Source organism: Phaseolus vulgaris, chromosome 2, assembly GCF_051622355.1.
Source record: "Phaseolus vulgaris cultivar YP4 chromosome 2, ASM5162235v1, whole genome shotgun sequence".
Lineage (NCBI taxonomy): Eukaryota > Viridiplantae > Streptophyta > Magnoliopsida > Fabales > Fabaceae > Phaseolus > Phaseolus vulgaris.
The window spans coordinates 6,821,169-6,965,347 of record NC_143499.1 but is presented as its reverse complement, the minus strand read 5'-3'; the positions used below and the strand labels follow the sequence as shown (position 1 = coordinate 6,965,347).

The following is a 144,179-nucleotide window of genomic DNA, read 5'->3' as shown; positions in this document are numbered from 1 at the left end:
TCGCCGAGAAGAGAGGGAGCGTGGCTCCCGCTAGGCCACGCGCCCAGACCAGGATCCAGCCGCAAAGGGTGCTGGAGACAGCGGCGGCGGCCAGGAAGGACCAGAGGACTCGCCATCCTTATGATAGGAGGAACAAGGGGAGGGGCCAGGGACGCCAGCAACCAGCACGCCGGGAATACAATCGCCCACCTAAGCACAAGTTTGTTATGGGATTGGCAGACCTGATCGCCATTCCCAATATATCTGCTAGGTTGAAAGCGCCTGAGAAGGTGGGCGACAAGGTGCTGGGACCAAAGCCAGACGCCTGGTGTGAGTTTCACTAGGGCTTTGGCCACACTTTGGACTCGTGTTTGTCCTTAGGGTATCAGCTCAATGATCTGGTTAAGAGCGGGTTCCTAAATGACTATCTGCTGGACAGGAGGACGAGGAGAGCGTCGAGTTCCCAGCCAGCAGGTGGAGAAGCCCAGCAACACGAGATGCCTATCCACGGGGAAATCCACACCATTGCAGGAGGCTTCTCAGGTGGTGGATGCACCGCATCGCAGAGGAAGAAGTACGCGCGGTCGGTGATGACAGTGGATATGTTTGAAGATCACTCGCCGGAGGTGGACATTACGTTCACCAAGCAGGATCTTCGGGACGTTGTGCCCCATGACAACGATCCCATAGTCATTTCGTTGATTACGGCAGGAAGGAAGGTCCATAGAGTTCTGGTGGACCAGGGAAGCTCGGCAGACGTGATGTTCTGGCCGACTTTCACGCGGCTAGAGTTGCCCCTTGACCAGCTAAGGCCCTATGGAGGGTGCCTGTATGGATTTGCTGGTGACCAGGTGGAGGTCAGGGGGTACATTGAGTTGAGAACCACGTTTACAGATGAGGCTGGTTCGAGGACGGAGAAAATCAAGTACCTCATTGTAAACGCTCCTTCAGCATACAACATCCTGTTGGGAAGGCCCACGCTTAACAGGATAGGCGCTATACCGTCGACTCGGCACATGAAGGTGAAGTTGCCGTCTATGGAGGGGGTGGTGATCACGATCAAGTCTGATCAGAAAGAAGCAAAAAAGTGTTACGAGAATAGCCTGAAAAACAAGAGATCAGTGAGTTATGTAACAACCACCCCACCTCCCGGTGTGAAGCCCAGATCGACGGTAACAGAAGAGACCGCTGGAAGGGACGTGGAGATGGTGGACGCTGAGCTGGGGGAGGGGAACGCTGGTCTGGAGGAGGAAGAGGCGCGGAATCGCCCTGAGGAAGCGAGAGAGCAGGGAATCGCCAAGGCGGTGATCGCCAGAGAATCCAGGCCAAAACCTGTCGAGCAGTGGCTCGAGAAAGAGATCGGGGGAAAGATCTTCAAGCTGGGAAGATCTCTGGAGGTCGAGCTCCAGGACCAGATCGCCAAGGTGATTGAGCGGCATCTGGACGCGTTTGCATGGTCCGCTTCGGACATGCCCGGGATTGATCCCGACTTCTTGTGCCATCATCTGGCGATGGACAACTTGGTGAGACCAGTGCGACAAAGAAGAAGAAAGTTCAACGAGGAGAGGAGGCAGGCGATTAGAGATGAAACACAGAAGCTCCTCGCTGCAGGCCACATCAGGGAGGTTCGGTACCCTGAATGGCTGGCAAATGTCGTGCTGGTGAAGAAGAGTAATGGGAAATGGCGCATGTGCGTCGATTTCACTGACCTGAACAAAGCTTGCCCAAAGGATTCGTATCCTTTACCAAGTATAGACGCCTTGGTGGACAGTGCTGCAGGGTGTAAGTTGCTGAGTTTCCTGGATGCCTTCTCGGGGTATAATCAGATCAAGATGCATCCCATGGATGAAGAGAAGACAACCTTCATGACGGAGAGATCGTGCTATTGCTATAAGGTGATGCCGTTTGGGCTGAAGAACGCGGGGGCCACGTACCAGAGGCTGATGGATCGAGTACTTGCACCGATGCTGGGAAGGAACGTGCAAGCGTACGTCGATGACATGGTCGTGACCTCGCCGGAAAACAGCAAGCACGTTGCCGACTTGGAGGAATTGTTCACAACGATCGCCAAGTTCAGATTGAAGCTGAATCTAGAGAAATGCATTTTCGGCGTGGAAGCTGGGAAGTTTTTGGGTTTCCTCTTGACTGAAAGAGGCATAGAGGCCAACCCTGATAAGTGTGCCGCCATCTTGGCGATGAGGAGCCCAGCTACGGTGAAGGAGGTTCAACAGCTAACAGGTCGGATGGCAGCCCTGTCTCGCTTCGTGTCAGCTAGCGGAGAGAAGGGACATCCCTATTTTCAGTGCTTGAGGCGCAATAACAAGTTTGCCTGGACGAAGGAGTGCGAGGAAGCCTTCGTCAAGCTGAAGGAGTACCTGGCGAGCCCGCCGGTTTTATGCAAACCGCTGGTGGGGATCCCTCTCAGGTTGTATTTTGCTGTAACTGAGAGGGCGGTGAGTGCGGTGCTCGCCCAAGACCAAGATCAGGCACAGAAGCCTATTTATTTTGTTAGTAAGGTGTTGTAGGGCCCCGAAACGAGATATCAGGCCCTGGAGAAGGCTGCGCTGGCTGTGGTGTTTTCGGCGAGGAGGTTGCGCCACTATTTCCATAGCTTCACCATACTGGTGATGACTGACCTGCCCATCCAGAAAGTTTTGAAGAAGCCTGACGTTGCGGGAAGGATGGTGAAATGGGCAGTGGAGCTGTCAGAGTTTGACATCAAGTATGAGCCCCGAGGCCCGATCAAGGGGCAAATCTTTGCAGATTTCGTGGTCGAGCTCTCGTCTGAAGCGACACGAGTTGAGGGGGACGGCTTCCGTTGGGTACTCTCGGTGGATGGATCGTCGAACCAGCAGGGTAGCGGTGCTGGAGTCATTTTAGAAGGGCCCAATGGCGTGCTGATCGAGCAATCTTTGAGATTTGCCTTCAAAGCCAGTAACAATCAAGCAGAGTATGAGGCGCTGATCGCCGGAATTTTGCTGGCCAAGGAGATGGGAGCTAGGGTGCTGATGGCTAAGAGTGACTCGCTGCTAGTCACAGGGCAAGTAACAGGCGAGTTCCAGGCTAAAGATCCACAAATGGCGGCCTATCTGGAATATGTGCAGGAGTTGAAGAGTTCCTTTGCCTCCTTTGAAGTAGTGCATGTGCCCAGAGAGCAGAATGCCCGAGCTGACTTGCTAGCTAAGCTCGCCAGTTCAGGCAAGGGGGGTAGGCAGAGGACGGTGATTCAAGAAACTCTGAAGACGCCGAGAGCATTTGTGGCAGATCACCTGGTCCTTCAGATAAGCAAGTCGACGGAGAAAGCAGCGAGAAGCCATAAGTCCCTGACGCAAGAAACTCTGAGATCGCCGAGAATTAGAGCATGTCGGGGAGAGAAGGTGAACGTGATGCAGGTCTGCGCTACCCATGAGCCAGACACTTGGATAACACAGTACAAGCGGTGCCTGGCAGATGGCCTTCTCCCACTGGATCCAACTGAGGCTAGGAAGGTAAAGAAGAATTCTAGCAAGTACACCCTGATTGATGGCGATCTGTACAGGTTTGGGTTCACTCACCCGCTCCTGGAATGTATACATGGCGAGAAGTGCACGAGAATCATGGCGGAGCTCCACGAAGGTATATGCGGAAGCCACGTCGGGGGTCGAGCTCTGGCCGCGAGGACTCTCCGTGCAGGCTACTACTGGCCAACGATGAGAGAAGACTGCAAGAAGTATGCGCAGTGTTGCAAACAGTGCCAACAGCACGCCGATTGGCACAAGGCGCCTCCCGAGGAGTTGAAGTCGATTTACAGCCCTTGGCCGTTTCATACGTGGGGAATCGACATCCTGGGACCTTTCCCGCTGGCGATCAGGCAGATGAAGTACTTGGTGGTGGCAATTGAGTATTTCACCAAGTGGATCGAAGCAGAACCAGTGGCCCAGATCACCGCACACAAGATCGAAGGTTTCGTGTGGAAGAACATTGTGTGCCGGTTTGGTGTGCCCAAGCGCCTGGTGTCGGACAATGGGACTCAGTTTGCAAGTCACCTGTTGAAGAAGCTTTGCGAAGGGGTGGGAATTCAACAAGTGTTTGCATCCGTCGAGCACCCTCAGACGAATGGCCAGGTGGAGTCAGCCAATCGGGTGTTGCTGAGAGGATTGAAGAGGAGGCTCGAGAAAGCCAAGGGAAGCTGGGTTGAGGAGGTACCCCGTATAGTCTGGGCGTACCACACCACCGAACAGTCAGGAACCCATGAGACCCCGTTCAGCTTGGTCTATGGGTGTGATGCAATGATTCCAGTGGAGATCCAGGAAAGTTCGCCGAGATTCCAGAATTTCGTAGAGGAAGATTCGAATGAAGAGAGAAGGCTGAACCTGGATCTACTGGATGAGGTCAGGGAAGAGGCGAGACTGAAAGCTGAGGCGGTGAAGAGAAGGATTGAACGAAGGTACAACTCGAAGGTGATGCCAAGGCAGTTCAGAGAAGGCGACCTGGTGATGAGGAAAGCCCACCAGTACGAGATGGAGAATAAGCTGTCGCCTAAGTGGACGGGACCGTTCAGAATAACCGAGGCGCTCGGGAACGGCGCCTACCGCTTAGAGACGCTAGAAGGAGGGGCGATTCCTCGCACCTGGAACGCCACGCACCTGAAGTTGTACTATAGTTAAGAGCTTTGTAAGTAAAGACAAACACAAAAGTTATATTACAATGTCTCTGATAAAACAGTTTGAAGGGGGCACTCTTTTTTCCCTAAGGAGGGTTTTTAATGAGGCCACCCAATAAAAGAAGAGTTTTCGAAGTATAAGGCGTTTTCAGATTGCATGCTTGCTGTTTTCCAAAAAGTTTTGAAGAAAGACCTTGTCACTTATACGTGATTTAAGGCAAGTAAAGATATATTGCATGCTTTCTAAAAAAGTTTTAAGCCCTCATCGTCCTTCGGCGATTGGAGGCACCAGTTAAAGCTAAAGTCCTCATCGTCTTTCGGCGATCGGAGGCACCAGTTAAAAGACCTCAACGCCCGCGCACGTTCCGAGGCAGGTTAAAGACCTCCTCGCCGTCGAGCGAGTGCAGGCGAGAAAGAGTAAAAGTCCTCAGTGTTTCTGGGGGCGAGAAGATGTAACCCCTGGGGCAATGTAGAGGCACCAGTAAAAGTCCTCAGTGTTTCTGGGGGCGAGAAGATGTAACCCCTGGGGCAATGTAGAGGCACCAGTAAAAGTCCTCGGTGTTTCTGGGGGCGAGAAGATGTAACCCCTGGGGCAGTGTAGAGGCACCAGTGAAAAGTCCTCAGTGTTTCTGGGGGGGGGAGGAGATGTAACCCCTGGGGCAATGTAGAGGCACGATTTAAAGACCTTCTCGCCTATGAGCGAGTTCAGGCGAGTTAAAGACCTTCTCGCCTATGAGCGAGTTCAGGCGAGTTAAAGACCTTCTCGCCTATGAGCGAGTTCAGGCAAGATAAAATCCTTCTCGTCTCGAACGAGTTCAGGTATGGTGTAGAGGGTGGAAGAAGTTCTGAGGGTGGCTAAGGTAGGTTCGAAGAGAACGCCTAGCCACCCGGTCTCTTGCTCTGAAGCACAAGGAGGTAGAGAAGGATCCGAAAGGCGCCTCTACCCCCAGATGAAAGAGCAATGGCCAAGTTGTGAAGGCAGGAAGAAGCTGGTGTTGCCAAGAGTCTCTGGCGACCAGGAAACGTTCAAGCAATGGCGAAAAGTCAAAGACCCGTTTTGATGAAGCAGATCGGGTGTAGCGACGTTATAAAGCCAGGGGTTGAGTTAAAGTCCATTGCTTGAAGTATCATTTTACGCTAAGGTTCATTGCCTTAAGTTTACGAGTTGATAAATGTGATTATTATTCGAAGTTGAGATGGTCCGAAACAACTAAGTACAAGATCGTGCCTACGAGATTACTAAGTTATTTCTTTGGGCTGGCCGAACCTCCCAACTTCCATACACACCATGCACCTTCAAGATCACCATAGCGCTTAGGAGGATCTTGCACATACACATCCATGGCTTCCGCACCATCTTTCACATGATTCTAAGAAGAGCTTCATGAATTTGCCATCATTTGGTATCATGAGCATCGGTTCTTCAAAGATGAGTTGTTCTTGGCCTTTTCATTTTTAGTTCTTCTTTATTTCATGTTGTTCATCTTGTTTCCATAATTGTCTTGCTGTTTTTTAAATTTTAATTTGTTTTGGTGTGCTATTTGGAAGATCCAACCGGTGCACTTTGTTCAATTGATCTTGAACAATCCTTGTGCAATTTGTGATAGGATTCCATACACCTTTGAGTTGCTGTTTTTCTTTTAGGTTTTTGAGTCTTTATTGCACTTTTATTTTGGTTCATATTATGCTCTTTGAGTCTTTAATTTCTGAATCCATATATGTTTTGTCAAGTCATGTTCATCCACAATTTCATCAATTCATAGTAGCCCTTTGTTTGGCTTGATTGTTTCTTGATTTTGGGTATTTTTGCTTACTTTGAAACTACTGTGATATTGATCATTTGGTGCCTTTTACTTTTAGTTTGAGTTCATATCTGTGTTTAGATCCTACACAAATTCTATTTCACACACTCCATTGTGTTTAAATTTTTGGTTTCTTGCTTTTATTCTTTGACCTCTAAATTTGGTGCTGGAATTTATTCTCTTTTGGTGCTTGATTGAGTGGAAATTTGACTTGGGTAAGGTCTAGTCTTCTTGATAGGTGCTGGAATTGGAGAATTAGGACCTTCATTCTAAGGGGAACAAAGACAAAGGCAGAATCAAACACTTTCCCAAAACACCACAAACACTTGGAAGGCCCAACAAGCAAAGACAACCAAAGAAGTGCCAATAGCAAAAAGAGGATCAACAAAGGGAGTTTTCTTAATTTCTTTGCAACTTAGTTTGTGTTAATTACTTCTTAATTACGTACTTAGACGGTGAGTGTGTCTTCAAGGGCTCAAAGTGTCCAAGAAGCCTCACCTAGGGCCGACTAGTGTAGAGTTTTTTAATTAGCAACTGTTAATTGTTTTAATTACATAACTTGCTTCTTTAATTACGCTTTGCATGTGTGGTTGGTTTGTTTAAGCTTTGTTAAATCGTCTAGCTTTAACTAATTAGATAGCTTACATTGTTTTCTTGCATTGAAAATCTGATTTCTCAACTTCATTGTGTTCTAAGTAGTTTACTAAGAGAGAGTTTTGTGTGAAGACATTGAGGGATAGTTTTTGGCTAAGGCAAAGGCTTGGTATTTAAGTAGTCCTTTGAGACTCACCTCCCTTACCTGGAAAACTACCTTCTTTGACTTTCCTAAATTTTCTCAAGGTAAAATACTTGTATACACAAAACTTTAGCCATGTCTTCTCCTCCTCACTCTCCAAAGTCTATTGAAAGTGAAGTAAAATCTATAAAATCTCTTTTGAAAGAAGTTTCACAAGCCGTGCAAATGATTTCTTTTAGACAATTGGAGAATGACACAAAAATTAATGAATTGGCTAAAGCCCAAGAAGAGAAATCACAAAAATCACAAAAATCAAAGAAAACTCATACTCATGCATCTAGGAGTAATGAGTCTCTAGGGGAGGGGAGTCTTAGAATAAATGACTATTACCAACCACCCCCTAGAAGGAATAGGCAAAGGGAGCAAGAGGGGCCAAGGGAAACTAGAGTAGACCTACCTCACTTCCATGGTAAGGAGAATGTAGAAACCTACCTAGATTGGGAGATGAAAGTAGAACAACTCTTTGCTTGCCATAGCGTGAGTGAAGAACGTAAGGTACCCCTAGCCACCCTTAGCTTCCAAGGGAACGCCATGTATTGGTGGACCTCTCTCGAAAGAGAAAGGCGTCTTCATAGGGAACCTCCCATTACATATTGGAATGACCTTAGGGGAGCCCTAAGACGCCGCCACATACCTTCCTACTACCATAGGAACATGAGTGTGGAAGAGTATAGGCAAAAAATGGAGCTCTACATGATGAGAGCATCCATTAGAGAAGAGGAGGATACCACAATAGCTAGGTTCCTTAGTGGCCTATCACTTGAGATAAGAGATAGGGTAGAGCTCTTACCTTACCAAGACTTGAATGACTTGGTTCAACTTTGCATTAAAGTTGAGCAACAAATCTTATGCAAAACGTCAAGTCAAAAGGTGAGCCCTTACTCTAACTTTTATCCCAAGAAAGAGTTTAGAAGGGAGGGTAGTACATCAAAAGAAAAACCAAAAGAACCTACCAAACCCTTAACCAAGGAAACCTCCACCCCACCCATCCGAGCTAGAGATGTTAAGTGTTTCAAGTGCTATGGTAGAGGGCATGTGCAAGAACAATGCCCAAACCAAAGGACTTTGTTTCTTAAAGGTGTAGATGAATACACTAGTGGCGAGGATGAGCCTAGTGAGAGAGAGGAGGGGGGAGAGGATGAGAGGGTAGCTCCACTAGAGGGAGAATTGGTTATGATTAGGAGAACCCTCAACAATCACCCTAGCACATCCATGGAAACACAAAGAGAGAACATATTTCATACAAGATGCAATGTTTTAGAAAACATATGTTCCCTCATTGTGGATAGTGGATCTAGTTGTAATTGTTGTAGTGCTAGAATGGTGGAAAAGCTTAATCTACAATTAGTTCCTCACCCAAAGCCTTACAAACTTTAATGGCTTAATGAAAATGGGGAACTAAGTGTAGACAAGCAAGTGGAAATCAAGTTTTTCATAGGGAACTACAAAGACAAAGTTTTATGTGATGTAGTGCCTATGGAAGCTTGCCACATCTTATTAGGGAGACCATGGCAATTTGACAAGAAAACCTTGCATGATGGTCTCACTAATGAGATTTCCTTCACCCACAAGCATAAGAAATTTGTACTTAGTCCTTTACCACATTCTCAAGTGGTGAAAGACCAAATACAAATGAAACATAAGAGGGATGAGGAAAACAAAAAAAAAAGAGCGCTAGAAAAAGAGAAAATCCTTAGGGATAGGAAGGCGTGGGAGAAGAGTGTTCCTTCCCACAAGGTTGCTCAACAAGAAAAGCCTTTTGAAAACGTTTTTGAAAATTTGCTTCTTGTTGAACAACCAAGCCTTGTCTTTTGTAAAGGAGCACTTACATGCACTGCCACAAGTAGTGAACTCATGAATCTACCTCCTCCAATAGAAAAACTTTTAAGTGAATTTGAAGATATATTCTCTAATGAGGGGCCATTGGACTCCCTCCCATTAGAGGTATAGAACATCAAATTGACTTCATTCCGGGGGCAAGCCTACCAAATAGGCCCACTTATAGAACAAACCCCGAGGAAACCAAGGAGATAGAATCACAAGTTCAAGACTTGTTGGAGAAGGGTTGGGTTCAAAAGAGCCTAAGTGATGGCAAATTCATGAAGCTCTTCTTAGAATCATGTGAAAAATGGTGCGGAAGCCATGGATATGTATGTGCAAGATCCTCCTAAGAGCTATGGTGATCTTGAAGGTGCATGATATGTATGGAAGTAGGGAGGTTCGGCCAGCCCTATGGTAAGTGAGGAAGATGAAGATTAGAGCCTAGAAACTAGGTAGAAGCAAAGCTTGGCACAATGTTGGCAGCATAACTTTACTCACAATAATCTTTAAATACATGAGCCAAGCCCTCTTATTTATAGTGTTTAGAGGGCTGGAAATTAAAAAAAAAGTGGAGGGAAATTCAAATGAGAAGCATTTGAACTTGGAGCCAATTCCTAGTCACAAGGAAAGCGTGACTTGGTTTCTTTTTTTGGCACCTCCTAAATCTACACCTACACCTTTTTTTTATGTCACATGGAAGGTGTGGCTTAGCTTTTTACATTTGCACCTCTTATATTTATATCTACACCTCCCTTTATGTTCTACTAAAAATACTTAAAAGGAATTACAAAAGAAAGACATCCAATGATGCTTAGTTGACCCATATCTTCTATTTGTTGGGCTTGAGCTGAAGCTTGAACTTGTATTTGGGCTTGGGCTTGGGCTTTTTCTATCATGGGCTTGGGCCTCTTCCATCATCCCCTCCCTCTTGAAAAGGATTTGTCCTCAAATCCAATGCTTCTTCTTCATCATCATTATGTGGATGTATGTGGCTGGATGGTTTCCATAATCCCCTCCTTCTTGAGAGAATCTGTCCTCAGATCTACAGTTTTGATCTCGAACAACAGCCTTATTCTTATTTTGAAAACTAGGCTCGTCCTCCAGGATCAAGTGTCCATCTATGGGATTCCTGAAACAAAGCAAAGGAGTTAGTGTGAGCAATTGGAGAAAACTTAATTGTATGAAGTTGCCATTTTTGTTTTTCTTCTGTTTTTGGCAACTTTTCACAATATTTCCCTTTTGATGGTTGTATGTATCCTCTAATCCTCTTATGTTTTATAAAATTTCCAATAGTAGTTACTTTTCCCTTAGGCATAATTCCTTTAGGAGGTGGTAACAACTTTAAAAGGGAAAGAGGATTATGTTCACATACAACTTCAAATGTAGAAATATGAGTAATCTTATACTCCATTGTATGCATGCTCAATAGGAAAAGGATACTCATCCCAAGAATTGTGGTTGTCTCTCATGATTTCTCGAAGCATAGTAGAAAGAGCTATGTTTTCAATTTTATTTTGACCATTCTTTTGAGGATGATAAAAATTTGAAGAGAACAATTTAGTTGCAAGTTTTCCCAAGAGAATCCTCAAATCATGGTTTGCAAAATTTGGAGCTCTATCCAACAGTATGCTTGAGGATAAACGATGAATATGTATCACTTCTCTAGAGAAGAGTTTATCCATATCCATGAAAATGGAATCAAAACCTTTTGTTGTCCTAGGAAGCTCTAATATGAAATTTAGGCTTGTGTCTTCCCAATGATCATTTGCAAAAGGTGAAGGAGTATAGAGTTCATGAGACATTGCCTTAGGTGTAGTTTTAAAACAAGAAATGTATCTAGGGTAATGTCTTTGAACCTCCTTTCTCATGGGTGACAATAGTTTTCCTTTTAAAAGCTCTAGAGTTTTATCTACTCTAATTTGGCCCATGAGTTCTCCTTCATGAAGAATTTTTCTCTTATGTGTAAAGGTAGTCTTGTTGTTACAACCATTGTTTATAAGAATTTGTACATTTTGCAATGGTTGTCTCAATAAGACATGACAAGTTTCTTTAGGCACTAGCTCACATAAAAATTTGTCTTTGTAGATGCCTATAGATAACTTGTCCTTCACTTGGTGATATCTTAGCACATATGAGAAATAATCTACTTCATCTTTATCTATGCAAGCCTCTCTCAAGGATTCTTCTTTTTTTACTAGGCTTGCAAGTGTTCCTTTACAAAAGGTAAGGCTAGGTTGTTCAACAAGAAGCATATTTTCAAAGGTATTTTCAACTTTTACTTCTTGTTGAATGACCTTGTGGGAAGGAACACTCTTTTCCCACGCCTTTTGTTCTTCAAGGGTTTTCTCTTGATTTTCTATTTTTAATATGCTTGTAAGGGGTGTTATAAGATATTCCTCATTCTTTCTAGATTCACACCACCCCTCACCTGGTTTTTCTTTTTCTTTAGCTTCCCTTTCGTCTTCCTCTCTTTTCTTTTGTATCTTTCTTTCCTTCTTTTCTTTATGGGAAGCAAACAATTTTTCTACCCTCATTTCCCAATCTAAGCAAGCTTCTACATTTTCTTTTCCATGGAAATGGGGTAGGTCTACCCTAACCTCTCTTGGGCTTTCTTGTTCTCTTCTATCTCTTCTATGTCTTCTAGGGGGTGCTTGATAATAATAATTTATTTTAAGGCTTCCCTCCCCAAAAGAATCATGAGCTTTAGAGATAGATGCATGAGAAGGTAATTTTTTTGAAATGTGAGACTTCTCATCCTTTGCTTTAGTCAATTCATTAGTTTTGGTCTTATTCTCCAATTGTTTAGATGAAATTGATTGAATATCCTAGGAAAGTTGTTTTAAAAGAGATTTCAAGGATTTCACATCACTTTTAAGAGATTTAGAGGAGTGAGAAGACATGACTAAAACTTTGTGTTTAGAAATGTTTTACTTTAAGAAAGATGAGGAAAGTTAATGAAGGTAGTTTTCTAGGTAAGAGAGGTGAGTCACAGTGGACTACTTAAATACCAAGTCTTTGCCTTAGCCAAAAACTATCCCTCAAGATCTTCACACAAATCTTTCTTTAGGTAAATCACTTAAAACACAATGAGGATGTAGAAATCAAAAATTTTATGCAACAAAAACAATGCAAGCTATCTAGCAAATTATCAAAGCTTTAAACAAGACCAAACAAAAACAATTAAGCCAAGTTAACAAAAACAAATGGCGTAATTTAAGCAATTAACAAATGCTAAGCTTGAAAGTTTAAGCTAGTCGGCCCTAGGTGAGGCTTCTTGGACACTTGGAGCCCTTGAAGACACACTCACCGTCTAATTACGTAATTAAACAAGTAATTAACAAAAGTTAAGTTGCAAAGAAATTAGATGAAACTCCCTTTGTTGTCTCCTCTTTGTTGGGCCCTCCAATGTATGTGGTGTATTTAGAAAGTGTTTGTTTCTGCCCCTTGCCTTTGTTCCTCTTGTTATTAGGTAATTAATTCTTCAATCCAGCACCTATTAAGCAAACTAGACTCTCCTCAAGTCAATTCCCACTCAATCAAGTACCAATTGATAATTAATCCACCACCAAGCTTAGAGGTCAAAGAATTAAAGCAAGAAACAAATTAATTTGAAAAACAGTACCACACAAATGAAATTAAATGTGACATCTAGAAAGAGTTTCAATGAAATATTAGACAAGCAATTAAAAGGTACTCAAAGAAAGGATGGCACACAAAATGGAACCTATGGAATAGCACTAGATTTGATTTCAAAATCAAAAACAGCACCACTGAAATAATTGTTGTGGTCCAGAGAGCGTGATTTTCACTGATTTATGCTGAGCTGGCCTTTTAAAATTTGCTTCTGAAAATTTATATGCAAACAGATCAAGATCTTAACAAAATTCTGGCGTTGGTTTCACTCCAAACGCATGCACCATTTGTTTTTAATAAATTTTCTAAAATCAGTGCTCAGTTACGCCAGTTGTAGCGTCAGGATTGCACATTGTTTTTATAATATTTGTCATTTTTTTTCTATTTGTTTTTTTGAACTGATTCTTTTTTTGTCTTTTCCCTAACACCTCAATCTTGCAAAATCCAGAGGTTCAAAATTTTCTTATGTAGGAAAATAATTTTCTTAAGCAAAACAGCCAGCACAGAGTTATGCAAAACAGGGGATTCTGTAAATCTGGAAAAAAACAGCAAGATATACCAAAAGAAAAACACAAAGGAATTGGTGAAAAGGAATTTGTGTAGATCTAAACACAAATATGAACTCAAGCTAAAAATAAAAAGCACCAAAGGATAAAAAACACAGCAGATTCAGATCAAGCATTTATACCAAAAACAAGAAATAAATAAGCCAAACAAAGTACTACTATGATTTGATGACATTTTGGAAGAACATGACTAGACAAAACACATATAGTTTCAGAAATTAAAAGACTCAAATGAACACAAAATGAACCAAATAAAATTGCAAAAATGACTCAAATACCTAAAATAAAACAACAACACAAACTATATGGAATCCTACCAAAAATTGCACAAAGATTACTCAAGAACAATTGAACAAGATGCACCGATTGGAATTTCCAAACAGCACACCAATTCAAAACAAAAATTAAAAAACAGCAAGACAAATATGGAAGATGAAGAACAACACGGATTCAAGAAGAACTCAAAAAGAAAATGACAAAGAGATACTCATCTTTGAAGAACCATAGCTCATGATACCAAATGATGGCAAATTCATGAAGCTCTTCTTAGAATCATGTGAAAAATGGTGCGGAAGCCATGGATGTGTATGTGCAAGATCCTCCTAAGAGCTATGGTGATCTTGAAGGTGCATGATATGTATGGAAGTAGGGAGGTTCGGCCAGCCCTATGGTAAGTGAGGAAGATGAAGATTAGAGCCTAGGAACTAGGTAGAAGCAAAGCTTGGCACAATGTTGGCAGCATAACTTTACTCACAATAATCTTTAAATACATGAGCCAAGCCCTCTTATTTATAGTGTTTAGAGGGCTGGAAATTAAAAAGAAAGTGGAGGGAAATTCAAATGAGAAGCATTTGAATTTGGAGCCAATTCCTAGTCACAAGGAAAGCGTGACTTGGTTTCTTTTTTTGGCACCTCCTAAATCTACACCTACACCTTTTTTTTATGTCACATGGAAGTTGTGGCTTAGCTTTTTACATTTGCACCTCTTATATTTATATCTACACCTCCCTTTATGTTCTACTAAAAATACTTAAAAGGAATTACAAAAGAAAGACATCCAATGATGCTTAGTTGACCCATATCTTCTATTTGTTGGGCTTGAGCTGAAGCTTGAACTTGTATTTGGGCTTGGGCTTGGGCTTTTTCTATCATGGGCTTGGGCCTCTTCCATCACTAAGCCCTTGTGATGTACCTGTCTTGTTGGTGCCCAAAAAGGATGGAAAATGGCGCATGTGTTGTGATTGTCGAGCAATCAACAACATCACCATCAAGTATAGGCATCCAATCCCAAGGCTTGATGATATGCTTGATGAATTACATGGGTCAATCATATTCTCCAAAATTGACCTTAAAAGTGGATATCACCAAATTCGAATCAAAGAGGGTGATGAGTGGAAAACCGCTTTTAAGACCAAATTAAGATTATATGAGTGGTTGGTGATGCCCTTTGGGCTCACTAATGTCCCAAGTACATTCATGAGGCTTATGAATCACACCTTGAGAGATTGCATAGGTAAATATGTAGTAGTTTATTTTGATGATATCCTAATGTATAGTAAAACCCTAGAAGAACATCTAAGTCACCTTAGGGAAGTTCTTCTAGTGCTTAGGAAAAATAGTCTTTTTGCCAATAGGGATAAGTGTACCTTTTGTGTAGATAGTGTAGTTTTCTTAGGATTTATAGTCAACAAAAAGGGGGTGCATGTAGATCCCGAGAAAATCAAAGCCATCTGAGAGTGGCCCACTCCACAAAATGTAAGTGATGTAAGGAGTTTTCATGGGTTAGCTAGCTTCTATAGAAGGTTTGTGCCTAATTTCTCAAGCCTAGCTTCTCCTTTGAATGAACTTGTTAAAAAAGATGTTGCATTTTGTTGGAATGAAAAGCATGAGCAAGCCTTCCAAAGGCTCAAAGCTCAACTCACCAATGCACCAATTCTATCTCTTCCAAATTTTTCCAAAACCTTTGAGATAGAATGTGATGCACCGGGGGTAGGCATAGGTGCGGTATTGTTGCAAGGTGGACACCCCATTGCATATTTTAGTGAAAAACTCCATGGTGCCACCCTCAACTATCCCACCTATGACAAAGAGCTTTATGCTCTTGTGCGAGCCCTAAAGACTTGGGAACACTACCTTGTGTCCAAAGAATTTGTCATCCATAGTGATCACGAGTCTTTCAAATATTTAAAGGGCCAACACAAGCTCAACAAGAGACATGCTAAATGGATGGAATTTCTTGAACAATTTCCTTATGTAATCAAATACAAGAAAGGAAGCACCAATATAGTGGTCGATGCTCTTTCAAGGCGGTATACACTCTTTTCAAAATTGGGTGCCCAAATTCTTGGATTTGATCACAGAAGAGAGCTTTATCAAGAAGATCAAGAACTCTCATCCATCTATGCCCAATGTCAACATAGAGCGCAAGGAGGTTACTATGTGTCTGAGGGATATCTTTTTAAAGAAGGAAAACTTTGCATTCCCCAAGGCACACATAGGAAACTCCTTGTCAAAGAATCACATGGGCCATTTTGGAGTTGATAAGACTCTAGACTTTTAAAAGCAAAATTTTGTTGGCCACACATGAGGAAAGACGTCCAAAGACATTGCTCTAGATGCATCTCATGTTTAAAAGCAAAGTCTAGAACAATGCCTCATGGACTCCACACCCCTTTGCCGATTGCAAATGCTCCTTGGGAAGACATTAGCATGGATTTCATTTTAGGGCTTCCTAGGACTGCAAGAGGCTATGACTCTATCTTTGTGGTAGTGGACCGTTTTAGCAAAATGTCCCATTTTATTCCTTGCCACAAGGTAGATGATGCTCAAAATATTTCTATACTCTTCTTTAGAGAAGTGGTGAGACTTCATGGTCTCCCTAGAAGTATAGTATCCGATAGAGATCCCAAGTTTATAAGCCACTTTTGGAAAACTCTTTGGGGCAAACTTGGAACAAGACTACAATTTTCAACTTCTTGTCATCCTCAAACGGATGGCCAAACCGAAGTAGTCAATAGATCTCTTGGGACTATGCTTAGGGCTATCATGAAGGGCAACCATAAATCTTGGGATGAGTATCTTCCCCACATTGAATTTGCTTACAATCGAGTAGTTCACAAGACTACTAATGCTTCTCCTTTTGAAGTAGTATATGGTTTTAATCCTCTCACACCCATGGATTTGTTGCCTCTTCCTAATCCACAAGAATTTGTGCATAAGGAAGGAGTAATCAAAGCCGACTTTGTGAAGAAAATGCATGAGAAGATTAAACTCCAAATACAACAACAAAATGAGAAGTACACAAAATACAACAATAAAGGGAAGAAAGAAATAATTTTTGAGGAAGGAGACTTAGTTTGGCTTCACCTTCGCAAAGATAGATTTCCAACTCAAAGGAAGTCCAAACTAAGTCCCCGAGGTGATGGACCCTTTCAAGTCCTCAAGCGAGTCAATAACAATGCATATAAATTGGACCTACCTCTTGAATATGGAGTACATGACACTTTTAATGTAATTGATCTCTCTCCATTTGTAGGTACCAATGACGACGAGTACGAGCTGGATTTGAGGACAAATCCTTTCCAAGGGGAAGGGGATGATGGAGGAGGGCCAAGCACACCTCACCATGGAAGCCAAGACCCAAGACTAGACCGTGATGAGCGTCTAGACTCAAGAAGGGAGCGTCTAGGACATGATGAGGGGAGGCTACACATGGAGCGTCTAGGAGGAGGCCTAGACCGTCTAGGCCCTATTACAAGGTCAATGGCTAAGAACATTCACGCCCAAATGGATCTAGCCACGGATGGAAGAGAGAAGACCTTGTATATGTTACATGGAGGCCCATTAGGGGTGGTTTAATAATTAGTGGTGTTAGAAAGCACAAACTTGTCTTATATGTGATTTACCCTAGATTTTGTGCACATTCTAGAACCTTAGCACACATGACCGTCCATGTGCCATGTGCCTTCTCATTTTCATTTCATTTTGCTCACATTTCATGTGTAATTAGCTTAGGATTTACGGCCTCCTTGGCTATAAAAGGAGAAGCCATCTCTTGTATTTTTCAAGATTAATGAGAGTAAAGTTATGCTGCCAACATTGTGCCATACTTTGCTTTTGCCTAGTTTCTAGGACCTAATCTTCATCTTCATCACCTACCATAGGGCTGGCCGAACCTCCCTCTTTCCATACACATCATGCACCTTCAAGATCACCATAGCTCCTAGGAGGATCTTGCACATTTCAATCCATAGCTTCCGCACCCTTGATCATGATTCCGAGAAGAGCTCCATGAATTTGCCATCAACCTGGGCATCAAGTCCATCCCGGCCTCGGTGGAACACCCGCAAACCAATGGGCAGGCCGAGGCCGCCAACAAGGTCATACTCAACGAGCTGAAGAAGCGGCTGGGCAAAGCAAAGGGCCGATGGACCGAGGAGTTGATCGAGGTACTTTGGGCATACAGGTGCACCCCCCAAACTACCACACAAGAGACACCCTACAGCCTGACATACGGGACCAAGGCCATGATCCCGGTCGAAGTGGCCGAGCCCACAATAAGACGGCAGATGTTCGATCTCACCCTAAACGAGGAAAGCCTAGTGGTTAACCTCGACCTGGTAAGTGAGTTTCGTGACAAAAGCAGGATTCGGGAGGCCGCCTGCAAAGTCTGGGCGTCCAGGCAATACAACACAAAGATCCGGCCGAGAAGTTTTCAGAAGGGCGACCTCATCTGAAGAATGCGCAGCGACGCGTGAAAAAATGAAGGGAAGTTCTCATCCAACTGGGAGGGGCCTTTCCGAGTCCGAGAAGTCGCACAGGCAGGAGCTTATCATTTAGAATGGCTTTCAGGAAAAATTGTATCGAGGACGTGGAATGCCACGCACCTCAAGTTCTATTACAGCTAAAGTGAATAAAATCACACACTCTTTCTTCACCCAACCAGGGAGGTTTTAACAAGGCGTTTTCATCAAAGTGTTGGAAATATTCTGCTACAACCTCTCGGTTACGTACACTCGGTCGAGACCGAAAAGGCAATGGTCGACCGCCACTCACACTTGCTTGATTAACATCGCAAGTGTCGGCCGACCGCCACTCCCACTTGTTCGATTAACATCACACTAAATATGGCCGACCGCCTGATTAATTAATGGTCGACCACCGTTCAAGCTCGTTCGAATTAACATTCGCAGTCAATGGTCGATCGGCCACGCTCTACTTGTTCGATCAACATCACAGTAAATATGGCCGACCGCCTGATTAATTAATGGCCGACCACCGTTTAAGCTCGTTCGAATTAACATTCGCAGTCAATGGCCAATCGCCCATGTTCCACTTGTTCGATCAACATCACAGTAAATATGGCCAACCGCCTGATTAATTAATGGCCGACCACCATTCAAGCTCGTTCGAATTAACATTCGCAGTCAATGGTCGATCGCCCATGCTCCACTTGTTCGATTAACCTCACAACAAATGTGGCCGACCGCCCGATTCAATTAAAAGCCCGATTGGTTAACTTGTAAATTTTATGCAAAACCAAGATGAAAGGAAAGTTGGATAATATATTAATAAGAAGAAATGGGGTGATACAACAAAAAACAAAATGAAGAGGCCACACCCCAACCTCGGAGGAAAGTAAAAATCAAGAAAAGGCCACACCCCGGCCAAGGGTAAACCTAGTCTTGAATCTCCACGCACTCTCCCTCCTCAGCCTCTCCTTGGGCGACCTCTCGGCCCTGAGCCTCGGCCTCCCCCTCGTGGGTCCCGGCCACTTGAGCCTCCTGCGCCACCAACGCCCCCACCTCGGTGCTCGGGACCAGCCGGCCCTGATAAACCTCATAATCTATATTGAAGTCATCAGAGGCCGGCGGCCCCCATAAAGAACGTGGGCTTGGCGCACGGCTCAGTCGAAACATTGCTTTAGGAGCTCCTCTGAATCTTCATAGTTCTTGTCGAGCTCCGCTTCGACCTTATCCTTAGCGGCTTGGAGGGCGGCCAGTTCTTTGGCCGATGACGAAATCTTTTGATTGCTCTCCTCGACCAATTTCTTCAAAGAGGCGTTCTCAGCCGCTACCCTCAGCTTTTCGGCCTTCTCCTCCTCCAAGAGTCGCTTCGCCTCAGCAGCCTCTCCCTGGGTGATCTCCCTCTCGGCCCCCTCCCGAGCAATCTCGGCCGAAAGCGCATTGTTAGCAGCCAACGACTGCTTCAGGTTGTCGGAGGCCTCGGTCAACCGATGCTCCAGTAGAGAAATCTCCTCGGCACGACGGTCCCGGCCATGCATGCCTTGCTAAAAAAGAACGACCGAGCGGCATAAGAGCTTCAGGCCGCTCCTCATCAAATCCGAGGGGGAGACCGCCCGGATAGACTCCCGAGTTTCCTCAGGGAGTGCTACGCGAACACGTCGCGTGAATTGTAAGCCACCCCCTAAGAGATCAAGGGCCGACGGCCTACCCCCTGCCTCAGACAGCCCGGACGCGCCCGCCGCACGCCTTGGAGAAGAGCTACCCACTGCGACCACCTCCCGGCGAGGAGGGGGCGTCGGCATGGACCCACGGGAGCGGGTAGTGGTGGCAATGTTCCCGCCCTCCCTCGGCCGCTTCTTGGACTTATGAGAGGGGTCGGTCGATGCTTTCTCGGGACGAGTTGACGGCCCCTCCTGAGCGGGCATCACCTCAATGCTCCGACGGCCCTTTCGTTCGACCGCCCGTTTACGATGCTCATCCAGGGCGCTCACACCGGATGGCCTATCTTGCACCATGATTTCTACAAAAGCACAAGAAAAAACAAGTTAGAAACGAATTAAAGCTGACCGACAAAATACAATACAAAGACCCGTACCCCGGACGGCCGCCCAACGCCCAGATTTAGCATAGACCCCGACCAACCTCCGGCATGGAAGCCTCCTCGGGAGGGCATCAAAGAGCGAGAGAACCTTTAACTCATCAGCACCCTCCGTCGGCCTCGGCCATTCTTTAAAGCCAAAGGGCTTACGAGTCCAGTAGAGGGGAAACCTCGACCGACCGAACTCGTCAAAAAAGATTGTCTTCGCCTCTGGCCGAATGATGACCTTGACAAACCGCTCTTTAAACCTCTTATAAGAACCATCAAAAAGGTCGAATAACACATTACCCGGTCGACCGACCAACGAAAGCCAAGAAGCCTTCTTAGCAGGGTGAGAGGCGTAGTAAGAAAGAAAAGAGGAAGGGGTAGGATGGAGACGCATCACATCACACAACAGGCGAAAGGCCTGAAGGGAAGCCCAGGTGTTCGAATGAACTTGGGTGGGCGCTACGTTGAGCGCCCGAAGGATGCCCATCGTGAACGTGTCGAAAGGCAAAGACACGTGAAGATCAGAAAAAAAAACAAGTATACATATAAAAGAAGGGGGACCGGTACCCGGTCGCCCCATACATACCTTCTCGGTCGACCCACAAGGCATGACGTCAAAATAGTTGGAATGATCGCCCGGCTTTAAGGCCGGATGCTTAAGGGAAAACTCGATCACATCGTCCTCGGTACTATAGCTGGATGACCTCTCAACCACCTTGGAGTCCACCCAACTAAGGTCCATAAGAGGGATGGCCGTTGGGGGAGAGGGATGGTCCGGCCGGTTAACCGAGACCATTGGGGGAGAGTCCAACTGGTCAATCGCAACCGTCGGGTCATCCTCCCTCACAACCTCTACCTGGGATGGCCCCTCGGCCAACCCGACCGACTGGGAGTCGGTGGCAGAAGAAGAAGAAGAAGAAGATGATGAAGAAGACGAAGAGCAAGACCGCTTGATAGGAGAGAGAGGGCGATCGACTGGAGAGGAGGGATGATCGGACGAAGAGGACGTAGGCCGAGACAAGCTCGACATGACTAACCTTATAAAAGGAAAGGTTGTGGACGAGAAGACGATCGGTTCTCAGAACAAATGCAAGGAATCAGTCGGCTATCAGAGCAGAGGGCGAGGGATCACTCGGCTGCCAGAAAAACTCACAAGAATACAAATGCGGGATCTCGACACTGTGGTGGACCCCTGTTTATAGGGCCCATGGGCCTCGTAATTCAAAACGTCAAACCAATCTCAACCGTTAGATCTCTTAGATCTCTTAGATCTAACGGTCCACGAGTTTTCCCGCCCAAAAAAACCCCTCATCAATGCACATCACGTCGTGTCGTCTGAGGTCATATCACGCCGCCTAGTCACGTCATACCTCGAGAAGTGAAACGACCGCACGTTCAAGGGAGGACGACCGACACCCATCATCACAAACTCATCAGACACATTTAACAAATCTGCCCTCGAGCCTGGGGGGCAAGTGTACCGGTATGGGCGAGACAAGGACCCACCTGACTGCCCGAGGCCGAGTCTTCTTGACCGACACTTGGGGAACCTGGCTGAGGCGTAAGAACTTTGGCCGAGAGGACGAGGCCGACGACCCACTTGGTCGAGACCTTAGAAGACTTGGCCGATACGGCTGAGACCACAAGGATTTGGCCGATGGCCGACCCACACTATGAGAACATGGCCGAGGGCCGAACCCTATTACAATTAACGCTCAAACCGAGATCAGTGAAGCTAATCCATCATCAAGAATTAGGTAATACAACCCTAAGCGGTATCCACCTCGATAAACGGGCCCAACAAGGTAGGCCCATTAGAATAATATAAATAGCGCGCATCCCAAGGAGCAAGGTATGTCATTTATTACTGTTCACCTACCTGAGAGCTGACCACCCGCTTCACTGACTTGAGCGTCGAAGTGCCTTCGCAGGTATCCCCACCATCCGATGTTGACCGAGGCCGAGTGCCGAAGGAGAAGCAGGAGGACGAGAAGAATTCCAGTTCATCACCCAATCACCTGACCGACCGAAGAAAGAAGTAGAAGACTTCAATAGTTCTCTAGGTCTCATCTCCCTAGTAGGAACATTTAGGAATACTAAACTTGAAAACTATAATCTCAAACCTTAAGTGCATAAATTTCACCACATCTAATTATCCTGAAGTTGTTGTGATTTAATATGGAAATGATTTTTAATAGTTAAGCAAGAAAATGAACACATTTTCTCGTGGTTCTATTTAATACCTAAAGACTGAAAAGTATAAGATATCCATAATTTTTTCCGGTGTAATTAGTGTAACATACAACTTAAAGAGTCTTACTTCTATGATTGACATGATGATAAATATTATATTTTCGTAATATTTCATATTAAAATAAAACACGTATGAATATTTATTGATAAAATAATTATAATTTAACTTCTAATTTATGAACACTACAAGAAAATCATGAAATAGAAACTAATTTTAGAGACAAAAAATAATTAGTTGCTATACTGACTAAATTAGAGATCATTTTAGAAACTAAATTTTTTTTTATTTCTAAATTAGTTTATATTATTGTTAAATAGTTTCTAAATTGGTATCTAATTAGCTACTAAGGTTTTAACTACCGATTATTTGGATTCTAAATTTGGTAGCAAAAACCTTGGTTGCTAATTAGATACCAATTTAGAAACCATTTAACAATAATAGAAACTAATTAGAAACCAAAAAAAAAATAGTCTCTAAAATGGTATCTAATTTAGTCACTATATCAACTAATTATTTTTTGTCTTTAAAATTGGTTTGTATTTCATGATTTTTTTTGTAGTGGAATTTAAACATTTTTACATATTTTGTGCTTATAATATGAATAAGAATGATTTATTTTCAAATTTGTGTTAATTTCAGAATTCTATGGGAAAATGGAGATGAAAGGACAAAAGGAGAAAAGACAAGATGAAAAAGGAAAAGTGTGAATGCTCAAAACTCGTCCAAACTCGCCCAAGTCAGATCACTACAGAAGAACTCGCCCAAGTCAGATCACTCCAGAAGAACTCGCCCAAGCGAGACCAAACTCGCTTAGGCAAGATCACTCCAGAGAAGTTGGGTTCTTTTCTTGTTCAACTCACTCAAGCAAGTTGTAGCTCGCCTAGGCGAGAAATCACTTATACCAAGCCCAAATAGGTTAAATATGAGGCATGATGCATAACCCTAACAATCATTGGGAGAATATAAGAAGATAGAAAAGTCTAAAGGAGGCATCCGTAAAGGAAAAGCATCATGAATCTTCTTTTCTTGCTCTCCATGCTTGTAATGGCCAACCTTTGGGATTGAGAGTGATTTGTTCAAACTCTTATGTATTGAGGTGATATATAAACATAATATTTTTTTCTTGGTTGATGATTGTATTGTCATTTTATTCTTAACTCTTGTTTTATCATGCTTTTGATCCTTAGATTTAACTAAAAATTACTTATAAGCATCTTACCTAAATGATAATGTTTAACATATTTGAATGCTAAGAATAGATTTAAAATGTTAATTGCTATCAACATCTGCTCCTAACAATAAGGAGTTTTTATAAATATGTGAGGAATCGATATTTAGGAGACTATCTTAATAATTTTATATGTGAGTAATCGATATAAATGAATTTTATATGGATATCAATATCAAGCAAAGATAGAATATTACATACTTTTCAAAATACAAAACAATGAGAATGATGACCCTAAATCTCAATTTTCTAAATTGAATAAAACAACTATTTACTTTGCTTTATTTACATTCTTGCAATCTCATACACAACAAACATCCAACAAACTTTTACTTATTGTTTCTATTTAGTGAATATTATACTTAAGAATTCAATTGTTTCTTGTGGGTTCGAGACAAATTTATTACTTCTGACATGATACACTTGTCGTAAAACAATCATTACATGACCACTTGATTGGATAACTATATTTGACCATGTGATCAAATGTCAATGAATTAGCTTCTCATATATAAAAAAAAAAAAAACAATACATGCTTATTTCTTAACCAAACTTAGCCTTGAGAACCATAACTTTAATAACTATATCCACACTTGCACAACTTGAAGTGCTACTAACTAGTACCATATATCAATGGTTATTCAAATACTCAAAACTCAGGAGACACTTTGTTCTTATCAACAAATGGACAAGTCAAGGTATGTCTTTGAGAGCCACATCAATTTCTGCATTATCTTCCTCTGCCTTAAGTAAGGGGTTTGATGTGAGTTTATTTTTAAGATTACACATTTTATGGGTTGCACTTTGTTTATGAGTTTTTGTTTTAAGCAGGGAGAAACCCAAAGAAAATTCTCACTGAACACGAACTTAACCAAGTGATTAAGTAAGTGTGAAGGTTCACTTCTAGAGGGCAAAGAGAAAAACACAATATAAGGTGATGATGATGAGGTGCTAAATTAAGAACAAAAAAAGAAAGCAATTATAATAGATGAACCAAATTGTAAATGAAGAAAAGGAAGAACATAAAAAATGGAATAAGAGTGGTGCAAGGAAGGAAAGGAAAAGGTGAAGAGATGAAGAAAGCTTATAGAAAAATGGAGTACGGAGTCATGCCACTTGGAGGATGGGATACTCCAAGATGAGTGGTGTACCACTTGAAAGTGTAGAGTACTCAAGATAAGACCCAAGGATAATAGGAGACTCAACTCACTAAACACTCTGACAAAGTTTCTTTTCTATTCAAAATTCAATGTGTCCTTTTACAAAAGGGAAGATACCCTATTTATAGATATGAGTTCCTTGGAGAGGAAGAGAGGAAGGGTGAAAGTGTAAATGACTACAAGCTTCTAGAAACTAGGTTAAATATGAGCACATGGGGGAGTCTTCTAGAATCTAGGTTAAAAGTTACCACATGGGTGAGTTTCTAGAAGATAGGTTAAGGTGGGCTTTGGCATAAGACCAATTTACTAAGTACACCATTTTCTAACTTATTTTTCTAATTGAAGCCCTAAGTGAGCCCAATTTATTTACTTAACTTGTCTTGTAAGAAGACTATAAGGAAGAACAACTGATATTTTGGTTCATGTCCAGTTCTCCCTTTGTTGAGGCTCTTCTGAGATTTGGTGGGGCTTTGTCTTGTATGTTGAGATGACTGACCTAGCTGTGAAGAGTTAGTGGTCTATATGTGAAGTACATCATTTGTTTGTCAAGTGCCCCCCAAGTTAAAAAGAATTTGACCTCAATTTTAGAACTCTTGTAAATAACATATAGTTAATTTGTTCACAAGAAAGATAAAAACATTTATAGACTTGATATGTGAAGTAAACTTATGTTTATTAAGCTTTGGGAGTTTGTATGGTTGAGTTCTACATACAGGTCATGTTTGAAAAGAATATTTGGAGATGAAATTATTTGTTTGTGAAAATCCTTTTAGAAGGTGAAAATCTTTAGGAGGTTGTTGAATATCATCCCTAAATTTCTTTATCAAAGATGTCAAGTATTTAGAATGATTAGGAGATGAAAAAGATAAGGAAGAAGAATACCTATGAGGTATAGTTTGTATTTTTGTACAGGTCAATATTATTGTTTTGACTACGTGAGATGAGATCATGAGACTAATTTTGATTTTACTTTCCTCACCTTTTTCATTTTTTCTTTTGGTTTTCATTTTTACTTGGTCCTCATTAAGTTCCTTGGGAGAAAGGGGTTTTAATATAATCTTGTGCCCTTGAAAGTTGAAAGAAATCTTATTGGTATGGCCATCATCTAAAATTTTTTGTCATATTGTCAAGGCCTTCCCAATAGAATATGTGTTGCTTTCATTGGCACAACATCACATATAATCTCATCTTTATACTTTCCTATAGCAAAATTTATGAGGACTTGTTTATTAACCATAATTTCACCCTCTTCACTAAGTCATTGTAGTTTATAGGGCTTTGTGTGAGAAATGGTGGGTAATTCAAGTTTCTCCACTACTCTTGTACTTGCCACATTAGCACAACTACCTCCATCTACAATTAATGAACATAATTTGTCATTAATAAGGCATCTTGTATGAAAAATATTTTCCCTTTAACTTTCATCAAAAGGTTTTTGAAGTTGTCTGAGCATGCGTCTTACTACTAACAAATCACCTTCACAAGACATCTCATATTCTTCCTCACTTTTTCTTTTTGAAGAGGTGAGGGAGCTAGATCTTGAAGATTTGGGAACTATGCTCACTCACTACAACCCCCCCTTGGACCATCATTGTTCTTTGGTTGAACAATTGGTAGTTATCACCAGTACAAAATGGTAGATTAACAACGGTTAAAATCCACATTTAAAGAAGGTTCCAGAACCGTCGTTATTGTGTGCGTCGTTAAAATGTGTGGGTTTTTCACGACAGTTCTGGAACCGTCGTTAAAACTCCTACTTATAACGACGGTTTCCACAACCGTCGTTAAAGAAGACTTATAATTTTTTTAAAAAAAAAAATTAAGGGACTTTTAAAGACGGTTCCAAGTGGAACCGTCGTTATATGTAGTTCTTAAAAAAAATATTTGTTTTTTAAGAAATCTCAAACCTGCATAAAATTTTCAATTCCAGAAAATAAAAACATTTCAAATCATAATTTAAATATAAAAATTACATACAACAAATTATAACATTATACAAAAAAGTTTTGCTAATATATAAACAAATTTGTCATTGTAATGATTTATCTATACTAGAGTGTTATACATGGTTACAAAATACTTTGACCATGTTGTTCTCACATACTCCAATGCTTCTAAATCTAGCGGGTGTTGGTCGTTGAAGAACTGTGACATTTGAAATTTTTTGAATTAGTGCATGAATAATAAATCTCAAATTTTAAAGTGTTTATTGTATTGAGTTATTACTTTATTCCAATTTTTCTTAATTTCAGCTTGCAAAATAGTCAACATCCACTGCATAACATAATAACCGCACTCATAATTTTCAGGTTGCCTGTTGGACTGCATGTGAAAATAAATGTATTAAATGAATGAGTGAAACACATTAAATTAAGTGAACAAATAAACTTTAAATACCTTAAGGTACATCCAAGTGAGTTTTTGTGCGTTTGAAGTTCTCCTCCCACACAACATATTATATCCAGAGTAAGCACTAAAATAATAAGATTTCATGTTAGAATACATAACATTATATAATATATATAAGTAATAATAAATGTTAAATGAAACTGTCGTACCTATCTATAATGTTTTTAAAATAGGTAGGAGGTTTTTTATGCAGGGAGCAAAACCAAGTAGCGGTATGATCTTGAACAGATATGATCAATAGTTGCCAATGACGCCTGTATAACAAATCAGTTAATTAGTTTCTCTTATTTCAATAATTTATTAAAACTTATTTAATAAATAAGAACTTACTCATGGATGTACGGAGCAAAATAAATGTGTTTTCCACCATTCTTTAAGGCAGTGGTGATGTATGTTTGTGTTTTCGACTTCTTGTTTCCAATTGATTGAGTGATTTGAAGGTCTAAAAACCCATATATATTGTGTTTCCCATCATCAAAGCATAATCTAGAAAGATACCTAAATTTCAATAAGTTAGTACTAATATATTTAATAAATCAAAAGTATAAAGATTTTAAAATTTGAACTTACATCATCCATAATTGCATAACTGTTATGTTAATCTCTTGATCTCCAGATGCAAGGTCCAACAAATCAGACATGTGAACGTACAACGGTAGATTACTATGCCTTCGAAAAACATTGGCATCCCATGGAACCTCTAAGACGGTTGTATCTAAAGCTATAGCAACTTCCACCAATGCCGCCAGAGGATCATGAATGAAGACTATTTTCTTCTTTCCCAAAGGCAAATTTGTCTTAGGTTCCTGCTACTCGTCAAAACAAACAAATACTTAAATTAGTTAGAATGTAATATATCTGATATATAATTCTATTAGTATTAGTGCAAAGATATACCATAGAGTCTATAGGTCTGACGAGATGTCTAGGCCAAGCAACGAAAGTATGTAATGCCTCTGCTACAATTGTGACCTCTGATGTCGGCATAGGAACTGCAAGATCACCATAAAGGACCTTCTCCACCATGACGTTCATGAAATTAGAAGGAAGAGGCACATTGTGTAACATTGTGACCCCTTCATAACACTTACCCAAGGCAACGAGTCGGGTCAAAGAATTACACTCAACATATAATTCGCATTGGCTAGTTGAGCCAAAGTCATCCCCTGATAGATCAACTGCTGAACAACTCCCTTTAGTGCTGACTTTCTTAATAGGAGGTGGAGGTGGTTCATGTTCTACCATAGTAGGTGGTTGCTGTGAGAGTCCTAAACCCTCCCACCGCTTTTTGAACTCCATTTCCATTCGCGCACTAAACTCCTCCATGAAGCTTTCTTTAAGCTCTTGAGTTACCTCAGCCTTTAACTGCTCACGTAGTTGTAGTAAATACTCTTGGCTAGGTTCATTGGACAATTGTTCCTTGCTGTGTAATGGAGGTCCAAAGTATGACCGAATCTCAACCCCATATCCAGCTACACGAACACGTCCAGGGTGTTCAGGTCGTCCGAGAGCAACATTAAGAATATCATTGCGACCACATGGTTTAAAAGTCCCCTGTGTTGATTGCTCATTGAGAGAATCCTAAAACAAATGAAAAGAAATTGTCAAACTTCAACACATTGAATTTAAAATAACACATAGAAAACATATTTCTTACAATGTGTTCAACTGTTTGTTCTGTAGACTTAGAACTCCATGTCCCTAATGGGTTTATACGGGCACCCTTCCACATCTCATGTCAGAGTGGTGGGGATGGAGGTCTTAAAGAATCTACACTATTCATTTCCTCAATGGAAGTAGAACGTGCTTTAATCTTTTCTTCAAGCATCTTCTGCTCTAGCAACTTATAACCACCACAAGACAATAAGTGTGGGGTATCATTATGTGCATGACTGGCTTTTGCTTTGTTCCGAACCTCCTATCATAACACTCAAAATTTAGTAATATGTTAATATAAACTATATTCAAATATAAAAGTGATATTAACCTGCCATTTTTCAGTTTGTCAAATATTCACAAACTGCTGCCAAGTTTCTTCATCAATGGATGCATATTTTGCACAAGGATTTTCTTCTTTCCTTTCCCCATATATGTAATCTGTTGTCAATTTTGATTTGAACTGACGAAACTTGACACCCACATCTGAAAGAACCTTCACTTTCAAGGTTTCCACATTCGGGATCTTGTAATGCGTCTACATTGTTTGAAAGAATTAGTTCATAAACAAAAACAAAGTATAAAAGAACTTTAGATTGAGCAAAGTAAAAACAGTTACATACCAGAATATCTTGCCAAATCATGTTTTTCTCGTGGTCAGTCACGTGATCCCATGACTGAGTTAAGATAGAGATCCTTTCACGAGACAGTACTCCGAGATAACTCCTATATTTCTTTGCATATTGCCAAGTGGCCACACCAGTGTGGATATCAATAGACAAAGGTATTTTGTCATCTTTATTTATCTTCTTAAACATATTCTTTAATCTTGTAGGTCATCTACCAGTTTTTGAATGATAAACTTTATCATCTGCCATGTTCCTGTTATCAAACAAATATGATAATCATCAAGAATATGAAATATAATTAAAATGAAATATATTGTAAAACTAAACATGAATCACATGTACATACAAATATATATTCCTTCATCATGATCATTTCGAGTTGCATGTACAACATCACCAACATCCTCGTACTCTTTATTGATGGTCGTTCTTGTAAGTGATTCAATCTCACAAATGTCATTGTTTGTATCTTCTAGGTCATTATGTTGTTTTTTTCCATGTAGCACAACAGACCAGTGGTCAGGCGTAGGATCTTGGATATAGAAAACTTGGGAAGCTTGATGTGCCATTATAAATGGTTCGTCATGATAACCTATCTTTCGAAAGTCAACCAAAGTCATTCCTGATTCATCAACTTTGACACCAGTCTTATTGTCAACCCACTTGCATTTGAAAATAGGTACAGTAAACTTGGTATAATTAACTTCCCAAATATCTATTATGACACCATAATAAGGCATTGATCCCACAACATGATTTTGATCATTTGCAGTTGAAAACTGCATAGACTCTGCCTCCAAGGTGACTCTGCTATTTTGCACTATACTCCTATCATCTCGAGACTTTGTGTAAAACAAACAACCATTTACTTCATAGCCAGAACAACATAAAACATCAAATTTGAGACCGTTTGCAAGCCATGTTAATGTTTCAGATGCTGATGGATCATTCATTATTTGTTGCATAAACCATGACATGAAAGTTTTGTTATGCTCAATTAACACCCATTTTTCTGATTGTCTTGGATTTTTATATTTGACAATGTCTTTGTGTGTATCTAAGTATGGTAACACCTCATCAGTGTTATTTAAGATATACAAGTGTGCTTGCAGAACCTCTTCTCTAGATTTGCTTATCACATGTACACCTTTTGAAGATTTACTTATGAATCTACGAGAGTGCCAACCTTTTTCAGGAACTCCTATACATTTGGCTTTTGACATGTACTTAGAACAAAACTCAATAGATTCTTCTGAAATGTATCTTTCAATAATGGAAGCTTCTGGACGACATTGATTCTTCACATATCCCTTCAAAATCTTCATGTATCGTTCAACTGGATACATCCATCGCATATAAACTGGCCCACACAATCTGATTTCTCTTACAAGATGAACAACCAAGTGTACCATAATATCAAAAAAAGATGGAGGAAAAAACATATCGAGTTGACACAAGATAACAATTATTTCTTCTTCAAGTTCATCCAACTTCTGAGAGTCAATCTCTTTACTACATATGGAATTGAAAAATGAACATAGTCGAGTGATTGTATACCTAACATTTTTGGGCAAGATTCCACGAATAGCCATCGGTAGAAATTGTTGCATTAGAACGTGACAATCATGTGACTTTAGGCCAATTAGTTTCAAATCATTCATAGATACAAGACTCTTCACATTTTAAGAGTAGCCTTGTGGTACCTTAACACCTTTAAGACATTCACAAAAACTTGTTTTCTCTTTCTTTGACAAAGTGTAACACGCTGCAGGCAAGTATGTACGTTTACCAACTTCTCTCGGTGCCAATTCCTCTCGTATATTCATCTCAATCAAATCCAGACGTGCATTCACACCATCCTTTGTTTTGCCTTTAATGTTCAGAAGTGTTCCTATTAGACTGTCACACACATTCTTTTCTACGTGCATTACATCTAGACAATGTCTGACATCTAACTTACACCAATACGAAAGATCAAAAAATATTGATCTCTTCTTCCATATTTCACTCACAGTTTGCTTCTTCTTCATTTTTCCAAAAGTCACATTAACATTTTTTATTTTTTCATAAATTTCAACACCACTTAAGGGAGTGGGACAAATGTCATGTTTTTGGTATCCGTTAAAAGCTTTTTTCAATCTACGATACGAATGATATTTCTTTAGAAATCTACGATGCCCAAGATACACGGTTTTTCTTCCGTGTTTCAACTGCTCATAAGATGTCTTGTCTTAACATATTGGACATGCTCTATGGCCTTTCACACTATAACCTGACAAGTTCCCATATGCAGGGAAGTCATTGATAGTACAAAACAACATCGCATGCAATCGGAAAGATTCATTCTTAAACGCGTCAAACACATCAACCCCTTCATTCCACAATAACTTCAAATCTTCAATCAGTGGATTAAGATAAACATCTATGTCATTTCCAGGTTGTTTTGGACCAGAGATCATCATAGATAACATCATGTATTTGCGCTTCATACACAAAGCAGGAGGTAAGTTGTAAATCACTAACAAAACTGGCCATGAACTATGATTACAACTTAAATTTCCAAAGGGATTCATTCCATCAGTTGCCAATCCAAGTCTTAAGTTTCTTGATTCTTTTCCAAATTCAGGAAATTCTTTATCAATATTCTTCCACTGCAAAGAATCAACAGGATGACGAAGTAGTCCATCACATTTTCTATTATCTGCATGCCACCTAAGGTTTTTAGCGTCATCTGCATTTGCAAACAAACACTTAAGCCTTGGAATTATTGGAAGATACCAAACAACCTTAGCAGGAGGACCTTCCTATGTGAATTCATCAATTTCATCATTCTGACCAACTTTAACCTTATAATGTGACAAACCACACCTGGGACATATTCTTAAATCTTCATACTCATTTCTGTATAAAATACAATCATTAGGACATGAATGTATTTTTCTATACTCCATACCCATTGGACAAAGTATTTTTTTTGCCTCATAATTTCGATTAGGCAGGGTATTTCCTTCTGGAAGCATGTCCTTAATCAATTGAAGCAATTCTGTAAACTTTTGCCGGTCCATCCATTCATTGCCTTCAAATTCGTCAACCTTAACACTGCTGATAATCGTGTGAAGTTAGTTGAACCAGGATACAAAGGAGTATCTGCATCATTAGACATATTTTTGAAAACTGCATTAGCAAAAGATTCTGCTCCCACATCACGAATCATGTCTTCTAATCTATCACCCATTGAGAAATGAACTTCCTCCGAAGATCCGCGCACACTTGGCAAGTCTAACAATTCACCATGCCACATCCATGTTGTATAACTTTTCAAAAATCCATCACATAAAAGATGTTATCTAATTTCGGAAACACTCAATATCCTTCCATTCAAACAATTGACACAAGGACACCTTATTCTTACTCCATTATTACAACTAACGACATTATGTTCTGCGAACTGTATGAATTCTTCCACCCCTTTTTCGTAAGCATCACTTATTCGTGGTGTATTAATCCAACTCCGATCCATGGAACTGCTAAACTAAGAACCACAGAATCATAACCAATGCATTCAATATGTAATCATTAAAAAATAAATCAAAATTACTGAAGGTCGGACACCTCCGGACTCAGTACCAGTGCGTTCAATATGTCAAAAAAATATATAATCATTAAAAACTAAATCAAAACTGCCGAAGGTCGGACACCTCCGGACTCAGAATCAGTTCGTTCAATATATAAAAACAATATCTAATCATTAAAAACTAAATTCAAATTGTCGAAGGTCGAACACCCTCGGACTCACACTCAGTGTATTCAATATATAAAATCAATGTCTAACTCAGAACAAACACATTCAAAATATAGTAAATAATTACTAATCAACACATATATACTAACTACCATTAATATAAATACCAACATTTATTATAAATTTAATTAAATAAATTAAAATACTAATTAATATAAATATTTATTATAAAATTAATTAAATAAAAAAACTGACCTTTTTGGCGCGTACGGCACAGTGTAGGTGAAGAAAAGGGAAATCTGGTGCGGTGGACCAATCTGGGAGCAGTGGCGGTGATAAGTGTCTAATTTCAGTAATATTTCATATTAAAATATAGGCAATTATGAGGATTTATTGCTAATTTACATATAAAATAATCCCTAATTTATGAATTTATACCTTTTTACATTTTTATGATCTTTATTTGAATAAGAGTATTTTATTTCCAAATTTGGTGTTAATTGCATATTTCTAAGGAAGATTGGAGATTTGGATTAAAGATGAATGATTTGAGCTAAAAAGATAAAGATAGAAGGTCCCAGAATGGAAAAAGATGCAAAGAAAGATTGGGCCTTTTTTATGTTTTATCATTTAGCCCATTAGCGCGACATTGGAAACAACCTAACCCTAGAAAACTAGGATAAATAGAGGGCTAGAGGCTCAACCTTAGTGATGTGATTCCAATAGCCACATAGAGAAAGGTTCTTGACCTTCTTAGGAATCAACTTGAGTTGGACAATAGTTAGGCACTTTTCCTTAGAGTTGGATCATTGTTCTAAGTAAAGAACTCTCCAAAATCTAGCACCAATTCCAAACTCATATGGAAGTTCCAATTATAGTCAAATTGAACCGAACAAAATGGAACAAAAGATAAGCAAACTGAATTAGAAGTGCTGGAAATTAAAATGCACCGAACCAAAACAGAAAAGAATAAGAACAGCTGTTGGAAAATGAAAAATAACCAAACCAAAACTCAAGAACACAAGCTAAACATGAACAATTGAAAGAGTAGGAAGAAAGGAGAAGAGAAAAGCTTATGGAGATGGAAGAGAAGGTGAGTGATCACGCCACTAGAAGGATGGTTGCTCCTAGATGAGTGTGCTGCCGCCACTTGAGGACACCATGGATCCTTCAAGATAAGACTAGAGAAGAAGGCTCAAAAGCTCTCCAATGCTCACTCAAAAATTGAGTATAGTTTCTTTACTCTCATTTCAATTCTGAAAAATACAAGGGCTGCACCTTAATTTATAGCCTAAGGTGCTGAAATGTAAGCTACACAAATTCAAAAAACTCCCTCCTAAAAGCTTCTAGAATTGGCGCCTAAAACAATGCATGAGGAAGGTGTGATCCCTTCGCTCACTTTGGCACCTCCTTATTTACTCCTACACCTATCTACTAACACACCCCCCTAAAACTCCTAACTAAAGACTAAAAGATGCTTTAACAATAGAGGTTTCTAATGTTTCCCTCTAAGCACCTTCAACAATATTCTTTATTATTTAATACTTGGCCTTGCCCTTCATGAGATGAACTTGGGCTTTTTGGGCTTTGGCCTTCTTGGGCTTGGGCTTGGGCTTGGGCTTTGGGCCTCATCTTTTGCAAAGAATAATAAGAAGAACTTTAAATGTGAGGGCGAATGATCTTGTCCTTCATTATTAAAAGCCTTCTTTATTTGATTCGCATCACTTAGGGTGCCAGATTGAGAGGAAAACACCATAGAGTGAATTGTAACCCAATTGGGAGAATGGAAGGTGATAGAAGTATGCGTGACTAATTCTACCCTTTGGGATTGGGAGTAATCTGCTCAAACTCTTATGTATTGAGGTGACATTTTATATATTAATATTCAGTTCTTGATTGATTATTGGTATTGTTGTTTTACTTTTAATTTTCCGTGACAAATTGAGAATCTTAAATTTGACCGGGAGGTATTTTTAGGGTTCGGACCTAAACAACAATACTTAACATATTTGAGTGCTAGGAATAGACTTGAAATGTTAATTGCTATTAAACGTCTGAGCTTCGTTCTAAGTTGTTCTTATAAGTATGCGAGGGATCGATAGTTAGGGAACATTCTTAAGGATTTTATATGCGAGGAATCGATATAAATGATTTTTATACGGGCATCAATTTCAATTAAAGAACTTAATATTGACATGCTAATCAAAATACATGAGAGTGAGAGAGATGAAACCTAATCCCTATTTTTCCAATTGAAACAATTAATTCTTTGTGTGTTTTCTTATTGATCATCGCCAATACAACCATTTTCAATACACTTTTAATTGTTTTGTTCTATATTTAGCGATTATTGTACTTGATAATTCACTGTTCCTTGTGGGATCGATATCCGTCCTTAGGGACAATTATTACTTCTGACAAACGCGGTGCGGTGGACCAATCTGGGAGCAGTGGCGGCTAACTGGCTGGTGCAGCACCTGGTGGCGGGGGTCAACGGCACTGGGGCGCGCAACGCGGAGGCGCGCGACGTAGGGGTGAGTTGCGCGGGGGCGCGCGGGGAGTGCGGCAACGCAGGGGCGCGGGGGCGTGCGGCGAAGCAGGGTCGCGCGGGCGTGCGTGCAACGGTGAAGGGGCGCGGTGGCGGTGGTGCAGGGGTTCGGTCGCGGTGGCTGGTGGCAAGGGCGGCGAATGGTTGGCCTGTGTGGGTGAGAATGAAGAAGAGTGAACCTGTGTGGGTGAGAATGAAGAAGAGTGAACCTGTGAGAAAGAAGAGAAAGAAGAGCGCAAGTGTGAAAATTCAAGCCTGTACTGAAATTTAAAAAAGCGACATTTAACGACGGTTCTAGGGAACCGTCGTGGTATCTCCACTTTTAACCACGGTTCTGGAGCGAACTGTCATTGTATCCTTTGCACACCCACTTTTAACGACGGTTCAGGCAGGAACCGTCGTTAAAAGTGCAAAAAAAAATTCAAAAAATTACAGAACTACCACCGCCTCGCTTATTACGATGGTTGCTTCTAAACCGTCTTAAAATGGTGTCGTTGATGAAGTATTTTGTACTAGTGTATGTGCCCAAAACCTAAACATTTGAAACATTTTCTACTTGAGGTTTTGGTGGGTGACTTAGGGGTAGAGGTGGAAGGTTTTTCTTTAGAAATTCTATGGTGAGAAGGGGTTTCTTTTGAGAAATTGGAAGGATAAGTTTTTGTAGAAATTTTGTTTTTATCCTTCCATGAAGATTTGTAGAAGTGATTAACAAGACAAACAAGAAAAGCACTTATGAAGTTTTTATGAAGCACTTAAACTTTTAACTATGAAGTTTTTAATTTTCTTAGAAAGTATAAAAATAAGAAGGATTAAATTCCACAAATGTGAAAACAATTTTCCACATAAAAAAATCCTCTTAATATTTTAATCTTGAAAAGTAAATTGCATTCAAACTGTTTTTGTATTTGTTTTTATGGATTTAAAATGTCCACATTCTTGACATACATATTTTTACTTCACAGTCCCCATCAACGGACCGACCGACATTATGGCCCCCATCAATGGGCCGACTGACATTCACAATGGAGATGGATAATGAATCTTGCCGACCAACAAGGCGTACATGTCTTGGTCCCCATCAACGGGCTGACCGACATTATGGCCCCCATCAATGAGCCCCCTAACATTCACACTGGAGATGGATGATGAATATTGTCGACCGACACCTTGAAGACTTGGTTCGGTCTAGATGAAGCCTTAACAAGCATACCCTGCCGATACCAACACAACTTGGTTCGGTATGGGCGAAGCCTTAACAGGCATACCCTGCTGATACCACCAAGACTCGGTTCGGTCTGAATGAAGCCTTAATCGGCATTCCCTGCTGACACCGTCCAACTTGGTTTGGTCTAGATGAAGCCTTAACAGGCATATCCTGTCGATACCACAACAACTTGGTTCGGTCTAGACGAAACCTTAACAGACATACCATGTCGATACCACCAAGACTTGGTTCGGCTGGATGAAGCCTTAATCGGCATGCCCTGCCGACACCGCCCAACTTGGTTCAGTCTGGACGAAGCCTTAACCGACATACCTTGTCGATACCACCAAGACTCAGTTCGGTCTGAATGAAGCCTTAATCGACATACCCTGTTGACACCGCCCAACTTGGTTTGGTCTAGATGAAGCCTTAAGGCATACTCTACCGATACCACAACAACTTGGTTCAGTCTGGACAAAACCTTAACAGGCATACCCTGCCGATACCACCAAAACTTGGTTCAGTCTAGATGAAGCCTTAACTGGCATACTCTGTCGATACCACAACAACTTGGTTTGGTCTGGATGAAGCCTCAAGCATATCCTGCCGATATCACAAAGAATTGGTTAGGTCAAGGAAGTAGCCTTAACTGACGTACCCTATTGACACCTTAAAGACTTGGTCCAAGTAAACGCATCAAAACTTATCGATTACCCCGGCCACTGGAGGTCACACCCCGCGTCAAATCTTGGGAGCCCGACCGTCACATTACTCTCAAAGAATCTTCGGATTAATCATATTCGAGCCTAGGGGCAAGTGTACCGGTGAGGGTTGGACGACTGATTACTTTTCTTAGTCCCCATCACTGGGTCGACCGATATCATAGTCCACTTCAATGGGTCGACCGACATCTCAAATCCAGGTACACTCAAGTAGAGTCAGTGAAGCTAAGTGTACCGGTGAGAGTCGGACGACTGATTACTTATCTCGGTCTCCATCACTAGGCCGACCGATATCATGGTTCGCTTCAATGGGTCGACCGACATCTCAAGTCTAGGTACGCTTAAACAGAATCAATGAAACTAATCCACGATTAAGGACTAGGTAATGTAGCCCTAAACGCGGTCCAACTCCCTAATCTGGCCCAATAAGGAAAGTTCACTAAGGTAATATAAATAGCACACATTCCAAGAACCAGGGGGATCATCAGGTACAGTGCTCTGACAACCGAGTGTCGAATACCTTTACTGACTTGAGCGTCGGAGTTTCTTTTGCAGGTATCCCTCCATTCGGTGCTCATGAGACGGCCAAGAGCCAAAGCTAGGAAGGAAAGGTCAGGAACGAGTAAGGAGGGAGGTTGGAGAGTAGCACGACCGACCGACAGGAAGAATGAAGACAAAGCTTCCCAATAGTTCTCTAGGTCTCATCTCCCTAACAAGAACAAATTCTTTGTTTGGAACTAAATAACTACCACTTAAACAATTTCTAGTTGCTTTTAGTTCTTCACAATTAAAAGAAAAATAAGCAAAAAGGAATTAAGGACTCCTAAAACACTAAAAACATAAGACTTAAGCAAAATAGGTGAGGCAAAAAAAATGACACAAAATAATTAAAAAGCATAATTTAAATTGCTTAATGAATAAAAAGGCGGAATTGTAAATGATAAGAATTTAAAGGCGGAATTGAAATTGCTTGAAGATAAAAGCAATAAATGAAATGTGTTGAAATTTAAAGACAAAAATCAACTCAGAAAAGATAAGCACTATTTAAAACCATACTCTGAATACCACATGATGTGAGTTGATTTTAAGATTGCACATTTTATAGGTTGCACTTTGTTTATGAGTTTTTGTTTTAAGAAGGATATTGTGAGAAACCCAAAGAAGATTCTCATTGAACACGAACTTAACCAAGTGATTAAGTAAGTGTGAAGGTTCACTTCTAGAGGACAAAGAGAAAAACACAATATAAGGTGATGATGATGATGAGGTTCTGAATTAAGAACAAAAAAAGAAAACAATTATAATAGATGAATCGAATTGTAAATGAAGAAAAGGAAGAACATAAAAAATGGAAGAAGAGTGGTGTAAAGAAGGAAAAGAAAAGGTGAAGAGATGAAGAAAGATTATAGAAAAATGGAGTAAGGAGTCACGCCACTTGGAGTCAAATACAATATGTCAAGTCTGAACATCAAAGAAGCTCAAAGACAAATGCATCAAATGATGCTACCAAAACGCGTTACGCTGCACACAAAATTATACGATTATCACATGAACGTGACATACGAAAATAATGCGTTGGACGAACTAGTGACAGGAAGGTTTCCATACTTAATCATTTCACCATTTCATATGCTCTAAACGTGTTTTGATTGTGTTAAAGCTATACAAATTATATTGAATCAAATACATTGTTTTAATTAAAACCTTAGAATGTTTTCATATGAGTTTCAACAAATATAATTTGTGACTATGTTGTCCAAAATATTGAAAACATTATAAGTTAATATATTTTTATTAAAGATATTTTGTGAAAAATATAGTTGTACCTAATTAAGATTTAAATTTGTTTTTGAAAAATAGAACACAAATACATTCAATGGTTTTAAAAGGATAAATATATTTAAGAGAATGTGAAAGATTTTTTCTAAACTTGAATATATTGATATTGTTTAATGAAATGTATTAATAATTCACTTGATATTTTAAGATATTAAAAAATTGTTGTTAGGTGATATATTTATTTTGAAAATTTAAATATATTAAATCATTAGTAATGATATTAATCGCAAAGTTTCCTAATAAGTTTTTAGTAACCATCAATATACGGCTGAGAACGAGAACAAAGTTCCTTATCAGCTTCAAAATGGGATGTGTTCACGATTTCACCTCACAGCACAACAACAATGATTTTGATCTCTTCAAACAAAGTACTACTAATGGGAACTCTGCAAATCAAGTAAAAGTGAACCAGGTAAGTTATTATAGATGTTCTGTATGTATCTTATCAATTTGCTTTATTAGTGATGGAGGAGGGTCAAGCTCACCACACTATGAAAGCCAAGATCCAAGTCTAGATCGTCTAGAACCATGTGGGGAGCGTCTAGACTCAAAAGGAAAGCGTCTAGCACAAGATGAGGGGCGGCTACAAAAGGAGCGTCTAGGAGGAAGCCTAGACCGTCTAGGACCTATCACTAGGTCCATGGCCAAGCATCTTCACGTACAATTGGGTCAAGCAACGGATGGGAGGGAGAAGAACTTATACATGCTACATGGAGGCCCATTAGGGGTGGCTTAGTAGTTAGTGTAGTGTTAGAAAGCATAAACTTGTCTTACATGTGATTTACCCTAGATTTTGTGCACATTCTAGAACATTGCCTCACATGGCCGACCATGTGCCCATGTGCTCCATGTGGAGTAATTTCCATTTCATTTAGGTAGCATTTCATCTTCTCTTAGCTTAGGATTTACGGCCTCCTTAGCCTATTAAAGGAGAAGCCCATCACTTGTATTTGCAAGATTAATGAGAGTAATGTTATGCTACCCACATTGTGCCATACATTGCTTTTGCCTAGTTTCTAGGACCTAATCTTCATCTTCACCATCTATCAAAGGGCCGGCCGAACCTCCCTTTTTCCATACTCATCATGCACCTTCAAGATCACCATAACTCCTAGGAGGATCTTGCCCATTTCAATCCATAGCTTCCGTACCATTTTTCACAACATCCGAGAAGAGCTCCATGAGAATGCCATCAATTAGTCTTTTTCGTTTTCCCTTTCTCTCGGGATTTCTTCACTTTTAGTTGCTTCTTCTTCATCGCACCGCAAGTGTAGTTTTCGTTTTCTCTCTTCGCAGCAACTGTATGGTTTCTCATCTTTGAAGCGGGGATCTTAATACGACGTAGCTTAGCTTTTCCGGTGTCCGTTGCAGGTGTCCTTCTGTCATCAAAAGTGCAAATAAATAAGTGAACAGATAAGACAACAACTCTACTATTGGTAAATTTTAAGGTCATGTTACTTTAGTAATATATCCTTATAATATTCTTATTACAAAATTTATTTTACCATTTCTTTTTTGCTTCTTATCTCTCAGGTTTTCAGAGAAATAATAATTCTTGTTGAGTTGGAAGAGTGAAGCACCGCACGCGGGCTCTGGTTGTTTGCATCAGCTATCTTATACATAAGAATTTGTGTCTGTGTTTATATTCTATCCAATCATTAAATCTGCTCTTAAAGCTTCCACTGCAGGGGCCCATCCACCGACCTAAGGAATTCCACTCAGACACTTCTCCAAAATACTGCACATCTGTCTTCTAAAATATCTCATATTTCCAATCACTTAAATAAATACACAAAAAATAACCTAATTTTTACACACTGAATTAATTAAATTGTATACCGACATACAGACGTGTTCCAGTGTTTCAGTCTGTCTGACCAAGCCGATTGAGAAATCATGGACAGCTCAGTCGACCGACATATATAATTATTAATGTTCAATTTAAGGTTAATGAAGTTAAACCATCATTAAAGATTAAGTAATGCAATTCTAAGCGTGATCCATTCCACTAATCAGGTCCAATTAGGTAAGTCCATTAAAATAGTATAAATAGCATCATTTCTAAGGAGAAAAGTATGTCATTTATTATTGTGCACATACTTGAGTGTCGATCACCCACTTTATTAACTTGAGCGTCGGAGTGTCTTTTGTAGGTATCTCATTCAATATTCACCCGAGACCGAGAGTCAAAGAAGAGACACGAAGATGAGAAAGATCTCAACCAAATACCTAACAATCTGTCCAACCAAAGAGGAAGATGAAGACTTCAATAGTTCCTTATGTCCAGCAGATCATAAATTAATGTTAATTTAATATTTGAAATAATCATTATAAAAAATAATAGACCAGGTTGAAGTGACAATCTGTAATTAAAGAATGGAATAGAAAATTACAAACTATAACATATGTTTTATCTCCACATTTTATGAGTAATGTAAAAATGTAAATGAGTTGCGTTGTGGTGTTTTTTTCTTTTTGCGGTGGGTGATGGGCCCCACGGTCACGCGTGGGGTTAGTTCATTATGATTAGACTCACAATGTCCTTCTGCATGTGGGATCCACTCCGTTATCCCATTCACCAAATTTTCTCCACATGTCTTTTAATCAATGTTTTAGGTATTTTTAAATTAAATTTCCACTTAGATAACTTATACTCTGTTTAAAATTTTGATATTTTTTCCGCCCTGTTCACCGTTTCCATCTGTTTATATACACAAGTTCAGTACTTTATGTTTATATAATTGAAATTAAACATATTTAATACTTCTAGTTAACATTTTAAACATTGGAGTATTAATTTATTTGGTTAGTAGTTCAAGTTTTTTTTTATTGAAGTCCTCGTAAGAAAAAAAAAATATAGAGCTAGAGTTATTATCTTTAATAGACTTGCATAGAATGAAAAATTAATAATTTTTATTGAAAGCTTCAACTTTTAAAGTGGTGCAAAGTGACTGAATCTTTAAGGTGCAACTCTTGTTCATCCTCTGTATGGGGTAAAGAAGTGGTAAGTCCGTTTCCAATAAAGTGAGGGTCTTTTTAATCTTTTTACTTTCCTGAACTGAATAGAGACCAAAAACCAAAAAGAGGGTCAAAGAAAGGTTTTGCTTGCTTTGCCTACGTAACTAGCAAAGAAGTGAAGCAAACATCTAATACGTGATCCAAGTGTCATCTTGGCCCCACCATGTAAACCTTCTCTCTGCAATCCTCCATTAATCTGTGTAGTAAGAACACCACATCTTAAATGGTACGACTTAAGGACTGATGAACCAAAAATGGAAAATGGTATGGATTAAATGGTAAGACTTAAGGACTGAAAATTAAGGATATACTCAAATTCAATATAGCTCTCTTAATCAAATGGAAGTGAATGTTAGAGATGGAAAAATGAGTTTTGTGGTTAGAACTATTACACTCTAAATATGAGTCATGGAGAAATCTGGATGAGGGGATAAAGTAAGAGAGGAATAAATATGGTAGAGAAATCTGATAAGATGTATATCAGGAGAATAATTGGTTCAATAGGAAGATCAAATAGAGAATAGGTAGAGACAATACAACTAAATTTTAGGAGGATGCATGGTTAATAGAGGTACCACTGAAAAACAAATTTCTCATATTTTATGGAATATTTGGGGATAATGACAAAACAATTGAAGAGGTTGGGAGGTGGTATGATCAGATATGGGAGTGGAAGTTAAATTAGAGACGTAATATTTGTCTGCGGAAACTAGCTGAATTAAGGTTGTTATTGTGACCTTTAGACTTCTGTAGTGAAGATGCAATGGGAATGGGGGAGATGTTCATCTTTAATATTATGTTAGTTCAATATAGTTGATTGCTATCAAGCAAGGGACAGGAAGGGAGAATACAAATAATTTGTATAATCATTTTTGGACCTAAGAGTCCCTCAGCAATACAACACGTGGTCTGGAGAGTGCTAAAGGATATAATACATACTAAGGCTAATCTCACCCATAGGAGAGTAGTCTTAGCAAGCCTAGTGTGAGTTGTGGCATCTTGAACTATAATGGGTAGCTCATTTATTTATAAGTTGTAAAATTTGGATTATGTGCGATAAATGGATGGGTTTGAAGTTTGTACATCATGAACATCTAATTGAAAATTTCTAACATTTTCACCTTATGGACTTGAACGGAAAACAAAACAGAGTGTAGAAATGTGGGTAGAAATTATATGAATGATATGGAACCATAGGAATAGAATTGTTTTTAAACAAGGAGTGTTGATGCAAAATAAGTTTTTTTTTTATGGCTCAACTTTATCTTTGGACAAGAATAAAATAGAAGATACATAGAACCCATTTTACCTATTCTAATTGGATATAATGCCCAAAGTTGTGTATAAAATTGCTTTAAACAAAGTTTTTATAGCAGATGTGAGGGACAAGTTTTTCTAGTTATGATGGTATGTGGATGTGGTAGAAGTTAGAACTAACATATAGGTACACAAGTCACTAACAATGATAGACAGCACGATGGGTTCAAAAAGTAGGCATTAGTGGAAAGGGAAGGAATGCAAGCAAGAGATAGTCAGTTCTCTGTCACGGGCTTCTCACCACATTCTTGATCACATTTGCAATTGTTGTTTATCTATATGTTAAAATATGTTTATATGTTTATGTTAGAAGTATATGTTTTGAAATATCAAAATGTGTTATGTTCAAATTACTCGTTTGGGAGTACCATATGGAATCCACCATTTTTTTATTCATAAGCAAAGTTGATGAGTTGTATTTTTATATGTAAAGAAGAAACATGAAGCTTAAGTGTTGTTTTTTTTTTTTTCTTGTATTCTCACCAGAGACTATGTCAGATAATATTTTTTTAGTAGAGTTGGGACATCCTTAAATGTTTCATTTAAATTTATTTAATTATTTGCTGATAAAAAAAATTAAACAATTTATATAAGTGTTTTTTATTTTCTTTTTTTAGTTTAAAGCCTAAATGAACTCAAATCAGAATATTCAAACTGAGTTTGTTGTTCATAATGATAGATGTATTTTATAAGTTTTAATTAATTATCTATTATCCTGTAAAGTTTAATTTGTATTATTTATTTTTAAAATTTTCAAGTACAACAAGATATAATTTATTTTTTATTAATATTTTAGATAGTTTTTTATTGAACTTTTTAATAATTAATAAGCCTATAACTTATTTTAGATAAGTTCTATTTTCTTTTAATAAAAAATCAAATTAACTACAGTTTTAATTATTAATGTAAAATTTGTAAAAATAGTGTAAATTATTTAAGAGCGAAATAATAATTGTAGAAACTTATCCCAATTAAAATAGGATAAAAATGCTTGGAAGTTTCATCACAAAACTATTGTATTTTAAATGCTCTATGTATTCTTCATCTAAATGATACAGTGTTTATTTTCATAAGTACTTATAACAAAGAAAAAAATAACCTCATTAAAATTTTAATTTTTATAAATTAATAAGAAATAAACTTTAGAATTAGTTTTTGTGTAAGTGAATTTTAATGTATGAAAAAAATATAGTTAATATTTGATCCTTTATCGGTTCGTTTAAAAAACATATATTTGATAATTATTTTTGAATGAGTAGTGTGTTGTTTATGGCAAAAAGAAAATAGGTATAGGAAAAAAAATGATTATGAACTAATTTTATAATCTAGTAAAGTTTGAGCAATGAGATGAAGTATATAGGAAAACATTTCATATGTATTGAAAGTGGAAGTGGGGTATACATCAAAAGAAGGAGTGCATACACCACTCTTACCAGCATTGAAGTCAAAGCAATTTACACCTTAAGTTTTCCTGCTCCAACAAATTTTATACAAATATGTAAGTATAATTTAAATAAATTATGACTTGGCATGATTTGCGGCGTTGTTGCTTCACGTCGTAGTATTATTATTTTCTGGGCTACATGGTTAGGCATAAGAATTAATTGGGCCCAAATTCAGTAGTATAAGTAAAAAAATTTGGGGCAATTGCTTCCTTCACCATATAGCTGCACTCAATTCCAGTGAAAAAACAAAAATATTTTTAATGTATTATTTTTTTGTATTATGTAATTTTTTATCTAGAATGGGCTTTTGATTTTTTTTCGGATTTTTATTTTCAAAACACAAAAAAACTCTTCTAAAAATCCATAAAATCAAAAAAGATTCCAGTATTCTCATTTTCAACTGAACAGAGCTAGTGTTTTTACAATAAATCTCTAGCCAACCTTCCTGTCAAAAATTATTTCTTAACATGAAGTATGTAGGTACTTGATAAAAAAAAATAACTTCAACAATTTCTTTGTCCTCTACGCTGCTTAATTTCCTGGAATTAGTCACTTCAATAATCTTCGATGGTTCTATGGGTATCCAAAATATGAACGAGATGGATATTGATTGTCCCAACCATTCCTGTTAGTCCCAATCTCGATAAGCCATGGATATAGATAGATACAAAGTTTTCGTGTCCTTGATTCCCAAGCGTAGTGCTTCTTTCCCAATGTTTTTCTGGAATGTATTATTTTCAATTCTGGATTTTTATTTTCGGAATAAAAGATATTTTCAGAATTTTAAAATTGTGTTGAGTGCAGGTTCAAAAATATTAGGTGTAGGAAAAATTTGCCAATTTTTGACCCTCTAACGTTACATTTTCTCATCTAGTTAGCTTGCTTGGTTGCTGACTGTTTCTTCCTGCACCCGATGTGTTCTTCGGTCATTTCCATAAATTTCATAATTGCATTCAGTAAAAAGTTAAAAAAATCCATAATCATGTTCAATTGTGTTCTAAATTGAGTAATGCAGTGTATTTACAAATTATCTAATTCATAAGTTAAAAAAAATTAGTTATTTTAAATTGAGTAATTTGAAACTCATTCTAAATCTAAATTAACATTCAGACTAATGTAATCACTAACATAACTATGAATTTCGGATCACATACGTTAAAATATTAATCCATATTTGTTAAAATGTTAATCCATATTTGGAAGTGAGTTTAGAATTATTTAATTTAAAATAAAATTATTAATTTTTTTAATTTACGGATTAAATATTTTAAAAAATTGTTAAATTTAGAATGAAGTGAAAATATTGATGAATTATTTTTAAATTATATGTTCTCTTTGGTATGGAATGACTTCGGATTATTCAATTTCCAAAGATTTATTTGAGATATTGAATGACTTGTAAATTTTAAAGGAAAATTGTATCAAATTTTTTATTTGCATAATTGTATGAGTTGTATGAGAGAAGAGAGGGGATTATCCAATATGAGAGGAAAATTGTATGCAACACATGTTGGGGTGTCACAGATGAGAGCAGAGAGCAAGCAATGAAAGTAATGTGAAAAGTATTTAGGGTTTTGGATTTTAAATTATTTACTGAAGAACAAAACAGTAATTTCCTATTTATTATTGGGGAGCCTGAAGAACACATGGAGGTGCAAGAAGAAGAAGCCTTGGTTGCTTTTATTGTTGTTGGACTAAATGTTTAGGGCTTCTATTATTCTCAGATTTCTTACTACTAAGTTCACACCCCTTCTTTTTGAAAAAGTAAAAGACCATATATTACTTCTAATCCTATCACTCTTCGAACATGCATCTTTCTTTCTCTTTTCCATGGCAACCTTCTACCTTTCCATCTCTTACAAGTCACATCCTATTCCCAGTAAATTACATTTTTTCTACCAATCATCTTCTTACTATGTGTCCTCACGTTGCATTGGCATTTCAAGTGAATTTCTGTCTTTTGTTTTTGTTTTACTTACAGAAGCAATATGCATGTATTTTTATTTTTTTTATAAATTAAACGCCTTTTATTGTGTATCTAATCCATGTAATTATGATAATATTTATTTTATTTATTATTAAACATTTAACCATAGTGTAATTGTACACAAATTCATCAATTAAGACTTTGTCAATGGTGTCATCAAGTTGTGTTTGAATATAAATTTGTGATAATTAATTTTCATTAAGTGGAGAAGTCACTCTGAAGTCATATTTAGATTGTGACTTTTTGTGATAAAATTGTATATTTAATTTTTTTTTTTTATGATTATTTTTAAATTTATCTAAATTAGTAAAGTTGATTAGAATTTTATTGTTTTTATGAAAAAATTCTTAAATAATATATTATTAATTTGCAAATGTATTTGAATTTAAGTACTATCATTTTTTTACTCAAAGAGAGTGAGAGAAAGAAAATGACAATTCCTATCCCTATAGACACACATGAACATAGCAAAACATTTGTGCTCAATTCTCTGCTGTCATTGTTTTAAGTGAGTGACTCTTGCAATAATGTGGATAAAGACACACTTTTATAATTGAATCTCCAGTTTTCTTTACTATTATACATCTCATAAACATGTGATACAACCCTATGTCTTTTTTATTAAATTTTTATTTAATTTTCTATATGAACACGTCTTTATAGCCATGTGGATACAAACATATTCTATGACATTATGAAATATGGAGAGTAATTTGTTCATGATGAGTTTACCTACCACAAACAATAACATTCTTGTAATTAATTGTTCAATAATTTTTTTTCACCATAAACAAACTTACACAACATTTGGATAAAGTTGTTGTTAATTCTCTAATACAATTTACGAGTGCATCTTCCATAACCATCTAAACGCAACCATTTTTTTATAATCTTTGGTATATTTTATGATATTATAGATTATTTTTATATACAACACAATAATTAATTTATTAATATTTGTGAATATTTTTTTTATTATATATATATATATATATATATTCACCTTATTATGTGAGGCTAAAAATATATATATATATATAAGATATGAAATGTTATTATAAAAGAGATTATAAAAGTTTATAAGAGAAATGATTGTTCATGCGAACTTTTATTTTATATTTAAATATCACATATATTAAAATTAGTGTTCACATTTCACTAAGCTCAGATTCTCATAACAATTTTTTTCATAATAAATTAACTTAATTTATCATTATAAAAAAAATATTTGAAGTGTATTGAAGCTTATTATGTAATCCATGTGCATGCATGGGTTGTTAAATGTAGTGTACATTTTCATAATACATGAGTCAATCTATTCTTCTCTATATCGTTACATAGTATTAAAAGCATATTTTTTTTTCTTCTTCTTTAGATAGGTTTTTTCCCTCATCTATGGTATAGTTACATAGTGTACAAAAATTATTCGAGGTGTCTTTAAATAGGTTTTTTCCTAATCAATTTGAGGTCTACACGTGCTTGCAAGTTTTCCTTCCAAATTTTAGACAAATTATTTAATATTTATCACTATAAAATTCTAAATAAAATGTGAAGAAATGTTCAAACAGAATTCTTGTTTCGGGTAGCGGCCTTTACATCACGAAAGAGAGGTGAATGAACAAGCCTAACATGGAGGCTCAATAATTTATTATAATTTCAGTTGAGATCAAAACGTTTCTTTTTTTATAGATAAAATTTTCACTTTTCAAACCAAATGTAATATCATATCAGAGAATAAACAAGTTTTCTTTGTTATAAAATATAGAAAGACATATACAGTAGTTTATGCAGATCCACATAGAAGCATACTATCATACATCCCACGTACTTAATACTACACAAATATTTTTTAAAAATATTTTCCTTTTTTAAGCAACATTATACAAATATGGTTAAGTTTGATCCTACAATTATATATTGCTATTATTATTATTAATATTTCTAACTCTTAAATCAACAAGATAAAAATATAGGTGAAATAAGATATTTTGAAAAATTAATCAACCTAGTAATTTTATAACTCACATGTTCTCACTCCAAAACTTGAGATAAGGAGATATAGAGAATTGGAATATCATTTCCCATGTTGATTTTTTGATGTTTCTACAGTAACAGTAAAAGTTTGAGATGATTTGCTGATTATAGTTTAACAACAGAATACATAATAAATAGTTCAAATGATTCATTGAAAAAATCACCTTATTTCAAAAATTTCAGAACCACTAAATAATTGTTAATATGTGAGACCATTTTATAAAAGAAAATGGTAGTTAATTATAAAAGTAAGACACTGAATAAAGATTTATTTGAATTTACAATTATTTTAGATGGAATAGTTTATATTAAATATTATTATTTTATCTCATATTTAAGTTACTCATGATTTTTAAGTTATTAATGTAAATCAATTAGGTCAATTTTTTTATGTTAATTTAATTTATTTTGCACCAATGCATATTTGCAAAAAACACTTATTTAAATATATTAAATAGTAAGGAGAAATAATTATTTATTTCAAAACCAAAATTCAATATATTGTTTACAAGACTATAACTTAGAAATATAAGGATATATCATAATTTAAATTATGAATTAATAAGAATAATTTATAAATGTTTTGAACCCAATAGAGGGCAGAAGATTCTAGAAGAAGCAGCCCGCATCCCAGAAGTCTCTAGTATCTCTGAAGCGCTTTACATCTCATATAACCCCTTCCCCACTCTCGCCATAATCAAATTCATTCCTTTTTCTGAACTCAAACCACCCAAAGTGACCCTATGGCCGACGAAGCCAAAGCCAAGGGCAACGCCGCTTTCTCCGCCGGAGACTATGCCACCGCCATCCGCCACTTCTCCGACGCCATCGCCTTGTCCCCCACCAACCACGTCCTCTATTCCAACCGATCCGCCGCGTATGCGTCCCTCCAAAACTACTCCGATGCCCTAACCGATGCCAAGAAGACCGTTGAACTCAAGCCCGACTGGTCCAAGGGCTACAGTCGTCTTGGCGCCGCGCATCTCGGCCTCTCCCAATACGACGACGCCATTTCGGCTTACAAGAACGGCCTCGAAATCGACCCCAACAACGAGCCCCTCAAGTCCGGTTTGGCCGATGCGCAGAAGGCCCTAGCTGCCGCCTCCAGACCCCGCTCCTCCGCCGCTAGCCCCTTCGGAGATGCTTTCTCTGGGCCCGAGATGTGGACCCGGCTTACCGCGGACCCCGTAACTAGGGCTTACCTCCAACAGCCCGATTTCTTGAAGATGATGCAAGATATCCAGAAAGATCCTAATAACCTCAACCTGCACTTGAAGGACCAAAGAGTCATGCATGCCATAGGGGTTTTGCTCAACGTGAAGATTCAAACCTCTCCACCCACCGACGCTGACATGCCTGATTCGCCGTCGCCCTCACCTTCCGAGAGGAAGAGAGCCGCGGAAGCCGAACCCTCCAAGCAACCTGAGCCTGAGCCCGAACCCGAACCCATGGATTTGTCTGAGGAGAAGAGGAGCGCGAAGCAGGTGAAGGCTGAGGCGCTGAAAGAAAAGGAAGCGGGTAATGCAGCGTATAAGAAGAAGGATTTTGATACTGCAATTCAGCATTACACCAAGGCTTTGGAGTTGGATGATGAAGATATATCGTATCTCACCAATCGGGCAGCTGTGTACTTGGAAATGGGAAAGGTATGCTTTCTCTTTTTATTTTCTGGTTTGATTGAATTTCTGTTGATTTATATTTGTATGCTTTTCTAACTAATTTTAGGGTCTGGTAATTTATTTGAATGTTTGTTCGACTGCTTGGTTATATTATTGCATTTAATGAAGTTTAATATTGGTTGAAATGTATTGTTTTTGTACATGTTATCCTTTCATATCTCACATAGATGAACCAAGAGTGAGAGAAATGGGATCACCTGCAGTTCAAAGATAACTGCAGAGCGATTCTGTTTCGAATTAGAGGGGGCAAAATTATTTAACTAACATGTCATTTTATAATTGAATATTTGGTCTTTAACTAAGCCTCCTTCACCTTGGAGGGTAAGGTTTGTGTTGTTTATTTTATAATTTATTGTGTAATTTTTTTGATGATTAGGATGCAGTTGAAAATTGAACTGCTAAGAATAATTGTTGGAATGAGATTTGGGTATTATCTAACACCGTTACGGGTGTTGATACTTATCCCTGTCAGTCTTGTTAAGGTAAAGAACACTTCCTTTAGCAAGTGTTTGTTTAGTTATATAAAACTAATTTATGATGTGTAGAAACTCTTGCAATTACTTTTGTCCTGTGGTTAAGTTGTCTCATCAAGCCAACTGTCTAACATGTGGTACAGGCAATTTATTTTCATTCCACACCCTTGTAGTCGAAGGAAAAATGTGTAATCTAGCATGCATGAATTCATCAATATCGGAATTTTACCATAAAATTTCGACATTACTGGGATTGTGTGGGATCTTGTATCCTTTTACCTACATGTGCTGGATGCTTTACTGTACCATAAAACTGAATAACTCCAAAGTGTTTGTGACTAATGATACGTGAGATTTTAATTAGGCCATGTTAAGTACAATGCATTTAGAGGAGGAAGATGGATAAAAGTTAAAGTTAATTTTCACACTGAATATCACAATATCATTACCCCCGTTTTGTTGCTGAAGCTTGTGTGTTGGATGGGGAATTTGGTCAAATTTGTCTTTGATTGTCATTACTGGGTCTTTGATTTTATTGGAAGTACGCATTAGACTATGGAGTTGTATGCAAAAATGTACAAAGGATTAAGGATAATCTGTATTTTAGTTAGGAAAAGTAATATTCCCCTGAAAACTGCATTCTTACAGCAATTCCTGGGTTAATATTTTTCAGTATGAGGAATGTATAAAAGATTGTGAAAAGGCTGTTGAAAGAGGAAGAGAGCTAAGATCAGATTATAAAATGATAGCCAGAGCTTTGACGAGGAAAGGAAGTGCCTTGGTGAAAATGGCGAAGTGCTCAAAGGATTACGACCCTGCCATTGAAGCTTTCCAGAAAGCACTAACTGAGCACCGCAACCCTGACACTTTGAAGAAACTTAATGAAGCTGAAAAGGCAAAGAAAGATCTGGAACAACAAGAAGATTTTGATCCACAGGTGGCTGATGAGGAGAGAGAAAAAGGTATAACCTCTTTTAGTTGACTCTCTGGAGTCTTCATTCGATTCCACCAAGTGTCATGTCTTCTTTTGAAAGAACTCATATAACTATGTATTACTGAAACTGTTATGTAGGAAACGAATTCTTTAAGCAGCAGAAGTATCCTGAGGCTGTGAGGCATTACACGGAGTCTTTACGAAGAAATCCGAAAGATCCTAGGGTAATAATTCTATTTGAATAGAATTGATAATATTTGTGTTTAATGGAAAGTGCTGGTCTTTATCTGTCCAAATTCCTTAATGCTTTCAGGCCTATAGTAACAGAGCAGCATGCTATACTAAGTTGGGGGCAATGCCTGAAGGTTTAAAGGATGCAGAGAAGTGTATTGAACTTGATCCAACCTTCGTAAAGGGTTATACCAGGAAGGGTGCAGTGCAGTATTTCATGAGGGAATATGACAAGGCTTTGGAAACATATAGGGAGGGATTGAAATATGACGCTAACAACCAGGAGTTGCTTGATGGAATTAAAACGTAAGTTATGGATTTACATTCCTGGATTGTGTTTCTAATATTTCTGTTCTTACATTGAATGCATAATGTGTGCCTAATAATCTAATATCCATATCAGTTGTATACAACAAATTAATAAGGCTAGCCGTGGAGACTTAAGTCCCGAGGAATTGAAGGAGAGACAGGTGTGACATATTTTTTATACTTTATTAACTATATCATTGCATTTAAAAATTATGTTAAGTATTGAATTTCGTATTCTTGCAGGCAAAGGCAATGCAGGATCCAGAAATTCAGAACATTCTCCAAGACCCTGTTATGAGACAGGTTTGCTTCCTTTTTTTTCTTGAATGTTGATGCGTATTTCGGGGGTGAAACAAGGAGATGTGCTTATCAGAGTTGGGTTGTGTACTGTTTATGCAGGTATTGGTTGATTTCCAGGAAAATCCCAAGGCTGCACAGGAACATACAAAGAATCCTATGGTGATGAACAAGATTCAAAAGCTGGTCAGCGCTGGAATTGTCCAGATGAAGTAAATTTGTGGAAGAATGGCACAGTTGGTGTGAAAGAGCAGTCGACAATTATGTCTTTCAGTGTGACTAATTTGATATTTTAATAGATTTGATTGGGAAAAAAGTTGAGAAATTTTGACTTCTTTTTCATACGTTTTGTTTTAGTGACTTAATATATCATTGTCAGGTGAACTCCATTTTTATCATTAATTGCCTTATTTCTATTGCCTTATTTCGCGTGAGATGATTTTATTAGAGCGTAATCTTTCACTTTTAAAAGTTGAGTTTGCGCTATTTACCCCTTTACTATCTAACACGGTTTTAGTGAGCTAAATAAAACTTGTATACCATCTGTTTTGTTGTGTTTCTCATTAATTACTTTCTGAACTAACGTGCATGTTTATCTCAAAAATGGAATGAATACTGTGTATTTGTCCAAGTAGAATTTTATAACAATTTTTATCTTGTAAAAATTTTAAACGACATTTAAAAAGTTAGTATTTAAAAGGAAAAAAATAAGATGAATTTATAACATTATAAATAAGAGTAGTTCATATTAGTGTTTTAGTTTTTTAAAATAGTTATTTAGCAAATACTACATGTGATTATGTTATACTAATAATATAGAAATTTAGTCAGAGAACATTAACAGCGTACTGAATTGGAAAATTGTAAAATTACAAATCACTGTTTGGTACGACTTTTAATATAGTCATTACTAAAAACGATAAATGTCATACAATCTTATTTGTAATAGAGTGGATGTGGAAAATAGTTTTATATTGTATGTCTAAAGCTATTTATGTATTTATATATAGTCGATAATATAATATTTTATCTTTTTAGAATACAATATACTAGTTTATTTTGGTATCAAGAACTTGTCGAAAAGAAGTCAAACTCATGATTTTAATTCAGATAATTATAAAGGTCGCGTCATACATTTTTTTACTTAAAATCGTGGCAGTTTACATATTATAAGAAAACAAGAGAGAAAAGAGAAAAGTCTATTCTTTCTTTCTTTCCAAGAGATTCTTATTGAAAGGAGTTAAGATAAGAGAACGATTTGAATCATTCCTGGATTGGTCTATCTACATTTCCCTCTCTTTTCTTTTAGCTGAACTTTCATCTTCTCGCTCTTCCACACTTTCTCCTTGTTAGTTTTGGACTCGGAGGGTACCTGCAAAAGGTATTTCGATGTTTAAGTCAGACTTCAACACTCAACACTTAATATTTAGGCACTCAATATTTAGGATTAGATGATTGCGGTACCTAATCCTTTGAGATTTGTGTTAATTTATATAATTATTGTGATCCATTGTGGTTAATGGGCCTAATAAAAGAAGATTAACAAAAGTTGGGTAATTAATCAATCTCGTTGTTGGTCATGTCGATCGGTGGTTTGGACCGGATGTCTCGATCATTCAAATCGTACCAGTTCATAAGTGTCTAATTTCAGTAATATTTCATCTTAAAATATAGACACTTATGAGAATTTATTGTTTATTTATATATAAAATAATTCCTAATTTATGAATTTATACCTTTTATATTTTTTATGATCTTTATTTGAATAAGAGTATTTTATTCCTAAATTTGGTGTTAATTACAGATTTTCAAGGAAGATTGGAGATTTGAATTTAAGATGAATGATTTGAGCTAAAAAGATAAAGATAGAAGGTCCTAGAATGGAAAAAGATGCAAAGAAAGATTGAGCATTTTTTTATGTTTTATCATTTAGCCCATTAGCGCGACACGGGAAGCAACCTAACCCTAGAAAACTAGGATAAATAGAGAGCTAGAGGCTCAATTGTAGTGTGTCAGATTGAGAGGAAAACACCATAGAGTGAATTGTAACCTAATTGGGAGAATGGAAGGTGCTAGAAGTATGCGTGACTAATTCTACCATTTGGGATTGGGAGTAATCTGCTCAAACTCTTATGTATTGAGGTGATATCTTATATATTAATATTCAGTTCTTGATTGATTATTGGTATTATTGTTTTACTTTAAATTTTTCGTGACAAATTGAGAAACTTAAATCTGACCGGGAGGTATTTTTAGGGTTCGGACCTAAACAACAATACTTAACATATTTGAGTGCTAGGAATAGACTTGAAATGTTAATTGCTATTAAACGTCTGAGCTTCGTTCTAAGTTGTTCTTATAATTATACGAGGGATCGATAGTTAGGGGACATTCTTAAGGATTTTATATGTGAGGAATCGATATAAATGATTTTTATACGGGCATCAATTTCAATCAAAGAACTTAATATTGACATGCTAATCAAATACTTGAGAGTGAGAGAGATGAAACTAATTCTTATTTTTTTAATTGAAACAACTAATTCTTTGTTTGTTTTCTTATTGATCAGTGCCAACACAATTAATTCAAAATTCTTATAATTGTTCTGTTTTTATATTTAGCTTGTACTCGATAATTTACTGTTACTTGTGGGATCAATATCCGTCCTTAGGGACAATTATTACTTCTGACAAACGCGGCGGTGCACTTGCCGTAAGAAGTCATCACCAGTACAGAGATAAATATTAAAAAACTCATAAATGGATGTAAAGTAAAAACACATTTTAATTTTATTTATTTAGTATTAAAAAATGCATATTAAGCTTAACTCAACTCGTATGTGAGACTATATATTATAGGTGGTCCGATAACGACCTAATAGTGAGTGACCTAATAAGGTTAATAAACTTTCACTATGATAAACTTGAAATGACTCTGATAATATATTAAAACGTGAACTTTAAGTCTAGCTCAACCTTACAAAACCGAAGGTTTGCACCCACTTATATACTATGCAATATATACTATGCAATGTTTTAAGCTTTATTTAATATGAGATATTCAACGTTTAAGATATTTGTATAAGTTTATATGCATGTCTTTTTCTTTGTGTATTCAACTACTCTAAAATATTACCTTATCTTTTTTTCTCTACTTTTCCTTGTTGAATCATATTTTAGGGAAGGTTTGTTTTTCAAGTTTAGTTATATTTTTGGAATGATATTTATAGGATTATATTATTATTTAAAATAAATTTTATTTTAAAATAAAATATTAAAACAATAAGCTATATTAATGTGAGAATCTAAGATTTCAACCTACGAATATGAATAAGAAAAACATGTATAATATTTTCCTAAACAATACCTGAAAAAATAATTTTTATAACTTGTATCAAATTTGGAAATGCTATTCATATACATATTTACTTTTGTAAAACTTAAAATAACACGTTGATTTTGTCCTCGTATTAAAGCTATTAACAGTGCAGGTGGGATTCTAACGATGTGGAGTAATAAGTCGTTCCAAATGTTTAGTTTGGTAAACGGAAGGAATTATTCTGTGATTGAAGGTTTTTGGAAGCTTGGAAAGGGGGTATTTGTAACTATAGTAAATGTGTACGGTTCTGGCTCTTTGCGGGAAAAGAAGGAGTTGTAGAAAGAAATTAGTGATATTAGAATGAATCAGCTCTCAAAGGCTTGGTGTGTTATTGGAGATTTCAATTCTATTAGGCGAAAAGAGGAGAGGGAAGAGTTTGATGTCGACGACAGATTATTCTAGAGAAATAGAAGGGTTTAATGATTTTATCGAGAATTCGGAATTGGTTGATATCTTGCTGGTTGGTAGGAAGTTTACTTGGTATAAGCCCAACGGTTTGGTGAAGAGCGGAATTGACAGGGTGTTGATCTCAAAATGGATAGATTTTTGGCCTAATTTCCAGGAGTTCGTGTTAAGCAGATCAATTTCTGATCATTGTGCAGTTATACTTAGAGAGGTGTCTGTGGATTGGGGTCCGAAACCTTTTAGGTGTTTGGACGTATGGCAAAGAGATAGTAGGTTTAAGAAGTTTGTGAGTCTAAGTTGGGCTTCTTATGAGGTTGTAGGAGGGGGGATATTTATTCTAAAAGAAAAATTGAAGAAGCTAAAAGTAGATCTAAAAGTTTGGAATAAAGAAGTTTTCGGAGATGTGAATCTTGCTGGCAAGGAAGTGCAAAAGAGAATTGAGGTTTTAGACACACGTGATGATGAATGTGGGTTAGCTGAGGCTGAAATGGAAGAAAGAAAGGGTCTTCTTGCTGAACTTAATAAAGCTTAGTTTAAGCAGGAGTTTGTTTCAGAAAGCAAGGCAGAGATGGTTGAAACATGGGGACCTTTAACACAATTTTTTTTCACTTGTCTGTTAAATGGAGAAGGGCAAGGAATCAATTGTATGGGACTTTTGTTAATGGAAAATGGTGTGAGGATAAGGATGCGATCAAGGACAAGGTTCAAGAGTTCTTTGAAGAGAGATTCGCTAGGAACAATGCTTGCCAGGTTCGGTTGGATAATGCTAGGTTTAACACTATTTCGGATTCAGACAACGTTTTGTTCACTGGTGATTTTTTTGAAGATGAGGTTAGGGCAACGGTTTGCAGTTGTGACAACTCAAAGAGCCCTGGCCCGGACGGGTTCAATTTTGGTTTCTTAAAATTCGGCTGGGATATTATTAAGGGGAATGTGATGATGGCGGTGAAGGATTTTGCGCTCAACGGTCATTGGCCCAGAGGGTCAAACGCTTCGTTCCTCTGTTTAATACCAAAAGTTGAAAATCCCCAGCAGCTCGGTGAATTTAGACCTATTTCTTTAGTTGGATGCCTGTATAAAATCATTTTTAAAGCGCTTTCTCTTCGTCTGAAGAAGGTGATTAGTAAAGTTATTGACGTCAAACAGTCGACTTTTCTTGAAGGAAGGGGTTTGATGGATAGTGTGCTAGTAGCTAATGAGGTTTTGGATGAGTATAAAAGGAAGAGAAAGAGCTGTGCTTTCTTCAAAGTGGACTAAGAGAAGACATATGACTCGACTAGTTGGGAGTTTATTTATTATATGCTTCAGAGGTTGGGTTTTTGTGATAGGTGGATTTGCTGGATAAAGGGATGCTTAGAATCAGTGTCTGTTTCAGTTCTTGTGAATGGTAGCCCGACTAAGGAGTTTATCCCTTTGAAGGGCGTCCATCAAGGTGACCCGCTAGTTATCTTGCCAAAAACTTATTATGTTTTAAAAAGCAATGGCAAGAGATCGTGGTAGAGGAGAAGAGGCAAGGTGGAGGGGGAAGAGGGAAGAAGTCTGGAGAAGAGAGGCGGATATCAAGATAGCATCGTCGATGAACAACTCTGGGGAAGGGATCTCCACAACTTTTTTCTTCTCCAACTTCCCTGACAGTCATGGAGAGTATGATATGTATAGAATTTTCAGAAAATGGGCCAGAGTGAAAGAGGTGCTTATTTCTAGGCGGCTGAATAGGTGGGGAAGAAGATATGGCTTTGTGAGATTTTACCCAGTCCCTAATGAGGCCAAACTGGAAAAGAAACTGGACCAGATTTATATTGGCAACCTGAAATTGCACGTTAACTTCCCGAAATATAGGAGAGCAGAGGTCGAAGTTCAGAAAGGAAAACCAAGCACATCTAGACATGTTGCCTCGCGAGCAAGGAGTTCTAAGGGTAAGATGACGGAGAAGGAGAAGGAGGTCTGGCGCGGATACAGAACAGTCCGAAAGGAGGAGATCCAAAAACCTAAACAATCCTATGCTGAGATTGTGCGTAAACACTCAAAAGGTAGATGGACTGGCCCTGCTTTTGAAATAATACCTAACACACCGGCGTGGTTGGCTTCGAGTGCAGTTGGATGGATGTCCTCTTCTATGTCCTTTGATACTTTCAATGAAGAATTTGTCAAGGGGGGTATGAGCAGAATCAAGCTTAGATTTATGGGTGATAACCTTGTGCTTTTAACGCCCAAAGACGGTGATAGAATGGAGGATATCATTAAGCTCAATAATGAATGGTTCGTCTCCCTTTTCGATGACATCAAACCCTGGTCCGAATCTCATGTCGCAAAGCATAAAATAGTTTGGGTAAAGTGCTACGGGATCCCTTTAACCTTATGGAGTGAACAGTGTTTCAAGAAGGTGGTTGGAGAAGTAGCATCCCTGGTACAGATTGATGAGTCTACTAGACAATGGGAAAACTTGGAGTTCGCCCGTTTGCAGGTTAGAGTACGCAAAGCATGCAAAGTGGATATGGTGAAGGAGTATAGGATCAACGGGCAGGTCTGTAATGTTGTCATTACAGAGGAGATATCTAGTAGAGAACGAGGAGAATGTTTGTGTCACAAAGATCACTACGAATCCTCCGATAGTATATCGTCATCGGATACCGTGGTGGAGGAAACATACCACGCCGAAAGGTTGTCCGATGAAGGGGAAGAGTGCGAAGACGGTGGTCCGCGGCGGGATGAGGACCCCGAGGTGGTGGGGTTGACCCAAACCTCGATACCAACTAACCGAAAGTTTTTAGAGAATAAGGTTGCGAGCGATACTGGGTGTCAGTCTAAAGGTGGGTTCTCTTTCCTTAAAATGGCAAAACGTGTGCAAGGAGGGTCTGAAGGAGGAACAACTTTAGCTGCTGTGAGCCAAGTCAACGAGGCATGCAAGGTATTCCAGGACTCGTTGGCTAACCTAATAGAAGGGGCTTATGGGTGCAATTTCCCAACAAATGGGCCGAAGCAAGGTCAGGCCCAATCAACAATAAGAGGTACGATTAGTAAAGAAGGGATTCTAAGGGGCCCAATGTCAGGAAGCAACGGGGGAAAAACGGTTAGTCGAAGTGGGAAGGAAGGGCCTGCTACCATGGCTGCGTCAAATCCACATCGTACGAAGGAAGAGGGGGATCATTGTGCAGAGATGCAAACACGGGTGAATGAATATGATGTTAACCCATGCCAAGCTGTCCACTGTAGTAGCGAGAGAGAGAACTCATCTACGGGGAGCTCAGACCCCCAATCAAGCGGAAGTGTTAAGTGGTGCAAGAGGACCAACGGTGTAGAATCAAGTGCGGAACACGACGCTTTGTCTAAAGGAGGAGTTGGCTGTAAGTCATCACCGGAATTTCGTAGACTGAGGTCTACGGGAGGGATGGGAACGCAAAATGCACAACCAAAGAGGAGGTCGAATGGGGGAGTAGGAACACTCCATCATGGGGTAAACCCTGTCTCTAGGCTTAGCCACTGTTCCTTGGCGGAATCGAGTACAGACATTCATCATTGCAACGATCGGTTGAAGCTGGATGTCAAGGATGCGGAATCAGTGCGAATCTGGGAGTTGGGACGCAATCTCGGATTGGAGTATTCAGGGGGCGAGGGGAATCTAGTTGAAGAATTGGATCGGCTAAAGGAAAGGGATAAGGATGATAAAGAGGTTTCTTGGGTGGGAAGTGTGAAGGAGTTACCATGATTATAATCAGTCTCAATATTAGAGGGTTGGGAGGGGGGACAAAAGCAAGGTATTTGAGTCACCTTGTGTCTAAGGAGGGTGCTATTTTCCTCTGTTTGCAGGAAACGAAAACTTCCTCTTTCTCAGATGCCAGATGTTTTCTGTTGTGGAAGAGTAGTAACATTGGATGGATCCATCATGAAGGGATTAATGGGGCAGGAAGTATGTTAACAATGTGGAATAAGGAAGCATTTGAGTATGGAAGCCACGCTATCGGGACTGGCTTTATCGCTATAGCGGGCTATCATCTTGAAACAAAATGTCATTGTGTGGTGGTAAATGTTTATGCAACATGTAATTTACAGGATAAAATTCTCTTGTGGGAAGCATTAATGACTCTCAAGCAATCGTACCAGAATTTGGCTTGGTGTCTATGTGGTGATTTCAATGCTGTTAGGAGGCCCGAGGAGAGGAAAGGGATTAGAGGCCATTCAAGTCAAAAAAAGGAGATTGCAGGTTTTAACAACTTTATTCAAAATAATGGTTGGATGGACATTCCTGGTGTAGGGAAAAGGTTTACATGGTTTAAAGCGAATGGCACAGCAAAGAGTAGACTGGATAGATTTCTGGTCTCTGAAGAGTGGCTCCAAATTTGGCCGGCATCCAAACAGTATGTGCAACAGAGAGTCGTCTCAGATCACTGTGCTCTAGTCTTAAAATCATGTGTTAAAGATTGGGGGCCTAAACCTTTTCGAACCCTCGATGTATGGCTGAAGGAACCAGGGTTCATTGCAATGGTAAAGGTTAAATGGGAATCATATCAGGTGGAAGGTAATTGCATTTCCGCTCTGAAAGAAAAGCTGAAACTCTTAAAGGCTGATCTTAAAGAGTGGAATAGAAGGGTTTTTGGTTGTGTGGAATCGGAAAAAGGACGTATTGAGATGGAAATTGAGAATTTAGACGGGGAGGATGACATTGATGCTCTAGAGGATGAGGGAAGGCAGAGAAGGCTGGATCTGCTCAGTCAACTGGGGTTGGTTAATAGAAAGCTAGATTCCATTTATAGGAAAAAAGCAAGGGTGAATTGGCTAAAGCATGGGGACTCTAACTCCAATTTTTTCCATTCTGCGATTCGATCGAGAAGGTTAAAAAATGAGGTCAAAGGAGTTGTGGTGAACTCTCAGTGGTGTGAAGAACCGGAAGTTGTAAGGAGGGAAGCAAAGTCTCTCTTTGAGAAGAGATTCATGGCTACGCAGGACTTTGGTGTACATTTGGATTCGATGGAATTCAGGTCGTTGCCCTTGGAGGTAAGCAGGAATATGGTAGTCAGCTTCACTGAGGAAGAAGTGAAGAATGCCGTATGGGAATGTGGAGGCTCAAAAAGCCCGGGCCCGAACAGGTTCAACTTCAATTTCATTAAGAGTTGTTGGGAAGTGCTTAAGGCGGATGTTATGGCAGCACTGCAACTTTTTCATACTACTGGTTCTCTTCCGAAAGGTTGCAATGCTTCCTTCATTGCGCTCATCCCCAAAGTAAGAGATCCGTCCTCGCTTGATCAATTCAGACCCATCTCTCTTGTTGGTGTAATATACAAGATTATTACTAAAGTCTTGTCAAGCCGTATGAAGAATATTATGTCGTTTATCATTGATGAATGTCAGTCAGCCTTTATTAGTGGAAGAGGATTATTGGACAGCGTCGTTATGGCCAATGAGATCCTTGAGGATATAAAGAGAAATGGTAAAAGTGGGGTGTGCTTCAAGGTGGATTTTGAAAAGGCATATGAATCGGTGAGATGGAGTTTTTTGTTCGATATGCTACACAGGCTAGGCTTCCATGATAAGTGGATCTCGTGGGTTAAAGGATGCTTGGCTTCATCGTCAGTATCTGTGTTGGTTAATGGGAGCCCTACGGAGGAATTCAAACCTTCTAGGGGGTTGAGACAGGGAGATCCAATTGGCTCCATTCCTTTTCTTAGTGGTTGCTGAAGGTTTAGCAGGTTTGGTCAGACAAGCGCTGAGAACGAATGCCCTTAGGGGGCTCAAGGTGGGAAGAAATAATGTAGAATGTTGTCTGCTACAGTTCGCAGATGACACACTTTTTTTGTGTGAGGATTCCTTTGATAGCATTTTTGCAATTAAGGCTATCCTTCGGTGCTATGAGATTGCATCGGGTCTGAAAGTCAACTTCCATAAGTCCAAGTTGTCCGGTATTAAAGTGGACGGGTTTGCCATGAGCACGTATGCTAAAACTCTGAATTGTAATACGATGAAGCTTCCGTTCCAATATCTGGGGGTTGAGGTGGGTGGTAACCCGAGGAAGATACAGTTCTGGGATCCGGTAGTTAAAAAGGTCGAAGCCAAACTTAGTTCTTGGAAGGGGAGATTTCTTTCAATGGCAGGACGAATCTGTTTGTTGAAATCAGTGTTCACAGCCATTCCTCTGTTCTATCTCTCCATTTTTAAAGCTCCTGTAGCAGTGTACAATAAAATCAGTAGCATTCAGCAGAAGTTCCTATGGGCGTGGGGAAAGCAGACTAAGTCGATATCCTGGGTAAGCTGGGATAATGTGTGTAAGCCTCTAGAGTTAGGAGGCTTGGGGGTGAAGGATGTGAAGAACTTTAATGTGGCCCTCCTGGCTAAATGGAGATGGAGGCTCATGAGTAGTGAAGGAGGTAAGTGGAAAGAGATTATATCATCTAAATACGGTACAGGAGCAGAAAATATGAACCTGAGGTCGAAGTACCAATCATGGTGGTGGAAGGATCTCACTAAAATCTGCGGTGAAGGTGTCGAAGACAGTTGGTTCCAAAAGGCCATTGGGTGGAAAGTAGGTAACGGAGCCAGAGTGAGATTCTGGGAGGATGTGTGGCTTGGGAACGAATGTCTTAGATCGGTTTACCCTAGACTCTTTTCCTTGTCTCTTGATCAAGGTAAAAGGGTGGGGGAGGTAGGAGTATGGGAGGAGACTACTTGGCAGTGGAATCTGAACTGGAGGAGGGGTAGGTTCCAATGGGAGACGGATATGAAGGAAGATCTCTTGTCCAGACTTAGTACGGGCGCTGTGTGGAAGGATTTCCTTGACCAACTAATATGGAAGGGGGACCAGAAGGGTATGTTCTCTATTAAGTCAGCGTACTCTATGTTGGATAATCACCAATGCTCAGCTGCAAGAGAAGGTGTGTTTAGTCTCCTATGGCAAGCTAAAGCCATGCCCAAGGTACTTACGACAGCCTGGAGAATTCTCATCGATAGAATTCCTAATAGAGTTAATTTGTTGAGAAGAGGTGTGCAGGTGACATCAACTCGTTGTGTTCTTTGCAATCTGTCAGAGGAATCCTCTCAACACCTTTTTCTAGAATGCGGTTTTGCTCAACAAGTGTGGTCTCAGTGTTATAGGTGGATTGGTATTCTAGGTGTCCAAAATAAAGATCTCATGAACCACTTTATGAATTTTCATCTAACCCATTTGTCCAGTCAACAGAATCAAGCATGGCTAGGTTTTTGGGCGGCCGTCGTTAGCTGTATTTGGGAGCACAGGAACACAGTGGCTTTTAGACAAGGGGTGCCTGACTCCGATGAGATTTTCCAGAACGCTCAGCTGCAATCCTGGTTGTGGTTAAAGCACAAAACATCAGATTTCTCGTACGCTTTCTCGGACTGGCTTTTGTATCCGAACCAGTGCCTCCTCTTGGTTCGCTGAGTGGTTGAAGCAAGGGCGGGAACAGGTATGGCGTAGTAAGGAAGTGAGGGTGGTTTTTTAGCAGGTATAAGGTGTTCGCGCCTTTGTTGTTGGCAGTAGCCGGTTTCGGGAGTTTATCCCTGAAAGTGGACTGGGTCAGGCCTATGCTGTTCTTGTTTATTTCTAGATGGATCTGCTGTGTTTGTTACTGCGGTAGCGTAAATCTGAGGGATAGGTGGGGGTGTGGAAGGAGTGTGTGTTTTATTCTTCTGAATTCTGCAGCCTTCAGTGGGGATCCATAGTTTTCTGGTGCTCCTTGGAAGAAATATGTCAGAAGCAGAGCCTGTTTAGTATCAGGGTGGTACAAAATGAGGTAGTCTTATAGCGTTGACAAAATTCCATGTTCAAAAACCACTGAAGGCAAAACCCCCATAATCTTTGGTGGACCATGCTCAAAAACTTCATGGCTTAGTTGGAAATGAAACCACTGAAGTTCTGAAGGCAGCTCATTTCCACTCTCATTGAGTTCTGCTTCACCAAGCAATTTTGATGGAACGTTCGCAAAGGGAGTTCTTGGAGCTCGTAGGTCATGCTGGGAGCCGATGTGGACGGGCATTTTCTTAGGCTGTAATAGTATATGAAAAGGAGCTGATATATCTTGATACGAACACCATGTGTGTACCGTGGGGTTCAGCTGAGAGCTTTTGCGCTTCTAAAAGGTGTTTGTGATGGACACGATGGACAACAAATCTCCTTTTTTGCATTTTTAACTTTGAGGCATCGTTGGAGCAAGGAACCATTCCCATTTTTGCAAGACTCTCCTTTGTAGAAACTGATTTTCAACACTGAAATATTAGTTAGTGCATGGCTGAAGTGGGAGAGAGCAGAAGACAAGAATTGCTATGCAGCCTTTGAAGCAGCGGGCACCGATTATGCGTGCATAGTCGGTGGTCGCCGAAGGTATGCAAAGGTCAACATGATCGCCGGTTGATAAAGTGGCGTTCTCCATAGGTCAACATGATCGCCGATCGATGAAGCGGCGTTCCGTGTGTAGTCGGTGGTCGCCGAAGTTATACAAGGTCAACATGATCGCCGGTCGATGAAACGATGATCTTCATGCGTGCGTAATCGATGGTCGTCGAAGTTATGCAAAGGTCAACATGATCGTCGGTCGATGAAACGGCGACCTCCATGCGTGCGTAGTCGGTGGTCGTCGAAGTTATGCAATGGTCAACATGATCGCCGGTCGATGAAACGACGATCTTTATGCGTGCGTAGTCGGAGGTCGCCGAAGGTATGCAAAGGTCAACATGATCGCCGGTTGATAAAGCGGCGTTCTCCATAGGTCAACATGATCGCCGGTCGATGAAGCGACGTTCTCCATCTGTGTGGAGTCGGTGCTCGTCGAAGTTATGCAAAGGTTAACAAGATCGTCGGTCGAGGAAGCGGCGTTCTCCATCTGTGTGGAGTCGGTGGTCGCCAAAGTTATGCAACGTGTATGGGTAACTCGTCGCGTGGCGAGGAGAATGATGAATGCCAACACCGGGAAGCCGCTTTTGGCCACACTTCTGCAATGGCGAGTCAATACAGATGAATAGCAAAAACAAGAGATTGGCTGGTGGACATTGCTCAAAAAACACAAATCTCTGACTTATGCAGCTTTGGCCTATGTTCTCTGTTGTTAGGCTATATAGAATGAGAGGAGGACGGAGGTGCTGTGGCATGTGGGGATGCCTGATGACGTTGTTGCTTCTGTGTGTTCTTGTTTTCTTAGTGTAATTAGAGGTACGATGTTGTTTTAGTGCTAGCTTTTGCAGCGTTTTATTGCAAACAGTTCAACCTCTTTTTTCTATGAGGGTGTTTTATGTAAAAGGGTTGAGATACCCCTTTGTATCTCCTCTAATTTTAATTCCATTCTTTGCTGATCAAAAAAAAAAAAAGGTGACCTGCTATTTCCGTTCCTTTTTTTTTATTATGGAAGAGGGGTTGGTCGGGGTGTTTAGGATGGCTGAAGAAAAGAATTTGGGTGATAGTTTGGAGGTCGGCAAGGATAAAGTGAATATTAGTATGCTACAGTACGCAGATGATACTCTATTTTTCTACGAGGCTAACACCAAAAGCATTTTCAATATTAAGGCAATATTGCAATGCTTTGAGCTTTTCTCTGGGCTTAGGGTTAATTTTTTGAAGAGTAGAATTGGCAGAATGGGGTTGAGCCAACTTTCGCTTCGAGATTTGCAGTTATCCTTAATTGTGACGTGATTGATTCTCCCTTTGTTTACTTGGGTTTGCCAGTTGGCAGGTGCCACAAGCGTAGTGACTTTTGGAAAAGGGGTGTCAGAGAAAGTTCAGGCCAGACTAAGCAGGTGGAAAGGCAAGTGCTTGTCGTTGGTAGGGAGGATATGTTTGATCAAGTCGGTTCTCTCTGCTATCCTTTTATTCTTCATGCCCTTATTCAAATTGCCTTTCGGGGTGGCAGATAAGTTGGTAAGGATTCAAAGGAATTTTCTTTGGGGATGGAGCGTTGAAGGAAAAAAGATCGCGTGGGCTTCTTGGAAAAAGCTTTGTAAGCCTCGTGAATTTGGGGGACTGGGTATCATTGATTTAAAGGTGTTTAATTTGGCGTTGTTGGGTAAGTGGATTTGGAGGTTGGGTACGGATAAAGGTGGCCTTTGGAAGGAGATCCTCGTTTCCAAATATGGTGGTTGGAGAAGTTTGAGAGAGGGTGGAAAAAGTCGTAGGAGCTCCCTTTGGTGGAAAGATTTAAAAAAGGTGTGAGCTTCAGAGGGGTGGGATAGAAGTTTTGAAGATGGTTTCAAGTGGAAAGTTGGTGATGGAAATGATATCTTCCTTTGGGAAGATAGCTGGCTTGGGCGCGATGCGTTGAAAAGAGAGTATTTTCGAGATTTTTTTCCCTGTGTTCAGTCAAAGATGCAAAGGTGATTGAGCTTGGGTATAGGTCTAAAGGCGGGGTGGGTTTGACATTTAGCCTGACGTAAAATGTTTTTCGAATGGGAGAAACCTTTAGCGGGTCAGTTGCGTCAGCCTTTAGCTGTGGTTAGGTTGGATTCGGGAGAGACGGATAGGTGGGTTTGGAAGGGTGAGGGTCTTCAGACGTTTTCAGTCAGCTCTGCTTATTCTCTTATCAGGAGGGATTGTGAGGCGGATTCCTCTCTGGTCTTCGGTAAGCTGTGGAGCTGTAAAGTTGTGCCTTCTGCTTTAGTTACTGCTTGGAGGGTGTTGGGGAATAAGATTGCTACTAGGGCATATCTGGAAAGGAGAGGGGTGTTGGTGGAAAGCTCTATGTGCTGCTTGTGTGGGAAGGAGGAAGGGTCTTATCGTCATCTGTTTTTCGAATGCAGTTTTGCTTGACAGATTTGGTGCTTGTGCTTTAAGTGGTTGGGAGTGTCGTTTGTGTCTCACAACGATCCTCCGTCAAACTTTGTTTAGTTTAGGATGAGTCTGGCTTCAGAATCGGTTAATGACGTGTGGAACACTATCTGGGTTGGGGTGGTGGGGGAAATTTGGAATCAAAGGAACTCTATCGTTTTTAACAGGGGTGTGGCTGATGCATTAGAAGTGTGTTTTGATGCAAGCAAAAGTGTGGTCTTGGATTTCTGCGAAATCGCGTTCTGCCTCTTTTCCTTTTTTCCAGCGAGTGTTTGGAACCTTTGGAATGTATGAAATTGATCGTTGTAGTGCTCTGGTTAGCTAGTTTGGTAACTTTTGTTAAATGCTGGATTTTATTTCTTTTGTATAAGGGTTGAACCACCCCTGAAATGGATCACATTTATTTATTATTTTGCTATTGTCGATTAAAAAAAAACAACATGATTTTGTGGATTTAAATATTGAGTTTAAATCTTAATTAGAATAGTATTAAAATCTATCGTAATTAATCTAATAAAAAATTCGCTTATAATATTATTCGCACACCCTGACTATCAGTGTTAGACATAAGATTAAAAAACATAAATGCCATATTAATTAGATATATATAAGCTATTTAATTGAGAAACAAGTTTTGTTTAATAGATATAATAAAATAGGAAAAAGGTTGAAAAAGACATAAGTATTTATTATCATTTATTAATATTATTAACAATTGAATTATATATTTATCATTGTGAAGAAAAGAAAAGAAACTATAATCGATCATAAGTCTCACATAAGATGATAAAAGAACACTTATTTCTCTTTTATTTAGAACTATTCAATTATGTCAAAATTCTGTGTAATTTTCATTGTGTTAATACTCACAGAAAATATGTCCACCCCAAAGGAAAAGGGTTGCCTGCTTTGCAAAGCATTTTGCCTCTATCAAAACTCTATTCATTCTTAATATAATATTAAAGTAAATCTTAATTATGAGGGGATGTATTTGGAAATTTCATAAAATGAATTGTTTAAACTCCCTTCTTAATAAAGTTCTTTAATTTATGTGCGTTTTTTTTTGTCTTTTCTTCGTTTCAAAAGAAATACTATTAAATAAATTTGTCAAACACCATATGCAATCTCAATTATTATCACTAATGTTATTGTTCGATCTTAATTAGTGGTTGTTGCTCAATCTCAATTAGTTACCATTAATAAAAACATATGCTGTTCGGTATGTATATTCATATTTTTATTACATCAAAATATATATTTTATTTTTATAATTAATTAATTAAAAGTAGTAAATTAATATATATATATTGTTCCGTCCGGTTGACTGGGACGTCTTCGTGCGCGACCTCAACCGTCAGCTAGGGACTCCTTCCCACTGGTTACCTGTGGATTCCTGCAAAAAGAGGACAAAAGGGCGCCCTAGCGGCCGTTTGCACTCCGACGCTCAAGTCAGCCAGCAAGAAACACCAAAACTGTGCACCTCCGTCTCTGAGCGCCGCGTATGGCACTCTGAAGGTGGTAAAAAGAACTGTGTATTGTGTGTATGTTTTCTCCCTCAGGCAAAGATCTTTCCCCAGTCCCTTGTACACAACCTCAAGGCACGAGCAAGCAACTAGAGAGTTCTGGGAAATTTGCCAAAAGTTCGAACCCCCTTTCCAACATTCTCAGCGCTATTTAAACTACCCAAGCATTTAAAGCGCCTTAACGCACCTTTAATTACAAATGTAACGTACTCAATCAGCGTATCTAAATAGAAAACGTAGCGCATTTAAGACGTTGAAACGCTTGGGAGCCATTATAGTATCTGAATGTTCGAAACGGAAACTGTATTGAATGACTTTAATTACCTGGCACCTGACTAGAGGGTGTTTCTATTCTGACATGGCTGTCGTACACGTGGAGGGTCTCACGACGCCGTGACCCCATCTGGGGGCGTTTCTGCCCATCTGGGAACGTTTCTACGTGTGAGTCCTCCTGCTTGGGAGTGCTACTGCGCTAGGGGTGACTTTTTGGGTGCCAACTCATGCCCCCAATCATCTAGCCACTTACTTTGAGAGCGTATATGCCTTCCTCTCGTACCCTGCACCCGGCTACCCTGGGCGTGACCTTCCTCTTGAGTCGTATCTGTCCCAAAGGCGTCTCTGGGGCGGCAGGGGTACGAGTCAGGCTGCCCTACACTGGTGCTATCACTATGGTCTTGAAGCCACCTTTTCCTTCTCTTTATCGCCGCCCCGGGTTATCGGGACCTGAAGCCTTCCCACGGCATCGCTCCCTCCATGGTCTTTCCTACCCATGGGTATCGGAGAACCACACTGTGATTGCCTTGCTTTAGTACTGTTTGATCTGGCGACGCCCTGGTTGGGCAACGCCTTCACCTAGGCGACGCCTCTTCTTGGTGACGCTGGCACTTAGCGTCTCTTCACCTAGGCAACGCCTTGTGTTGACTTTGACCCCTGGTGTTGACTTTGACCTAGACTTAGTCAACGCCCGGGTACGGGACGGTACATATATATATACATATAACAGTATTAAAAAATTATGTAATTCTTACTTTAAAAAAATTATTTAGTTATTTTGAAATAAAGTGATTTTTCAATTAGTTAATTTATTTTTATTTGATAAATATATAAAATATTTTAAATAGAAATAAAGTATATTATAATGTAATAAATTATATTGACAAAAACATCTACATTTTATTTATTAAAAAATAAATTATATATATTAATGGATAAACTATCACATTTATAACCGTTATTTTTAAAAGGAATAAATAGTAGTTTTTAATTAATTATTATAATAAAAAATTATATATATAATCATTATATTCATAAATAAATTGTTTGTATTTATTAAAGGATAAATTATATATATACAGTAATTATTTTAAAAAGATAAATTATTTAGGAAATAAAGAAAACTATTTAATTATTTATTTTAATAAATAAAGAAATAAATTATTTTTTATTTATTAGAAGATAAATCATTAAAATTCTGTTTTTTGACAAAAATGTTATTATTATTGTTATAACAATTACTGAAATAAAAATGTATTAAATTATAAAATATTATATGTACACAAAATATGTTGTATATTCTTTATATACGGTTGTAGATGCATATAGAACTTGTTTGTGTTCATTAAGTTTGAGTGAGTTGAGTTTGGGAGTTGAACATGATTAATCACCTTGGAGTAGTTTATGCTTATCCGCTTCATCCAACTTTATCTTTTGCAAATTGAATTCCAAAGTTATTCTTTTCTTTCGCTTTCACAGTTTGAAATTTTGTAGGTTCTTTCCTAGAAAGAAAGATTGGCAAATCAAATAAAATTAAAAAAGCAATGGGTAACTAACCCCATAATCACCGAGGCACTTAAATCGAAGTGTTTGGCGTTTTGATGACGATGCAACTTTCACCTATAATGGATAACCACTGAGCCCAAATCATGATAACAAACATTAATAGGCTCTTGAAATTTGCTAATTGTATTAATCTATCTCATAATTGTTGTGAACTCAACTATCTTAAGATAATAGTCAGCATATTAGAAAATTTACAAAATGGTGCAATTGAGTTTGAGTATTTCGTAAATGGGTAAATATCAAAAAAATTACATAGATATTTTTGAGTTAAAGTGTTCAACATTACTCATTAATCTGTATATATTTTAATTGAAGTTGTCAATCAGATTGACCACTTCTTTTAAATAAATTATGAAAAAAATTGATATTTAGATTGAAAAATTTAGTATATTTTATCTCAATTAAAGTTTTCAATTCTGTTGGAATATTCAGTTTTTCAAATACAAATTTTCACAATATTATTATGTACTTAATATAATTTTAAATAATTATTATATATATCTTTTAATTTTACAAATATTTATTATTTTAAAAAATATTTAATTGAACTTGTCAACCAAATTAACAACTCTAATTCAGATAAAATATACTAGAATTATCAACTTAGTGTCTAATTTCTTCACAATTTATTTAAAATGTAATTGTCAATCCGGTTGACAACTTTAAATAAAAAAAAATACAGGTTAATAGATTTAATTAATGTTGTCTAGACAACTTTAACTAAAAAGTATCATTTTTGTAATTTTTTTTTGCATTTGCCATCATGTGTGATACTCAAATTGCACCATTTTGGTAACAATTCCCAGCATATTAAGTATCTGCTTTAAATTTCTGAGTTTTCTCACTGTTTTGATCATAAAAGGTTTGGAGTTTCGATACTCTTTTTCGTTTTTAAAAGATTTGTTCGAAACTCTTTTGTTTTTAAAAACGTTGTGATGAGTTAAAAAAGAAATACATATATAAACTGTTGTTATTGACCTAGAATCCTAATTGAGTGATGAGGAAAAATAATATAGAGAAATTAGTCATTTTAACTGTTTAATTGGTAGTTTGATTTTTAAACTTTGATGTATAAATACATCTTAGCATATTAAAGGATTCATTTTTAGTTTTGGACTAAAAAATAAAAAAGAATGCCATAATTGTGACATATGTTAAGATTGTGATGGAAAAAGTTGTAGCGAGGGAATTGTAACTGAAGCGAATAAAAAGGCAAAAGGAAAACGAAAGAAGAACTTCGTTGCAGAAAGCAGTAACAAAATTAGCACCGGAACTCATCCTGTTTCTTCATCAATAGGAACTTCTTATATGCACCACACAGAGAGATATATATAGAAATGAAAATCACCCGTATATTACAAAAACACACTGGTAAGTACCTAAGACAGGGAAACAAACAACCTAAGAGGAAATATATAGGTGTAGGAGAAGAGGATGGAAGAGAAAGAGAAAGAAAAGAAAGTTATGAAATAGTTGGAAAGGATTTGAGAAAGAGAAGATTAAGGAGAGTGGGTAGGGTGGGTGGAAGCAAAGTGATTAACCAAGGCGAGAGCATTGCTGGTGACTTGAGCAACGTGGAGAACCCTCTCCTTTATACCACTCTTCACGTTTCCGTTCATGGCGGAACCAGCGAAGCCGTCCAGACAAGTGCTGTCGTCGGTTAGGGCGGCGCTAACCCAGGTCTGGACATTGCTCATGTGCCATGCGAAGTCTTCTCCCAACCCCGTTCGCCCCAACTCCTTAAACGATTGCTTCAGACGCTCCACGCTGTCACCAATGGTCTCCACACAATCCTGCACCGCTCTCCGCTCCCTAACCTTCATGCCTCTTGCTTTCGACATCTTCTTCAGGAACGAACCCGAGGATCGAGTCCTCGATATGCTCACCGACAAAGCTGTCATCGCAAGTTGCCGGTCGCTTCGGTGTATGACGCTTGCGTAGGCCAACAGCGAGTGGACGCATAAAACAGGGTACCGTGTGGCCCTGCACGATGACTTCACGAACTCTGCAGGGTTAGGGTCTGAATGTTTGGTTACGGAACATTGTGCGGTGCCGCTTATGTAAATTACCAGGCTCACGAGAAGCAGTGAAACAAGTCTCACTGTGGTTACCATGTCTAACTCACATACAACGGTGCAGATTTGTCTGATAGTTGTTGCATATGCTCAACTTCTTTCTATATAGGGACCTGTAGCACTTCAAATGAAAGGAAACAAAAGAGGGATAAAGAAAAAGAAGAAGGAAAGAAGAAATAGACGTCACAAAAATTGAAGTAGATGAAATCAATCTTATAAGAGAGTTTATCATCCACTTATATATTATACACTCTTTATATATTATCCGCTCTTTAGGTTAATTCATACTGTCGCAGTGAGAGGGTCCGGGTGATATTATATATCTAATATAAATAATTCTGATATCATTTTACGATGCGAACTTTAAGTTTAACTCAATCCCATAAAATCGGCTAAATGATATCACTTATATACTATAAAATCGGCTAAATGATATCACTTATATTGATGGAAGAGGCCCAAGCACAAGCCCACATGCAAGCCCACCAAAAGTAGATTTGGGCCAACCATAGAGTTATGGCCAAGAGGATCCAAGAAGACGTTCTTTTACATGTTCAAATGCCATAAACTCTAGTGTAGAGTAGACTTTAATTTCTTGTCAAAATTAGCATAGGAACTTTATTTGTAATTTTCTTAGAATTAATTTTGGCACCTAAAACACCAACCTAGGTAAACTTAGAGTTTCTAAAAAAACCTCTAAATTTACCAAGGCTGGTCTAGAAAGCCCATGGAGGGGGTGAGCATAAAAACTAGACACACTCCTCCCCATGTGCTCATTTGTGCACCCATGTGTCATGTGCACCCATGTGCTTCACATTTATATTTCATTTGGCTAGCATTAGGGTTGCATTATGGTTCTCCTTAGCCTATAAAAGGAGGAGCCTACACCTTGTATTTTCAAGTTTAATAGAGTATTGTTATGCTGCCATTTTTGTGCACTAGCTTTACTTCTCCTAGAAATCTAGGCTATAAACTTCAATCCTTTCACCTTTCTCCCTTGAGCTGGCCGAACAACTCAAACACCACACTCATCATGCACCTTCAAAGCCAACACAACTCCTAGGAGGGCTTTGTTTCACTCACCCATTGCTTCCGCACCTTATTTTCTACTTTGATTCAAGAAGAACACATGAAAATGCCATCATTTGGTATCATGAGCTTTTGGTTCTTCAAGATGAGTAGCTTGGTCTTTTAAATTTTCAGTTCTTCTTTATTTCATATTGTCATTTACATTCCATACTTGTCTTTCTGTTTTTTACTTTTTAAATTGTTCTTGGTGTGCTTATGGAAGATCCAACCAAAGCACAATTGTTCAATTGATCTTGAACAAATTCTGTGCAGCTTGTGATAGGATTCCTTACACCATTGAGTGGCTGTTTTTCTTTTAGGAATTTGAGTCCTTATTGCTTTCTTAATTTTGCTTCATTTTATGCTTTGAGTCTTTTTTTTCTGGATCTATAAATGTTGTGTCAAGTCATGTGAATCCATATTTGTCAACAATTCTTAGTAGTCCTATTATTGGCTTGATTGTTTCTTGCTTTTGGGTCTCTTTAAATTGTTTGAATCTGCTGTTCTTTGATCCTTTGGTGCCTTTTTAATTTTTAGTTTGAGTTCATATTGTGTTTAGATCATACACAATTCTATTTCACAAATTTCCATTGTGTCTAAACTTTGGTATCTTGCTGATTTTGTTTCCAGTTTTCAGATTCCCCTGTTTACACCTTCTCTGTTTTGGCTGTTTTAACCCAGAAAAATATTTCCACCCATAGGAAAATTCTGATTTTCTGGAAAATGCAAGTTTAAAGTGTTATAGAAAAGACAAAAAAAGAATGAGGTCAAAAGAAGCAACAGAAAAAAAATGATAAATCTTACAAAATCAGAGTGCAAATCTTGAGCGCTCCAGCTGGCCTAACCGAACACCAATTTTGCAAAATTTATTAAAAAAAATGGTGCATCCGTTTTGAGTGAATCCAAAGCCAGATTTTAGATAAGATCCTGAATATCTTGCATAACAAATTTCAGAGCCAAATTCCAAAAATACAGATCAGCATAAATCGGGGAACAAACACGTTTTCTGGCCCACAACATTTTCCAGTGGTGCTGTTTTTTTTATTTGGTCATCTAATCTAGTGCTTTTCTTTAGGAATTCTTTTGTGTGCCAACCTTTTATTGCGTACCTTTAATTGTTTGCTTTAATTTCTTGAATCTCTTTCTAAGTTGTCATATTATAAATCCTTTTGGTGGTACTGTTTTCTTTCAATTAAATTTGTTTCTTGCTTTTGTTCCTTGACCTCTCTTTTTGGGTGCTGGAATTTAATTTCTCCCTTGGTGCTTATGTGCATGGAATTTGACTTGGTTTAAGGTTTAGCCCTTGTGAATAGGTGCTGGAAATTGGAGAATTAAAGCCAACATTCTAAGGAGGAGACAAAGCCAAAACCGAAACAAGCTTCCTTGAAACAAACACTACAAACACTTAGGAGATCAACAATCAAGACAACAAAGAAGTGCACTAACCAAAAGGAGGAACAACAAAGGGAGTTTTCTTATTTTCCTTTGCAACTTGGTTTATTGTTAATTACCTTGTTAATTACGTTTAGACGGTGAGTGTGTCTTCAAGGGCTCAAAGTGTCCAAGAAGCCTCACCTAGGGCCGAATAGTATAGCAATTTCTTGATTAGTAATTGTTAATTGTTTGTAATTGCCTTTTCTTTTGCTTAGTTAGTAACGCTTTGTATGTGTGGTTGTTTTAAGCTTTGTTAAAACCGTCTAGCTTTGTTAATTAGTTAGCATACATTGTTTTCTTGCATTGAAAAAAAAATTGATTTCTCAACTTATTTGTGTTCTAAGTGTTTCACTAAGAGAAAGTCTTGTGTGAAGATATTGGAGGATAGTTTTTGGCAAGGAAAAGGCTTGGTATTTAAGTAGTCCTTTGTGACTCACCTCCCTTACCTGGAAAACTACCTTCTTTAACTTTCCTAAACTTTCTCAAAGTAAAACACCTATATACACAAAGCTTTAGCCATGTCTTCTTCTTCTCATTCTACAAAGTCTATTGGAAGTGAATTAAAATCTTTAAAAACTCTTTTGAAAGAAGTTTCACAAACTGTGCAATCAATTGCATATAGACAATTGGAGAGTGAGACTAAACTTAATGTTTTGACTAAAGCAAAGGATGAGAAGTCTCACATTCTAAAAAAATTACCTTCTCATGCATATATCTCTAAAGATCATGATTCTTTTGGGGAGGGAAGCATTAGAGTAAATGATTATTATCAAGCACCCCCTAGAAGACATAGAGGAGATAGAAAAGAACAAGAAAACCCAAGAGAGGTTAGGGTAGACCAACCCCAATTCCATGGAAAAGAAAATATAGAAGCTTGCCTAGATTGGGAAATGAGGGTAGAAAAATTGTTTGCTTCCCATAAAGAAAGAAAGGAAAGAAAAATACAAAAGAATAGAGGGGAAGTCGAAAGGGAAGCTAAAGAAAAAGAAGAAAAAGAAAAGCATGAGAAGACCCTTGAAGAACAAAAGGCGTGGGAGAAGAGTGTTCCTTCCCACAAGGTCATTCAACAAGACCAAAGATTTAAAAATACCTTTGAAAATATGTGTCTTGTTGAACAACCTCAAAGCCTTACCTTTTGTAAAGGAACACTTGCAAGCCTAAGTGAAAAAGAAGAGTCTTTAAAAGAAGCTTGCATAGATAAAAATGAAATAGATTATTTCTCATATGTGCTAGGATATCACCAAGTGAATGTCAAATTTTTTATAAGCATCTACAAAAACAATTTTTTATGTGAAGTAGTGCCTAAAGAAACTTGTCATGTCTTATTGAGACAACCATTGCAAAGTTTACAAATCCTTATAAACAATGGTTGTCACAACGAGACTATCCTTACACATAAGAGAAAAAGTCTTCATGAAGGAGAACTCATGGGACAAATTAGAGTTGACAAAACTCTAGAGCTTTTAAAAGGAAAACTTTTGTCCCCCATGAGAAAAGAAGTTCAAAGACATTACCTTAGGTACAATTCTTGTTTTCAAAATACGCCCAAGGCAATGTCTCATAAACTCTATACTCCTTCACCTTTTGCAAATGATCCTTGGGAAGATATAAATTTCCTATTAAAACTCCCTAGGACAACAAAAGGTTGTGATTCAATCTTCATGGTTATGGATAAACTCTTCTCTAGAGAAGTGATACATCTTCATGGTTTATCTTCAAGCATAGTGTTGAATAGAGTTCCAAATTTCGCAAACCATGATTTGAGGATTTCCTTTGGAAAACTTGCAACTAAATTGCACACTTTAAATTCTTATCATCCTCAAACGCATGGTCAAAATATATTTGAAAATCTAGCTCTTTCTACTATGCCTAGAATAATCATGAAGTGCACACACAACTCTAGAGGTAAGCAAACATACCATAAAGTAGTTCACAAAACTACTTATATTTCTACTTTTAAAGTTATGTGTGGGTTCTATCATCTTTCTCCTTTTAAGTTGTTACCATCTTCTATAGGATTTATGCCTAAAGAGAAAGTAACCACAAATGAACATTTTAAAATACATAAGATGATTAGAGACCACACACAACCATTAAAAGAGAAACTTTGTCCAAGGTTGCCAAAACCAAAAGAAAAACAAAAATGGCAACCTAGTAAAATTAATTTGCAAACTAACACCTATGCCTTATTTGATTATTTCTATAGGTGGACGTTTGATCCAGGAGGACAAGCTTTGGCGAAGCAAAAGGTTGCTATCCGAGATCAAGTCTGTAGATCTGAGGATAGATCTTCTCAAGAAGGAGGAGATGATGGACACCATCCAGCCACATCCATTCCCCTAGCCATGAAGAAGAAGAAGCAATGGATTTGAGGACAAATCCTTTTCAAGAGGGAGGGGATGATGGAAGAGGCCCAAGCACAAGCCCACATGCAAGCCCACCAAAGGGTAGATTTGGGCCAACCATAGAGTTATGGCCAAGAGGATCCAAGAAGACGTTCTTTTACATGTTCAAATGCCATAAACTCTAGTGTAGAGTAGACTTTAATTTCTTGTCAAAATTAGCATAGGAACTTTATTTGTAATTTTCTTAGAATTAATTTTGGCACCTAAAACACCAACCTAGGTAAACTTAGAGTTTCTAAAAAAACCTCTAAATTTACCAAGGCCGGTCTAGAAAGCCCATGGAGGGGGTGAGCATAAAAACTAGACACACTCCTCCCCATGTGCTCATTTGTGCACCCATGTGCCATGTGCATCTATGTGCTTCACATTTACATTTCATTTGGCTAGCATTAGGGTTGCATTATGGTCCTCCTTAGCCTATAAAAGGAGGAGCCTACACCTTGTATTTTCAAGTTTAATAGAGTATTGTTATGCTGCCATTTTTGTGCACTAGCTTTACTTCTCCTAGAAATCTAGGCTATAAACTTCAATCCTTTCACCTTTCTCCCTTGAGCTGGCCGAACCACTCAAACACCACACTCATCATGCACCTTCAAAGCCAACACAACTCCTAGGAGGGCTTTGTTTCACTCACCCATTGCTTCCGCACCTTATTTTCTACTTTGATTCAAGAAGAACACATGAAAATGCCATCATATATACTGTAAAAGACTCTAATCTTTATGGAATCTCCAACACTTCAATTCATTTCATTTCAGCAGTTAATGTGAACATTTGTTTTTAATAAAATATTAAGAAAATATGAATTCAAAAATTTACAAAACTCTCGTCGCACCAGGGCAGGCCGTGCGGGTCGGTCCACGGCCCGCTGGTATAAAATGCGGGGCGGGCTGACCTTTTCAACCCGTAACCCCGCATATGCCGCCCCGCATTAGCCCGCAGCCCGCACGGGCTAGCAGCGGGGTGGGGTGGGGCGGGCTGGCCCGCTAATCCGCAAAAAAAAAAATTGACACTTAGCAGCAGGACAACGTAATTAGGTTTTCACAAAATTTCAAAGAAAGAAACACAACACAAATGTTTATGTTTAATGTTTTTGAATTAACGTTTATGTTTAATGTTTTGGAATTATGTATTTTTAATGTTTTGGAGGTGGAAGAATAGTAATATTTGATATTTATCTTAATGTTTAATGTTTTGATGTTTGAGTATGTTTGAAAATGAAGAAAAAAAAATTAGGTTTGATAGTAACAAATATATAGGTTTAATTTAACAATTTTTTAAGAACAAAATGTAAAAAAAAATATTTAATTTTTTTAAAAAAAACGCGGGCTGGCCTGCAAACCCGCGGACCAGCTCTTATGCGGAGCGGATCGAGAATTCTAGCCCACAATAACTTTACCTAACGAGCCAACTCAACTCGCATTTTTGCGTGCCAAGCACGGGACGGACCAATGCGGGGCGGACTGGTCCGCTTTGCCACCCTTACGGATTTCCGTCAAAGATTCTACTTTTTATTTTAAAATTAAAATTCAGCTAATAGGTTTTAGTCAGCATTTATTCATGCCATGTGTCCTGCAAATATTATACATACTGTACAGCACTGCCGAAAAGGTTTTGTGAATACTCCACTTGTTTTTCATTTATTTGTCTACTTTTTTTTTTCTTTTTAAACTTTTAATTATCTAATGAAATATAGCCACATTGGATTCCAATCAGTCTGTACACTAATTATTTGTACCACTAAGGAAGGTTCTTTACCGGATGACAAGATGGTTTGATGTTAAATATATTCTTTATCAATTTTACATTTTTAATACGTTTTTTGCAACTCATAAAATTTTATTATTTAAAATAACTAGTGCATCACAAACTTTCTCGGATGATAAATTTATTATTTTTTATAGAAATCATAACAATATTGATTGTTAGTATGCATATTACATTTCATAACCGTTAATTTCTTAAATAAAATGTCAAATGCATAATCAAATTTTAAGAGATTTTTTTTAGAAATTTTTTAAATCTTATTATAAATGGCAACTTCGTCTAAATCATAAATTAAAGTTATTAACTTCAAGTTTAATTAAGAGTAAAATACGAAAATGAATTCTAGAATGTTGATGATTTGATTTAATATAACTTTCACCAAAGAATAGAACAACAGTATCAAGACACATAATAGAAACTATTCCTGCGCTCATTTCTATTTGGAAACCATGTTGTTATTCTCATTAAGGTGGAACGAATGAATGGAATAATTTTTTTAACGGATGGAATAAAAACATCATTTTTTTTTTTATTTTGATAAACTAAATCTATTTAATAAAATTCCGATTCAATACATTTATTAACCAATTTTTTTAATGTATATCCAATCCATCCATAAAAATAATATTTTAAAAAATTACAAAGTTTCAAAAATAAATGTTGTAAAACAAATTTAAAATTATACTTTTGATAATTTAAAAATTATAAATTTAAGAGAGGTTTAATAAATAAAAATTGGTTAACCAGCCTTTTAACCAATAAGTTTATATAGAAGTAATTTATAGCTATATATAAAGATGATTGTTTTTTATAACATTTTTTGATATACTTGATTGATTATTCCCTTATTTAATATATTTCATTTTATTAGTAAAACTGAGTATTTTATCATTTCATATGAATTATTTAAAAAATAAAATTATTTTTAATTTTTTAAATTAATGTTATGGGACAATTTTTATATACAAACTAACTCCTCACTCTTATTTTAATTTCTTATTTTTAGACAATAACAGAAAAAAAAATAACATATTCTCACCCTTAATGAGTTCCTAAACAAAATCTCACATATCAAATAAAATAACTTTAATTTCCAATCACTCAATTTCCAATGACTCTCTCCACTCAATTTCAAACAACTTTATTCTTTGATAAAATCATAAATCTTTTTATATCTACCATCAAGTGAATCATAATCTTAACGTGAACATCATCACATTCTCCGATCCCAAAACCACTAGTGAAAGAAAAGAAAAAGCTTGAAAAATAAGAGAAACTCAAACCAGAGAAGAAAAAAAAAGTTGATTAATCAATTCATTATTTTTCTTTTACATATTACTTTTTTTCGACTTCTCTAAAATTATTTTAGTATATATGTGAAATTTCTATTATAGTAAAAGTTGGGAAAAAAGGAAAATGCAAATAGACGTACGGCGCCCTTGTTTCCTTGTTTCCGCTAGTTTACTTGTAATGCGGGTTTTCAAAGTTGTATCCCATGAAAAAAATTAAAATTAAAATTATAAGCACAATATGCCTTCTTGAGGTGCCAGTGTGATAATGTAGTTGGCCAATAAGAATACATTGTAATTTTGGATGCTTCTGTTTTGATCAGCAGTTTCATCTCATCTCACTAACATTGACAGTTTATTATGAAGTAGCATTCAATGGGTAGTGTAAATAAATGGACTTAATGATCAAATTGTACCCCTATGTTAATGATCAAATTTCACATAGTACTAATTGTAAGTTGCCAATGTAAACCCATTTTATTCACACCAAGTACAATTGGTTCATCCATCCTTCAAGCTAGTGGCATAAGCAATTTTCATAAAAAATTCAGTGAAAGAAACACAGGCCGTATTTCAAAATTTACAATTTCTTAGTTCAGATATTACAGTTGCTACCGCAACATCTCAGTTCTTTAGTATTTCTTTTATTTGATACATTTATCAACAGTACAATTTTCACAAAAATTAATAGAAAAGTGGGAAGAAATGTACTATATGCACTAAACTGTAATGTACCTAATAACAGACCCCCGGAGCTTCTCCATGTATTCTGCAGCCTGTTTCTGCAACAAGGAAATTAACATGCAAAAGTTTTCATTACAAACGCACCACAGGTTTGATTGTATAGTTCATTATTCAACAAAAAAATCGTGTTCCCGCAATCTTAAGTCCATTAATAGACAACTACCAGTTGAGAGCTTTTAATCTTATTTTTCTAGTCATGTGGAATCAAAATGTTGCAAGAAGGGTCCTGCCATATTTGTTACATTACATACAATACAAGAGAGTGATACTGCGATTATTTTGACTCAATATTGGCAATTCCACTCGCAGTTTCTACAAACAAATGGAAAACATTCCGAAATCTATGCGTACCTGGTTACCCCTATGTGCATTTGCTATGTTTTCATCTAGAAGTGCCAACAAAGATCTATTAAGTTCATTCTTTTCAACCATATCCAGCAACTGCATTGAAGACAAATTAGAGTGAGCACAACTTAAACAAAACCAACAAACTTAAAAAGAGAGATACGAACAAGACCTACAGTTGCTTTTACATCCTTTGATGTCAATATTTTGGTTAGGTTTGCCCTGGCTTTTATGAGTTCACCTTGCATCTTATCATAGGCTTCTGTATTACGAGATAGGAACAAGGAATGAGCTTATTATATCTTTGGCAAATTCCCAAACTATCTCTTTTTTTATAATTAACAAACCTATTCCTTCCTGTATGGCTTTCTCTAGAGCCTCCAGTTCAATCTGTCTTTCTTCCATGTGCTGCAGAAACAATCGGTGTAAAATAAGCAGATACACCCATGTTTTGCTCAGCTCAAATACTTTAAGGAGCCAAAAAACACTTGGTACCTCTGTTTTCTTAACCGCGAATCGAAGTTGTCCTAACTCGAACTTCAGTTGTGCAAAGAATCCCTCATCCAATCTGCAGAGTCAACATAAATGGGTCATTAGAAACTGATTTGAATTAAATTAAAAGGAAAGAAAGGGTTAAAGATAAAGTAGGAACCGTGGTCTCATTCTTGCAATCTCAAACTCAATCTCCTGAGCTTCAGTGTCAAGGAGGTATTCAATGAGCTCTTCGGGAGTATCGGGCACAATACGGGACTGAGAAATGAAAAAAGAAGAACAAACGAATGAATAATGCAAGAAATAGATAATAAAAAAAGGAACACGAAGGAGAAATACTTGTCGAAGGGTTTGACGGCGTTCTTTGTCTTCCTGAACTTGACGTTCGAAGGCTTCGCGTGCTTCCGAGTCTCTCTCGAGGCGTCTTCGAAACTCGAGCCTGGCGAGGTGGCCGGTTTGGGGTCGGCCAAGCACGCCTTCGGGGTCCTTCGCGCAGCAAATTGTCAAACACAAGTTGCGAGACAAGACCATAAGACATAAGACATAAGAGAAGTAGTTTGGTTTGGTTAGTTACCCATCCAACGGACAAAATTGTGGGTGTGCGCCACCTGCTGTTGCTTCTCCTACGATAACCAGCGGCAGCACTCACACTTGTGGTAGCGATGCCAAAGCTAAGCGTGGCCATTGAGATTGAACCTGCACGTCTCTCTCTCTCTCTCAATAAACTCTCCACCTTGCAACTGCAACTTCCTTCCCTTCCAAATCAAATTTGCTTTATCCTTTACAACTTTGGAAATTCGGATAGCTCTGTGATTTCGTTTGTTCCACCCTGCCCTTGTGTTTTTTTTTTTTGCACAAGCTTTTCTGTTGGGTTTTCCAGAATGGACTGGGCCATTTCGCACCCACAATATATATTGGACTCTTTCTTCCTACACCTCCATACCTTCCTGTGCCACCCCATACTAAATATGAAAATACCATTTTATCCTTTTTTTTCACCCCTTTGATTTGAAATAATAAGCCTATGGATTATTTAATCCGGATAAATTCCGGATTACATAATTCGAAAGTCAATTTCATATTTATAAAAGACTTCCGGATTATGTAATCTGAAAGCTAATAACACATCGGAAAAAAAGACTTCCGGATTATGTATAGAAAAGACTTCTGGATTATGTAATCCGGAAGCTAATCACAAAAGACTTCCGGATTACATAATCCGGAAGCTAATTTTGAATCTAAAAAATGACTTCCGGATTATATAATCCAGAATATTGAAAAGGGTATTTTTGGAATAAGAAAAATTTATGGGGGTGGCACAAGAAGGTATGGAGGTGCAGGAAGAAGCAGCCTATATATTGACTCATTCTTCTTAGACCTCCATACCTTCTTCTGCCACCCCATATTAAATGTAAAAATATCGTTTTATCATTTTTTTTTTGTCATCCCATACATAATTCGGAAGATATTTTTGGATTCTTTAGATTTATAAAATCTGGAACTCTTTTTTGGATTTGAAATAAGCTTATGTGTTATGTAATCTGGATATATTCTGGATTACATAATCCAAAAGTCAATCTCATATTCATAAAAGACTTCCGAATTATGTAATCCGGAAGCTAATCACACATCTGAAAAAAAGGTTTCTGGATTACCTAGTCTAAAAGCTAAAGCTAATCTTGTGTATAGAAAAGACTTCCAAATTATGTAATCTATAATATTAATAAAAGATATTTTGGAATACAAAAATTTATGGGGTGACACAAGAAGAAGGTATGGAGATGCAGAAAGAAGCAGCCATATATATTGTTGGTCAATAAAATACACTTATCTAGGATATTGCTTCCTGCACCCAATAAATTTGGAACTCCATAATTGTCCTTCATTTTGAAATTAAAATTCTGAAATTGGAAAATACATTTTGAAAAAAGAAATCCAAAATAGAAATAAAATTTTGGAATAGAATTGAAAAACTAAAATCTCATTCTACCAAAATAAAAATAATATATTGCTGAAAATAAAATTTAAAAAATGAAAATCTAAAAACATATTTTAGAAAGAGTGTCAAAAAGTTGTTCCAAAAATCTAATCCAGAAAAATATTCCGAAAACAAAATTCGAAAATGTATTTCATAATATAAAATCAAGAATACATTTTAGTTTGCACTCCCCACTTTTATTTAAAAACTTGATCATTTCCCGTCAATTTATAAAATGCAGATTCAAATTTATTGGCCGCAAGAAGAAAAACCACATGGCAGGAAGCAAAAACCACTTGTCTATTTGGTCGAATGTAGGTTCGTGGACCCGTTCACAGTGGTTGCGGGGTTCCTTTAGTATTTAATATAGAGGGAAAAAATATAGAATTTAATATTTTTATATATACTTATAAATAAAAAAAATACAATTAGTTTATGAATAGAGAGTAAAAGCCATTTTTTGGAGAAACTAAATTATGGAGAATTTTATGAAAAGCTAAAAACAACAAGAGTTTATGCATTTAATAGTTATACAGCTTTTCTCGTTTCACTTCTCTAAAAATCAAAATTCTCAAGTTATTTTTTAAGCTTATAATAAAAAGTTCATTTTTATTTCAATTTATTTATAAAAAAAATCTACCAAATAATTCGTAGCAAGTGAATCACGTCACCTTCCTGTGTTTTCACAAATTGCACCCACACTTTTGTGGGAACATTTTGTGCCAATTAACTCCTTTTTTTTTCTTTTTTTACATGGATTCACTCATCATTTTTTTTGTCTCTTCCTAGCTAGTTTTAGTTAGTTATTTGTTCCATCCCCTTTACTCATCTGTTTGGAAATCGTGAAGAATCGTTTTTCGGAACGATTTTGAGTGAGCCAAAAGAATAAATTACACACAAGCTTATAGAGGATACAGTTGTTGAAGTGCGATTCAATATCTGTAGAGAGAGATTGAAAGTTGAATTTGATTTGTCCCACCCTGATCTCAGTGATTCAGAATATGTTTCCCATTATAGGAACAATTAGTCAAATACTACAATAACTTTATTTTTTTATCTACAATAAATAATAAAAAAATACTAATCACTTTAGAGAGATTCAACCTTATGGAAGAACTCATCCATAACCTTTATTACAAGACTTATTCCAAAATCTGTTAAAACAAAACTCTTCTAGATAACCCAGAGGAAGACATCAAACAGCTTGAATGGATACGTGAGATCATTCTCATACAAATCAACGTATCTATGCACTAATCAGAAAAAGAAAAATTAAGAAAGTGTGATTTGAATGTAATCCATGACCAAGTCTTTAATTGAATCAAAGTAAAAGCTTCCAGAACATCCACTACTCCCCCATTAAAAATAACCATGTTTCTATGCTTCCAAACTTCATTGATTACTGCGATCCAAACAACACCCCAAACCTCATTCACCGAATCAGACGCGTGTTGCTCAACCTGAACAAAATTTAACAATGGAACGTTGTAAAACACGCTGAGCACGCACAACAATGGTTCTACAATAACCAAGCAAATCTACACTAAAAAAACAAATGGATGCTAGTCTCCTCCTCAACCCCACCAAGCAACCATGCACTCAAAGAATAGATACTGCCTTAAAAATTTCATTTGAAGCAGATGAATCAATGTACTACAGTAATATTTTTGAATTTGTGTTCGAAACCTTCAAGATGATCAAAGGTCAAGTACCATTTTTATAGTGTAATTAGGTTGGTTAGGCAAAAAGTTGTATAGATATGAAGGGTTGCCAGGAATCAAGGAGAGAATAATTTTTTGTTTTATTTCGGGCTCGTACTGAACCATTCATTTTTTAAGTTTCATAGTAGGCTACATTATTCAACCTACCTCACAATATTAAGTTGAAAACGTTTGGAATCTTATTATAATTTGTTTTTGTGTCATTTTCAAACGATAAAATCCCAATATTAAAATTGACAAGTTATGAGACAATTTTGTTGTGTTTAATTAAGCATTAAGCGAGGACGTGGGATCTCGTCTTGTGATTAGGGAATTGAAAACGGGGAGTCCAGCGAGGCAATGATGGATTTGAAGGTATTTATGAAAGTAGAAAGAACATGATGATAATTAAGAAGAAGAAGAAGAAGAAGAAGAAGAAGAAGAAAATGAAGGAGTGGTTGATGATGAGGAGTTGGGTGATTGTGTTGGTGTTGGGCATGACTGTAATTGAGTTTGCGAATGGACAAAATATGCCAGAATGCTGGAAGCAGCTATCTCCATGTCTTTATTTTATGAACTCCACTAAACCACCCCAAACTTGCTGCAATCCAATCAAAGAAATAAACGCAACCCAGAAGTCATGTTTCTGCCAAATTGCATCAACTCCTGGAATATTTGAAGGTTTAGGTATCACTGCCTCTCAGGCTATCCATCTTCTTCAATTATGCGGCGTCAACTTCAAAACCACCACCTGCAAAGGTCCTTTATTACTGCATTCATAATTTCTCTCTTAATATTTTATTTGGCGTGAATCAATTCATATTATACAACATATCAAATTTTATTTATCAAAATTTCAGCATCTTCCACTTCGGCTCCGCCTCCGTCGTTGGCACCGCCGCCCCCAGGAAAGAATTCTCAATTCTTTTTTTTCACGACTTCATCACGATTAACTATTTTTTGAATAACCTTTTATAGAATGATAAGTTATTTATAAACTTGATCATGAATCTTATAAAATAAGTTGAAAGATATCTTTTAATAAAATTTATCTTTAATATTATATAATACTTGTATGGTTTGTTGTTTCTTCAATACTGCATTTTTATCTTTTTGCAGCAATGGCGAGAGGCGATGAAGGAGGCACAAGCAGAGCTACATTCACTGGGCTCTCCTTCGCACTGTTCTTCTGCGTTTACGTTGTGTTTAATTAGAAATATTAATTTTCCCTTCACAAAACTTTGCTGCATTGGAATTAATTATTCATTTCCATTGTTCGTCAATAGCTTGTATCTCCTGCAATTACAATTTCCTTTGTTTCACCAAATCTTGTTCAGAAGATTGGTCATTAATTAAATTAGTCACAATCTATTAATAAGACTTTTATTAGTAAGAAATTGATTTAAATTAATGTGTAGATAGATAAGTTTATGTAACGGTGGTAGAACGGACATTCTCTGTGTGGGAGGGATGTTTGCTTAACGGGTTACCGTAATTTTATTTTTGTCTTTTTCCAACTTGGAATCTTATAACAAATCATTTACTTGAATCTCACTTCCACTTGTTTAAGATCCAAATTTTTAGTAACGTTGCAATTTCTAAACAAAATATTTTAATATCATGTATAATTAAATCATAAAATTAAAGAGGTTTATCATTACAATTAAAATATAGTTTATAATATATATATAAGTAAGAAAAAATAATTGCTGCTAATATATAATAATTTTAAAAAATGTTGGATTCATCTAGGTCGAAATTACTCAAAATGTCCTAAAATTATTGAGTATTGATTTTAAAGTTGGACTTATTTAAATTAATTTTAAATTAGATCATGAACTCCTTATATGATAATTAAAATAATATATAAATTACTTTTCTGTGTGTGTGTTTTGTGCAGTGGATTGTCGGGTAATTCATGATGCTTACTTATCTGTGGCTAATTAATATTTTTACAACACATATTTATGATTTATAATTTAAAAAAATAATCACATGCTTACATTATTAATGGGAACTAATAGTAATCCAAAATTATCTGGTAATTTCTGAAGATAGAATTAATGTGTGTATGATTAAATCAATCACAATTCATTAATAAAAATTTAATCGCACATGTGCGGGAACAAGTTAAGATGTGTACACACTGAGGTCATTTTATTCTATGAATAAGGCTTTTTCATTTATGTTTCTTTTAATAACTTTTTTCATAGAATACAAATTTACTAACCTAAATCTTCATTATAAACGTAAATCTTTGTGAAGCTCTTGATGTATAAGCACATACCTCATAGTTAGGATTACATTAAAATGAATAGATGAAATACATAAAAAAAAGTGAAAGCAACTATGATAGAATATCAAATGATTTTTAATTTACATAAAAAAATGTGAATTTAATCTATATGATGCAACATCTCATACCAATAGTTAGATTAATGAAATTTAGTATATTTAAAAATAATTTTAGTGGAATAAATTGAATAACTTGTTTGTGTGTGTGTAAGTGTAAATTAAGAGAGGGAGAAAAAATGATCATGTACCTTAAATATGTTGGTTTATTCGTACTCAATTTATTTGTTATATATGTTGTTCTAGTTGAATCGCTTTCCTCGATTATAATGATGTGCAAAGAATTAATTTTTCTCTCTTTGAATCAATCTAAATATTTTTTTAAAAATTTAAGTTCTCCGTTTTAATTGGAAAAATACTTCCCATCTTATAACTATAAATTTTATTTTTAAAACTAAAAAAATTTAAATTTTATTTTTCTTATATACTTTTTTAACCAAATAAATTTTATTTCTTTTAAAAAAAATTGTAGTAATATATTTTCTTCCTTTTATTTTTTTCTCTGCCATCTCTAATGTTTGGCCTCATTTCACATGGGCATCTTCCATGGCAACAAGAGTTGACAAATCAAGTACACAACACAACAGACCCATTTCACCTAACTCATATAATTAGATGCTTAATGGCTGATAAGAACCAATTCATAATCTTGATATTGATTTTTTTTTTTTTATGTTTTATAATGAAGATATAAAATAATACCATCCCACAGATAATCAATTCATGCCACACATGTCCCATTTTTTTAAAAATTATTTTCAAAATTTAAACCTTATATGAAAAAGAAAATCACGATAATTTTTGCTTTGCAACTCAACCATGGATATCTCCCGGTTTTAAAAAATTACTATATACCTAGATCCAATTTTTATATTTATCAAACAGGTTCAAAATGTAATAGATCAATATAGAAATTACGTAAAGCTAAATAAAACAATAAAAAAAAAATCTAACTTTCAATTATAGGATTAAAACAATTATGAACCTTATAGTGAAAAGAGAAGTTGGCAACTACTCCTAACCTTAGCAGAAGGTGGCATGTAATAAAATGTTATATTAAAGAGTGACATGATAGTTCCATCAAAAAGATATATATACATCAGAAGGTTAAATAAGAGAAAAATAAATGAAAAATAAATCCTTTTTTCTTCTCATATTAAACCTTTTTATATATCAACACTCTTCCATAAATGTACCATCATGCAAACTCCTTCTTCGATTTTCAGGTTGCTCTAGCTCTTTTGCTTTTCATTTTTTATTCACTACTCTACATTCCATTGCTAATAGTGTATTCTCTCACAGCTTCCACAAACATTCTTAAGCAGAAAGCATTTCATTTGTTTTTAATCCTTTGTTGCTCAAGTTATTAAATATTCTTCAAAAGATACCAAAGTCATGACTTGTGGAATGGTTCTATACTTCGATTAGGCATATTCCATTTGTCTCTACTCTCCAACTTTCCACACCAGGTATGCACTGATGATGGCTAGAGAAAAGGAAGTTGGGAATTATTGGTTTGTAGGATGGGAAAAATAGAAGAAAAACAAAACTGTGGAAAGTTAACTACATAAAATTCTCAGTGTATTTTTACATTAAAGTTTTCAAACTAAGCAGCTAATTGTCTCACACGCAGCAGTGCGTTATATCAGTCTCCTTCAAGCACATCCAATAGCTACAATTTCATCCCATCAAACGGTTATGTTGCAGATGCGGACCCAACAATTTTAGCAATGATCCACACTCTATCACAATGTAGCGCTAATGAGGACACGTAGACGTGGTGATGACGAGAGGGTGGAGTAAGAGTGCAATTAGGGAAGTGGATTTGCAAAGGAAAATTGAAAAGGATTAATCATTTCACACATTTTTTTCCATTTGGGATGCTTACATGTAGCTCTGCCTTTGGGTCACAAATTCTTGAGCATCACCCATTTTATGCAGTGAGAACATACCATGTTGGTTCCCACATAGCTTTCACAACACCTTGGTGGGCCCTCAAATTCCCCCAGTTTTTCTGTGTCTCTTATTTGAGTTTTGTTTGGGATGCATCTTTTTTATCTGATATAATAATTAAGCAGGAAAAGGAGTGCGGTTTATTAATATATAAAGTTCAGCGTGGGACTTTTGAGTCGTCTCAACAAGAAGCTAGTTTGAAGGTTTGCATTGTTAGTGGTATGGGGAGACAGCCTTGCTGTGACAAACTTGGAGTGAAGAAAGGTCCATGGACTGCTGAGGAAGACAAAAAACTGATAAACTTCATTCTCACCAATGGCCAGTGCTGTTGGCGTGCTGTTCCCAAGCTTGCTGGCCTTCGTCGTTGTGGTAAGAGTTGTCGTCTTCGCTGGACTAATTATCTAAGGCCTGATTTGAAGAGAGGCCTCCTCACACAGGCAGAAGAACAGCTTGTTATTGATCTCCATGCCCGTCTTGGCAACAGGTTTTTAATATTACATCCTCTCCTACCCTATCATCTCGACTAATATAATATCTACGTAACACAGGTAACTACATTTTCAAAATACCAAAACCTACTAATAACTTCTCACAACCACAACATGTGCTTTGGCTTGCTTTCTCCTTCAAACAAGTTTAAACTCCTAAGTCATTACATGCATCTATGTTCAACAAGGTACTTGCATTTTAAATCATGTTCTAAGCTGGCTAAGTTAAGCAAAGTTATTAGTATTCAGACGTAAAACGTACAAGGAGAGTGAATAGTGCATGCGTGTGTGAAGAGTTTATTTATAATATATTTAAAAGTATATAATGTTTAAAGTGATAAAAATATGATAAATTGATAGCACGCAAAAGTCAATAAGCTGGAGATGATTGTTGAGTAAGGAATAATGACGTAGTGTTATTAGTTAGGAGATAATTCCTCATTTGAAGCTATCTATAGGGTTTGTTTGATACGGGTACACTTACCTTTGGGACTAAGAAAGAGGCTTACAATGTGGGGACTTAACTCATCAGTTTTGTTGGGTATAGGAGTGAGTGATTGTTGTAGTTTGTCTGTCTCAGGTGGTCCAAGATTGCTGCCAGGTTACCAGGAAGAACAGACAACGAGATTAAAAATCACTGGAACACCCACATCAAGAAAAAGCTCCTTAAGATGGGTATCGATCCTGTTACTCATGAACCTCTCAACAAACAACTCTCATCCCATGATAGTTCTTCCCCTGCAGACCATTTGCCACAAGTTGATAACATCCATCAGGTTAAGGAAAATGGTGTGACTCTCAACTGGGAAGAGAATTCCACCTCATCACCAGCTGAAAATTCTTCTGGGGAAGAATCCCTTTTGATGAATAGCATTTGCAGTGATGTGTATTTAATGAACAGCATGTGGCTGGATGAAACCCCTCTTATGGACACATTATGGGACAGCACACCTAAATTAGAGAATGAAAATAATGGCATGGGCTTGCCAATGTGGGAGGATAACTGTCCTTGGTTGTTGGACTGCCAGGACTTTGGTATTCATGATTTTGGTTTTAATTGTTTCAGCCAGATTGAATCAAATGCACTGCAAACTACAGACATGGACAGAAAAGGGCTTTAGAATGCACTGCATCTAGTAAGTGGTTGTCCTTAAGAAACAGAGCAAGCTAAAAATATATGTGTGACAAAATGGGAATAAATCCTCAGGTGTCCATGTCATGTTCAAATTTTGTGTTTATATCTTTCTTAATGAATGATATAAGGTCTCCTTGATTATTTGTCAAGAATGTGACACACAAAAGATTTGAACATGATTTTGTTATGTTAAAAGTTTGACACAAGAGGATTAACAAAATAGCATGGACTTGAATTTAGGTTCTTGGTGTTTAATTTTATCTAGCTATATATTGTGTTACATAATACTCCTGGAAGGTGGACTACAAACCTTTCCTCTTATGAGGATAGTCACCAACCCAATCATACAAATTATTCCCAACATAATCCCCAAATACCGCATTAAGTGGATTCTTGTAAATGATGTAATTTCTTTTGTGTATGGGAGGCACAAGAAAATGGGACAAGTCTAACAACTACTGGGTTTTGTTGTAGTTGTGTAACTTATTGTACATAGATGTTGAATTTGAAAATACTGTTGAAATCTTCTTTTTATTGTGCTTATAAATTCTGCAATAATTTCTCATTTTCTGGGATAGACAAAAGAAAATTGGGGAGATGAAAATGATGATGAGTTTCCTTGAACATTGAATCCAGCAGTATGGCAGAATAACATTTTTGACATTTTAATTCTAAAGAAACAGAAGGGTGGAGCGCATGTTTTGTCATGCACATGAGTGGTTTAATTTTCCTTTTACTTTGTTTCTGTAATGTATCCAGAGTGCTTCAATGCTATCATATGCTATCCTTGTCGCCCACTCTTCTTCCTCGCCTTTTGCTATTTCATCACTTTCATTTCTTTAATTATGCACCTTTTCACACATACACCAAACTGTTTTCTAAAACAAAAATGTTACCCACACACCCATATTAACGAATCACATCTAAAGTGAAAACAAAATAAATTATAAGATGATGACATTATTCACTCACTCTGTCATCATTTTGGCAATAAAAATAATACAAGTATTCTTAATGAAGATGTGAGCATTGGATAAAGAAATTGCAGTTTGAGGAAGATTTTGATTGAACCTGGTAGCACTCCCATTAGCTTAAACTGGTGAAGTAGTTAGTGGAGTTAATGATTATAACATTTTAGAAAGCAAACAACACCATTAGCCCAACTCACTCCTTTTTTCATTCCACCTCTTATCATATCTTCCAGGATTGTTCCACAGCTTTGGATTCCAACACTCAACACCTCTCTTCTGCTTATACTTTAATTAATATAACTTTGCTCCTTGGAAAAACCCCTTTTAGAGACTATTTTATTTTCATAAGTAAATTATGACAACAATTCTTACAACCACTTTTCACATTTGGAAAAGGTTGAATATTGCTATCTTATTCAAGTAGGATTGTCTAGAGTGAAAAATACTTTAATTGAATTATAAATATTCTATTTTATGTAAAAAAGGGATAAAGCTAAATTAATTGAAATTTTAAATAAGAAAACTAAAATTTAAAATTCTACTTTAAACGTAGATTGGAGGAAGTAGACGTCATACTTGCATATGATAAGATAACGTTTGCCTTGACTTTTTGTGCTTTTCATTATCTTTTGAAAAAGCTTATAAGAAGTAAAATTTTAAATAAGTTCACAAGTAGGGAATTCAACTTTTTTTTAAAAATGGATTAGAAAAATAAAATACATTACACTTAGATCTGTTTTCTTTAATAAAGATCAAACATAAGTTTATAAAAATCTAATTTGACGTGACTTTTTTTTTAATTCTAATCGTAATAGGCTTTTGATAAATTACTTATTCCATTTTCATCTTCGTCAATGCATCATCCCAAGAAGAATCATGCTGGAAATTTTGTAATTTCACCTTCATCTAAACGCTCTATTCACTTTCTCTCCTTCCATTCTTCCCAGTACCCCACTCTTCTAAGTGTTGCACACCTATATAACCATTTTTTTTCCTTTCAGTTTCTTCAACTAAGGCCTCTCAGCTCTCCCTGTTTTTGTGTTCTCAGCATTGAGATCCTCCGGGTAGTTTTTCTCCTTCATCAATTCACCATCTTATCTTATCTATGTGCTTCATTGCCCCTTTCTACTTTTTTTTTTATCTATTTACACCTAATTTTATGTTTTTTTTTTCCTTTTTCAACTTTTGATGTGGACGGATTTTGTCAATTTTGGCCAATATGTTGTGCTTTTCTACCTGTCGTCAAATGAAGTGTCTCCTATTAATGAATCATGAGTGGTAACTGAAAGACAAAGTTATTGATTGAATTTAATCCTTCAAGTTATTTTGCAACTGAACGATTATTATAGAAACCCTAGTTGATGCTGAATCTTTACAAGCTAAAGCGAATTTATTTTTGTCTCTTTGTTATTTTTGTTGTTGTAATGAAACTCCAAGTCCATTTTTTGTCTGCTAAGTTTATGTGATCCTGGACCATGCATAATCTAATTTTTATATAGCTAAGCTAGAGATCTTTCACCTTTGACTGCTAGAAGGCACAGTATGTTGTGTTGTTGACATGCTCATGTACACCAATTACAGGTTGAGAATATCTCGTGAAATCTGTATCTTATTTCCAAGATAGCAAAGATATCCTATAATTCAGTGCTTGCGAATGAAAAGTAGAGAATCGTTACTTTTAGAAAGGTCAAATGGGAATGGAAAACAGGGATCAAATTTATCCGACAGGTTTGCTCGAGATGGAACAATTTGGAACCTGGAATTGAAATTAGATATAATACATTCACCGTTCAGTGGGGGCACTTAATTCTAACACATTTGTTTAAGCAAGAGCACATTTAACATGCAATAATTGCACTTGTGATCAGTTGTTCTCTTAATTTGGACCAATCTTTAAAGCAGGCATGCAGTTGGTTGTAACACAATTGGATGTCTTTTAATCTTCTTTCCATTTGCTTGTTATCAATGATTCTTCTCTCGATGTTGCTCTCTTCCTATAGTCTTCTTTATTCTTTACTGAACGATAAAGTACATTGAAGCTTGCTTGTTTTGTTTGACTATTGTAATTTTGGTTCCATATTTTGTAGCACTGCTGAAATTACTGTTGATTATCATAGGGCAAGATGAAGTTTACTTGTGTGGTTGACAGATGTTATGGTTATCGTAAGAATCTGTTTTGTTATGTGTTTAATGCGTTTGATTACTTATTGATATTATTTTATATACTACATTTAATCATGGACAATTTTATTGACTACATCCATCTTGTTGGGCTTACTTAGTGGTGGTTTGTCTTCAGTAACTTTTTAGTTCTTTCACATATTTTGAGCTTCTTTGAACGTGACAAACCTCTACAACAATCTTATTGAATCAATGTGCATTTTAAGATAATGGTTCGTGGAAGAGATCCCTGTTGGGAACATTGTGTCCTGGTTGATGCAACTAAACAAAAGGTCAGATGTAATTATTGTCAACGGAATTCAGTGGAGGTGTATACAGGATGAATCACTTGGCTCAAATTAAAAACAAAGACATTGTTCCATGCACTGAAGTTCCAACTGATGTACGAGACCATATTCAAAGTATATTAAGTGCTCCCAAGAAACCAAAAACTCCCAAGAAACAGAAGGCATATCAAGCTGCTATTTCAAATGGTCAACAGAATAGCTCGTCTGCTAGTGGTGGATTGCATCATAGCCATGGGTATAGTGGACAGGATGGCATTGCTTGTCCATCTTTATTATTTCCACATCCTTCGCCATGTGCCCAGCCAATAGTGGATGATGGCAAAAAGCAAAAGCAGGATGATGCTGATAGAAAACTTGCGATATTTTTCTTCCATAATTCTATTCCTTTAAGTGCTGCTAAATCCATGTATTATCAGGAGATGGTGGACGCCATAGCTCAGTGTGGGGTAGGGTATAAAGCACCGACTTATGAGAAATTAAGGTCTACTCTTTTGGAAAAAGTGAAAGCTGATATTCACAATGATTATAAAAAATACAGGGATGAGTGGAAAGAAACAGGGTGCACAGTCTTATGTGATAATTGGTCTGATGGTAGGATCGGATCACTTGCTGTCTTTTCTGTTGCATGTCCAAAAGGAACGTTGTTCTTGAAGTCGGTTGATGTTTCAGGTCATGAAGATGACAGTATTTACTTGTTTGAGCTCCTGGAGTCAGTTGTGCTGGAAGTTGGTTTAGAAAATGTTGTTCAGGTTATGACAGATGCCAGTGCTGGAAGGCTTCTCATAGCGAGGTATAGTTTATTTTTTGGTCTCCTTGTGTCGCTTACTGTATTGATAAGATGTTAGAGGATATTGGTAGACAAGATTGGGTAAGCACAGTCCTGGAAGATGCAAAGACAATCACACAGTACATTTATAGTCATCCATGGATTCTGAATATAATGAGAAAGTTTACAGGTGGAAAGGAATTAATCAGACCAAAAATTACTAGATTTGTCACTGATTTCCTTTCCTTGAGATCTATAGTGATGCAGGAGGATAATTTAAAGAAAATGTTTTCTCATTCAGAATGGTTGTCTTCCATGTATAGCAGACGTCCAGATGCACAGGCCATTAAGTCATTGCTATATTCGATAGATTTTGGAAGTATGCGCATGAAGCTGAGTGTTTCTGAGCCACTGGTTAAATTCCTAAGGATGGTTGATGGGGATATGCCTGCTATGGGTTATATATATGAAGGAATAGAGAGTGCAAAAGTTGTGATCAAGGTCTATTATAAGGGAATCGAAGAGAAATACCTCCCAATCTGGGAAATAATTGATCGAAGATGGAATATGCAACTTCATTCATCATTACATACAGCAGCTGCATTTCTTAATCCTTGAATTTCTTACAATCCAAACTTCAAGAAAGATTTGAGGATGAGGAATGGGTTTCAAGAAGCCATGCTCAGGTTGGCAACTACAGATAAAGAGAAAATGGAAATCACCAAAGAACTTCCTACTTACATCAACGCCCAGGGTGCACTTGGGACTGACTTTGCTGTCTTGGGAAGAACACTGAATGCCCCTGGTATGGCTCTTGTTCAACAATTAAATACCTTCCACTGTGATCTCACATGAGTCATTGTTGAAATGGGTTGTACTTCTCCTTGACACTCCCCTTAGTCGCATATTGTTGCATCATATCAATTGCATCTGCCAAAAATAATTGCAATCTCTTACACTAACTTGGTCAAAAGTTCTATAGCTCTAGTATATTTGACTGATATTTGGGGAAAAGATTGGTTGAAGTCCTTGTATTATACCGTGTCTAGAGGAATTTTGAAGTATCTTAATAATGGGCATGGGGGATTGGCATTAAATGTTTTGAAAGCATGTGCTCTTTTATACTTGAGCTGACTTTCTCTCTCTTCTCATTTGAACAAGCATCTTGCATTTTTGTTCTTCTGAAAGGCTTTTGCTTATTTCATATTATGGATGTCTAGGCGACTGGTGGACTAGTTATGGTTATGAAATCCCCACGCTTCAGAAAGCTGCAATGAGGATACTTAGCCAACCTTGTAGCTCCCTTTGGTACAGGTGGAACTGGAGTACTTTCCAAAGTATACATAACAAAAACCAAAACAGAGTGAAGCTGGAAAAATTCAGCGATTTGGTTTTTGTGCATTGTAATCTTGGGTTAAAAACCATTTTCCAACGTAGGGAAGCAAAATCTGGACCCATTATCTTTGATGAAATAGATTGTAGCTGTGAATGGCCCTCTGAGATAGAATCTTTGCCCCCACTTATGGATGATTCGTGGTTGGACGATCTTCCCCTTCAATGTAGAGGAAGTCCTTAGATGAAATTTGTGTATAGGAATATGCAGTTAGTGATTAAATTGATTAATAATGACGGCCACAGTCTCTTTACCTTTACTTTCTTTGTATAATATAACTTCCAAAGCCGTTTATTTCTGAGCCAGCTTTTAGTTATTTCTCATTGTATTTAACAATTTACTGTATACGGATACTAATCTTTATTACCAAGAATGAAGCAACCTTTCTGGTGCGGTAAAACGTATTAGAGGACCCCCAAAGTAGTATAATGCTAATTGGCTGATTCTCCCTGCACCCGATCATTTCAAACTGGCACCCGATTGTAAATAAGAAAAGACTAAATTGCCCTCAATGAATTTGACATTAGGTTAAGTGAGATATGTGCACCCAACCGTTATATGTTCCGGATATTGTCATCCATAGGCACCTACTTGACTTTCCGGATCTTTTCATCCATAGACACGTGTATGACTTCTGGAATTTTTCCATCCATAAGCAGTTCTATGACTTCCGGATTTTTTTATCCATAGGCACCAATATTGGGTTTCGGATAAATCCATCCATAGGCACCAATATGGGTTCTGGATAATTTCATCCATAAACACAACAATGTGTTCTGGATATTGTCATCCGTAGGGACCATTGTGTGTTAGGATACATGCTTCAACGCGCATAAATGCATCACAAATGTAATGAAGCTTTGATTGCATTATGTTGTAAAATAATCATCTTATTGATAGAATCCCAACAGAAACATAAATTCCCCATGGAATTTTGAAGAATTCTCTTTATGTTGATTATGTCATAAATGGTATGGCTAGATCACCTTATCCAGGCGCTTGCGTTGAAGAGTACATGTCTTGGTTTAGATCTGTATCACATCCATATGTGATTCATGCGGAGGATAATGAGCGTCCCCTACTGGTACCCTCAGATGCACGTGGCCACGGAGCACATCTTGAGGAGTCACATCCTGAACATCCTGGTATGCTTGTAACTTTATTAACGTATTTATTTGTGTTATTCTTGTAGGGTATTTGTTGTAGAATTACACAAACATTGCAACCATTACATAATCATGGTGATGTCGTGGAGGGCAGTCATGTTTGGGAAGGCATACAAGCAGTCATTATGTTAGCACGAGGAGCGACTGATGATAGAGTTGTATATGTTAGGATTCACGTAGGAATGATTGAGCATGTAGGGATAATGTATTAAGATTCTTTTTTATGTAATATTTTTATCCATGATGATGCATTTGAACCTTATCTATATTATTGAATGTGGATTTTAGTATTGTTATTTACAGTGGTTTGGGATATTAAGTTATGAGCATTTAAAAAAAACCATGTATTGCTTTTATCTATAACAATTATATGTTCCGGATATTGTCATCCATAGGCACCTGCTTGACTTCTGGATTTTTTCATCCATAAGCAGCTTTATGACTTCTGGATGTTTTTATCCATAAACATTAATATTGGGTTCCGGATAAATCCATCCATAAACACCAAAGACAAGGACATAGTTGAATTTTAAAAACTTCGTTGGGTGCAGGAAGCAATTGATCGGGTGAAGGAAGTAATTGCCATGTTAATTTGGTTATTTTGATAAGTAGTCACTCAAATAGAATTTTGTTAATAGTCCATATTTATCCTGTAATTAAGATGTAATGGTGATTAACGTTTTACTTATATTAAGGTGGCTCCACCTGAATGGGTCTACAAAGAATCTTTTCTTTCCACTCTCAACATAGAGAAGATACTGTACCTGTATGGATATTGGGGGCTGAGCAATGTTGATCCACGTCGATACACAATACTTACTTCGCTCTTAGCTGTCCTATGCTTCAAGTTTCCTTCTCTCTTCGCGTGCCTCGGTCGGCCGGTGGGGGTACCTACGGTTGCACTCTGACGCTCAAGTCAGCGATGGTGCTCAATGAGAATTCTCTGATCTTATGAAAAATGTACCTTTTCCCCCTTTCAGAAGTCCCTTTAGTAGGTTGACTTGGGCCTTGGCCATGTGGGCCAAGCAACTGATGGCTAGAGACATGCTTAGTGGTCTCTGGGTCGTGCTTGGTGGTTTCCTGAAATCCAGGGAGTGTTCCAGAGAACGTGCTTGACTTATTCAGCGGAAGTTATAATTGCTCGTTCCACGTGTAACCACGTTCTTTATTTAATTAAGTCATTTAACGTAAACCTTTCGTTCGTCTGGTATCGACCGGTACACTTGCCCCCCAGGCTCGAGGATATGGATGGCCAAAGAGTCGTATAAGACGCATGGGACTTTCGAGGTAGTGCTTGATAGCTGGCACCATTAAATGCGTGGCAGAGATGTGACGTATGGCAGAGCTGCCGTTTGGGGGCGCTGTCCCATCTTTATGGGTTTAACGGTGAGGATTTTGCGTCGTTTCGTATGCCGAGTGCGCTTAACCGTTGGATTGAGTTTGATCTAACGGTGTTGGACGATCGCGGGATTTTCTTCTCTCACTTCTCAGCCTATAAATAGCGCTTCATTTGTGAGTGTTAAGGTTTTTGCGTTTGCTTTATGAATCTTGTGCTTTCTGCTCTGAGTGCCGAGTCCATCACAGTTGTCAACTTCGTCGCTTAGTCCATCATTGAGGTTAGTGATGCCTTCCTTTGTTGAGTCTTCTAATAACATAGATTCATCTTTGACTCGTACTGCATCTGGCAGTGCGAGTTAGTCGTCGGATGGCCCAAGTTATGATTGGGTCGATCCGTCCGTCCTCCTAATACCTAGCAAAATTAAGTCTTCTGATGACTTAGATGAATTTCTTTCAAGTCATAAAGATTTTCTAGCGCTAGACTGCCCGACCGAGGCATTGGCTGTAGATATATGCGGCGTGACCGACCGTGTATGCCACGGTCGGGAAAATGCTCCTCATGATTTATTTTTTGTTTATAGCACTTTCTTTTCTCATTTTCATATATCCTTTCCTTTTGACGACTTCACCATGAGTGTCCTTCGGATTCTCAACGTTGCGCCGACCCAATTACATCCAAATTCGTGGGCAATTTTACAAGCCTTTCGAATCATCTGTCAGATTTTTGGCCTTACGCCTACCCCTGAGTCTTTTTTATATTACTACAATACTCATCCTAGTACTCCTGTAGGATGGTTATTCCTATCCAGCCGTTCGGGAAATGTGCGTTTTGCCGCATTCACCACTTCTTATAAAAATTTTAAAGATTATTATTTCAAAGTCTTTGTCGAGCCGGATGGCTGAGATTTATTTTACAACGTCGATGGAACTACCAAGTTTCCATTCCACTGGACCGAGAAGCCCACCTCCCTCGATAACCATTTTTGGGAATCCTTATCCCCTTTTGATAAGGAGATTTTGATGACTGTAAACCAATCTTCGTGTAGACTTCTTACTCGGGAATTGGTAGCTCTTTATAGGTCGTCCAAGTAATGGGCGGATCTGAATGGTGAGCACCTCTTCCCTTCGGTCGTTTTATTAATAACTCGATGTTTCTTAACTGTATTTATGTTTTGTTTTGCAAATATTGTTCTAAAGATGGATCCTAGTTTGAAGAAATATATGCACAGCCTCAAGAGGCAAGCCAAAAGCCGAAAGATCTCGGTCGTTGCTGGGGTTGCACCTCGGCCGACTAAGCGAGAAATCGTGCCGGTCGAGCCCGTTGCTTCTCCAGCTCAAGGAAAAAAGAGGGGGCGTCCCGCTAAGGCACCCCGTTTCGAGACGGCCAGGTCATCCGGGAGCCCGGTAAGTATGTTGGGGCTATCCGTAAGGGTGGCTCCCACCATGCAATTTGACCTACGCCCTGAAGATGAGGGTGTTTTGTCGGTCGTCCCCTGTCTGGATCTGATAGAGGAGATGGTGGAGTTGCAATATCGGGCGGCCGTGGTAAGTAGGGCACTTGGTGACGAGCTGAAGAGAACCAAAACAGTGTCTATTCCAAAATTAAAGAGGCAATTGAGTAACTCGGCCGTCTCCTTGAAGGAGGCTCTGAAGGCCGTTGAAGATGCTCAAAAGGAGTCCAAGTTGGCTAAGGAAGAGCAAGAGGCTTTGAAGGCCACACTGAACAACGTGATGGCCGAACGAGACGATGCCTTGAAAGCAAAAGAAGAGCTGCTTGCCGATAAGGGGTCCCTTAGCTCCCAAGTTGAACAACTCCAGGGCTTTATGCTGAGTATTAATGAGGAGTCGTTCAACCAGGGCGCTCGACAGGTAGCCTTCTATCATGGTGTGTCGGCGGATGACGAACGATATGACTCCAATATGGATGTGGTTGATGGCCGATTGGTGCCGCTTGGAGGTGAGGAGGCCAAAGATATTGACCAACTCATGGAGGATCCGACCGTGGAGACACCACAAGCGGACGATACCATACAACTAGAAGATTCTATGCCACCGGACGAGACTATAGATGTTGTTTAACTCTAAATTTACCTGAACCCGGGGTGTGGGCTTGGAACAATTTTATCGCTTTATGTTTTAATTGCCTTGAACAATTGCCTTTTACTTTTCATTGTCAATACTAGTATGCGTTTCCGCTAAATATTCTCGCCGACTGATCGAACTGTGTGAATTGTACCAATAATCGTATTGTAATTCGATCAACATGCGCTGATTCTGACCGAACGAAGGGTTAACCGAACTAATAATTAATATCAGTAATTAATAATTGATACTAATTCCTGACCAAAACTTGGTAAATAACGTTTAAGTTATTATTCGGATAACGTTGAAGTTATAGTTCTGACCGAATGACCGGTTAATTAATAATTGATATTAATTCCTGACCAAAAACTTGGTAAACAACATTTAAGTTATTGTTCGAATAACATTAAAGTTATAGTTCTGATCGAACGACCGGTTAATTAATGATTGATATTAATTCTGACCAAAAACTTGGTAAACAACATTTATAATTCTGACCGAACGCTCGGTTATTTCAATTAATAATGAAATTATTAATTTCTGGCCAAATTAGTTATTCTGATAACGTTTAAGTTATAATTTGGACCGACCGCTCAGTTATTTCAATTAATAATGAAATTATTAATTTCTGGCCAAATTGGTAATTCTGATAACGTTTAAGCTATAATTCGGACCTACCTCTCGGTTATTTCAATTAGTAATGAAATTATTAATTTCTGGCCAAATTGGTAATTCTGATAACGTTTAAGCTATAATTTGGACCAACCGCTCGGTTATTTCAATTAATAATGAAATTATTAATTTTTGGCCAAATTGGTAATTCTGATAACGTTTAAGCTATAATTCGAACCGACCGCTCGGTTAATTTAATAGTTAATACTATTAATTTATGACCAAAATTGGTAATGACTCCATGAGAATGAGTTTTTTAAAGTGCCTTGTTAAAACCTTCTCGGTCGAAAACCCTCCTTAGGGATAAAATGACCGAGTGAGAAAATAGTACACTAAATTTATTTATCAACTGTAATAGAATTTGAGATGTGTGGCATTCCACGTTCTCGGTACAAATTTTCCTGATAAATATTCGAAGTAATATGCTCTGCCCGTAGCTGTGTCGGCAATGCGGAACGGTCCTTCCCTATTGCTTGAAAACTTTCCGTCATCCTTCCGAGCGTCGTTGCGCATGCGCCAAATCAAGTCTCCCTTTTGATAACTCCGCGGCTTCACCTTCGAGTTGTATCTTCTTGCCGCCCGTATCTTGCATGCTTTTTCTCTTATCTTGCACTTGTCTCTTAATTCATTAATGAGGTCGAGGCCGATTAGCAAGCTTTTCTTTGTTTAGATCCAAGTCCAGCGTTTGTCGGCGTAATGAGGGTTCACCGATTTCAACCGGAATCATGGCCTCGGTGTCGTACATCAGACTGTAGGGTGTCTCCTGAGTAGTTGACTGAGGAGTGCAGCGATAGGCCCACAAAACTTCTAGTAGTTCTTCTGTCCAATTTTCCTTGGCTGGATCAAGTAGTTTCTTCAGCTCGTTGAGGATGACCTTATTGGCGGCTTCGGCTTGACCGTTGGTTTGCGGGTGTTCGACCGAACTCGTAACATGCTTGATGTGGAGCTTCTCGTAGAACTCAGCTAGTCCTCGGTCGGTGAACTATCGACCGTTATCAGTGATGATAACTTGAGGTAGACCGAACCTGCAAACAATATTTTTCCAGACGAAGTTCTGAACGTTACGGGCGATGATAGCCGTCAACGGTTCGGCCTCGATCCACTTGGTAAAGTAATCGACGCCGACCAGCAGGAATTTGCATTGTCCTTTCCCGGGTGTAAAGGGTCCGATAATATCCATCCCCCACTTCACGAATGGCCAGGGAGATAGGAAGTAATGTAGATTTTCTGGTTTTTGGTGTGGCAGGGTGCCGAACTCCTGACATTTTATACATTTTTGGACGTATTCGGTGCAATCTCCTTGCACGATTGGCCAGTAGTACCCGACTCGTAGTATTTTGGCGGCCATTGTTCGCGCTCCAGAATGCGTTCCACATATCCCTTCGTGTAGTTCGTTCATCACATAAGTGACTTGCTCTAGGTTGAGACATTTTAGGAGAGGGCGGGAATATCCTCTCCGATAGAGATCCTGATCAATGAGTATGTACCAGGCGGCCTGCTGTTTCATCGTTTTTTCCAAGTGTGGGTCACATACTCCTTTTGTCAAGTATTGCCTGATAGGCGTCATCCAGTTAGGTTGAGTGTCGGTCGCCATGCATTCTTCGGCGCTAACACTTGGTTTAGCAAGGGTCACGTGTATGACCGACCGATGGACTCCTTTCTGTTTGACAATAGCCAGCCTTGACAGAGTGTCCACCCGAGTGTTATTTTCTCTCCGTACGTGTTGGAAGGAGATTTCTTTGAACCTGCTTAAAAGATTTTTCACAAAATGGAAATATTGCTGAAGCAATGTCTCTCTCACCTCATATTCCTCTGTGAGTTGTTCGACGACTAAGCGGGAGTCGCTTTTACAAGTTAGATTAGTTATCTCTAACTCGATTGTCAGGTGTAAACCTGCAATTATTGCTTCATACTCGGCCTGATTATTCGAAGCTTTAAATTCAAACTTCAAGGCTTGCTCGATAACGATTTCTCCCGGTCCTTCGAGTACAACTCCCGCTCCGCACGAACGACTGTTTGAAGATCCGTCCACGTATAATGTCCATCGGGACGTCTTCTCTTCGGTCGGATAAGGAGTGAGCTCTACTGTGAAATCAACAAGGGCTTGGGACTTAATGGCTCCCCTAGGTTGGTATTCGATATGGAATTCTGACAATTCGACTGCCCAACCTATCATTCGTCCGGCTAGGTTAGGTTTCGTGAGGATCTTCATGATGGGATAGTTAGTTTTAACTATGACCCGGTGATTCTAGAAATACATCCGCATTCGTCGTGCGGTGATGACCAAGGATAATGCAACCTTTTCTACCATTTGATACCGGACCTCCGCGCCGTGTAAAACTCGGCTAACGAAGTATACCGGTCGTTCTTCCGTTTCGATCTCCTGTACCAAAACAGAACTTACCGCTTCGTTGGAAACGGATAGGTACACTATGATAGGCTCACGTGTGTTGGGTTTCTGGATGACCGGTAGCGATGCCAGAAACGTCTTAAGCTGAAGAAAATTTTGTTCGCATTCATCTGTCCACTCAAACTTAGTTGTTTTCTTCAGGAGTTTTATAATAGGTCTCGTTCGTTCGACAAGTTTAGGTACGAACCGAGACAATGAAGTGAGACGACCTACTAGCCGTTGGATCTCTTTAAGTCCGTTGGGACTTCTCATTTCTGTAATTGCTTTGCACTTTTCTGGATTAGCTTTTATGCCTCGATGGGTGAGCATGAAGCCTAGGAATTTCCCACCTTCTACGCCGAGCGCCCACTTTTCCGGATTTAAACGCATGCGATATTTACGCAAGGCCTGGAAAACTTCTTTCAAGTCAGAAATGTGTTGTTCGCACGAATCAGACTTAACGACAATATCGTCAACGTATGCCGCCACGTTTCGACCGATCATGTCGTGAAAAACGTGATCCATGAGTCGTTGATATGTGGCTCCGGCATTCTTGAGGCCGAACGGCATGACCTCGTAGAAGAAATTGTCGGAGTTTGTTCTGAACGCAGTCCTCTCCCGGTCACGGTGATACATCTGTATTTGGTTGTACCTTGAGTAAGCGTCAAGGAAACTTAAAATTTGATGGCTGGCCGCACCGTCGACCAGTCGGTCGATTGTAGGTAGGGGATACGAGTCCTTTGGGCATGCCTTATTAAGGTCCGTGTAATCTACACACATTCTCCATTTACCATTCACCTTTTTTACCATGACAACATTGGCCAACCATGTTGTGTATGGGCTTTTTGAATAAAACCGGTTTGTACCAGTTTGTCTGTTTCCTCTCGTGCGGCCTTGCGCCGTTCTTCACCTAATTTTCTTTTCTTTTGGGCGATCAGCCTGGCTTCTTTATAGACAGATAGTCGGTGAGTGATAACATCCGATTTTACCCCTGGCATATCTGCGGCAGTCCAAGCAAAAAGGTCAGCATTCTTTGTTAAATCCTTACCAATTGCTTCTCGATCATTCGGCTTGAGGGACGTTCTCATGTTTGTTTTGCGATCTTTGTCACGGAGGAATACGGGTTGAAGATCTTCCCCTACTTCCATCCGTGGGTCATCCAGCCGAGGGTCTAGATCGACCAGAGCAACTAAATGCCTTCTAGATCCTCGTCCTCTAGAACGTCTCTCTGGCGACCGACCTCTCCGCTCTGGAGATCGGTCGGTCGACGTGGTATACAGCCTTCGGGTTGGTTCTACTTTTAAGCTAGCTACATAACATTCCCTCGCTATCTTTTGATCCACGTGTACTATGGCTATATCTCCATTAACATAAGGGAATTTCATGATTAGATGTGGGGTTGAAACAATGGCTTTCAACCTGTTGATGGATGGACGACCGAGCAAGATATTATACGATGTGTTGGCATTGACAAGCAGGTATCGTATGTTAATAGTCTTGTTGAGGTAGTCATCGCCAAACGTAGTGTATAAATCAATAAATCCTCTCGTATCTACCCTTTCTCCTGAAAACCCAACTATCTGTTCATTGTAAGGTTGTATCTTTGTCTCCGAGATCTGCATCTTCTTGAATGTCTCCTAGTAAAGGATGTCGACCGAGCTACCCTGGTCCACCAGGACCTTTGCGATTGCAAATTTGTCTATCTTAACGGTTATGACCATTGGGTCGTCCTGAGCAGGATCAATTGCTGTGAAGTCATCGTCGGTGAATGTTATTGGCGGTATGTGCGGTCGGCGATGTGAGGAGGTCGAATGGACGGATTGGATCGCCCTTAAATGCTTATTCCTCACAGAATTGGAACATCCTCCACCTGCAAAACCACCTGCAATGTAATTAACTTCTTGAGGAGGTGTGCCGAGTGACACTGGCCCGACGATTGTATTGATAACTGCTCGAACTTTCTGTTTGGTCCGACTTCTGCGCTCAGGACTTTCGCTTTTAGGCCTCGTCCGTCTGACTGGACTTTCACTTCGTTTTCTTCTGTTTGAGCGACGATGATCATTGCGAACTCGATCGTTTCTTCGTCCTGAACGTTCTCGGGAATCAGGGTCGCGCTGGGGCGATCTGGTCGCAGTTATGGTTGTTTTCACAAATTTGCGAAGGTGACCGACGTGGACAAGTTCCTCTATCTTGTCTTTTAATGCTTGGCAACCCTCGGTCGTATGACCGTAGTTGCGGTGGTATTGACAATGTTTACCTGTATCAACATTGGGAGGAGTATGTGACTGTTTCAGTGCCGGGATAAGGTCAGTCTACAGTGCTTCATCCAAAACTTTACCTCTTGGTACAACCAACGGGGTATAAGTATGGAAACGAGGACCTTGATTAGGACGATATCTATCTCGGTCGGTTGGTACTGTGGGGGGACGAATTCCCTTGTTTTTGTCCGTACTCTCTACATGTTTTTCCGATGGTAGTCGACGTGCTCCTCGATTTGCATGAATTTTGTCGCTCTTGTTTTTAATTCATCCATGCTATAAGGTGGCCGTTTGATAAAGATTTCCGTGAATCTTCTGGGTAGCATGGTCGAGACCAGGTGGTGCATAGCTATATCTGGATTCAGATTGCGTATGCCCATACAGACTTTGCTAAATCTGTCCATGAAAGCTCTTAGGGATTCTCCTATTTCTTGTTTTACGTTAAGAAGGGACATGGAGGATGTCCGATGAGGTCTACTTGTAGCATATTGCGTAGTAAATTTTAGTTCCAAAGCATCAAAGCTGGTAATGGAATTCGGGGGAAGGTCAGAAAACCATCCGAGGGGGCCTTCCCTTAGCGATGTAGGGAAGACCTTGCACCACACCGTCCGATCAATCGTGTAGAGGGTCATCTGTGTCCTGAAGATGTTCAGGTGTTCGTCCGGATCTGTGGAACCATCGTAGAGATTCATGGTTAGACCCCTCCATTTGTTGGGAAGAGGAGTGGCTATTATATCATCAGTGAACGAGTGGCCCCTTGGGTTTACTACTGATGGAGATCAAGGCCAAGGACAAATAGAAGCCAATCAACAAGGACAAGAAGAGGAAAAGGATCAAGAGGTAGATGTGCAAGACGTCATTCATCCTCCTCAAAGGCTTACAAGAAGCATGTTCAAGGCCTTAGGAAATAATGGACAATTGTTTTCTTTATTTGTAATATCTTTGGTAGATGGTGCTTAAGAGGGAAACATAAGAAACCTCTTTTGTAAAAGCATCCTTAGTTGTAGTTTAGAAATATTAGAAGCTTAGGGGGGTGTGAACTTAGTAAGGGATGCTAGGGGGAGTGTAGATATGAGTTAGGAGGTGCCAAACTAGGAAGGAAAGTCACACTTCCTTCATGCACTAGTTGGCGCCGAAGTTACATGTCATTTAAGGGCACATTTGCATTTGATTAGCTTTGCATTTCAGCACCTTATAGGCTATAAATAGAGGTGCTTGGCTTGTACAAATCAGATTTGGAAATTGAAGTAAGAAAACTCTACTCAATTTGAGAGAGAAATTGGAAGAGCTTTGGTGCCTTCATCAAGTCTTATCTTGGGTGTCTATGGTGAACCTCAAGTGGCGGCAACACACTAATCTTGGAGTACCCACACTCTAAGTGGCGTGATCACTCACCTATTCTTCCATCTCCATAAGTTTTCTATTCTCAAGCTTTGTTTCTTCTTCATGTTCATGTTCTAGTTTACTTGTTCTTCATTTCTATTTCGGTGCCTTGTTGTATTTTCAATTTCTGTTCGGTAGTTTCCTTTCTTTGGCTGAGTTCAATTGTTATTTCTTCAATTCTTGTGATTGTGATTCAATTTGACAATACATGGACTTCCATGTGAGCTTTGGTTCGGTGCAAAGTCTTGGTGAGTTCTTGAAGTAGAACCTTGATCCAATTCTAATTAAAGTGCCAATTCATGACCAACTCAAGTTGTTCCTAAGAATGTCAAAGAATCATGTATTCTTGCTATTGCATTCACATCAACTACCTTGTTCGGGATTATCTGCCTAACACTTTGGTGGGTCTGCTGAACGAACAAGGTGTGAGGCATTGTTTGGGCTACTGTCTGGGCTACTACCCTTGTCCCAGATTGATGTGGTGGTGGAGTAGGTGCACGGGAATGTCCTTCACGCTCAGATTGTTCGAGTCTCTCCATTAATCTTTTATTCTGCTCTTTTAACTGAGCCATTTCCTCCGCATGTCGTTGGCGTTCATCTTCTTGTCTCTTCTTCTTCTCCTCCTGACGTAACTGATCAGTGACTCCCTTCTAGAGCAACTCCTGTATCTGGGCTTGGAGAGTTTGAAGCATCATCCTATGTTCTTCCGCTGCAGTATCATTGTTGGTATTGTTTGCCGTTGAAACCATCTTCACTCGTTGGAATCCTTAGGCTTGGGAACAGTGATTACCTGGCCCCATGGTGGGCGCCAATTGTACCTGTATGGATATTGGGGGTTGAGCAATGTTGATCCACGTCGATACACAATACTTACTTCGCTCTTAGCTGTCTTATGCTTCAAGTTTCCTTCTCTCTTCGCGTGCCTCGGTCGGCCGTGGGGGTACCTGCAATTGCACTCCGACGCTCAAGTCAGCGATGGTGCTCAATGAGAATTCTCTAATCTTATGAAAAACGTACATTTTCCCCCTTTCAGAAGTCCCTTTAGTAGGTTGACTTGGGCTTTGGTCATGTGGGTCAAGCAACTGATGGCTAGAGACATGCTTAGTGGTTTCTGGGTCGTGCTTGGTGGTTTCCTGAAATCCAAGGAGTGTTCCAGAGAACGTGCTTGACTTATTCAACATAAGTTATAACTGTTCATTCCACGTGTAACCACGTTCTTTATTTAATTAAGTCATTTAACGTAAACTTTTCGATCGTCCGGTACCGACCGGTATAGATACCTCCTCCCATGTTCGACCAACTACCTGACAGATGCATCGACTAAATGCCTCGCACCACCAATATTAAGCATTTATGTACAATTGGCGTATTGCATGGATTACCAATACCCCATTAGTTATTAATTGAATAGGTACCCGTGAGGAGTGATTAAAGAAGTTTTTGCTTAAGCCTGTGTTTGATCCGTTGATATACTGTAGCAGTGGATGGATTACTGCTATTTGGATACAAATATGTGAGCGGATGAAGGGAAGGGCGGAGAAATGCTGAATGGGGCCAAAATGATTTCCTTCCAATCAGCAAAAACATAAGATTACATTATTGGACAATATTACCCTTGCTTGAAGTCATAGTGAAAAATTATTATTAGTTACTGCTTGATGATAGTCGTATTAAGAAAAATATAATTTAAATTTCGAAACCATTTTAATAATTTGATTTCTATGAATAAGTATTGTAATTCTTTTCACTATTAACGGATAGGTTTACAAAATTATTATACATTGTAATTCTTTTAATAATTAATGCATTGTAAAAACAATTAATAGTTGTTTACTACTATTTAAATTTGCATTGAAAAGCAATTAATAATTCTTTACAACTATTTCAAAATCGCATGTGTGTATTTTGATGTTGATGGTTTTAATTTAAATAGTAGCTTTAAAAATATTGTGAAGATTAAACTTTGCGTGGATAACTTATAACATTGTTAACTAAGTTTAGTTGCTATAACTTTGTTGAAAATAATTTCATTAAATTCATAAATTCTTATTTGTATTCAAGAAAAAAAGATATACTTTTAATATTTTATAAAAAAATACGTTGTGAATATATAAATTTCATTATTAATTTCACATGACATAAAATGAAAGATTAAATAATTTCTGAAAATAAATATTCTCTATTATTCACTAAAATTTACATAAAAATATTTTATATTTTATATTTTAATTATTTTTAAAGATAAGAATAAATTTATAAACTTATGATTTTAATATTTTTAAAAATTAAAAATCCAATCACAACCATCGTCACTACCAAACTTCAATAAACTATCCATATAAATTCAATTTAGATATCTTAATTCAAAACAACCTAACTTTTTTTTACACTTTCCTATAAATCCCTCTAAATTCACACCTAATCCAAATCCAAACTTACATCTTCTCCTCCTTACGACTTTTCAGGTTTTTAATGATAGCTTTCGATTTTTTATTACTAGATTGGTTGTCTTGAACTATCTTTTGTCTAGATGAGTTTCGACTCTCTCAATTTGGTGGACTTGGGCTAACTCCATGCAACTTTTCCGAAACGTTCCATAAACAACCTGACGCCTTATATTAACTAAAGCAATTTAAGTCAAATGATGTGGTCGACTTGTAGCAAATTACGCTTTAACCTTCCCAACAAATGTATCAAAACAGTCAATAGATAATGGAGGTAAACGAGTAAACCAACTTAGCGCTGCTCCCTTCAAAGTTGTTGGAAATACCTAACAAAGAATGACATCATTCCAGGTATACAAACTTATTTGTGTTGTGTAAATATTTATACAAACTTATTTGTGTTGTGTAAATATTTATGTGCTCATCAGGATTCGTGCTTCCATCATACTTATCCATGGTTGGATTTTTCCAGTTAATTGGCAATGGAGTCTCTATATTTGCTTCCGAAAAGGGATGTCTTATCACAAATACGTACTTGATATTTCTAGTTGCCTCCTTTGTGTTACTTCAAAACACGCCTCATTATATGTACTCTGATGAATATGTCTTCTCGGTTCCACAGTTTCTAATGAGATTGTATTTAAAACTGTTTCTTCATTCAACTTTTGCTTCATATACACATTTTCAGCTATCAACATACTTATTTCTTTTTTATTGTTTTTCTTTAGAGTTTCAAACTCCTCCTGCAATCTCATTAACATGGCCATTGACATAGCATTCGGGTTGTCTTTCGGTCCTCCTACTTGATCTCCCTTTCTACTCACCATTCTTCAATCTTCAGTTAAATTACCTCGAGCCCCACGGTGGACGTCAAAATGTTCTGACAGGGCCTTCGAAATAAATAATTATGGCCTTTCGGTCTCTTGATGACAACTTTTGATTTCTGATTACTAGATTGGTTGTCTTGGACTATCTTTCGTCTTGATGGACTTGGACTCTCTCGATTCGATGAACTTGGGCTCACATCCAATTATTGGTCTTGAACTCATGCTCGGTTGAGTGAATATACCTGTAAAGTGTTCCGATAATAAAGTTATAATCAATTTGATTAAATTCTAATTTCATAAAAAAACACTTTAATCACATGTTAATCATATCACCTATTCATAGTGCTCATTATTAAAATTTTATTAATTTTATTGGATTTTTACTTTAAACTAAATGTATTATAATAGGTTTGGACTTATTTATTAGTTACTAAATGTATTATAATAGGTTTGGACTTATTTTGGGCCTTGGTATAGTATTAATTGTTTTATTATTTTTTTATATTTTCTAACTTCATTTATCTTTAATATGCTATCTGCCTCTCTATCTCTCAACCTCACAAGTTGGATTTCATTCACAAATGCAATGAATATATTTATTTTTTATTCGTGGATATGGTTTATACAATATTCAAAAACTGACGATCAATAAATAATCTGTGCCCTAGGACATGACTACAGCTGACCAAACAGAAATACCGAGATACTTTTAAATAACTTTTCAATAGTTTAATATATTCCTTCAAAGGAAAACTATAAACCGCAGTCAAAATTAGGTAAAATCATGAGCTGATACAAGTCATTAGTTGCAGTACCAACACAGTGAAGTTTCACACCAGAGCAGAGCTTATAGCAGATGTTGCCATTCTTACACTTATCAAAGTCATTCCAAATGGAGTTACTTGACCCAAGGAAAGCAGAATAATCACAGCCTGATTAATTTGAGAAATTACTATATTTCCAGATTTTTGTAAATACTTAAAAAAATGTGACATAACACAATATTTGTTTTCAAGGATTTGGAAGAGACGCATTAAAGGTGAAAACAGATTTTTATTGCGTTCAGTATTTCCTGTACAAAAGGCTACTTTTGTAAATATTATTGAAAACAAAAACATTTCTTAAACCATATAAACCCTAATTATTCTTTGGAATGCTTAAACCGATTTAGGTTTTCTAGAGCCTTAACCAAGCCCTTCGGATACTGTATTCCAAACAAAATAAGAGCTTGGTATTCAAATCAAACACCATATAGAAGTCTACTTTCACAGTCTTCACCACTTAAGTAAAAAAGGTATATAGTCATAGCAAATGCAAACAATCAAATAAAACATATAAAGTTCAGTCATGAACAAAAGACAACGGAAACCTAAAATCTTTATAAGGCTTACGAGTTGCAACAGGTAACCACAACAGAGCATGTGAGGGTTGGAACAAATTGCTATTGCATATCAATAACCCGCAATACTCACAAAAGAGAAGTGAAGTGACTGCAGGGTGAAGCAGATATACAAGAAACAAGACACAAAATATGACATGGCAACAGCAGAAATGTAAGGTCACACAGTAATAGATAAAAGACATAATGAGAAATTCACAGACAAACAAACGAACAAACGCATGCAAGGAAGAAAAATCAATTAAATCAAGTCCCAGCTCATCTTCATTTTTTCTGTTCACAAGAGTCATCAACAAAAAGTTTAGGAAGTTCTAAAGATGGGCTTGAGCATCAACTTTTAACAATCAATGATCGAAAGCATCATATTGGAGTTTATCCTGTCATGGATTGGACAGTTATTCAATACTACACTGCAATCATATTTAGCACTATTGCTATTAACTTGAAGCTCAACATTTCAGAAATAATTGTGAATTTATCACTACAAAAACAGAGGATTTAAATATCTATTTATACAATTTAAAACCACCAATTCCTGCAGAAGGGGGGAGAGGTGATGCCTCACAAACCATTGTCGAACTTCAAACCTAATTCAAGAAAGACAAAAATGCAACAGGCATGCAGACATTTACACAGTGTACGAATTATGCACGAACTAGGATTTGTTTATTTGGTAAGATTGTACATTCGCTCAGTCTAATTCATCATTCCACTTCGGTAGATCGGAACCAGGTTTGATCCAACATGGGAGTAAGGATTCGACATAGAAATAGTTGGTCTGAAATACAGCATGCATATATAAACTAACTCAAAATCAGATCTCATAATACAAATAAACCCAAACCAAATAGGGCAAATTAAAATGAGTAGCCACCGTTTCCTAAAACAACCCTCGGTTAGCTACAAGCACAACACGGTTAATCGACTGGTACACTCAAAAGCAAACACGACAGAGTAAACGGAGAAGCAGTACACCGAAACAACGGAGAAAAGAGAGAAGAACACTTAAAAGAGATTCGGGATTGGGTGCTACTACTTAGCGACCATTCTGGCGATGAAATCCTCGTAGCGGATCTTGCCATCGGAGCCGACGTCGACTTCCCTGATCCACTCGTCGAACTCGGAGGGCTCGAGCTTCTCGCCGATGTTGGTGAGGATGTGTCGGAGCTCCGAGACGGAAACGAAGCCGGTGGAATCCTTGTCAAGGACCTTGAAGGCGTCGCGCAGTTGGCGATCAAAGGGTTCGGGTTTGACGTGTTTGGCCATGAGATCAAGGAATTGGGGGAAGTCGAATGGGGCCGTGAGATTCTCTTCGGCGACGATGGACTTTAGTTGGGCCTGCGTCGGGTTGCCTCCAAGTGACCGCATCAGGATCCCGAGCTCCGACGGCGCGATCCGACCGTCGCCGTCTGTGTCGAATAGAGAGAAAGCCTCCTTCATCGCAGAAACTTGCTCATCGCTCAGATCCTTACCCATCTTCCTCTTCCTTCTCTTCTCCTTTCAGCTACACTTCAAGGGCTACACGACTCAAATTGAAATTGAAAAGAAAATGTTTTTTCTGTTTCATAACAATAATAATAGTAATAATAAACGGGTCACATCGCTCCCATGATATTTTTTCCGTTTTTTTAATTCGCTCAGCCTTTACCACGTAGCTTTTAAGCACTATGCTCTAATTGGGCCTATGTAAGTAAGCCCATGTAGGCCAGTGATAAACTGAAATAAAAAGTATTACTTTCTGTAGATCCTAACAAAAACAACGTCAAGTAGAATATTGAATTTTCTTTTAATGTCTCCTTGTTTGTTTATTCATTCTGTTATGCAACTTATGATGTTTTTCAAAGCAACACCAACTTTATTTTTACCTTTTTATTTTCTTGACAATTGGAATAGAATCAAGACCATTAAAGAATGATTTACAGACAACAGTGTTTCGTGTTTGTTTAATAGTATAAATTGTCTCAAGTGCTGTTGGTTTTTTATAAAATGGTAAAGTTAAAAAAAAATGATGATAAGGAAATTGAATTATGTTTGCTTGGCATGAGAAACATGCAGATTATATTCTTAATAATGTGTTGTGGAGGAAGATGATGAGGGTAGCTAATGAATCCACAAAAATGTACAGACCAAACCTATCAAACTGCACCCATTAGACAACTATCATCAATAAAGGCGTGCTCAAAATTTTCTCAATTTCATTCATTTTCCTTTTTGTAATTTATAAAAGTTTTTTTTTCTTTATTAATACTACCGGAAAGAAAGACACTCGCATTTTTATATGCATTTTTTAACCTTAAATCCTAAAAAAATCTTTTATATATATTTATATTTTATATTAAAATTCGAATAAATAATGTTACTATCTACACAATTATATTAACAATATAAATTTAAAGTACATTTTAATAAATATGAATATATCATAAGTTATTTAAGTGCACCTACTGATTGTAAAAGAAACATAGCCAATAGTAGTTATATATTATAAATTTATAAATATTTTTAATTCTAAATTCAAAGAAAAAAAATCAGTTTAAAATAAATAAAAAATCAATTTCCAAAACAAACGGGTCAAGACTCAAAATTAAACTGTTTTGTGATTAATTTGAATCAAATTAAAATTAAAAAGTAACAAAAAACATTATGCTATAATCAAACAGATTAAAAACAGTCAACGTAAAGCCAATAACAAATTTCATAAATTCAAAACAGTATAATATCAATTGAAAAAAATAGTCTAAAACAGCACCTTACGAATTATTTTACTCTCTTCGTATTCCACATCTAGCAACAATTAGGTGAGGATAAATAAAATAATTTTTTAAAAAGTAAAGAACTACTGAAATTACAAAATAATAAAATAACTAAAATAAATTAATAAAATAAAATATTAATAAAGATAAAATAGAAAATTCATAACTATATAATGACCATTGAAAAAAATAGTCTAAAAGCGCAAAGTAACCATTTTTTCACTCTTTCCAAATAATGCAGATTTAACAACACCATAAATAAAATAAATTTTTAAAATTAAAAAAATATTTTGTTAACTGTTAAAATTACAAAATAACAAAAATAAATTAATAAAAATAAAATATTAATAAGAATAAAATAAAAACAAATTTGTGTACACTAAAGACATGAAATTTTTATATATAGGTATAAATATTATAATTAAATTATTAAGTGATAGTAAACATTTGAAATTATTAAATACTTAAACTGGTATTCTTAAGTAAAATAAATTACGGATCTTGTCTTCAAAATAGTTACAAAAAGAATAATTTCATTACAATTTTTTTATAATATATTTATTTCTAATTTATTTCATTGAATTATTATTATTTTATTTCAATAATTTAAAAATAATTCATGTTATTTTAAATATATAAAGCTACAATATATTCTTATGTAGATTTGTACACACATACCAATTTAAAAAAATGAGTATTTGTGACTGATATTATTTGTTGTTAGCATAAAAAGTCACTTTACCACACTATGTTTTCTTTATACAAGGATTTTTTTAATACAAGGTTGGTGTAGATGGTTCCGAGAGTTATGTGTGTGAAAAGGAATGAGTTTGAATTTTGCAAAGTGCTTGCTATTTTTTCTCTCAATCAAGTAAAGAATGGTGGAAGATTGTGAGAGGTTCCACCATGCTTCCATGGAGACATCATTTTCATATTCTTAATGACAATGGTGGGACAAAAATATTTCATAAAGTGAAGCATTAATGCTCAATGTTACAATAAATTAAATATCTTGAATCCATTCTAAGATTATCCTTTTACCCTTTTAAGTTTGTGTGCAGGGTGTGGATAATAATTAAAATTTATTATAATATCAAATTAAATATAACCTAAAACATGAAAAAAAGTCATCTAGGAACAATACAATGTAACACTAATCTATTTGTTATAAACAAGTTAATATATAAGTTGAAGTATTATTCAATTTTGTTTTTATTTGTAAAAAAATAAAAACATATATTTTAGTCTTTGATAAGAATTAAAAACACGTTACATTTTAAAAGACAGAGATTAAAAGAAAGGGAATTATTATAAAATAAAAACTAAGATTGATGTCATTCAAAGAACAAAAATAATATGTTTAACCTAAATTTTATTTATACTTCATGACAACCAATTCAATGTTTTACCTTTAGGTTGTGGTACCTATGAATACATTCTAAAGCATGGGAACTAGAATGTTGGTATTTTTCATTGTTGTTGAGAAGACAAAGGTAAAATAGCAAATTGGTCCAACCATGCTATGCTTGTAGGATATTCTTTGTACGACGGTGTGGGTGTGGGTGAGATTTTCAGGTCTTTTTTTTTATTGGGTGTTTAACTCTTGAAAGTCGTTGTAATAAATAAAAAATAAAATTAGTTTATAGAAACTTATTATATTTCTTATAATTCTAATTATTTTATCTTTTACTATATAATTATAAATATAAATGTTTCAACATTAATGGCTAATTCAATCATAATAATATTATTAATTATTTTATCATATAAATATTTTTTTATGTCTGTTAATCTTGTGTTATAAGGAGAATCCTAGAGCCAGAAACAGTTTTTTTTTTCTTTTGCATAACTTTGTCAAAGAGATTATTTTATAAGAGGTTGGAATGCAGTTGAGATTTGAAAGTTGGATAGTAGTCTAATATCTGTCAACTCTCTTTTTACATAGTGTTTGCTTTGAAATTATTATTGTTATCATCTACTAGTATAAATTAATAATTAATTATTTTTTTATTAATTGTTCTTAGTTCATGAATATAAGACTAATACCATGTTTAGATTTGGAAATAGAAAGTTGAGGACATGGAGAAATGAAAGTGTAAAGATTTAAAAAAAAAGTGAAGAAAGTTGAGGTTGTTTAAATTGGGACATATTAAAGTGGATATGTGAATAAAGTTGATTAAAATATATGAGTGATGTGATGATTATAAGAGTATTTTAAATTATTTTTAATAGTGTAAATGGTAAGATTATAAATTTATCATTGTATATAAAAATGGATAAATAATTATTAATTTTGTGCATATTTTAGTTAATTAAATAATTTAAAGTTTCATTTATAAATAAAAGAAAAAATAATAAAAAATTCAAAGAAATAATTATATATAATTTTAATTTTAAGTATAATTTTATTAATTTAAATTAATTTGGTTACTTAAGTTAATTAATTTAGATAATTTTAAATGAAGAAAATGAAGGCTAGGATGGTAACTTCAAGTGTGTGACGTGACTTTTCTTTCGTCACTCTATCATTTCTCTTCATTCTTCATATGACCTCCCAACCCGTCCACTCTCACTCCCTCACCCACATGTAACCCCTGAAGCTAACGGGGTGACATCCACACATTCGTCGTCGACAATAGTGCCACTCCATAAAACAAACACATTATAAATGACACTTCAGAATCTTTCATTTTCTAGTATTTTTTAAATAAAATTATATTTATTTCAGTTTTAGTATTTAAACAGAGAGTGACATTTTTTTTATATTTTTATTAAAACAACATTTACTTTCTTTACTTTATTTGAAAATGTGAGACTATAACTTAAATAAAAAATTAAAGCTTATAAATAAAAATTAAATTAAATTATAAATAAAATAAGTAAAATGAAAGTCATAGTATTAAAAATATAAATTAAACAAATGTTATTTAATAAAAACATGATGGGAATTTATATTTATTTAAAAATGACAAAATATATGAATGAAATTTTATTAAAAAAAATAAAGATAGATGTACACCCTAAAATTAAAGATAATTTTCCATTTATATTTCCATCACTGTTAGCTGTAAAGTTCTAATAATACCAAAAGTTTGGTTAAGGGTAGGTTACTTTCCTTGACCAAGAAACTCTTTAGATATGAAAATGTATATATACACACATATATATATATTTGAAAAAGTATTGCACCCACAAAATGAAAATTTCTTATAAAATATATGTAAAAATTATTTGTACAAATGAATAAAGTCTTATAAATTAATATAAAACTTTCACTCATTTAATTTGAGTTCTTTTTTTTTAGATTCAATATAAGAATTACCCTATCTTAATTAGATCTGACTCAATTTGAATAAAGTATTGAATATTATTTAATAAAAAGTAAGAATAAGTAAATAAAATTAACAAGAGAACATGTAATATTTTTCTGCTAACTATTGTTTTGTAATAGGAATTTTAAAAAAAATAAGAGAATAAAATCAATAACGCAAACCATTTTTTATTATTATCACTTCCTACTATTGCTTTTAGTTTCAAATGTAAATATATATTATTTTTAAGATATATTTGAATCGTTTAAGTAAAAAGAAGAAGAAATAAGGACTGTCCATATAGTCAAAGGTGGTGGGTCCTGAATACCCACATAATTATTCAGACTTTAAATGGAAGATAGAAAAATGTTTGAGAAAGAAGGAGTGGGGATGATAATAAGTGGCATGTATGATTAAGATGCTATTTCCCCCCAAAACCACCTTCTCTTTCAAGAGTACTTAGATTATGCAATGTGAACCCTGCTTCTTCCTATTGTCACCGACTAATCAAAAGTGAGTAAATCAATCAATTAGTTATGCACCATCTCTCAAAAATCCTTCTCCTCCTTTCACTCACTAACTAACAAAGTTTCACACTAACAAGTCCACAAACAAAGCTCAAACAAGTTGACCAACAACATGTTACATTATTCAAAACCAAACACAAACTTAGATTATTCAAACTAGAGATAAAAGTTCACACGGGTGTGAGCTCTCTCTTCTTCTAAAGTTCACACTCTAAAACCAGATATGAAACTTCCTCTCCTTCTTTCTCTGCTTCTTCTGATTTCATTTCTCATTCCTCCTATGCTTGCTGGAACTGCAGAGCTTAGTGCTCTGATGGAGTTGAAGTCCTCTCTAGACCCAGATGGCAAGATCCTAGCCTCCTGGATCAGTGACGGTGACCCATGCAGTGGCTTCTTCCAAGGGGTTGCGTGCAACCAGAACCAAAAAGTGGCCAACATCTCCTTGCAGGGAAAGGGTCTTTCGGGTTGGCTATCTCCAGCTCTGGCTGAACTCAAATGCTTGTCAGGTTTATACTTGCATTATAACAACCTTTCTGGTGAGATACCCCCACACATTTCAAATCTCACTGATCTGGTTGATCTCTATCTCGACGTCAATAGTTTATCTGGAACTATTCCTCCTGAGCTCGGCAACATGGCTAGTCTCCAAGGTAAGCTATATACAAGTGTTTTGATATCAAGTTTAGAGGTTTAATGTTACAAGATAAGTTGTTGCGAGTCTTGAGTTTATTTTGATGAACAAGATGCTTTAGTGCTAGTGGTTATGGAAGTTTCTTGAAATGAACCCAATTAATAGTTGTGTCCTTTTTTTCTTATTTTTAGTGCTGCAGTTGGGTGATAACCAGTTGGTGGGGAATATACCGACACAGATGGGTTCCTTAAAGCAGCTTAGTACTCTTGCTTTGCAATATAACAAGTTAACTGGTCAAATTCCTCTTAGCTTGGGGACGTTAGAGAAGTTAAGAAGGCTAAATTTGAGCTTCAACAACTTTAATGGTACTGTTCCGGCGACACTAGCACATATTGAACATTTGGAAGTTCTAGACGTTCAGAACAATTCTCTATCAGGGATTGTTCCTTCGGGTATGTCTCTCTATACTCCTTTCCTTGTAGCAAAGTTAAATTATTTGGCATTTCTCTTTGTATCTTTTAGTGTATTGTGAGTACTGATTAAAGTTTTGATAATGAAAATGAAGCCTTGAAGAGACTTGGGGAAGGATTCCAAGGTGCAAACAATCCGGGTTTATGTGGGGTTGAGTTTTCTACTTTGAAAGCTTGCAACAAAGATCAGAATTTAAACGTTAACCATATTGATACCTTGGATCGAGATCAACCCAAAAGTCGTAATTCTTCGAAGGCTCTCCCAGAGCCTGCAAATGTTCAGTTGCATTGTGACCATACCCATTGTTCAAAATCAAGGTTTCCTCAAATTGTCATCACAGCAGGTGTTATAGCTGTTAGTCTTACATTCATATGTGCTGGATTTTTGACATTCTTCAGATACCGCCGTCAAAAGCAAAGGATCAGCAATACATCTAGTTCTTCTCAAGGGAAACTTAGTCCTGACAAGCCTAAAGAGTTGTACACAAAAAGTCCTTCTGCCCTTGTTAATATCGAGTATTATAGTGGGTGGGATCATTTGTCTAATGGCCAAAATGCTGATGCGGGTGGATTATTGAATGATTATCTAAGTCAATTCAGGTTTAATGTGGATGAGGTTGAATCTGCAACACAGTATCTATCGGAAGCCAGTTTACTTGGTAAGAGCAAATTCTCAGCAGTTTATAAAGGAGTTCTCAGAGATGGTTCTCTTGTGGCTATTAGAAGCATCAGCGTGACATGCTGTAAAACCGAGGAAGCTGAATTTGTAAAGGGGTTGAACCTACTAACCTCTCTGAGACATGAAAACCTTGTTAGGCTGAGAGGTTTCTGTTGCTCCAGAAGTAGAGGTGAATGTTTCCTTATCTATGACTTTGCCACCATGGGTAACCTGTCTCAATATCTTGACTTAGAAGATGGAAGTGGCAATGTGCTTGAGTGGTCCAAAAGAGTTTCTATCATCAACGGCATTGCAAAGGGTTAGTTCTTGCTATTTACCTACCTATTCAGCAAAACTTAAATACGCATCACATGTGTTATTGGTCTTGTTATCTTATCAAAATCGGTATTTCGTTTCAATAAATTCTGCCAAAAATTACTGAAATGAAAGCAACAGTTATAAGATGAAATAATGATTTTGATGGGAGAACATCATACTGTGCTTTCTTTATGATATTTCCTATTTATTTATGACCAGGCATTGGATATCTTCATAGCAATGAAGCAAGCAAACCTACAATAGTTCACCAGAATATTTCAGTGGAAAATGTTCTCCTAGACCATCAGTTTAATCCATTGATCATGGATGCTGGACTACCAAAGCTTCTTGCAGATGATGTTGTTTTCTCAGCTCTTAAAGTAAGTGCTGCAATGGGATACTTGGCTCCCGAATACATTACTACTGGACGATTTACTGAGAAGAGTGACATATACGCATTTGGAGTTATTATTCTTCAAGTTCTATCTGGCAAGACGACAATAGGTAGTTCAATACGGACAGCAGTTGAGTCTTTCAGATTTGATGATTCTGTTGACGCAAATCTTAGGGGAAGGTATTCTAAATCTGAAGCAGCCACCCTTTCAAAGCTAGCAATACAGTGTACTCATGAGTTTCCTGACCAAAGACCAACCGTGGTGGATGTGATTCAGGAGTTGACTGTGTCTTCTGCTCATTTTTAATCATTTACTACTACTGTCTATTGGTATTAGGAAACGTTTAAACACTTCCCCATAGTTGGGTTTCATACATGCTACTATTTTCATCAGCATATATATACTCTAAAACTAGCCATTGCCAAATAATTGTGGATCTAAATGGATCCCTTTCCTGTTATTACGAACTAGGATAGTTGAAATGTGTTCTTAATTCAGTTTATTGTAAATTACAGTGCTTCCAGAGGTTTATTGTTGAATAGCTTGAAACACATTCTTCGTGATACTGCGAGAAACTTTCGTTTACAGTGAGCTATGTCTGGTCATAAACATAAAAACTTCTACAATTGAAAAATAACAAGACATAATCGGTTATTGCTGTGAATCTGTGATCATGCACTCGACGGGATTTTTGTTTTCCACAGGCTCTTTCTTTTATATATCCTTTTTTTAAATTGCATCATCCACTTATCGCTCTGTAAGGATATCCCCTCCCCCAAAATAAATAAATTAATGTTCTATAGCTTTTCTGCCGCATAATTACTAGTTAATACCTAAACGCACTAATGAGCTGTGTTTTGTTACGTATTGTTTTATGTTAAGGTTTGTATTATAGAATGTTCCTTCCTAATAATTAGGCAAACACAAAATTGTTCTATTTTAAGGTTATATGAAGAGAAAAGTAGCATGCAATCATTACTAAAATGAAACTCATTCCGCAAGAAAATTCACAAAAAAGTTCCGTCGTTATCGTTACCTTTTTTTTACTAACTACTCACCCACAGGGAGCATTAGGATTACATTAACGCCCCCATTCATAAATTATTCGTAAATACTTGCGCTTTGAACGACATTGGGCATCCTAGGCAAAAGCAGCGTGCTGTCCATGATCTTGAAGCCATTCAGAAGGCCACCAATCTGGTCTACCAGCGACAACCTTCACATCCTCTTGTCCCTGAATGGACAAGGCACTGGACCCTTTTAAAGCTTCCTCTAATCGCAAGAGCCCCAGACCACGACATCCTAGGGCAGTAGTCACTGTACCAGCCTTTTTGCCGGATGCTGTGTTTATTACTTCTGAGCCTGGAATAACTTTGCTTACTAACTCTGGAATAGCAGAAAAGGAATGGCTAAGAGTACATCATTATTATAATATGCTAAAGAAGCCATATACTCGTTGTAGGATTACCTTTCCCATCGTTGTCCAGAAACCTTAGAGGAACTATCCGCTTCCGAATCACCCCCCTGTGATGTGTACGAGCAATGAGTTCTTGGCCGACATAGCAACCTTTCTCAAAGCTAATTGCATTAAGGCCTGCAAGATTATACTCAAGCGGTACTGCCTCACCTGGACATGATCACAACATACTTGAGACACAACTTATCAAATGAATTCACTGAGGATGAGTTTTCACAAGGAAACAAACACACCTTTTGGAATCTCAGTTGATCCTTCTGCTACTCCCTTCTCTATTCTCCACATAAGGAAATTCTGTTCATCGGTCTCTTTGTCAACCTCAATCAGAGGTGCTGAAACAGGTAGACATGATGGGGACTCTTAGAGACTAAAGATATGGAGATTTGTCACAATAGTACAAAAGATTGAATGATAAATAAACACATTTTGTTACTAGCAGCGAAGGAATAGCTAACTAACGAGTTATATTCGATGGGAAGATCCCTCTGAAACCAAGAGAGGTCAATCTGGGGTCCTTGAACCATTGCCACCCACTATCACTCCCATGCGAAGATGACATTGCAGTACTATCCACACCAGCACCCCAGCCAACAGAGGCTGCTTCTGGTTCTTCTCCTTGTGAAGACTTCTCGGGAAGGCCAGCACCATAACGCTGCCAGCATGAGAAATCACTTGAAACATCATCAATCTCGACCTTTGACCTCAACCGGTATCTGCAGCACTAAAATGTTAAGGTTTCTGCTCAGAAATAAGAACCAATAAATCAACAAGGAATAAGATCAACTGCAACCCAAAACCACAACCAAAGCATGAACTGGATTGCTCTAATCACGTCCAAAACAAAATGCCAAGGCAAGTCAAACGATCTACTATGTGCACACACAGGCTAAAAAGCTAGTTCATCAGACTGTATCGCATGCATATTGAGTGTAACGTAACCACACTTTATAGCATGCATGTGCAATGTAACACAACCGGTATCTGCAGCACTAAAATGATAAGGTTTCTGCTCCGAAATAAGAACCAATAAATCAATAAGTGTAGGAAGAAGATCAACTGCAACCAAAAACCACAACCAAAGCATGAACTGACTTGCTCTGATCACTTCAAAACAAGATGCCAAGGCAAGCCAAACGATCTACTTTGTGCACAGGCTGAAAAGCTAGTTCATCAGACTTTATAGCATGCATATGCAGTTTAACATAACCGCGACAAATGGTTGCAATAAAAGGGTATGTGTTGAGGCAAAAATAGAGAAGTAGAGATGGGAATTACGTAACAGGTCCCGACAGAAAAGAGGGACAGAACAGTTGAGAGGAGGTTAGGCGGTTACCAATTAACTGTGAGGTTTGTAAGGAGAGATCTAGGGTGCTCGGGAACTCACCTTAACATCCCATGTGTTCTTTCTGATATTGGTGAATAAGATTGTTGGGATGTATCTGGTCAGTTCATTTCACTGTTTCTTTTCCCTGATGTTATTTGAGCCTATCAGTTCTATACCATTCAGTTTCTACCAGCTACAGCTTTAAGACAAATGCTAGGGCACTAGTTATGGAAACAAAAACAGGACATTTATTTTATATATGGAAAACACAAAGATTTTCAATGCTCCTTAGTATGTTTGGAAGAATCGTTAAAGGTTACCACAAGAACAGTTTCTATATCCTTCTACTTGTACTTGCTCCTCTTACAAATTCACCTAATTAATAATAAAGAGTTTGATTTCTATTTACTTTTGATCTTAAAACTTATATTCTGTGAATCAATTAGAAATCATGGTAGATACTATAACCTTTTTAAGGCCAACGATATATAATTATCTTTCCAATTGGTAATTGCGAAACTACTAATAAAAATGAATTGCCAAGAGCCAAAAACTGATTGCTTATGGGAAGTGAAGTAACTCTCTCTCTCTCTCTTGCCATGAAAGTGTCATGTATGTTTCTAAACAAGTAATCGATAGTCACGCACAGAGGTGAAGTTGAGAAAGTAAGTCCAAATCAAAGTAATGGCACGAAAAGAATCAATGATACAGAACAGAACAAATAAACCAAACTAAAAGAAAGAAAAAAGTAAACTCACTTGTTGAAGGTTTGCAACAATTCATCCAACACGGAAGCATCCACGTCAGCAAACAAACGAAAGGGTTTATCGGAGTGGGACTCAGGAGCAGTGCCGGTGTCGTCGAGCTTGGTCTCGCACGTGGGAGGCCTATAGAGGAAGAGGTCGAAGAGGAATCTCCCTTGAGGAGTCAATAGAGCAGCATAAATAGGAGGAACCGACGTAGCAGGCACGTTCGGCGTGGGCAAGTTTTCGGTTTTGTCGCCGATAAGCTCACCCAACCTCCGTAAATCGTTGGTAAGGAGGCCCTGTAGGAACTTGAGGGTGTCAGGCCCGCGGAACCGTATAACGGAACGGGACTTGAGAAGAGAACCCAAGGGCCCGATACTTTGGACCTGGGTTTCGCAACGGTTACCGAACCTCTTCCACGTGGTGTGGTGAATGCCTCTGCAACGGTGGGCAATTGATTTGGGCAATGCTACACGATTCATGGGGATTACTGATTATGGGGAAAGAAGGAGAAGATGGTGAAGTAGAAGAAAGTGATGGGCACAAGAGAAAGGAGGTTGGGTTTGGATGGGTGCGTGGATTCTTGGGAGGTGGACACGTTGTCAGAGATGGATAGGTGTTCGATGAAAGTCGCGTGAGAGAATCCACTCGTCCGCTCCCGACCAGGCTAGACCCTCACCTTCGCGTGACTTCTTATATTTTAAAACATTTTTTATACTTCAAAATTATTTTAGTTTCTTCACTACAATATATAACTTTAATCAATCCTATTTGTGTTGGACTTGGACGTTGAAGATGAATAAAAAGATAAATTTCAAACAAAATAAAGGTATGATTACTAATCTAAAATCTCTTTCCTTACAAAAAAATAAATTTTGTAAATGTGGTACCAGACACATCAGTCTGGGTTACTAATCCGATAAAAAAAAAATTGTAATAAATAAGTTACAATTAACTTGGATTAGAAAGTGGAAATGTGGAAATAAATTTTAAATGATTTTATGAAAAATGTACAAGAAAGTTATAGTGTTTGAATTAAGATTAATAGAGTAAAAAGTATAGAAAAAATTAATGAAAATTTATGAGTGATGTGATGGATATGATTAAAATTATATTTTTTTAATTGATAAAAATATAAATTTATAAATTTATTTTTATATTAAAATATTATTTATAAATTAATTTGATTTATTTATTTATAAATTATAATTATTTTTAATTAAAATATTATTTAAATATTTATAATTATAAATATTTGATAAAGAATTATTTTTATATAAATATTTATCTTTAGTCTTTTGTAATTAATATAATTATTATATAAACTTATTTTTTATTTTTTTTAAATATTTTATTATTATTATTTATATTTATAATTTATTATATATATAATATGATTAATTATGTTATTTTATTTTATAATTTTAATTATATTTTTATATTTAAATTATATTCTGTTTTAAATAAAAATAATAATAATTTTAATTTAAAATAAATGGGTAAACCAGTAAATTATATTAATTAATTAAATATATATATATATACATCTTTCTTTACACATTTGATAAGAAAGTTTTGAGTGCAAAAGAATTCTCGATTTTAGCGTTTTTCCACTCCCAGAAACAAACGGAGCCTGAATGAGTCAACGAATATCCCAAAATATACGGGAACAACGAATTAACTAAAAGATATACTTCCTTGATATTAAGGAACCACTATGTATGTCAATTAACAACTGATAGTCAACCCATAAAGGTCAAAACCCATAAACCAAGTACTATAAATAGAACCTTTTATGAAGGAGCAAGGTACGTTTTTTACATCCTACTAAAATATACCTAAATCATAGCACTGACTTGAGCGTCAGAGTGCAATCACAAGTATCCTTGGCCAACCGAACATCAATATTGAAAGAAGGAGGCTTAAAGGAATTTGGAGATCACCGACACGTCAATAATTGTATATCCAGTCACAGGTACTATGTGGGCTCATCAGCCTATACAAGTACAATTGGTGCCCACCATGTGATCGAGGTATTACTCAATTTCTAGCAGCAAATAGCAGCAAACAACAATGGTGTCAACAAGAAACAACGCTAACAACAATCATACGGTGGATGAGCAGATAGTTATGATATAAGTCCTTCAAGCACAAATGGAGGAACTACGACAAAAGGGCATAACAGATCAATTACGTAGTGAGGAGGATCAGCGTCGGCACGAGGAAATATATGTCCCTTTCAAAAGAGCAAAATAAGTATTTACAACAACAACAGGATGAATGGGAAGAACAATCTTGAGCACCACCAACCCATCAAACCCATCTGATCCATCAAACACATCCACTCGTTCAAACTCACCAAACTCATCACACTCTTCAAACCCATCAAACTCACCAAAGTTCCAGAAACAATCCTACCACTGATGATGAAGAGGACCCAAGAGGACACCCGTTCACAAATGAGATAATTGACATACCACTTCTCGCCAAGTGGAAAGGATTAACCATCAAACTCTATGATGGTTCCACCGACCCAGACGAACACCTAAATGTCTTCAAAACACAGATGACCTTGTACACAACCAACAAGGTTGTATGGTGTAAGGTTTTCCCCACCTCCCTCCAGGAGGGTCCGCTCGGTTGGTTTACCGGGCTCCCTTCCAAATCCGTGAGAAATTTCAAAGTCCTATCAACAAAGTTTACCACACAGTACGCAACAAGTTGACCACACCACACTTCATCCATGTCCCTCCTTAACGTGAAATAAGAAAAAGGAGAGTTCTTACAGGCATTCATGGATAGATTCGGCAAAGTTTGTATGGGTATTGATATGAGTTGATTTTAGGATTGTTCATTTTTTGGTGTGACACTTTACTTAGATTGAGATTTTAGGAATTTAAGAGTGAAGACCTTAGGAAAATCCCCACTGGCCATTAACTTAACCAAGTGGACTTGATGTCTTTAGGATTGTTCATTTTATGTCTTTCATTTTCCCTTTCCGTTTTTGTTTTAATGTGGACTTGATGTTCCTCTTTTAGCTTTGGGGTTCTTTTATTTGGACAATTGGCAGCTGTGTGCCCAAACCCTAAACATTTAAAACATTTTGTGCTTGAAGGTTTGGTGGGTGACTTAGGGGTAGAGATAGAAGGTTTTTCTTTAAAAACTTTATAGGAAGAAGTGGTTTCTTTTGAAAAATTGGAAGGAGAAGTTTTTGAAGAAATGTTATTTTTATCTTTCCCTGAAGATTTGTAGCAGCCATCATGATGAGTAGTTTTGAAAGTTGTTTTCGTCAAAATATGTGATTCCACCTTGATGGCTAGGTGAACCAACTTCTTTAAAGAAGAGTATTCATATAATTCTACAACATCTTTAATTTCTCTCCTTAAACCACTCACAAACCTAGTGATCTTTGACTCTTCACTATCATGCATATTTATCTTAGTCAAAGTTGTTTCTAGATCTTTAAAATATTCGTCTACCGTCCTAGGTCCTTGATGAAGCCGTTGGAGCTTCAACAAGAGTTCCTTCCTATAAAGAGGAACACAAACTTCAGAGGTAGGAGTTAAAGAAATAAATTTACAAACAATGTGAAAAGCTTGCATTAAAGTCCAACTGTTAGGGTGCAATTGAGTAGGAGCTACGTTCAAAAGACGAAAGACACCCATTTGGAATTTATCGAGAGGAAACCAAACATGAATATCAATAAAAATACATTCATAAAAAAAAAATCACAAGTTTCACTCTCACGACATTACAAACATTGTCAATAGCCCTACAACGCCAAAAAGAGATAATATCTTTAGTAGCATTAGGAGAATAAATAGAAATACTTGACAAAAAACTACTTAGGGCTGAAGACCAACGATACTGGGAGAAATATTCTCGGACTCTATAGTCAACCCACTCATAACCTCGTCTCAGACTCCAATTTTCTTCTGCCCTTTTAGCTTGTTCTTCAGCTTCAATATCGGGAGACTCATCACTTGAAGGTAAACCAATGGAAGCTTTATTCCTTGCGATTTATATAATTGTTGATGAAGCAGTAGAATGAATGCTCCTATTAATATCTTCAACCACTCTCCCGGTAGCTTGATCACTCGCGCTCGAAAATTTTGAATCCCCACTAGAATCGAAATAGAGCTTGAGGAAGACATAATACCTTCTAAAATTTGTAGAAATACTTCTCGGTCATGATAAGATAAGACAAATCGAACAAACACAATGGGCCATCATTATTAAAGAGCAACTATTTATAGAAATAAAAAACCTCTTCCAAACGAAACGATACGATATCTTGACCATTAGATTTAAATGCATCCAATGGTTAAGGATAAAAGACGCTTCAAATCAATGTAATAGTAATTATTACGCACATGAATTGATGTGATCTTTCGTACAAAGAACATTTAATATAAAAGATACCTTAAAAAGAAGAAATGGTCACGTTATTCATATTCAAAAAAATTGTAATTCTTCTCGACATTTCGTTATTCTTAAAATCTTCAATGTTTAAGGGCTAGTGTACTGGCTAGGTCAAAAGGCCGTAAACATGTTAGAAGAAGAATAAAATTAGAATAATATAAATAAATAATAAAATATAGTTAGCATTGTATCAAGGCCCAACGATTAAGCCCAAAACATTGAAAATACACTTAGTAAATGCAAGGTGTGAAAAGTAAATACCCAATTTCTTTAATAAAGCCCAATAATGAGCACTATAAATAGGTGATCTGTTTAACATGTAAGTAGAGTGTTTTTTCAGATAAATTAAACAAATTGATTCTAACTTGATCATCGGAGCCCCTTGCAGGTACACCAACCCAGTCGAGAGTGGGTATGGACCCAGTAGCCAAGAGTTAACCCAGGTTTAACAACTGAGAGTTAGCCCTGATCCAATAGTTGAGAATAAACCCAAATCCACATAGTTGAGAGGTAGTCAAAGTCCACTAATCCAATAACCAAAAGTCCAAATTATCATCAAGAAATCGAAAGACCGTGAGAGAAAAGGGAAAAAAATTATTTAGTTCAAAGATCTTATAAAATAGTATTGATATTTTTGGACATAAAAAATACTTGAAGATTGATATTTCTTTTACTTTTAGTTACGGTTATCTTAGCGTTAAATCATTGCCCCACATTGTATTTGTATTAGGACATCTTATCCTTGAACATGAATGAGATATTTACTCATTTATCCATAAAGACATAATTATTGGTTGAGTTGTTTTCTTGTTATTATTAGAGTTATTAAATAAAATTATTATTATTATTATTTAAATACTTTAATTGTATAAAAGTATAATATTATTTTTTCTGCTAGGGAGATGAGACCTAGAGAATTATTGAGAAGCTTCGTCTTCCTTCTTCCCATCGGGCAGTTGGTCAATGCTTCAACTTCCTCTTCTAAACTTCTCGCTACTCCTTCAAGCTCTTTTGCTCGATCACTCGGTTTTCTAAAGAATACCGAATGGGGGTACCTGCAGAATGCACTCTGATGCTCAAGTCAACAAAGAGGGTTCGGTACTCGATTGTCAGAGCATAGTAATAAATGACGTACCTGTTTCTTGGAATGTGCGCTATTTATATTATTTTAATGAACCTACCTTGTTGAGCCGGATTAATGAGGTGGATCGTGCTTAGAGTTGTATTAATTAATTCTTAATGATAGCTTAACTTTACTCACCTTGATTGAGCGTAATTGGACCGAAAGTATCGATCGGCACACCTGAGCATGGATCGTTCGGTCGACCTGATTGTGGGAGCCGAGTCATGACATTGACCGTTTGGCCCATACCAGTACAATTATTAAATTAATTATTATTATTTTACTTGAGTATTTATTTATGGAGGAAATTATGACCCATTTTGGGAAGAAGTGATTCTTTCCTGTATCGGTATGGGCGAGGTCGAGACCCACCTGGCTTCCCGAGACCTAGTTTACCTGATCGAGACCAGGGGAACCTGGCCGAGACTTGAGTGATTTGGCTGAGATGATGAGGTCGATGGCCTACCTGGCCGAGACCTTAGAAGACTTGGCCGAGACGACCGAGACCAGGGAAATCTGGCCGATGGCCGACCCATACCAGGGGAACTTGGCCGACCCCTACTACCATTAACGCTCAAACCAAGATCAGTAAAGCTAATTCATCATTAAGAATTAGGTAATGCAATCCTAATCAATATCCACTCCGATAAACGGGCCCAACAAGGTAGGCCCATTAGAATAATATAAATAGCACGCATCCCAAGGAGTAAGGTATGTCATTTATTAATGTTCACCTACCTGAGAGCTGACCATCCGCTTTACTGACTTGAGCGTCAGAGTGCCTTCGTAGGTACCCCCACCATCCGGTGTTCACCCGAGACCGAGTGCCGAAGGAGAAGCAGGAGGACGAGAAGAATCCCAGCTCATCACCCAGTCACCTGACCGACCGAAGGAAGGAGAAGAAGACTTCAATAGTTCTCTAGGTCCCATCTCCCTAGTAGAAACAATTGGCGCTCACCGTGGGACCGAGGGAAACTAGCTGAAGGAAAAAAGTAGATGGTCTCAACCAGAAGCATGGAGAGAATGACTGAAGCCGACCAAACGATGTTGCTGCTGTCTCTCCATAGAGAGATGGCCGAGATGAGGAGGAAGACCGAGGAGGCTGCTCAGAAGAACGACCCGGAGCTGCAAGTTCTCCATAGGGAGAATGAAGAGATGAAAAAGAAGCTGGGAGAGGGAGGACCTTCTATCATACCGACGAACGTCATCGACAAGTCCTACACCTCTCCCCCCAACCCAGACGTGGTGGAGAGGACGAGAGGCCGACCCCCTCCCCGAGAGACCGAGATGGGCGACGAGTCGTGCCTAATCAGGTCCACCCGGACGACCCTGACGACCGACTCGACCTGCCGACATCCCTTTACCAACACCATCATCGAAGTCCCACTGCCTGAGAAGTGGAAGTGTTTCAACCGAGACCGGTATGACGGGTCGACCAACCCGGACGAGCATATGGACGCCTACACCACCCATATGAGTCTTTACACCTCGGATGATGTCGTGTTATGCCGAGTATTTCCCACATCCTTGAAGGGAGCAGCCCTTACTTGGGTCACCAAGCTCTCACCCAACTACATTGATAGCTTTGCGACGCTCGTGGCAAAGTTTGAGACCCAGTTTGCGACCAGCCGGTCACACCACCTAACCTCCACCGCCCTGGTAGGCATCCGCCAGGAGAAGGGAGAATTGCCGAGTACTTTGTTGATAGGTTCAGTAAGGTGGCAATGAGCATCCGGAATCTAAGCACGAATGTTACCATGCACCACATGCTGACGGTCCTGCGTCCGGGACCCTTTGCCGACAACCTGTGCATGCAGACAGCCGACAGCCTGTGCATGCAGCCAGCCGACAGCCTGGATGAGCTGAGAAAGAGAGCTGCTAAGTACATGCAACTGGAAAAGTTAAGAGAATTCCGGGACCAGGCCCGTGTCGAGGATGGCGGGGAGAAAAACAAAAAAGAGAAGGACCGCCAGGGGCGGCTGAGTCAAAGAAATGACCGACGCCGAGACAACCGAGACCGGTCAATCCGGTTCTCAAGATACACACCCCTGACGACCGAGAGGGGGAGGATTCTGGACAAGGCCTTCAACGCCGAATTGATCCCTCCTCCAAGGAAGGTAGCCATCCCAAATAATGCCGACCGAAGAAAGCAGTGTTGGTACCACCAAAACACCGGACACTCGACCGAGGAGTGTCAGGCCCTTAAGGATAAGATCGAGGAACTTATCCAGGCTGGGCATCTCCGCCGATTCGTTAGGAATGGCCGAGACCCACCCCGCCGGGCGGATCCACCCAAGCGGACGAGGTCACCTAAACACGGCCGAAATGACCGAGATAATAGAGGCGACCGACAACCCGCAAGGGACGATCCCCTCCGAAGGGACGATCCCCCCAGCGAGGCCGATAGGAGAGGTAACCGAGAGGTTATCAACACTATAGCTGGCGGCTTTACCGGGAGAGGAAGCACGAACAACGCCCGGAAGAGACACCTACGGGCGGTACACCAGGTAAACGCGGTGGCATTCCAACCGAGGATGCCACCCATCACGTTCACGGACGAGGACTTTAAAGGCATAGACTATCGCCAACAGGACGACCCGATGGTTATAGCAGTCGATATAGATCGATTCACCATACGGAAGACCCTTGTGGACCAGGGAAGTTCGGTAGACATGCTCTACTGGAAAACTTTCAAGGCCATGAGGATAGCCGAGGACAAGATGATGCCATATGACGATCACGTGGTAGGATTCTCAGGCGAGAGGGTGGGTACCAAGGGTTACATTGAGTTGTACACCGCCTTCGAAGAGGGGAAGAGCACCAGGACCATCAAAATCTGATACCTGGTCATCGACGCCAAAACCTCCTACAACATCCTCCTCGGTCGACCCTCCATCAACCGGCTGATGGCCATAGTATCAACCCCTCACCTCGCAATGAAGTTCCCTTCAAGGACAGGGGATATTCTCATGGTCCACATAGACCAGAAAGAAGCACGAGAGTGCTACGCCGAGAGCCTCCAGTTGGAATCTTTAAGGAACGAAACCTCTCCCCTCAGGGTGAGAAAGTCCTCCCGAAAGGACCGCTCCCCCAGGAAGGACTGACCGAGGAAGATCGAGCCAACCGTGACGTTGGTAGACCTCGATCCCCGGGTGACCGAGGACAGGCTGGAGGCGAGAGAGGAGCTGAGGAGAGTCCCCCTCCTCGACGAAGAGCACAGCACGGCTGTAGGAATAGCCTTGGCAGCGGCCGAGGCCGAGATCATGCATGCCGCGCTGAAAAAGAATATCGACATGTTCGCATGGACGCCGACTGACATGCCTGGGTGAGCCCGGATGTCATCACCCATCGATTGTCAATATTCAAGAAGGCCCGTTGATGAGCATATATTTATTCACACTCACTAGCCTTATTCATAGATTATTGGAGTATAATAATAAATAAATCCATTGTTTTAATTAATATTCTTATAATTGGGTTTATTTGAGCCTTAACTATTATTATTGTTAATTTTGTGTTTTTAAAGTAAATTATCTGAAGGAAGCATCTACCTTTGTGAACGGGCCAAATATGCAAAAGTCCAAGTTGCTTCTTGAACCAAAACAAGAAACAAATTCTGAGGAGAAGAAAGAGAAAATAAAATCTACAATATCTCAGAAACAGAAATGGAAGCAAATCTTCTGCAAAATACAAGAATTCTGGAAAGATGGAAACTTGGAAACGGTTAACAAAATATAAACTACAATATTTTCCCAAGATCCTTGGAGCAGAAAAGCCTATAAAAGGACACAAGCATCAAGGAGAAAAGAGGGAGCTTCATAGGGTTTTCTTAGTTTATTTTCTTCTTTGTAATTCTTTTGTTTTGCCTCCGCATGGAAGGCTAGACCTTTTTGGTTGATTCCTTGGTAATTTCCCATTGAGCTCTGAGGTTTCGTTCAATAAAAGTTTCTATTTTTAATTCTCTATAGCAGTTGTTTTTATTGTCTAATCTTCTGGAAAACTAGTTTTTGTGAGAGGTTGTACTTGAATGCATGATTGAGAGTCTTCCTTGTCTTAAACTTTGGTTTCTTAGTTAGTTCGCATTGTTCTAATTAATTTCTTGGGTGCATGATTCAAGAGAGAGGAGGTAAGCATTCCCATGGAGTATACGCATGGAACAAAGTGGGTATTGATTAAACTAGTAGACCCAAGTTTTACTGGTGAGTTTCAGTTGAATTAGATCGGCGCATGTTCAATCTGGTTTAGCTCTGTTGGAGGATTGAGAAAGGATTAATCTTTAGAGAACCTGTGAAGAATTCAATGGTGGAAGAACTTGGGGATCAACCGCTTTTTATTTTCTATTTCAATCTCTTTTATATTTTCTGCACAACTATCTTAACCCCCTTTTTATTATTATTGTTTTTGCTAACTTTTATTGCTTACAGATAGATTCTAAACCCTGATCAACTGATTTTACTATTGGATTCGTTGGGAGACGACTTAGGGTCATCTGACCACAATTATAGTATCATCTCTCTAGTGTTAGACAAGTCTACGCTAGAATCATATTAATTTGACAGCAAAATGACAGCTATCACCCGCCCGATCTCCCTAAAGAAGAGGGAGTTGGGCGATGAAAAGCGACTTACGGCGAAGGAGGAGGCCGACAAGCTCGTGTCAGCCGGGTTCATAATGGAGGCCCGATACACAACATGGTTGGCCAACGTCGTCATGGTCACCAAACCGAACGGTAACTGGAGGATGTGCGTCGACTACAGAAACATCAATAGTGCATGTCCGAAGGACACCTACCCCCTCCCAAACATTGACCGACTGGTGGATGGGGCGGTCGGCCACAAAATTATGAGCTTCCTGGACGCTTACTCTGGCTATAACCAGATAAGCATGCACCCTAGGGACAAGGAGAAAAGGGTCTTCATGACGGCCGACGCCAACTACTATTACGAGGTCATATCGTTCGGCCTCAAGAACGCAGGGGCGACCTACCAGCGCCTCATGGACAAAATCTTCAAAGGCCTAATCGGTCGGGTGGTAGAAGTATACGTGGATGACATAGTCGTGAAGTTCAACTCGTTCGAGCAACACTTGAAGGACCTGGACGAGGTCTTCAAAGCCCTCAGGGGAGTCAACATGAAGCTCAACCCCGAAAAGTGTACTTTCGGGGTTGAGGGGGGGGGAGTTCCTAGGCTTCATGCTCACCCACCGGGGGATAGAGGCCAACCCCGAAAAATTCCAGGCCATACTCAACATGAGAAGTCCGAACAGCGTCAAGGAGGTACAGAAGCTCCCAGGACGGCTGACCGACCTCTCCAGGTTCGTCCCCCGCCTGGTCGAGAGGACGAGACCGATGGTCCAACTGCTCCGAAAGGGCAAAATATTTGTTTGGGACGACCGATGCGAGGAAATCTTTAAACAATTCAAGGAATTCCTGGCATCCCCGGCCGTCATCCAGAAGCCGAGACCCGACCACCTGATCCTGGTATATCTGGCAGTCTCGGAGGAAGCAGTTAGCGTCGCCCTGGTATAGGAGACCAAGGGCGATGAGCGACCGGTGTACTTCGTCAATTGAACCCCCCACTCGGCCGAGACCAGGTACCAGATAATAGAAAAGGTGGCTCTCGCCCTAGTCCTCACAGCAAAATGGATGCGCCCCTACTTCTAAAATCACTCCATAATTGTAAGAACCGACTACCCTATTTTTAAAATGTTATCTAAGCCGAACCTTGCAAGGAGAATGATAGGTTGGTTAGTCGAAATTTCCGAGTTCGACATACGCTACGAGCCGAAGGGCGTCATCAAGTCCCAATGCCTGGCCGACTTCTCGGCTGAGCTGACACCACTACCCACCCTCTCGGGCGGGTGGACGCTCTATGTGGACGACTCCTTAAATAAAACAGCCTGTGGAGCAGGAGTCGTCCTGGAAGGGTCGGGCGACCTCTTCCTGGAGCAAGCTCTCCAATTCAAATTTCGGGCGACCAATAACCAGGCCGAGTACGAGGCCTTGCTCGTCGGGCTGAACCTAGCCTACGACATGGGAGCACGCGAAGTTACATGCACAAGCGACTCCCAGGTGATGGTCGGTCAAGTCAATGGAGAGTTAGAAGTGAAAGAGCCTTTGCTGCAACGGTACTATCATGCAGCCAAAAACAACATCGCCCGTTTCAGAAAAGCACCCTTGGAACATATGCCGAGGGAGGACAATAAAAAGGTCGACATCTTGTCCAAGTTGTCGGTCACCAAGAAGAAGAGCCACCAGAGATCAGTCATACAAATATGACTGAGACACCCCAGTGTGACTAAGGCCGAGGCCGAGTGCCTGGCTATACATGAGGCCGAGGCCGACAACTGGATGACACCCGTCATCCAGTACCTAACGGACGACACGTGCAAGGCCGACCAAGAAAAAGCGATGAAGCAACGATGCGCCCGGTACACCATGATCAACGAAGACTTGTACCGGAGAGATTACTCGACCCCCTTGCTAAAATGCATCACCAACAAACGGGACAAGTACATTTTGGCCGAGATCCACGAGGGGATCTACGGAAATCACGCTGGAGCGAGGATGATGGCCGCCAAGGTTCTAAGGGTCGGCTACTATTGACCGACCATACAGGACGACTGCGCAGAATACGTGAAAAAATGCGCCAAGTGCGAGGAGTTCGGCCCCCTCCACCACACAAGGCCCGGAAGAGCTGCACAACATCATCTCCTCATGGTCGTTCGCCATTTGGGAAATAGACATTATCGGTCCCTTTTCCCTGGGAAAAGGACAGACCAAGTTCCTCCTGATGGAAGAGGGCCAAGCACATCTAACCATGAAAGTCAAAGCCCAACACTAGACCATGAAGAGCGTCTAGACCAAGATGAACGTCTAGCTAGAAGGATGGAGCGTCTAGGACGTGAAGAGGAAAGGCTACCCATGGAGCGTCTAGGACCTATCACAAGGTCAATGGCTAAGCATATTCAAGCCCAATTGAATGAAGCCACGGATGGAAGAGAGAAAGCTTTGTACATGTTGCATAAAGGCCCATTAGGGGTGCTTAGTAATTAGAGTAGTGTAGAAAGCATATTTGAGTGAAACATTCTAGAAACTCTCTAGGTTTGGCCGGTCATGAGCACATGGCACATGGCTTTGTGATTTGCATTTAATTTGATTTTTTTTTCATTAGGCATTAGCTTAAAACTTACGGCCAATTAGCTTATAAATAGGGAGGCCTACACCTTGTATTTGCAAGTTTATTGTGAGTAAAGTTATGCTGCCATTTTGTGCCAAGCTTTGCTTCTCCCTAGAATTCTAGGCTCTAAACTTCATCTCCTTCACCTCTCCTTGGGTTGGCCGAACCTCCCTAGCTTCATACACTTCATGCACCTTCAAGATCAACACCACTCTTAGGAGGATCTTGCTCACACACCTTCATAGCTTCCTGATAGCTGTCGTTTTGCTGTCAAATTAATATGATTCTAGCGTAGACTTGTCTAACACTAGAGAGATGATAGTATAATTGTGGAAAAATGTCCCCAAGTCGTCTCCCAACGAATCCAATAGTAAAATAAGTTGATCAGGGTTTAAAATCTATCTGCAAGCAATAAATGGTAGCAATAACAATAAAGATAAAAAAAAGGGTTTGAGATAGTTGTGCAGAAAATATAAAAGAGATTAAAATAGCCAAATAAAAAGCGATTGATCCCAAGTTCTTCCACCATTGAATTCTTCACAGGTTCTCTAAAGAATAATCTTTTCTCAATCCTCCAACAGAGCTAAACCAGATTGAACATGCGCCGATCTGACTCAACTGAAACTCACCAGTAAAGCATGCGTCTACTAGTTTAATCAATACCCATTTTGTTCCATGCGTATACTCCATGGGAATGCTTACCTCCTCTCCCTTGAATCATGCGCCCAAGAAATTAATTAGAACCATGCGAACTAACTAAGAAACCAAAGTTTAAGATAAGGAAGACTCTCAATCATGCGTTCAAGTACAACCTCTCACAAAAACTAGTTTTCCAGGAGATTAGACAATAAAAACAAATGCTATAGAGAATTAAAAATCGAAACTTTTATTGAACAAAACCTCAGAACTCAATCGGAAATTACAAAGGATTCAACCAAAAAGGTTTAGCCTTCCATGCGGAGGCAAAACTAAAAGAATTACTAAGAAGAAAATAAACTAAGAAAACCCTATGAAGCTCTCTCTTCTCTCCTTGATGCTTGTGTCCTTTAATAGGCTTTTCTGCTCCAATGATCTTGGGAAAATATTGCAGTTTAGATTTTGTAAACAGTTTCCACTTTCCATAATTCTTTTTATTTTGCAGAAGATTTGCTTCCAATTCTGTTTCTGGAATCTTGTAGCTTTTATTTTCTCTTTCTTTTCCTCAAAATATTTTTTCTGTTTTGGTTCAAGAAGCAACTTGGACTTTTGCATATTTGGCCCATTCACAAAGGTAGATGCTTGCTTTGGATAATTTACTCTAAAAACACAAAATTAACAATAATAATAGTTAAGGCCCAAATAAACCCAATTATAAGAATATTAATTAAAACAATGGATTTATTTATTATTATAGTCCAATAATCTATGATTAAGGCTATTGTGTGTGAATAAATATATGCTCATCACTTCCGCACCACTTTTTCTTACATGATTCAAGAAGACCTTCATGAAATGCCATCATTTGGTATCATGAGCTATGGTTCTTCAAGATGAGTTGCTTTTGGTCTTTCATTTTTAGTTCTTCTTTGCTTTCATATTGTTCATCTTATTTTCCATAATTGTCTTGCTGTTTTTTACATTTAATTGTTTTGGTGTGCTTTGTGGAAGATCCAACCGAAGCACTTTTGTTCAATTAATCTTGAACAAGTTCTTGTGCAAATTGTGATAGGATTCCATACACCTTTGAGTTGCTATTTTCTTTTAGGCTTTTGAGTCTTTATTGCTTTCTTATTTGGTTCATATTATGCTTTTGAGTCTTTAATTTCTGAATCTTATATGTTTTGTCAAGTCATGTTCATCCACAATGTCAACAATTCTTAGTAGTCCTTTATTTGGCTTGATTGTTTCTTGATTTTGGGTATCTTTAATTGCTTTGAATCTGCTGTTCTTTGATCTTTTGGTGCCTTTTTAATTTTAGTTTGAGTTCATATTGTGTTTAGATCCTACACAATTCTATTTCCCAAATTTCCATTGTGTCTAAGCTTTGGTATCTTGCTGTTTTTGTTTCCAGTTTCAAGAATCCCCTGTTTCAGATTTTCTGTGCTGACTGTTTTGATCCAGAAAAATATTTTCACTCATAGGAAAATTTTGATTCTCTGGAATTTGCAATTTTGAAGTGTTATAGAAAGGGAAAAAAAAAAAGAATTAGTCCAAAAGAATCAACAGAAAAAAAATGATAAATCTTTTAAAATCAGTGTGCAAATCTGAGGCGCTACAGCTGACGTAACTGAACACCAAAATTGCAAAATTTATTAAAAAAAATTGGTGCATGCGTTTTGAGTGATTCCAAAGCCAGATTTTAGCTAAGATCTTGAATATCTTGCATATCAAATTTCAGAATCATATCTTAAAAACACAGCTCAGCATAAATTGGGGAAAAACACGTTTCTGGCCCACAACATTTTCCAGTGGTGCTGTTTTTTTATTTGGTCATCTAATTCTAGTGCTATTCTTAGGATTCTTTTGTGTGCCTACCTTTATTTTGGTACCTTTTATTTGGTTGCTTAATATTTCTTGGACCTCTTTCTAGTTGTCATAATCTAACTCCTTTTGGTGGTACTGTTTTATTCAATTAATTTGTTTCTTGCTTTTGTTCTTTGACCTCTAATTTGGTGCTGGAATTTATTTCTCCTTTGGTGCTTAATTGAATGGAAACTTCACTTGGGTAAGGTCTAGTCTTTTGATAGGTGCTGGAATTGGAGAATTAAAACCTACATTCTAAGGGGAAACAAAGCCAAGGCCGAAACAAGCATTCTTGAAAAAAAACACTACAAACACTTGGAGGATCAACAAGCAAAGACAACAAGGAAGTGCACTTAGCAAAAAGGGGATCAACAAAGGGAGTTTTTCTTAATTTCCTTACAACTTAATTTGTGTTAATTACCTCTTAATTACGTTTTAGACGGTGAGTGTGTCTTCAAGGGCTCAAAGTGTCCAAGAAGCCTCACCTAGGGCCGACTAGTATAGAATTCTTAATTAGCAATTGTTAATTGTTTGCAATTGCCTTTTCTTTTGCTTAGTAGTGACGCTTTGCATACTTATTTTGTGTTAAACCGACTAGCTTTGTTAAATTAGTTAGCATACATTGTTTTCTTGCATTGAAAAACAAGTTTTGATTTCTCAACTTAATTGTGTTCTAAGTAGTTTACTAAGAGGAAGTTTTGTGTGGAGACATTGAGGGATAGTTTTTGGCTAAGGCAAAGGCTTGGTACTTAAGTAGTCCTTTGTGACTCACCTCCCTTACCTGGAAAACTACCTTCTTTGACTTTCCTAAATTTCCTCAAGGTAAAACACTTATATACACAAAAACTTTAGCCATGTCTTCTACTCCTCACTCTCCAAAGTCTATTGAAAGTGAAGTCAAATCTATAAAATCTCTTTTAAAAGAAGTTTCACAAGCTGTAAAAATGATTTCCTTTAGACAATTGGAGAATGAGAATAAAATCAATGAATTGGCTAAAGCCCAAGAGGAGAAATCCCAAAAATCACAAAAAAAAAAAAAACTCATACTCATACTCATGCATCTAGGAGTAATGAGTCTCTAGGGGAGGGAAGCCTTAGAATTAATGACTACTACCAACCACCCCCTAGAAGGAATAGGCAAAGGGAGCAAGAGGTGCCAAGGGAAACTAGAGTAGACCTACCTCATTTTCATGGAAAGGAAAATGTAGAAATCTATCTAGATTGGGAGATGAAGGTAGAGCAACTCTTTGCTTGCCATAGGGTAAGTGAGGAATGTAAAGTACCCTTAGCCGCCCTTAGCTTCCAAGGGAACGCCATGTATTGGTGGACCTCTCTCGAAAGAGAAAGGCGTCTTCATAGGGAACCTCCCATTACATATTGGAATGACCTTAGGGGAGCCCTAAGACGCCGACACATACCTTCCTACTACCATAGGGAGTTGATGGACAAGCTCCAAAGACTCCAACAAAAAAACATGAGTGTGGAAGAGTATAGACAAAAAATGGAGCTCTACATGATGAGAGCCTCCATTAGAGAAGAGGAGGATACCACAATAGCTAGGTTCCTTGGTGGCCTATCACTTGAGATAAGAGATAGAGTGGAGCTCTTACCTTACCAAGACTTGAATGATTTGGTTCAACTTTGCATTAAAGTTGAGCAACAAATTTTACGCAAAACATCAAGTCAAAAGGTGAGCCCTTACTCTAACTTTTATCCCAAGAAAGAGTTTAGAAGGGAGGGTAGTACATCAAAAGAAAAACCAAAAGAACCTACCAAACCTTTTACCAAAGAAACATTCACCCCACCCATCCGAGCTAGAGATGTCAAGTGTTTCAAGTGCTATGGTAGAGGGCATGTGCAAGCACAATGTCCAAACCAAAGGACTTTGTTTCTTAAGGGTGTAGACGAGTACACTAGTGGCGAGGATGAGCCTAGTGAGAGAGAGAGGAGGGGGGAGAGGATGAGAGGGTAGCTCCACTAGAGGGAGAATTGCTTATGATTAGGAGAACCCTCAACAATCACCCTAGCACATCCATTGAAACACAAAGAGAGAACATATTTCATACAAGATGCAATGTTTTAGAAAACATATGCTCTCTCATTGTGGATAGTGGATCTAGTTGCAATTGTTGTAGTGCTAGGATGGTGGAAAAGCTTAAGCTACAAGTAGTTCCTCACCCAAAACCTTATAAACTTCAATGGCTTAATGAAAATGGGGAACTACATGTAGACAAGCAAGTGGAAATCAAGTTTTCCATAGGGAACTACAAAGATGAGGTTTTATGTGATGTAGTACCTATGGAAGCTTGTCATATTTTATTAGGGAGACCATGGCAATTTGATAAGAAAACCTTGCATGATGGTCTCACTAACGAAATTTCCTTCACCCACAAGTATAAAAAGTTTATACTTAGTCCTTTACCACATTCTCAAGTGGTAAAAGACCAAATACAAATGAAGCAAAAGAGGGATGAGG

At 37.9% G+C, this 144,179-nt stretch overlaps 11 protein-coding genes, 1 non-coding gene and 1 pseudogene across 14 annotated transcripts; 7 read left to right on the top strand and 6 right to left on the bottom strand.

Moving 5' to 3' along the window:
• Positions 1-26,759: 26,759 nt before the first annotated feature.
• Positions 26,760-32,427, bottom strand: LOC150028970 (uncharacterized; annotated as a pseudogene).
• A 17,391-nt stretch (positions 32,428-49,818) lies between these two features.
• Positions 49,819-53,610, top strand: LOC137810522 (hsp70-Hsp90 organizing protein 3). Its single transcript, XM_068611852.2, has 7 exons — positions 49,819-50,909; positions 52,089-52,377; positions 52,488-52,573; positions 52,663-52,886; positions 52,984-53,050; positions 53,133-53,192; positions 53,289-53,610. Exons 1-7 carry the CDS (start codon positions 50,007-50,009, stop codon positions 53,400-53,402), a joined length of 1,743 nt encoding a protein of 580 aa, XP_068467953.2. The 5' UTR covers positions 49,819-50,006; the 3' UTR covers positions 53,403-53,610.
• Positions 53,611-56,943: 3,333 nt separating this feature from the next.
• On the top strand, positions 56,944-57,501 carry LOC137809933 (uncharacterized). The gene has a single exon (XM_068610993.1). The coding sequence runs from the start codon at positions 56,944-56,946 to the stop codon at positions 57,499-57,501; it is 558 nt and encodes a 185-aa protein (XP_068467094.1).
• A 9,834-nt stretch (positions 57,502-67,335) lies between these two features.
• On the top strand, positions 67,336-67,707 carry LOC137809932 (uncharacterized). Its single transcript, XM_068610991.1, has one exon. It carries the CDS (start codon positions 67,336-67,338, stop codon positions 67,705-67,707), a length of 372 nt encoding a protein of 123 aa, XP_068467092.1.
• A 4,641-nt stretch (positions 67,708-72,348) lies between these two features.
• Positions 72,349-73,414, bottom strand: LOC137810521 (21 kDa protein). Its single transcript, XM_068611851.1, has one exon. The coding sequence runs from the start codon at positions 73,199-73,201 to the stop codon at positions 72,587-72,589; it is 615 nt and encodes a 204-aa protein (XP_068467952.1). The 5' UTR covers positions 73,202-73,414; the 3' UTR covers positions 72,349-72,586.
• An 8,262-nt stretch (positions 73,415-81,676) lies between these two features.
• LOC137810520 (dimethylallyl, adenosine tRNA methylthiotransferase) lies at positions 81,677-83,538 on the bottom strand. Its single transcript, XM_068611850.2, has 8 exons — positions 83,281-83,538; positions 83,046-83,192; positions 82,867-82,964; positions 82,710-82,782; positions 82,562-82,622; positions 82,391-82,476; positions 82,221-82,310; positions 81,677-81,907 (listed from the first exon to the last, which is right to left on the bottom strand). Exons 1-8 carry the CDS (start codon positions 83,389-83,391, stop codon positions 81,845-81,847), a joined length of 729 nt encoding a protein of 242 aa, XP_068467951.1. The 5' UTR covers positions 83,392-83,538; the 3' UTR covers positions 81,677-81,844.
• Positions 83,539-86,679: 3,141 nt separating this feature from the next.
• LOC137809602 (non-specific lipid transfer protein GPI-anchored 9) lies at positions 86,680-87,759 on the top strand. Of its 2 annotated transcripts, XM_068610715.2 has the most exons (3): positions 86,680-87,143; positions 87,245-87,292; positions 87,504-87,759. In XM_068610715.2, the coding sequence occupies exons 1-3, from the start codon at positions 86,783-86,785 to the stop codon at positions 87,596-87,598; spliced, it is 504 nt and encodes a 167-aa protein (XP_068466816.1). In that variant the 5' UTR covers positions 86,680-86,782; the 3' UTR covers positions 87,599-87,759. The 2 variants fall into 2 exon arrangements, with proteins under 2 accessions (XP_068466816.1, XP_090155515.1); XM_090299389.1 differs by lacking the exon at positions 87,245-87,292.
• Positions 87,760-90,480: 2,721 nt separating this feature from the next.
• On the top strand, positions 90,481-92,851 carry LOC137810518 (MYB-like transcription factor ODO1). The gene is made up of 2 exons (XM_068611848.2): positions 90,481-91,173; positions 91,758-92,851. Exons 1-2 carry the CDS (start codon positions 90,617-90,619, stop codon positions 92,296-92,298), a joined length of 1,098 nt encoding a protein of 365 aa, XP_068467949.1. The 5' UTR covers positions 90,481-90,616; the 3' UTR covers positions 92,299-92,851.
• Positions 92,852-94,089: 1,238 nt separating this feature from the next.
• Positions 94,090-98,208, top strand: LOC137810519 (uncharacterized). The gene is made up of 3 exons (XR_011080912.2): positions 94,090-94,347; positions 95,671-97,322; positions 97,738-98,208. It is a non-coding gene; the product is annotated as an uncharacterized LOC137810519 (transcript).
• Positions 98,209-108,012: 9,804 nt separating this feature from the next.
• Positions 108,013-108,507, bottom strand: LOC137809929 (uncharacterized). Its single transcript, XM_068610989.1, has one exon. It carries the CDS (start codon positions 108,505-108,507, stop codon positions 108,013-108,015), a length of 495 nt encoding a protein of 164 aa, XP_068467090.1.
• Positions 108,508-114,641: 6,134 nt separating this feature from the next.
• LOC137810517 (putative calcium-binding protein CML13) lies at positions 114,642-115,467 on the bottom strand. The gene has a single exon (XM_068611846.1). The coding sequence runs from the start codon at positions 115,342-115,344 to the stop codon at positions 114,901-114,903; it is 444 nt and encodes a 147-aa protein (XP_068467947.1). The 5' UTR covers positions 115,345-115,467; the 3' UTR covers positions 114,642-114,900.
• Positions 115,468-120,310: 4,843 nt separating this feature from the next.
• LOC137810512 (proline-rich receptor-like protein kinase PERK9) lies at positions 120,311-123,516 on the top strand. Its single transcript, XM_068611842.2, has 4 exons — positions 120,311-121,109; positions 121,282-121,542; positions 121,656-122,537; positions 122,756-123,516. The coding sequence occupies exons 1-4, from the start codon at positions 120,683-120,685 to the stop codon at positions 123,235-123,237; spliced, it is 2,052 nt and encodes a 683-aa protein (XP_068467943.1). The 5' UTR covers positions 120,311-120,682; the 3' UTR covers positions 123,238-123,516.
• Positions 123,517-123,906: 390 nt separating this feature from the next.
• On the bottom strand, positions 123,907-127,199 carry LOC137810513 (Glycine cleavage T-protein family). Of its 2 annotated transcripts, none has more exons than XM_068611843.1 (5): positions 126,491-127,199; positions 124,868-125,121; positions 124,642-124,740; positions 124,400-124,558; positions 123,907-124,317 (listed from the first exon to the last, which is right to left on the bottom strand). In XM_068611843.1, the coding sequence occupies exons 1-5, from the start codon at positions 126,958-126,960 to the stop codon at positions 124,073-124,075; spliced, it is 1,227 nt and encodes a 408-aa protein (XP_068467944.1). In that variant the 5' UTR covers positions 126,961-127,199; the 3' UTR covers positions 123,907-124,072. The 2 variants fall into 2 exon arrangements, with proteins under 2 accessions (XP_068467944.1, XP_090154318.1); XM_090298192.1 differs by having other exon boundaries at positions 124,868-125,129; positions 126,491-127,173.
• Between the last annotated feature and the right edge of the window lie 16,980 nt (positions 127,200-144,179).

Bases quoted from the DNA above. Each gene is read 5' to 3' on its own strand.
- LOC137810522 (XM_068611852.2), top strand. From the start codon at position 50,007: ATGGCCGACGAAGCCAAAGCCAAGGGCAACGCCGCTTTCTCCGCCGGA. The intron at 50,910-52,088 runs GTATGCTTTCTC...AATATTTTTCAG, and splicing joins TGTACTTGGAAATGGGAAAG to TATGAGGAATGTATAAAAGA. The intron at 52,574-52,662 runs GTAATAATTCTA...TAATGCTTTCAG, and splicing joins GAAATCCGAAAGATCCTAGG to GCCTATAGTAACAGAGCAGC.
- LOC137809933 (XM_068610993.1), top strand. From the start codon at position 56,944: ATGTCGACGACAGATTATTCTAGAGAAATAGAAGGGTTTAATGATTTT.
- LOC137809932 (XM_068610991.1), top strand. From the start codon at position 67,336: ATGTTTTTCGAATGGGAGAAACCTTTAGCGGGTCAGTTGCGTCAGCCT.
- LOC137810521 (XM_068611851.1), bottom strand. From the start codon at position 73,201: ATGGTAACCACAGTGAGACTTGTTTCACTGCTTCTCGTGAGCCTGGTA.
- LOC137810520 (XM_068611850.2), bottom strand. From the start codon at position 83,391: ATGGCCACGCTTAGCTTTGGCATCGCTACCACAAGTGTGAGTGCTGCC. The intron at 83,193-83,280 runs GTAACTAACCAA...TGCTGCGCGAAG, and splicing joins CAATTTTGTCCGTTGGATGG to GACCCCGAAGGCGTGCTTGG. The intron at 82,783-82,866 runs GTTCCTACTTTA...TTGACTCTGCAG, and splicing joins ATTGCAAGAATGAGACCACG to ATTGGATGAGGGATTCTTTG.
- LOC137809602 (XM_068610715.2), top strand. From the start codon at position 86,783: ATGATGATAATTAAGAAGAAGAAGAAGAAGAAGAAGAAGAAGAAGAAA. The intron at 87,144-87,244 runs GTCCTTTATTAC...TCAAAATTTCAG, and splicing joins CAAAACCACCACCTGCAAAG to CATCTTCCACTTCGGCTCCG. The intron at 87,293-87,503 runs GAAAGAATTCTC...ATCTTTTTGCAG, and splicing joins GTTGGCACCGCCGCCCCCAG to CAATGGCGAGAGGCGATGAA.
- LOC137810518 (XM_068611848.2), top strand. From the start codon at position 90,617: ATGCTTACATGTAGCTCTGCCTTTGGGTCACAAATTCTTGAGCATCAC. The intron at 91,174-91,757 runs GTTTTTAATATT...TGTCTGTCTCAG, and splicing joins CATGCCCGTCTTGGCAACAG to GTGGTCCAAGATTGCTGCCA.
- LOC137809929 (XM_068610989.1), bottom strand. From the start codon at position 108,507: ATGAATCTCTACGATGGTTCCACAGATCCGGACGAACACCTGAACATC.
- LOC137810517 (XM_068611846.1), bottom strand. From the start codon at position 115,344: ATGGGTAAGGATCTGAGCGATGAGCAAGTTTCTGCGATGAAGGAGGCT.
- LOC137810512 (XM_068611842.2), top strand. From the start codon at position 120,683: ATGAAACTTCCTCTCCTTCTTTCTCTGCTTCTTCTGATTTCATTTCTC. The intron at 121,110-121,281 runs GTAAGCTATATA...TCTTATTTTTAG, and splicing joins CAACATGGCTAGTCTCCAAG to TGCTGCAGTTGGGTGATAAC. The intron at 122,538-122,755 runs GTTAGTTCTTGC...ATTTATGACCAG, and splicing joins CATCAACGGCATTGCAAAGG to GCATTGGATATCTTCATAGC.
- LOC137810513 (XM_068611843.1), bottom strand. From the start codon at position 126,960: ATGAATCGTGTAGCATTGCCCAAATCAATTGCCCACCGTTGCAGAGGC. The intron at 125,122-126,490 runs GTGAGTTTACTT...TTAGTGCTGCAG, and splicing joins TTGTTGCAAACCTTCAACAA to ATACCGGTTGAGGTCAAAGG. The intron at 124,559-124,641 runs GTGTGTTTGTTT...GATCATGTCCAG, and splicing joins ATCAACTGAGATTCCAAAAG to GTGAGGCAGTACCGCTTGAG.